The sequence below is a fragment of the Coffea arabica genome, chromosome 4e (assembly GCF_036785885.1).
Source record: "Coffea arabica cultivar ET-39 chromosome 4e, Coffea Arabica ET-39 HiFi, whole genome shotgun sequence".
NCBI lineage: Eukaryota > Viridiplantae > Streptophyta > Magnoliopsida > Gentianales > Rubiaceae > Coffea > Coffea arabica.
In genome coordinates, this window is record NC_092317.1 from 1,924,639 (window position 1) to 2,034,573 (window position 109,935).

At 37.4% G+C, this 109,935-nt stretch overlaps 15 protein-coding genes across 32 annotated transcripts; 8 read left to right on the plus strand and 7 right to left on the minus strand.

The window, feature by feature from the left end:
- Window positions 1–1,613: 1,613 nt before the first annotated feature.
- Window positions 1,614–2,593, minus strand: LOC113742422 (uncharacterized). The gene has a single exon (XM_027270258.2). It carries the CDS (start codon window positions 2,591–2,593, stop codon window positions 1,667–1,669), a length of 927 nt encoding a protein of 308 aa, XP_027126059.2. The 3' UTR covers window positions 1,614–1,666.
- Window positions 2,594–7,136: 4,543 nt separating this feature from the next.
- On the plus strand, window positions 7,137–10,614 carry LOC140005880 (inositol oxygenase 1-like). Its single transcript, XM_072047045.1, has 11 exons — window positions 7,137–7,438; window positions 7,842–7,947; window positions 8,517–8,598; window positions 8,891–9,095; window positions 9,232–9,291; window positions 9,373–9,425; window positions 9,510–9,632; window positions 9,711–9,780; window positions 9,882–9,960; window positions 10,245–10,326; window positions 10,454–10,614. The coding sequence occupies exons 1-11, from the start codon at window positions 7,408–7,410 to the stop codon at window positions 10,478–10,480; spliced, it is 918 nt and encodes a 305-aa protein (XP_071903146.1). The 5' UTR covers window positions 7,137–7,407; the 3' UTR covers window positions 10,481–10,614.
- A 5,387-nt stretch (window positions 10,615–16,001) lies between these two features.
- LOC113741677 (GDSL esterase/lipase APG) lies at window positions 16,002–18,281 on the plus strand. The gene is made up of 5 exons (XM_072047046.1): window positions 16,002–16,288; window positions 16,661–16,791; window positions 16,961–17,194; window positions 17,313–17,568; window positions 17,919–18,281. Exons 1-5 carry the CDS (start codon window positions 16,036–16,038, stop codon window positions 18,113–18,115), a joined length of 1,071 nt encoding a protein of 356 aa, XP_071903147.1. The 5' UTR covers window positions 16,002–16,035; the 3' UTR covers window positions 18,116–18,281.
- A 1,685-nt stretch (window positions 18,282–19,966) lies between these two features.
- LOC140005881 (GDSL esterase/lipase APG-like) lies at window positions 19,967–21,919 on the plus strand. The gene is made up of 5 exons (XM_072047050.1): window positions 19,967–20,355; window positions 20,576–20,706; window positions 20,840–21,073; window positions 21,165–21,423; window positions 21,510–21,919. Exons 1-5 carry the CDS (start codon window positions 20,112–20,114, stop codon window positions 21,704–21,706), a joined length of 1,065 nt encoding a protein of 354 aa, XP_071903151.1. The 5' UTR covers window positions 19,967–20,111; the 3' UTR covers window positions 21,707–21,919.
- Window positions 21,920–22,154: 235 nt separating this feature from the next.
- On the minus strand, window positions 22,155–27,445 carry LOC113742588 (polyadenylate-binding protein 6). Of its 4 annotated transcripts, none has more exons than XM_072047047.1 (8): window positions 27,022–27,445; window positions 25,597–25,906; window positions 24,471–24,727; window positions 24,078–24,374; window positions 23,724–24,001; window positions 23,536–23,592; window positions 22,895–23,257; window positions 22,155–22,625 (listed from the first exon to the last, which is right to left on the minus strand). In XM_072047047.1, the coding sequence occupies exons 1-8, from the start codon at window positions 27,317–27,319 to the stop codon at window positions 22,515–22,517; spliced, it is 1,971 nt and encodes a 656-aa protein (XP_071903148.1). In that variant the 5' UTR covers window positions 27,320–27,445; the 3' UTR covers window positions 22,155–22,514. The 4 variants fall into 4 exon arrangements, with proteins under 4 accessions (XP_071903148.1, XP_071903150.1, XP_027126258.2 ...); XM_072047049.1 differs by having other exon boundaries at window positions 22,982–23,257; window positions 23,536–23,598; XM_027270457.2 differs by having other exon boundaries at window positions 22,155–22,574; window positions 23,536–23,598.
- Window positions 27,446–29,326: 1,881 nt separating this feature from the next.
- On the minus strand, window positions 29,327–32,851 carry LOC113741307 (protein CHUP1, chloroplastic). 2 transcript variants are annotated; one of them, XM_027268808.2, is made up of 5 exons: window positions 32,583–32,851; window positions 32,219–32,442; window positions 32,001–32,122; window positions 30,677–31,432; window positions 29,327–30,589 (listed from the first exon to the last, which is right to left on the minus strand). In XM_027268808.2, exons 2-5 carry the CDS (start codon window positions 32,367–32,369, stop codon window positions 29,663–29,665), a joined length of 1,956 nt encoding a protein of 651 aa, XP_027124609.2. In that variant the 5' UTR covers window positions 32,370–32,442; window positions 32,583–32,851; the 3' UTR covers window positions 29,327–29,662. The 2 variants fall into 2 exon arrangements, with proteins under 2 accessions (XP_027124609.2, XP_027124610.2); XM_027268809.2 differs by having other exon boundaries at window positions 32,219–32,482.
- A 6,151-nt stretch (window positions 32,852–39,002) lies between these two features.
- Window positions 39,003–48,552, minus strand: LOC140005882 (uncharacterized). 3 transcript variants are annotated; one of them, XM_072047051.1, is made up of 15 exons: window positions 47,656–48,551; window positions 46,905–46,960; window positions 46,528–46,586; window positions 46,318–46,389; window positions 45,704–45,787; window positions 45,418–45,525; window positions 45,007–45,069; window positions 44,036–44,116; window positions 43,281–43,346; window positions 42,919–43,074; window positions 41,894–41,971; window positions 40,816–40,854; window positions 40,269–40,351; window positions 39,770–39,842; window positions 39,003–39,404 (listed from the first exon to the last, which is right to left on the minus strand). In XM_072047051.1, exons 1-15 carry the CDS (start codon window positions 48,408–48,410, stop codon window positions 39,222–39,224), a joined length of 1,956 nt encoding a protein of 651 aa, XP_071903152.1. In that variant the 5' UTR covers window positions 48,411–48,551; the 3' UTR covers window positions 39,003–39,221. The 3 variants fall into 3 exon arrangements, 2 of the variants coding, with proteins under 2 accessions (XP_071903152.1, XP_071903153.1); XM_072047052.1 differs by lacking the exon at window positions 45,007–45,069; XR_011813409.1 differs by lacking the exons at window positions 39,003–39,404; window positions 39,770–39,842 and adding an exon at window positions 41,658–41,794 and having other exon boundaries at window positions 47,656–48,552.
- A 5,082-nt stretch (window positions 48,553–53,634) lies between these two features.
- On the plus strand, window positions 53,635–55,834 carry LOC140005883 (acid phosphatase 1-like). The gene is made up of 3 exons (XM_072047053.1): window positions 53,635–54,201; window positions 54,674–54,883; window positions 55,413–55,834. Exons 1-3 carry the CDS (start codon window positions 53,753–53,755, stop codon window positions 55,585–55,587), a joined length of 834 nt encoding a protein of 277 aa, XP_071903154.1. The 5' UTR covers window positions 53,635–53,752; the 3' UTR covers window positions 55,588–55,834.
- Window positions 55,835–57,386: 1,552 nt separating this feature from the next.
- Window positions 57,387–62,256, plus strand: LOC140004540 (uncharacterized). Of its 2 annotated transcripts, none has more exons than XM_072047055.1 (9): window positions 57,387–57,552; window positions 58,786–58,879; window positions 59,625–59,754; window positions 59,893–60,015; window positions 60,159–60,212; window positions 61,093–61,139; window positions 61,363–61,461; window positions 61,655–61,709; window positions 61,838–62,256. In XM_072047055.1, exons 2-9 carry the CDS (start codon window positions 58,811–58,813, stop codon window positions 61,852–61,854), a joined length of 594 nt encoding a protein of 197 aa, XP_071903156.1. In that variant the 5' UTR covers window positions 57,387–57,552; window positions 58,786–58,810; the 3' UTR covers window positions 61,855–62,256. The 2 variants fall into 2 exon arrangements, with proteins under 2 accessions (XP_071903156.1, XP_071903155.1); XM_072047054.1 differs by having other exon boundaries at window positions 57,404–57,552; window positions 58,782–58,879; window positions 61,838–61,967.
- Window positions 62,257–64,215: 1,959 nt separating this feature from the next.
- On the plus strand, window positions 64,216–65,439 carry LOC140003727 (uncharacterized). Its single transcript, XM_072047056.1, has 2 exons — window positions 64,216–64,837; window positions 64,961–65,439. The coding sequence occupies exons 1-2, from the start codon at window positions 64,530–64,532 to the stop codon at window positions 65,262–65,264; spliced, it is 612 nt and encodes a 203-aa protein (XP_071903157.1). The 5' UTR covers window positions 64,216–64,529; the 3' UTR covers window positions 65,265–65,439.
- Window positions 65,440–66,147: 708 nt separating this feature from the next.
- LOC113742423 (uncharacterized) lies at window positions 66,148–69,490 on the minus strand. Its single transcript, XM_027270259.2, has 3 exons — window positions 69,232–69,490; window positions 66,718–68,971; window positions 66,148–66,417 (listed from the first exon to the last, which is right to left on the minus strand). Exons 1-3 carry the CDS (start codon window positions 69,293–69,295, stop codon window positions 66,396–66,398), a joined length of 2,340 nt encoding a protein of 779 aa, XP_027126060.2. The 5' UTR covers window positions 69,296–69,490; the 3' UTR covers window positions 66,148–66,395.
- An 8,148-nt stretch (window positions 69,491–77,638) lies between these two features.
- LOC113741683 (protein IQ-domain 26) lies at window positions 77,639–81,552 on the minus strand. 3 transcript variants are annotated; one of them, XM_027269281.2, is made up of 4 exons: window positions 80,588–81,552; window positions 79,386–79,861; window positions 78,561–78,767; window positions 77,639–78,479 (listed from the first exon to the last, which is right to left on the minus strand). In XM_027269281.2, the coding sequence occupies exons 2-4, from the start codon at window positions 79,791–79,793 to the stop codon at window positions 77,886–77,888; spliced, it is 1,209 nt and encodes a 402-aa protein (XP_027125082.2). In that variant the 5' UTR covers window positions 79,794–79,861; window positions 80,588–81,552; the 3' UTR covers window positions 77,639–77,885. The 3 variants fall into 3 exon arrangements, with proteins under 3 accessions (XP_027125082.2, XP_027125083.2, XP_071903158.1); XM_027269282.2 differs by having other exon boundaries at window positions 81,161–81,551; XM_072047057.1 differs by having other exon boundaries at window positions 81,068–81,551.
- A 4,679-nt stretch (window positions 81,553–86,231) lies between these two features.
- LOC113741300 (nuclear poly(A) polymerase 4) lies at window positions 86,232–94,056 on the plus strand. Of its 5 annotated transcripts, XM_027268798.2 has the most exons (13): window positions 86,233–86,987; window positions 87,084–87,161; window positions 87,988–88,095; window positions 89,840–89,902; window positions 89,981–90,139; window positions 90,886–90,999; window positions 91,093–91,155; window positions 91,239–91,568; window positions 91,663–91,827; window positions 91,982–92,843; window positions 92,934–93,085; window positions 93,349–93,428; window positions 93,536–94,056. In XM_027268798.2, the coding sequence occupies exons 1-13, from the start codon at window positions 86,832–86,834 to the stop codon at window positions 93,561–93,563; spliced, it is 2,358 nt and encodes a 785-aa protein (XP_027124599.2). In that variant the 5' UTR covers window positions 86,233–86,831; the 3' UTR covers window positions 93,564–94,056. The 5 variants fall into 5 exon arrangements, 4 of the variants coding, with proteins under 4 accessions (XP_027124598.2, XP_027124596.2, XP_027124599.2 ...); XM_027268797.2 differs by having other exon boundaries at window positions 86,232–86,987; window positions 93,349–94,056; XR_003460582.2 differs by lacking the exon at window positions 92,934–93,085 and having other exon boundaries at window positions 91,982–92,933.
- Window positions 94,057–94,825: 769 nt separating this feature from the next.
- On the plus strand, window positions 94,826–100,267 carry LOC140003734 (hexokinase-1-like). Of its 4 annotated transcripts, none has more exons than XM_072047060.1 (10): window positions 94,826–95,618; window positions 95,994–96,144; window positions 96,249–96,431; window positions 96,793–96,867; window positions 97,018–97,173; window positions 97,366–97,464; window positions 97,542–97,672; window positions 98,976–99,057; window positions 99,460–99,814; window positions 99,900–100,267. In XM_072047060.1, exons 1-9 carry the CDS (start codon window positions 95,347–95,349, stop codon window positions 99,796–99,798), a joined length of 1,488 nt encoding a protein of 495 aa, XP_071903161.1. In that variant the 5' UTR covers window positions 94,826–95,346; the 3' UTR covers window positions 99,799–99,814; window positions 99,900–100,267. The 4 variants fall into 4 exon arrangements, with proteins under 4 accessions (XP_071903161.1, XP_071903160.1, XP_071903159.1 ...); XM_072047059.1 differs by having other exon boundaries at window positions 99,904–100,267; XM_072047058.1 differs by having other exon boundaries at window positions 99,460–99,804.
- A 477-nt stretch (window positions 100,268–100,744) lies between these two features.
- Window positions 100,745–105,034, minus strand: LOC113742088 (auxin-responsive protein IAA26). Of its 2 annotated transcripts, none has more exons than XM_072047063.1 (7): window positions 104,767–105,034; window positions 104,096–104,647; window positions 103,347–103,974; window positions 102,226–102,500; window positions 101,694–101,841; window positions 101,176–101,240; window positions 100,745–101,069 (listed from the first exon to the last, which is right to left on the minus strand). In XM_072047063.1, the coding sequence occupies exons 3-7, from the start codon at window positions 103,892–103,894 to the stop codon at window positions 101,023–101,025; spliced, it is 1,083 nt and encodes a 360-aa protein (XP_071903164.1). In that variant the 5' UTR covers window positions 103,895–103,974; window positions 104,096–104,647; window positions 104,767–105,034; the 3' UTR covers window positions 100,745–101,022. The 2 variants fall into 2 exon arrangements, with proteins under 2 accessions (XP_071903164.1, XP_071903163.1); XM_072047062.1 differs by having other exon boundaries at window positions 103,347–103,977; window positions 104,767–105,033.
- Window positions 105,035–109,935: the final 4,901 nt, after the last annotated feature.

Genomic DNA, 109,935 nt, shown 5'->3' on the forward strand with positions numbered 1-109,935 from the left:
TAGTATATATAAAAAAATTTTACTTTACACTTCAAACCTGATTTGATCTTTTGATGAATGGAAAATAAGTTTCAAGCGTATATTTTTTTTAAAAAAAAAAAAAAAAAAAATTTTACTGTTCCCTCCCGTCCTTTCTTGGATTGGATTAGAGGAACATCCCAGCGATAACCTTCACAGATCCAAAACAATAAGAATAGGATGAATCGAACTTCACAAAGAGTGTAGTTAAGTAAGGTAAATGTATGTAGACTACCTCAATTTGGAATCCGTGGACAGGCCCAGTTCGACAAACGTCCGTCCCGATAAACGCCAAACTTGATACAATAGATGTCCGCTTGGAATAGAAAATGGGTTAAGGCTCATGCAAGGTAACTGTCGATTCAGGACAGGTTCAGTAGTCCAAAAGCGCTCGAGGCCCGCTAGAGAGAACGCAGATCTGACCGGCCGTTTGGTTCTACGGTCAATATTACAAGGTTTTTTCTTTTTCTTTTTCTTTTTAAATTTCTAACAAAAGAACGATGGGGGAAGATTTGAACGTAGGATCTCTAAGTTGTGGGATTTCAATGTTAGCCACTAGATCAAGGAAATATTACAAGGTGAATATGTAAGGAAGAATAACAAATCTTCTTGAGGTACCTTGGAAGATAAAGATATGAATGTTTTAACACAAGATAAAATAGGAGGATTTTGTGTCAGAAATTTCAAGTACCAATATATATATATGTGTGTGTGTATTTCAGGCATGCAATCCAAAACAATCGAGATTGTTATCATAGTTCGATATGGATGTATTTGAATAGTAGATTATTTGGGATAATCTTTTTTAAAAAATTATGTAGCACTTTTTTGATGCAATAATGTATGTGAGATAAAAAAAAAAAAAAAAGGGAGTTGAAAAATGTGTTGATAACGTAATAATCCACTATCCAAATAGTTAGTTTTTTTTTTCCTGTTATTGAATAATACCTCAATGACAAATCAAATATTTCTGATCAAACGTTTAATAAGGATGATATATATATATTATATCATTTGAAGGGATGCATAACCCTCCTTGTATGATAAAAAAAAAATGGTAAGCATAACTAAATTAGCTGAAGTAATACGTCACATAATGTTGGTAATATAAAGACATAAGAAGTTAACACAAATGACAGACAAAAGAAATGCATTTTCTCCTAACCAAAAAGGTTTAAAAAAGAAAAGAAAAAGAAAAAGGAAGATGTTTTTAGAATACATGACAATCGAATGAAACATTTGTCAACCAATCCTGCAGCCCTCCTCACTGGAGAAAAATGTTAATCAAGCAAGTCAAAACTAAGAGAGTTTTTAAATTGGACCAATGACGGTCAAACTTATGGAGGAGCTATTCTCTGGGATTGGAATTTGATGACGCAAATGACTATTATATGATCAAAGCTGTCATCATAATCCTGATTGCTGATTCCAGTATTTGGCAATGCAAGCCTATTGCTGCAGTAGTTTTTAAAAGTTTTGATCTCAAAATTCAACAACCAAATTACTCTGGGATTAATTAAACTGAACAAATATACCCTGGTAACGACGTCTGATTTTGATCCTATACTGGATAATCTTTCAACTTGCCTGTGCAGGTTGGCGCCACTTCAGCCCGCGAAAGACGTTAAAAGATTGTCTTCAATGAATCTCACTCGATCTTCCATGCATAGAGGAAGAGGCAGAAGGGTGAACTTTTGGAATGGCTTTGGGTGGAATAATAGCGGCTATCAGCGCTGCAATCGCTATCGCCGGTGCAATTGCTGTCTTTGTCGCTTTCTGCCTCTGGTACCCCTGGCTTGAAGATGAACAAACCATGGCTCGTTCCAGGGCTGCAGAATAACCAAGAATGCACATCCCAGAACACTTGGATCGGTTGCTTGTTAACTAAAACAGTTTGGTTACCCCTGAATTTCCACTGCAGATTCCTGATGTGAATCAGAACAATCCCATCGATGCTGATCCACATTTCAGGATCTCTAGGCCCTGATGTCGAACTTTCCACCACAATGTCATGATCTTTTTTCCTGTGATCAAATTTGGCTCTAGTAGAAAAAGACTTCTTGCCGAAAACATGTTCTTTCTTGAAGAACAGGACAGCATCAACCAATGCAGGCCTTGACTTCGTCCGCTTGTAGGCCTTTTTCTTGTAATCCCCTATTAATAACACCACCTCTTCATCCGCAACTAGAGCTACGTAGAAATCTGTACATGGTTCTGGGCTCCCAGAAAATTTAGCCGATCGCAGATCCCAATACGCATCTAGTTGGTTTCCATCAACCTCGAAGGTTTTGTACCCCTTTTTGGCCCAAAAATGCCACGGCTTAAGGTCAATCTTGCACGTTTGATGATAATCAGTCTCTACGCTATCTACGGTTATGCTCAGGGAATGGTTCATCAGATTCTTGCTCCACAAAACTGTGACATTTCTCCAGTAACCACCGATATGAGTCTGATAAACGCAGGTGACCGTGCTCTGAGCATTTTTTGTCGTCACGGGGTCTTCTGTTATCCTCTGAGCGAAAGAAGGCTGGGAAACGGACCATGACTGGGACCTGGAGCTGATCCGGTAAGCCATTTATTCGAACTTCCCGCCTTTCAACACAAAAATTGAATAAACTCCAACATGGAAGGAGAACAAATGGACATGATCGCCAAAAACTACATGAATATGATGATGTTCGTCCACTCATCCAATAATCAAGAACTTCTCGGCCGCGTTGCTAGTTCTTAATTTGTGCATCACAAGAAAAAGGACGGCCACGGACGGCCTGGTCAGGGAGTTAAATCAAATAACTAGTGGCAATTAATTTTTCAGGGATTACTAGAAGAACTATTGAACTAATCGGGATATAGGAGGCAGTATTCTCGTTTCGAGACTCATAATCCTGATGATTATTGAAGAACGGAAATGTCCCACATGACAGAAAATGGGACAGATTCGAAGAAAAGAAAAACGTGAATGCTAAATGGGAATTGATTTCCAGGAGAAACAATTGATGTCAGAATGGTTGGGCAAATTGGAAGTGGAAGTTCGGACAAGAAAGTTTTGTTGGCGGAGGAAAATTCTCCTGTTTGCGGCCATGGGTTAAGAGTTCCCGCAAAGGAAGGGTCCAATATTAGAAAGTATGCTACATCCGGCAATTAATCAGAAGATGTGCACTTGCTCCAGAGTGGACAAATATATGTTTAACTTGCTTTTTTTGTACGACGAAAAATGAAACACAATTAAATGTCAGAAGGTTTTGCACTATTTCTCTCAGGGAAATGATGATCTCTATCATCATTAACTGTTCTATATATTTTTTTATATATATATATCATTTACGTACTTTGTTGGCCTTTATGTTTAGGTTATATTAAGGTTAAAACACTGATCACACTTTGCGTTTCTTTTCATTCCCAGTCTCATCTGTTGTAGGCAGCTTATTAACGGCTAATTTTTGTGATTTGCCTTTGCATTGTAGTTATGCACCACCTAATCCATCCTGTTATCGATTAGCCGATGCTTGAAAAAATTGGGATTCATGCATTTGCATATAAACATACACGTATGTTTACTTTGTAAAAATCGAGCGACTAACTAATGATGGTTGATTTTACGGACTGAGTCCAAATCTCAATAGTTGTGAATTATTTTCGACAAAAAAAAAAAAAAAAAAAAAAAGGAGAAGGATGATATTTGAGAAACAAAAGGGTTAGAGGACAAGATGAATTAGATATTGTAAGGATAGAGATTGTAAACGAGAAATCTGAATTCGATATCTTTCACTTACAATTTTAAAAGAGCGAAAGAGATGAATTTAAAACTTTCAATTTCTGAGGCCTCAATGGCCTTCTCAGCTCGTAAGTTGTGAGCTTGTTCTAACTTAATGTTAGTACTCAAAAAGCAAAAAGGTCGGGCATATGGTAAACTGAATATAAATCCTAAATTAGAAAGCCAAAAAAAAAAACCCCGACTCGTAGTTGGATACGAATCTGGAATCGTCAAAAGGCTTCAAAAATTTTTGTGGTGTGACTGGATATCAAATTTGGGCCTTAAACGGGCCGTATAAATTTAGTTATTGGGCCTAAATTTTCAGCGCAAGGTAGCCTATACATGTAGGAACGCAGTTTACACGGGCCACATTGTTCTTGACTGCAACTCGTGTGTCTAGCTTGAAAGGGATCAATCAGTATGGGAATTTAACACATATAACAATTATTCGCATTGCCTGAACATCTTACTTTTATGGCTCTGCCGCTGCACTTGGGATCCTCTATGTCACTACTATATATCAAATCCAGTATCAATCTCACTTATCACGTGATGGTAGAAAAAATTTAAATATACAGCACATGATAAATTAAATAAAAAGGATACTTGGCATAAATATAGAAATAATACTGAATTGTCACTGAGAAAATGACACTGAGGATTCCATTAGTTAGATGTTAAAGACTACTCAAAAGTATGAAACGTAACAGGGGACTTATGAGGAGGATACAGAGGAGGGTTGACAGAAAATAGCGAAAGTTTTCATCTTCTATGTATTTTTTTCTGAAAACAGAGAAAAGAAAAAAAAAATTGGATTCTTGTTTCCATGATGATGGGGACCATGCAATGTGTCCTTTTGGTTCACCGACGTTACATAAACTGATGTCATCGCAAATTACAAAAGGGCACAGCTGGGAAGGTGATGCCTGGTGGTGGGAGACGTGGCACGCCGGTGGTCGTCGGTGGAAACCTCTTGGGATGCTCGTGTCGCTGACTTGACCTTCGGCAACTGTGACGTTGATATGGTGACTAAACAACTACGGACGGGCGGCCGGCCAGCAAGCAAGCATCTCACGAGTCACGGCTAATTTACAAGCCTCCGCCGTTGGGCGGCTGAACCAGTAACAAAAACTTTTTTTTTTTTTCCAATTTTGGTGAGAATCAACCAAAAAAAAAAAAAAAAAAAGTAGACGAAGCTTATTAAGGGCGTGTTTTGATTGAACACTAGTACTGGTCAGCTGTGCTCAATGTATAAAACTTGATAACGGTGTAAAGAAAAACATTAAAATCCCGTTTGAATTTTTATAAAAAAAATATTTAATAGCGATTTAATGTACAAAAAATAAAAGAGTGATTAAAAATACATTCACGAAAAATATAACAAATTTTCTTTAGAAAGCTATAATCCAAATTACTTGTACTATTTCTTCTTTTTTTTTAAAATTGTAGTTTCTTTTGTTTTTTATTTCTGGTTTGATGCGAAAGGCATAATAATATGCCTCACTGTTGCCTGAGTAGTTTTTGGTTTTCTAATTTGCATGGAATGGTGAGGTTCCACGATTTTGATTGCATTTATTGCATGCAGCGTGGGACCGGATGTCTTCATATCCATATGATTTGAGGCATCTGTTCAAGTAATTGACTTCTCGTATACAAATTTTCCTTTATGATGCATTTTCTTATTATTTTAGTTCTCAATTATTAAAAAAAACAAAAAAAATTTGCAATGGATCTTTCGAAATGTGATTAAAAGCCATCTATGAGAAAAATATCTAAAAGCCATTTATGGTGTTACTAGGAAAATTTATCCATAAGAAAACCCATTAAATATAACAATGGAGTCACAGAGCGAGTTTATGAGTGAACCTAATCCAACAAGGTTTTTAACATTTAGATTCTACACTGGATCGTTGGGGAGGTTACAGGATCGAATTGTGTATAATCATAAGATCCTTCCCCAAGTGTAAAAATATAATATTACATTTTAAATTCTTTTAATCAATGTCCATAGTTAAATTATACATAACTTATCATGTTAAAACACAAAGTCACAATTAATGCATCCTCATGCATTGCATTTTAGACACTTTTCTAAATTAATGCTTTTGAATTAATGAGCGTCCGTTAGCTAAACCATTTTATTTATTATAAGCTCATTAATCTGCCAAAACGTATCAAAATAAACAGAGAAAATGTAATGTTAGCTAGAAAAATAAGTTTCTTCAACTAAAATGCATATTATCTGCTAATAACATGAGAGTCACTCCAAAATACATTTTGCTTTTGGGCTAAAAATTAAAAAGAATGAAGATATCAATCTAAGTGAAGTTTAAAATTTTGAACTCCTAATTATCCAAACATATCTTAGTGTATTGTGCGTTTATCTTATATGTAATGAATACGGTATCACAGTTACACACGTATGACATGTACACCATATTTTAATTTAAAATTTAAATTAAGTTTAATTATCATGCATTCAATGGTGATAAAATATACGTGGTCAATGTATAGAATGCTAATCTATGTATACAGACTTAAATTCATAAAATTTCTAGTGATATAGTTATAATTTCATGAGGACCGGTGTTTTTACACAAAATCGAGATCAAATTTATAAATTTAGATCATAAACAGATTTGGAATACATGATCGGGAGCTCACAACTATGACTAAACCTACTATAGTCTTCTTTGGAATGTAATTTTTCACCAATTTTTTTTTTTTTTTTTATTTTTCAATCACTTTTTTATTTTACATACATCAAGTCACTACAGTATATTTTTCTATAAAATTCCCTAAAAATAACAATGTAAAGGGGTAAATTTTTGTGAATCCAATTACTCAAAAAAAAAAAGTGGAAAGAATTGAAATATCAGCATCACCACCAACCTGCCCCCCGGCCACGGGACCCGTGTGATGTCACAGGACTGTTACGGACAGTCGGTAGTCCAATTAACGGTAGGGTCGGTCGTTCGTCGTAGTCTTTCACTGGACTCTACTGCAGCGGGGCCCCAAGGGATGTGGTTTCCTACTCGAAGCTGAGTCAGGATGGACCCCACCACCTGTAAAAAAATAAAAAGTATCCGAAAAGAACAGCCAGCGAGCGAATCCACTGCTGCCGTTGTTAGGTGGGATTGAAATTCAATCGCCAATTCACAGCAGGCAACAAGGCCCGGCCACCTGCACGGCACAGCCCTATAACAGAGCATCGCGTGAGCAGATAGATGTAGAGAGACAATGAAAGAAACGATCATCGGCTTTCTCTCTCTATAATTCCAGTCTTCGACGCCTACCGCAAATTATATTTAAGTAAAATAAGCACTTGCAAAAGGATAAGAATACTGGATAATGAAAGAATACTACCGAAAACTTTTCTAAAAAAATAATACACTAATATAAAAGTTAAGGACTGAGGAGAATGAGATTTTTCAGGTAAGGGCTCGGAGGACCTGAAATCTCAGGCAAGGACTCTCCGGCCGTTATAAATACTCCCCTTTCCCAAAACCTCCATTCTACACGGCCTCATTTCCTGTTCCCATCCCCCAACTCCCTTTTTTTTTTCTCCCTTCACGCCGCTTTTTATTTTCTCATCTTAGTTTAAGAATTTCTGCATCGGTAGGATTTGATTCAGGATGACTATCCTCGTTGAACAGCCAGAGTTTGGTAAATTTCCTCTTCTTTTTTTTTTTTAAAAAAATTGAAATAATTTCTTTTTTTTTTTTGGCTCTCAGTTTTTAGGATATTTTTATTCGTCAAATCAAAGTTACATAATTCTCAATTTTCATTGTCGTTAGTATTTTAGATATTTTGCACGGTTTCAAATTCTTTTTTTTCCCCCTTTATTATCCATCATCTTCGAGAGTGAATTTGAGGGCTGACCGAAGCTTTCATTGATTTGCCCTTGATTTTTGAGTCCTTGTCTTTTTCTTTTTCTTTTTTTTCACTTTTGTTGGGGGGGGGGGGGGGGTCAGGAAATTGGAAAAATTCACTTTGTACGAATTATTAGAATTTTTTTTTTCATAATTCTCCTTTTTGCCTGATTGTCTGCCTCGTTTCGTGAAAACAGGAATTAATGAGGTAGAGGAAAAGGGGATCCAAAAGAATGAAAGGGAATTGGTATTGGACGGGGGCTTTTCTGTGCCTCAGGCCAATGCTTTTGGCCAAAATTTTAGGTCAATCTCTCTTTGCTTTGATTGATCATTTTTACTGTTTATTAGTTTAACAAAACAGACCAAAACCCATAGAAAACGATGCAATCATCTAATTCGACCTTTAGAAATTCGTAAATGAAGTTGGTACCATGCCTTCAATTTTTCTAACACGAAATCAGACCCAGGGGAAAAGGAAAAAAAAAAAAGAAAGGAGAAATTTGATTTTTACCCATATGCAGCTGAAACTCAACCCAATGCAGGTGAAATTTACTGGTAATGCTCGGAGGAGTTATATGATTAATTATCGCACCGGAGCAATTAAGATCCTAATCTCATATCACAAGAGGATGTTTTTTTGATATATGCCCTGACACATACGTTTTAAGGAAAGTGGACACAAAAGGCAGAAATCCAGCCCAATTGTTGAACTTGCGAGGTTCTCGGGCCTATATCAAAGAAACACGTTCATGGAACCCACAAGCCCATAATTATGCAACTCTATGACAATTGTTAATCTCAATTTACTTTTTTTTTTTTTTTGTCTCTAAACCAACTCCTCACCAAATCAATATTACTCCCTTCTGAAACAGGGATTATGATGCTGAAAGTGCAAGGCAACAAGGGGTTGAGAATTTCTACAGGACCAATCATATTTACCAAACATATGATTTTGTAAGTAATGTGTCAAATATTTTTTGCTTTTTAAGTTCCGGCCTATACCATTTTTTATTTCCTTTTGCTCTCCAAACAACGTTACCATTTTCTAGCCTGGAGAGACTCTTAGTTTTTTGGGGTCTCTGAATTTTTATTTCTGTAAATTTCTAATTTTTAACTGCAATGGCAACAATTAAGCTTTAATATGGATTCATTCTTTTATTCAATTATTTCTTGGGGTGAACACTAAGATATCTAGTTTAGTTAAGACACAACCCATTAGTTAGTTTATTAACTCGATCAACTGCAGGTAAAGAAGATGAGAGAAGGGTATGGGAAGTTGGACAAGGTGGAAATGAGCATATGGGAATGCTGTGAACTTCTCAATGAAGTGGTTGATGAAAGTGATCCTGATTTGGATGAACCTCAAATCGAGCACTTATTGCAGACTGCTGAAGCCGTCAGAAAAGATTATCCTAATGAAGATTGGCTACACTTGACCGCCCTGATCCATGGTACGACCTCATTGACCATTTCTCGAACAACCCACAAACCACAAAAGAAAGGGGAAAAGAAAGAATTGCTGAATCAAGACAGTAGTAGTAGCAGTAATGACTAATGATAATTAACTAGGCTCCAATTGTGTTTCAGATCTTGGGAAGGTTCTTAATCTTCCGAGCTTTGGAGAGCTCCCTCAGTGGGCCGTTGTAGGTGAGTGAAAAATCGACTCTTTATTGAACCTTCTCGAAAACATTCGATTAGGGAAATGCTGACTGATTAAATATTTGGTAGGTGACACATTCCCAGTTGGGTGCGCTTTTGACGAATCAATTGTCCACCACAGGGTACTTTGTCTTAACAGTATTGAAAACAGTAGTATTTCTTCTAATTTTAGTTGTCTTAAATCTGAGTTTATGTGCTTGGTGCAGTACTTCGAGGAAAATCCTGACTACGCTAATCCTGCGTACAACACCAAATGTGGAGTTTATTCTGAAGGTTGTGGACTGGACAACGTGCTGATGTCTTGGGGCCATGATGACTACATGTATCTGGTAAATATTTTTCTCTCTAATTATTCTGCACAATCCTGGTAAATGTTTTTATTTTGGATGTTGTGTGAAATAAATTAGGTGGCCAGAGGGAACAAGACAACACTGCCATCTGCTGGCCTTTTTATCATCAGATTCCATTCCTTTTATGGTACGTCAGGGAGGAAAACTAACCTAGTATTTGTTTTGGTCCTCGAAATGGATCATGGATATATGGATGTAGAATTTAAAGCTTATTTCTTGCAATCCCAGCATTACACAGGTCAGGAGCATACAAGTACTTGATGAACGAGGAAGATGAGCAGAATCTCAAGTGGCTTCAAATATTCAAGTAATAGAAACAGTTATTTAAAGCAGTATTACATATTCTGAAAACATAGAGAAAAAAAAAAGCATTTATTTTAGAGTAAATCTTATATACACTAACATTGCATACATTATCACCGTTAGATCCATGACACATGTGCAAAAAATTTAATTTTTGCATAGTTGTCATTCATCCAACGCTACTTACAGTGTATACACTGTCAATGTAGGAAAAATTAATCCTTTATTTTATAGTAATGCTTGCCTGATTCCCCTAAATTGCAACTCCTGTTTTACAATTTTACACAGTAAATATGATCTCTATAGCAAGAGCAAGGTCAGAATTGACGTGGAAAAGGTCAAGCCTTATTACCTCTCTCTCATCGACAAGGTGAGTTTATTTCACAATCACAGCTCAAAAGTGTTTTTTCCTAACGATGCCCATTTCATTAAATCACACACCATGTGATTTAACTTGTATGCCACTAATTATAACAATGGCGGCGGTTTTCTTGCAGTATTTCCCGGCGAAGCTACGATGGTGAAGAGTCAAAAATTAGATGAGTTGAAAAAAAAAAAGTAGAATCGAGGAGAATAAGACAGACTTGTGTAACAGGATGTCCGGAGTTTAATTAGTGTGTAAAACTTAAAAATTAAGTTTTCATTTCCCTATTTGTTACGTTATGTTTTCAAATGCTTGTTTGAATTCCAACTTTCCGCCTGATTCACGTCAAGAAGTGCATTAGAATGGGTAACAAATGTAAAATTCCAGCATAAGTTACTGTACATGTTGCCCGAGCATAATAATCATCGAGAGTCAGTAGCAAAATTTCCTTTGGTACACAAGATTGTTGACAATTAAGATATTTCACATTTACACAACTCTATATTCAACAAATTATTCAACGTTAGATTTTTGCTGCAACCGCAACACACGGTAGGACGTCTTTAGAAAAAGAAGCAAATTCGTAGCGTTAACGTATCTTAGGCAGGAATAATTGCAGTCTCGGGTCTCAATATTTAGCTTGCGTGCTAATTTGGTTCGCAATATTTTGTCTAAAATAAATTTAGTTCCCAAAATTTTTTATTTTAGGCATATTTAGTACGATTAATAGAAATTCAACAATGTCAAACGGTCAAGATCAAATTCTCGTTAGTCAACAATTTTAAATTTGTACTTTTGGTTCTCAATGTTTTCATTTAAACTCATTATATTCCCCTAATTTTTTTTTTAAAATAGTGATATTAAGGGGTTTTAGGATGAGATGAGATGCAAATTAAAATAAAATTATACTCTAATTATATAGGCAATAGGACTTCTAATTAAACTTTGTTTTATTCTCCTTTTCTTGTATTTATTAATGCAACCACCATCTCATATACTCTTTCTCTTTTGCATAGGTAGTCCCAAATTTGGTATAATCTATCCTCTTTTTTTTTTAATTCTTTTTCCATTGGTATAATCTCTACATGTTATTGTTTTGCACCATTACTAGTACGAGTTCTATCAAATTTTTTTTTATTTATATTTTTATAGCTTTATTAAATATTCCTAGAGGTTTGGTCAAATCTTAGTAGCAAATGTTCAATCGATTGCGGATTGCCACTCAAAATTGCAGCAATGGAATTCAATGAAGACGGTCGATCGAAACTCGGATTACACCGTCAAACAACTAAAATTGTTGTTGCTATGGAAAAAAGAGAAAAGGTTGTGTTGTGTTGGAAGAAAATTGCATGGGCTTGTGACCTCAGAGGCACGTACGTGTACATTAACACATCATCAACGAGACATCAAAATTATTTTGCTTGACCATTTGTCGCAAATCGCCGTCCAACTTCCAACAGTAACATTATTTATCCTGTAATTCACGTTACAGTTTCCACTAATCGTAAGAAAAGAAAACAATTTGGTGAATGATTAACTTAGTCCCATTACTGTGTATAAATTACTGTCCACTGCCTTTGGTGTCCATTAGCAGTCGTTTCCAGCAGTGACAAATGGACACCACGAGCACTAGCAATGACCCGGCCTGGGAGTAAACGCCTGAACTGAAGGAGACTTTGAACTTGGAACCCACTACTGGCTCTGGAAAATTGAGCTGCCCGGGTCAGTCAAAAGGCCCAATTCTACGGAAATTAGCTGACCCTTTACCAGAAGATCTCTCTCTCTCTCTCTCTTTTTTTGAAGACCATTACTAGAACCACCTATATATATATATATATATATATATATATATGCCAATACAAGCTTGTTAATTGCGATCCATAAAATCCTTGATCAGGAGACTAAATACACCAATTTTCACTAGGACAGACTTTTATTTTTTCATCAGTTAGTGATCTAGGGCAAATGACAGCCAACTCCTCCCAAGAGTCTCTGGTGGTTGCATCTGTCATCTTTGCAATCCTAAGGTTGTGTTTGGATTGCATTTTTCGTGATTTTTCATAGAAAAATTACTGTAGCGATTTGATGTATGTGAGGAAAAAAGGTAATAGGGAAATGTGATTACGGAAAACGACGTAATTTTTCGACGGAAACCGGCAATCCAAACAAAGCAAATTCTTTCATCAACCATACCGCCAGCCCTTGCAGCTGGAATTACTGGATTAACTCATCGAGGTAAAGTGAATCCCATAATTTTCTTTTTCTTTTTCTTTTTTTCAAGTTGCAAATTGTATATTAGTATATGTATCGGTTGTCTACAAAAGGCTCTACTTAATAATTATGCATGATTATTACTTTTTCTTTTTCAACATGTTTTGGTTGAAGCAGAGCTCATGCAGAAGCCACATTGTCCTCCATGTTTATGTTGCCAAAGAAAACTACCGCCACCGGAGTGTTGCTATTGCGCCTGTTTTGTTACTGAATCAGGAAATAAAGCTCCATGAAGATTACTCTCACAGCCCTTCAATTTCAACACTTCTTTCTTTTTGACCTTCTGTAATCGGGTTTGATGCCATGAGCTAATTTTGGCACTCAATATTAATGAATCTCCATTATGTTACAAGTGAAGTAGTCGTGAGGTAGTCACGACTAGAGGTGGCAAATCAACCCACTTAATTAAATTTACCCATACCCACCCATGAATAGATGGGTATGGGTATCTTAAATTTTTGTATATGGGTATAAATGGATTACCCAATAATACCCATTTATTAAATGGGTATTATTGGGTAACCCATCAAACCCAATTAACCCATTTAGAATTCTCTTCCACTCAGCCTCAAGTCTCTTCTTTTCCCCCACCTATTTTTTTTTCAAATTTTTCATTTTGTCATGATGTTAACTACTTTTATTTCATTATTATTATTATTATTATTATTATTATTATTTGTTGGTTTTATCTTATTATTTTATTTTCTCTTAGTTTGTTAACTTGCTCATTAATTTATGATAAATTTTAGCCTATTTTCTTATCTTTCTAAAATGAAATTTTAAATTTATATATGAAAAAAATGTTAGGAGTTCAAAATTTTTGGATTAAGTTTTTATATTAATTTTTATAGTACTTAGTTCAAATTTTTATATTCTTATTATTCAATTATTAAATAAAAGGTAATTTTGTGACATAGAGTATAAATGAAAAAAAAATTGGTAATTAAGTTTATTGAACATTATAAATAAATATTTAAAACTAATGATGGGTACAAAGAGTGGTATAAATTGATAACTTAGTTTGCAAAAATGAATTTAAATGAGTTTACAAAAAGTTAAAATAAATGGGTTATAAATGGGTAATTGGGTTACCCAATTCATTTTTTGATTTACCCATTTATACCCATCTAATTAAATGGGTATAAATGAGTTGACTCACTTATATCCATTACCCATTTTACCCAACCCAAACCCGCCCAAGTCACCCATTTTGACACCTCTAGTCACGACCAAGACCAACATAATAAAAATTCTAGCTGCTGTATTGTTTGGAAAATGTCAACCTCGTTTATTGTTACTTTAAACTCAAGAAATTAAGGCCCCGTTTGTATTGCTATTTTTAAGAGTTTTTGTAGTAAAATATACTGTAAAAAGATGCATATGAGGTAAAAAGATGGTTGAGAAATGTGTTCACGAAAAACTTAAAAATTTTTCTGTAATAACATTTCATTGAAATATTCGGTGTACCTTCCGCGCTTTTATCGGTGTATTCTTACATTAAGACAGCTTCGTCTGATTCATCAATCTTCTTAATCGCAGTTTTTGTAGTACTAAATTATTTAGTTATTTTGATACTCTACTATTCTGGCAATCGTGCAAATCTTAATCCAAGATATCAACATTGGCCTTGTTCCAACCAAAAAAAAAAAAGTCCCTAAGAGTACCTTCTAAGTTATTTATTTTTTAAAATTTTTTTTTGACATTTTGCAGGTTGAGAGTGATACTAAAGCTCTTGGCCTTAAAAAAGGAAGGAAAAAACCCTCAAAGAGGCTCCTTATTCTTGTTTAATGTTTGCAATAAAATAGTCTTATTCTTATAGTAATTGTAATATTACATCATGCATCGATTTCTGCATGGAAATATATCAATTACCGATTGTTTAAAAGAAGAAAGATTAAGGTCTGAATCTGACATTTCCGAGAAAGGAATGTCTGGACAGACGATTGAGAGACAGGTAGTTATTATGAATCGCATCCAGCTGGTCTTCGAGACGGAGGAACTAAAGCATTGCCAATCTACAATTCCTCTAAGACTCAAACCACGCCCAAGAACCTACTAAACACTTGTGCAAATCCAAAGGAACCCAAATTGACGTCATTTCACCAAAAAAAAAAATAAAATCTGTAGCACATAATAAATTGATGAAAAGCACAAGACAACACCAGCGTTTTAGATTTTAATGAGTACAGCAGCAGGGAATTATAAGGTTAAAGGACAACCCAATAGGACTAGTTGGGCAGATAGAAGGTTTTAATGTTCGGCAGCTCAATCCTTACCTAATAATCATGTCTATCTACCTGAAAATCTCTTCAGGTGATCAAGAGGATCGACTCCCTTTTTCAGTGGAAGAGATTAGGATAAAAGGTACTTGTATCGTATTATCTGAACGCTGTCTGGTACGCCTAGTTTTGGGTATTTGGACCGCCAGAACCCAGAAGGAGATAGGTGACTTTGCATGGTAGCTGCTGATCTTGTCGACTTTTAGATGCTTAAGAGCATGCAGTGATTTTACCTCTTTTTTTTTTTGTGTGTGAAAAAATTTGAAAGAGTTCGATTTCGATCACCTAGGCATATCTTTGGAATCATAGATAACTTACGCGAGTTCTTACAAATTATCCATGACTTGCACAGGAGTCCTTATAAATCGTCCATTGCGGAATTCGGATTTGTGAGGAACTTGTTTTGTTTTGTGATACATATCAACTGTCACCATGCTGCTCTCTTGTGGCCGCAACCCAAGGAAGAAACCCCGCCACTCCACCCAACTACTTTCTGACTGCCCCTTTGTCAATAATCCCCGATCAAGGAAAATATCATAATTGCTGCTGCTCTCAAATCAACAGAAACAATTTATGGGACGTTCAATTTTGGGTCAGGTTCTGATTCACCTTACTAGATGTGTAAACGAAAGTACTGGCCTTCTATTCTGTGCCTTGAATTATGTTTGTGTTGTTGGTGTGTTGGGGGGGAGGGGGAAGGAGGGGAAGAGGTGGTAGGAAGAAGGAGGAGGAGGAGGAGGAGGCAACCTAGTTTTAATGCCAAGTCTTTATTCTAGCACCAGATTGGTAACATGGGAGAGTTATGGTGATGACAAGTCAACGTCCTTCTTTTTTCTTTTTGCCATTCAAAGGAACTGCATCACCAGTAAATTATAGAAAACGAGAGGCACAAGGGGAAATATCTATGCAGATATGATATGAGCTGAAATGAAAGTTCGTTAGGGGACACCGGTATCATGCATGCCATGAATGCGCTAAATAATGCCGCAACCACTTCGCAGGCACCATTAAAACCCACTCAACTTTCATCTTCCCTTCTTCAATGCAACATTTAATTTGAATTGGCCATCCTTTTCCTCTTCACCTTAAATACTTCTAGCTTTTATTGTTCACCTCCAAAATTAGCTGAAATCTTGGAGTTTAAAGCTGATAGCTTCTCAAGAAAATGGACATCAAGAAGAAAGAAGCCATGGCTTTTCTTTTTGCATCTTTGGCAATATTGGCCTTTGCCATCAGCGCAAATGCCCAACCCCTTGTTCCGGCTTTGATCACATTTGGAGATTCGGCTGTGGATGTCGGAAATAACAACTACCTTCTCACCCTTTTCAAAGCTAATTATCCACCTTATGGAAGGGATTTTATTAACCACCAACCCACCGGAAGGTTCTGCAATGGAAAGCTTGCTACTGATATTACAGGCAAGTATAGTTCAAGAATCCAATTCCAACGTTAATTTGGAAAGTTTTTTATGTATCGAATCAAGAGCTTGTTTGAGTTTGGTTCGACAACTGGTCAAGTCAAACTTAAACAATATTTTATGTTGGACAATATTCATAAGCTCGTTCGAGTTGCTCGTTATACTAAAATGTTCAGTTTAATTAGATTCGTTTGTACCCTTAGTGCTGGTCTATAAGTAAATATGATTACCAAGTGCTTAGGCTGTAGAAACTTTGATGCACGTGTGGTATAAGTATCATTTTTAAGGTCTCCTGCAATATAATTTTCTGTAACAGTACTAGAATTAATATGGTATTCGTACTGATTATTCTCCATCCTGTTTCTCTTGGCAGCCGATACTTTGGGGTTTACAACTTATCCGCCAGCATATCTTAGCCCTCAGGCATCGGGGAAGAACCTTCTCATTGGAGCCAACTTTGCTTCTGCTGCATCTGGATATGATGACAAAACAGCCTACTTAAACGTACGAGCTATCTAATGCACCACCCAGTCATTACTGCATCTGGGTCCAACAACCTGCATAACATGCAGGAAAATTAAATAATTTTAATGATGCATGGCAAAGCCAAGTGGTATGTTTCCAGTCATTTGACACTAAAATTTTTTCTCCATACCTGTATGTTTTGGTACAGCATGCTATACCACTGTCCCAGCAATTGCAGTATTTCAAAGAGTATAGAAGCAAGCTAGAACAAGTAGCAGGCACCAGTCAAGCAGCATCCATCACCGGGGGTGCACTATATATTTTGGGTGCTGGTAGCAGTGACTTCTTACAAAATTATTACTTCAATCCCTTGCTGAACAAAGTCTACACCCCCGATCAGTATTCTTCCTACCTTGTTGGCATATTCTCAAACTTCGTGAAGGTACATACTTGATATTCTTGTTTTCAACATTATTCTGTAAAAAAAAAAAAAAGCTTTGGTCTTGTCATTCAACTTCTGGTTTCAGTCTTAATTAACTCTTCAAAAAAAAAAAAAAAAGAATTTGTATGGGTTAGGAGCCAGGAGAATTGGAGTGACTTCATTGCCGCCACTGGGGTGTCTTCCAGCAGCCAGAACTTTATTTGGATTTCACCAGCCTGGGTGCGTTGCTAATCTCAACACCGATGCCCAACAATTCAATAAGAAGATCAACTCCGCCGCAGCCCAGCTCCAGAAACAGTTTCCAGACCTCAAGCTAGCCGTCTTCGACATTTTCAATCCCCTGTACGACGTGGTCAAATCCCCTTCCAATTATGGTATGTGAACCCATAAAACAACTTTCGGATCCGAGGCCTCTCCGGTTGAATTTCTGTCCAGTTATGCCTGGTTCTGCAATTCTTCCAATAGTCGGTGTAAAAGGGGTACAATTTTGGAGTAAACAAAAATTTCGTGCACTCGTACAACTAATTCATGATTACACCAAAATTGTCCCAATTTACATCACCAAAATTGTCCGAGTTTATGCCAAAAGATATAAGAATCAATCACAATAACTTCACTGGACAGAGTCAACTAGAGATGGTCCATCAACTTTCTTCACTGCAGGGGAAAAAAGAAAAGAATTCCTCAATTAATAGGTTTTGTACTTTTGATTGTTCTTTCGTAGGTTTCAAAGAAGCAACCAGAGGTTGCTGCGGAACAGGGACAGTTGAGACAACGATATTCTTGTGCAATCCGAAGTCACTAGGAACCTGTAGCAACGCAACCCAATATGTGTTTTGGGACAGCGTACATCCATCTCAGGCTGCGAATCAGATTCTTGCCGATGGGTTGATCGCTCAAGGCATCAGCCTCATAGGCTGATGAAATCCAAGTTTTCCACCTACGTTGAATATATATATACATATATATATATTTGCATTTCAAAAAGGCAACAAGCTTGTAACAGTTTTTTTTTTCCCTCCATTTATCTGTGTGTACAACAAAGGATTCTGCTATATTTCAAAATGTATGCATGTTGTTTTGTGCAGCTATAAAAACAGTAGTCATGGCAAAAACTTACAAAGATAAAGAAATTTTCATCATAAGCGGCATGCCATGTCCTCGATTAACTCCTTCTGTGACTGTTTAAGTGGAAGTACGTGAAAGGGGAGGGATGAATTGGATGGTAAGAGGGGGAGAAAGTGTAAGTAAGAAGTCCAAGTTCGAAACCTCACACTTACCAAAAAAAAAAAAAAAGTGGAAGTCCGTGCAGCAGCTTTTCAAGTAATTGAAAAATGGGGAACAACCGTGGAAAGATTTGTAGCAAAGACAAGGTAATGACAAACTAACAAGAGTAGATTGGTTAACAGTATAATTGATTCTCTTACACCGGCGGATGAAGCTTTGATAAATGATGCGAAAGAAATGAAGTTGCAAAAACCAAATACTTTGCTAACAAGTACATCTTCGTTATTCATCACAGGGCTGACATAACTTCTCCATAAGAGTGAAAAAGTTCCTTCGATTCCCTGTTAACAAATGAAACATTAAAGATAAGTTTGAAGTCTTGGGGGCTGAAACACCTTTTCATGCAATTCTCTGACCACCACTACTCCACTAGAGTTTGATAAACATGCATAACCCAAACGAATTCGATCATACCAACTTTACCAAGGCCATGGTCCAAATGTGAAATGACCTCCATCGATAGTGCCTTCTGTATTATTGCAAGGGTGCAATTTCACACCACCAAAATGATCTTGGCTGCATTAGATTAGAGCAGTTGGGTGGTAATGTTTATTGTCCAGTACTGTTACGTTTTGACTCAGTCTGATACTCTTTCTTGGCGGCAGCAGTCCAAGGAAAGAAACCTGCAATGTTGGAGAATTTTCAAAAGGCTAAATTACCTTTTGCCCTCCTCATTTGGTATTTTATTATATAACTCCCCTATAATTTAAAAACCTATATATAAATCTCTCATGACAAACTAAAAAATTGACAAATTCACCCTTCCACTACTTTTTTCCAAATGCAAAAAAGAATAAAGAGAATTAAAAAATAGATAAATAAGAAAATCTCTAATGACTGCAAATATCATTGGAGGTTTTAAACCAAATCCGTAATGGTTGCAAATATAATTATACATTTTTAAACCAAAATTTTAGTGACTCCAAATGTCTAGTGGTATTTTCTATTTCTTTTTTATTTTTTTATTTTTCTTTCTTCCTTTTTGTATTTGCAGATTTAGCAGGCCAAAATGCATTTTGTAAAATCATCCCTGTTCTTCCCAAAAGAAAAAAAAAAGAAAGAAAAATAGAGAAAGAGCAAGTTTATCAATTTAATTTTGACTTTTTAATTTTGCCAATTAATTGTAATGAAAAAATTAATGGTGACACTTTAACCCAAATCATGAAAAATTATGTATAGATTTTTAAATTATAAGAGAATCATGTGATAAAACGTCAAACCACGATAATAAGAGGTAAAAGTACCTTTTCAAAATTAAAGAAGGATTGCAACTTCAAAAATGATAGGTACTGTTGCACTTATGTCCATTCAAGTCAGCGGGTGTGTTTGGATGTCAAGAATTTCAAAAAAAAATTTCAAATTTTATTTTTCTTACATCATACACACAATTTTCATTCATTAGCGAAGACATTAAATCCATATGTAGATATCTCTCTATCTCTCTCTATATATGTATATATGTCAATTCTTAGGCACCATTCAGTGCTGCCCAACCTCTCATCTTCCCTCCTCAATGCAGCAGCATTAAGTGAACTGGGGCACCCTCTCTTTTCTCCTCTTATTTGGTCTCAATTGTCGACCTGCACAATTAGATGAAGCCTTCTAGTTCAAGACAAACCTTTTCAAGAAAATGGGCGTCAAAACAAAAGAAGCATTAGCTTTCATATTTGCATCATTGGCCTCCGCCATGATTGTAGTTGCCCAACCCCTTGTTCCCGCACTGATAATTTTTGGCGACTCGGACGTGGATGTCGGGAATAACAACCACCTATCAACCTTTTTCAAAGCCAATTTTGCACCTTATGGGAGGGATTTTGCTAGTCATCAAGCCACTGGAAGGTTCTGCAACGGAAAGCTAGTTACTGATTTTACAGGCAAGTTACAGTTCAAGAATCCAACTCGTACATCAGGTCCTTGTGTTGAATGGCCTATAAATAGATTACAGCTTTAAATGTTTGTATTTCTAACACGACAGGGTTTATTTTTCAAGAACTTTCGGATTTATTCAGGCATAACATTAGTCAGCAACATTTTTGAACTCAATTTGCGACCTGTAAATAGTGATTATTCTCAATTCTTTAATTTTTTTTCCAGCTGATACTCTGGGCTTTACTTTCTATCCGCCAGCATATCTTAGCCCCCATGCATCAGGGAAGAGCCTTCTCATTGGAGCCAACTTTGGTTCTGCTGGATCTGGCTACGATGAAAAAACTGCCTCCATAAATGTAAGATTTAACCCGTTTAATATGCAGGCTATGCAGCAGAGAAACATCTTTTGGACCAATAAAGGGCAAAGCCAATCTTGTTTCAGTCAATTTACATTTTTTTTTTCCTTTTTCCATCTGTATTTTGGTCCAGCAAGCTATATCATTGCGGCGGCAATTCCAATATTTCAAGGAGTATAAAAGCAAGCTAGAAAAATCAGCAGGCACCAAAAAAGCAGCATCGATCATCGGGGATGCTCTGTATATTTTGGGCACTGGTAGCGGTGACTTTTTACAAAATTATTACTTCCATCCTGCACTTAACAAAGTCTACACCCCTGCTCAGTACTCTTCCCACCTGGTCGGCATACTCTCCTACTTCGTCAAGGTAATTGCTCTACTTGCAATTTTTACTTTTTGCCCAAAGAAAACAAAATAATGGGATGTTAAATCCAAAGTTGTTCTGGTTGAAAAAACAGGAATTGTATGGGTTAGGAGCCAGGAGAATTGGAGTGACTTCACTACCGCCACTGGGTTGCCTCCCAGCAGCCAGAACTTTATTTGGGTCCACCCGCCAGAGTGGATGCGTTGCTCATCTCAACACTGATGCCCAAGGATTCAATCAAAAGCTCAACTCCACCGCAATCCAGCTTCAGAAGCGGCTTCCAGGCATCAAATTAGCTGTCTTCGACATTTTCAAGCCCCTCTACGACGCTGTCAAATCTCCTTCAGATTATGGTATTCAACCTTCAAAGTTTCTGCAGAGAAGACCTGAATTAGGCGCCATTTTCATGATTCAATTTTCACATTATTCCTTTTTACAGGTTTTAAAGAAGCAACCAGAAGTTGTTGCAGAACAGGGACAGTTGGGAAAACTGTATTCTTGTGCCGTTCAAGATCATCACGAAGCTGTAGCAACGCAACCCAATATGTATTTTGGGATGGGGTACATCCTTCTGAGGCAGCTAATCAGCTTCTTGCCGATTCAGTACTCTTACAAGGCATCAGCCTGATAGGATGAGTTCCAACTTTTCTTTCACTAGGTGCATTTGCGAACTCTACCAAAGAAAAAGGACGGGGAAAAAAAAACAGAAAGAAAAAAGGGTGCATCTGTAAGAGCTAGGCCTATCATAAAATTTTTTTTCCCACTTTTTCTGTATTCCGATTGCCAATGGATTCTGCTGTACTTCAATAACGTCTCTATATTCCAAGTACGTGCCTTAATTTTGATAAAGCCTTCCTGATATGGTTGTTATCCGGAGATACAAGACACTTGTACCGGAACATTTTGCTTTCCTGGATCGGTGGTTCAGTTCTTTCTGGATTTCTCTTGACCTTTTTAGGTCCCCCTTCCCCTTAGTATAAAGTAGTGGGTGTAGAATAGAATCTATCGTGTTCGGCAAAAAAAATAAAAGACATATTTGGTTGGTCCTTGGTTTGTGAAAAACGAAATCAAGGCACACTGGTCAAGAATTATTGGTCTCAACATCTCAAGACCTTAGTAAAATATAGAAATGTGCATTAGAATTTACAAAATAAGAACGGCCACTGAAAGTCAAAAATCAGAAGATCAGCTCCAAAATTATCCGTCAATGAGTTGGTTGTAGTAAGGGAAAGTTTATGTAAAGCAAAACAAGAATCATTTTGAGAGTATGATAATACGTAACAATGAGTTTCAATGAAGACTCCAAGCTCGCACAACCAGTGCTGCAGTCCTTAGGATATACACAATTCTTCACTAGAAAGAGTAGAGTTATCTGATGCTAGAAATGTTTTAACACCAACATCGGTCAGTTTAGCTCTGAGCAGCTGGCAGAATACTGGTGTTGCTATGTGAGACGCTCCCAGAATTTGCCTTCATCATTTGGATTTTGGGACTCTGGTAGCTCCTGCACATTCGTATTCACAAATACTTCGGGTTTCTCAGCAGTATGTCCAGGCTGATGAGAAAAAGAAGAAGCATCACTGAAATAGCAACTACCAAATAGCAAAATGATACATCCTCATTCTGAAACTTACATTGCCAATCATTTACGCAAGTTTTTCAGTGGGGATAGCAAAAGAATAGATAAGCAGAAAGGGGAAGAAAGCTGGCTTTCGAGTTTCATATTTGCCAAGACAACCTAAGCGATTTATCCAAATTGTCGTGGATAGAAGATCTGCATTAAATGAATTTCTGAGGGAAATTTTCTTTTTCAAATCCAGATACCTGACTATTCTTGTCCAAAGGTTGTAGCATTGTCCTACAGTTTTTCTTGTATACCCATTGTGATGATGTTCTAGCAGCAGAACTTACAGATCCAGATCCAAATCCTCTGGCAGAAGTTCCATTGTCAGCACAGGTACTCTTCTTTCCCAGTTTACATGAGGGTTTCTTCTGCTTCAAAGCACCAAATTCGGGGTCATGTTTAGAATCAATAATAGGAGAATTTACAGATCCTGGCCCTGTCGTAGAAGTCTCAAGAGGACCATAGACAGTTTTATTTCCCAGTTTACTTGATGGTTTTTGCTGCTTCACAGAACCAATATTCAGGGGTTGCGTTGAACCATAAGCAGTACTAAACTTTTTAGGCTGCAAAGCAAATACAAGGTGAACTGAGTATAAAGGCCATTCTGAAATCTTTAAATAACCAAGAAAATTTTTGCACTACTGAAGGAACCAAAAAAGTTGTTCTGATGTATGAGAAAATAAAAGTTTGCAAAACAAGAAAAACCTAAGTCAAATTACCGGATTTACTTTATTTAGTTAAGCAATAGTGCACTGACTGTATCCATCAACGTCCTTTGAGTCAGAGTAAAATCGTTCTTTTGTACAAGCAAAGAAGATAAAGCTAAGGATAAGAAACTTACATGATACTGGTGAGCCATGCCTTTGATGGGCTCCTGCTGCGACTGTTGAAGTGGAACCTGCAACTGCTTTTCAAGAATTAGAAATGGGGAGCAAATTTGGAAAGGTAGCAAAGAGAGGCTAACAACAATGCAGAAAATTAACAGTGGAATTTTCTTAAGGAGAGAACTAAACGGTCAAATTTACTTACATGGGTACAGAACTTTCCCTGAAGTCTTTGGTCGTCAAAGGGGAAAAATCTGCTGAGAGATCTGCAGAAGGCTTGGTACAGCCTTGGCTGGAAAGGGCGGAAGTGTGGGATGGGAATTGGAGGGACATTGTAATATAAAGGATAATATTGAGGGACATGGATGTTCCAGTGAGGAGTTTGGAATGACTGTTTAGTGTCGATGCTCTGCAACTGCGTAGGATGTTCTTTTCTACGGTGAGCCAAGGCCACATACAAAACCATACCTCGGACAGTAGTTCCTATCAAAAGCCAAAGCAGACATCAGAAATCTTAGCTATACATGGAGAAAGGCAATAGAAACGGGAGAATCTTTACCATTTAGTGATTCCAAAGCCCTCTTTGCTTCTTCTGGACAAGAAAAACATACAAAACCAAATCCTCTGCTGGCACCATCTTCATTATACATCACCTTGGCTGAAGTAACTTTGCCATAATCACTGAAAAGTTCTTCCAGTTCCAGGTCATCAAATGATAAACTGAGATTCTTCACAAAGAGGTTTGAAGCCTTGGACTTTGCATAATTATTGTCGAGCATAAACTCATGTGCTTGCTTCAAGATCTGTTCCCTCTCTGCTTTCTTTTGAGCCCTTCCCACGTACAGATTCTTGGAACCTGAGCATTATAAGCATTTCACAGTCAAAAAATCTCTCAACTTTGCAACAGTAAGAACAACAACTAAGGCACTAGGAGAAGATGTTGGAAATTTACCAAGAAGAGCACCATTGAGGCATTCGACTGCCTTCTTAGCCTCTTCATGCAAACTGAATTTCACAAATCCAAAACCTCTTGACTTCCCCTCATCATCCTTCATAATCACAATGTTGCAGACTGTCCCATGTTCTGAAAACTTTTCTTTGAGGAAATCCACGGTAACATTCTCATCAAGATTTTTGAAATATAAATTTGTGAATGTTTTCTCAGAAGCATCATTTCTCTCACTCTTCCTAATAAATTTGCATACACATCTGAAGCAAGAACAAAGAATTAAATCCTTAATGTGATAATGATAATTCCAATGCAATCATAAGCTGAAAGAATGTATCTGCGGGGGAGCTTTTGTGAAAGCCATTCAAGTACTGAATGATGTAGAGACAAACTTTGAAGAGAACATATATCTAGAAAAACAAAACTGGGGCTAAAAGAAACTCTATGGATCTAATTCTACTGAATTAAGTAATTATTAGGTATAACATGTGTAGCATTTGCTCAAATTCTAGTTTTAATTAAGGAATGTGTTGATGGCAGGATCTAAAATTCTCCTTGATTTGTTGAAGAGCATATGTCAAGCAGATAAAGGACAAAGCAGCAGAGGACATGTCTTCATATCATAAAGTATTTATTCATCGGTTCATTTGAAACTCTCCCAAACATTTCATGCATCTACATAAACACCATGGCTGTGTTTATTAATTCTCAGTCACTGCAGCATTCCATTAGGTTCGAAGTCAAAATTAGTTGACATTAGAAGTTAATAACCACAGCAGAATCATATCTAATTTGTCAAATATCCGAGGTAATACAGAGTTATAAAACTAAGATATTCATGACAAAGATATCCTCTGGTCATAGTATCCGCTTCATATGCAACATGCTCTGTGCATTTGCATCTAGTCAGACACACACCTGACAGTTGAGTGAACCATAGTTCTCCCTCAAGCTGAGCCCACCACAGAGAAAGAGAGAAGGGGGGTGGGGAACAAGGGGGAAAGGGGAAAAATAGTGATTCAGCAGCTTGAAGGAAAACATTCAATAAAGGGGAAAAGGGTGCCACATGGTAAAATGAGTAGCTGCAGTGAAATGAACAAGAGTGAAGCAAAACAAAAAAACCACTTACAATTTCTTCCCTTCAAACATGGTGTCATTGAGAGCATTAAGAGCAGTTGTGGCTGCATCCTCAGAGTCAAACTGAACAAACCCAAAGCCTTTACTCTTCCCATTTTCCTCGGCAACTTTGCAAGAAAGTATTGTCCCATATTTGCCAAACAACCCTTCCAAGTGAGCATTGTTAACTGAAGGATCAAGATTCTTCACATACAGATTAGCTACCCCATTCTTTCTTGCAAGAGGATCCCTCTGACACCACATGATCCTCATACTTTTTCCCCTCAATTTTCTATGGTTAAGGCTGGCCAGAGCTCTAGATGCTGATTAAACAGAAAATGAGCTGTCATAATAGGCAATGCTCTGAAAATGATCAAGTAAAGAGCTACAGATGACACAAATTAAATGGAACTCAAGAAACCACATGTACTCTGTCCCTCAGCAAACATACAGAGAAACCTCAAAGATACAAAATCCCCAAAGTAGGGACTAGGGAGGAATTGCCATGCTAAGAAACTGAAAAGGCTTGAAGATTAACAGATGCTCAGTCATCAAGAAATCAAATCACGGAAGAACATCGAAGTTATAATCTCCCAGTTGCAATATTCCCATAAGTCTCTTTTCTTTTCCACAGTACAAGTGGAAAGCAATAAATATGTGTTTCAAGGAAGCAGAACAAAGTCACAAAAACCACCCTACAAGCTATATACGAAAAATAAGAACAGCATCACAACATAAAGTACTGGAAATTGAAGCCAACAGAATCACGTCCATAACCATTTAGGAAACCAGTTCAAAACTGTTCCCCATCCACAAATAGTAGTATCCCATAAATAATCCTCGAAAGCCACTGTGAAGTAACCAGAATAAACCTAAATGCATATTACAAATCCCAACCCACCTCCCCCACCCAAAAAAATATAATAATAAGAATAATGACGTCATTAATAAAGAAGACAATTGCAGGGGAAAACATCATTACTAAATAAAACTCCAAGTTCTTCAAGAAATCATCCCCCAAATTTTTTAAAAGAAAAAAAAACTAGACAGAGCGAATAAATGAGTTACTCAAAGCCCTGCACGACTAAAAAAATTAGGGACATTCACAATTCTTCCCCCATATTTACAAGAATCAAACCGGGAAACCCATTTTCCGACACCAAAGGGGGAGGGGGAAAAATGGAGAAACGGAGATATAGCAGAGCAAACATCATACAACTTTATCGGAACTCAAATTCATCCATTAAGTTTCCATTTGATTACCTTAAAAGAAAAAAGAAAAAACAATAATAGTTTCCATTTGATCAAGAAATTGGTCAGCATGAAGACGTAACAAATAAGAAACGAAAAAAAAAATACTGAACCAAGAGAAGCAAAGCAAAGAAAAAAGGAATGAAAAAATGATGGAAAGTTTATCAAGCTGAAATGAGGAAATTACCATCCGAAGTGTTGAGGAAATTGACGTAGGCGTAGCAAAGAGACTTGCGAGACACTCTGTCTCTGCAAACTCGAACTGAGTCCAATGCGCCCATCGTCCGAAAAACTTGTATCAAATCCGCCTCGATCACGTCCGGATGGAGATCTCCGACGTAGAGAGATGCTGTTTGCAGCGTAGTAGACGGCCCTGGTGGTGGTGCATGGTCCATGGACACGGCTGCTGCTGTCGCCATTGTTGTTGTTGATTGTGAAGAAAAAGCCCTCCCTCCCAGATTGTTCAGAGAGAGAGAAAGAAGCATTTACTACCGCTTGTAGTACTTAAAACGGAAGTTGAGATTTAAAGAGAGAGAATCCAATGCTGAAAATGTTTGAACTGAGAGAACAAGAGGACAGAGAGAGTCGAGGCGCAGGGGTCTGGGACTGGGTTAAGGCGGTGACTAGAGCGGAGTGGAAACCAACCTGGCTTTTAAGTTCGGTTAATTAATTTCTTGTAACCCGTTCGAAAATATACCGGTTCGGTTTGATTCTCCCGGGGACCATGCAATTCCATTCCACTTTTACTATCATTTCCCTTTGGGATCAAATGTTCATTTTGCAATTATCTTGTTTATTTTTTTTATAATAAAAATAAAAAATTTAGATGAATTCGACTTTGATCGCCACTATAAATCAGAGAATGCTTTTAAAATCATAGATCGTTTTACTAAGATTCTTACAAATTGTTCATAAAACACAGCTCTTATGTCCATAACGAAATACAATTTTTTTTTGAAAAAGTAATCTGTTCTTACTAGTTGAATCAATTAAATAAGTTTTAACAATGGACGCGCTATGACAGTTTCAATTTTAATAATACGAGCTAGCTAATAATGCATGAAAAGTACAAATTTAAAATTGAAAAGGGTATGATTTTGATCAATCTCCATTTTTATCAAGTCAAGTTGGATGTAGAAGCAAATTTTTTTGTACGTAACGGACTGTGTTGAGTGGAGACTGGAGAGAGAAAAAAGCGAGGGAGAGGGAGAGGGAGAGAAAGTCAGTTGTAACTGTCAAGATTCTGGTCCGTACGGGCATTTTTGTGTACGGAAGATACGCGGGTGATGTGTACTCAACTGGCCTACTCGCCCACGCAGATTTACACCTGGAAGGTCGTTCCGCGTCAAAACAGATCTAAACGGCGGCGTCTTGCCCTGGTCGTTCGGCCGAATGCAGCAGTCTCTCCAGTTGTTGAGCAGGTCTGACTGATCACGTGACCCATGAGCAAGACGGATGCAGAGATCCCGCTTTCGACATTACACTTAATATTTTTTTTTCAAAAAAAATTTACACCGAATGACATGCTACAATTTATACGGCAAACAAAAGCTAAAAAGGTGATCATATCGTACTTTTTAGTCCTTTTTTTGTTTTTATACTATGACTGATCCTGCATAAATGCTTTTATACCAACAAGAACTTGTGCCTCTAGTTTGAATTAACTTTCTTTGTAATATGTATTTATATTTGATTTTCATGTGCTCCCTTAGTATAGCACTCATGAAAGTAATTTGGAGTTGCTACTATTCGTGTTCGGCTAACCTTACTGTTGTTACTTCTGTTCGAGTCGAGTCCATTGCAGGCAGTACCATGCCCAAGGTCAACAACCTTTGCGAGTCATGTCGAGATTGAGCTCAATTTTTCAATGATAATTTTTGCAACTTTCATATTTATTAGTGTAATTTCACACATATTATTTTTAATTAAAAAACTTAATTACACGAATAAATTTGTTGAGCACTCGAGCATCTTTCTCTAAGACTCGTACTCAACTCAAATTCACAAACGAACTGCTCGAGCTCGACTCGAGTTCAATTTCGATCCATTGACTGAGTTGCTAGTGAGCAATTTGAATTTCTAGTAGCCCTACTATGAGGTATATGTAAGATGATAGCAGTAGTTTTTACTAATGGTTCAAAAGAATAAAAAGGACAGTTTATGAATGTTTTGACGAATTTCTGAGGGATTAATAATGCCACACTTCAATTCTGGATAAAAAACGAAATATGTAATTAGGATCCTCAGAAGAGTCCTACGTGAAATGCAAGTTTCTTCTAGTCTGGCCTAATTCACAACCACACTTTCATGTCCTAGTTCCTGCGTCCGTGGAAAGAGGCACAAGTTGCTAGTATTATTTTGCATCGCCTCCAAACTTCAATCAGGATGAGACTAACCAGATAGCAACCACCTAACTCCAGAATGCTTGCATTTCTCCCTAACAAATACCGGAAATAACATAGATAGATCCATGGAACGATTAAAAAAAAAAATACTAGGAAAGGCAAATTCTTGACTATATTTCTTTAGCTGCACAAAAGTTTTCATTCTAGTTCCATATGTACACAGGGAACTTGTTACAGTGACTAGAAATCCTACATCAAATATACAGGGCTGCGGCAACTCATGGACCATATTGGATAGCCCACTTCATTACCCATGTAATACAAGGCCGAAGGCAAGAAAAGTAGGAGAATTAAGGTGGCAAAATGGGATGCAGAACAAGGCTATGCTCCAAAAATTACTTTCATCTACAAGCTTCTGTTTACATTTCAATAGAGACTAAATCATGCTGGCCTCCTCCAAAACCTGTTTCGGTTGAGAGCCTTTCAAAGCGTACATGATACCGATCTCCTCCTGACGGTTGGTTTCCGCCTGGAGCCCTTCAAAGCGTCAGCATATTTTAACAATTCAGATTTCTTAGCATCTGTAGAACTTTGTTGATGTTGATATTGATTTTCTTTGCTTAAATTAGTAACGTCTTCTGAAATAGGATTCATCACTCTATAAACACAGGATGATCCATCACTGCTATTTCTCTGGATACATTCTAAGTTGCTGCTTTCTTCTCCTTTACCACTCTTTGATCCTTGAAGATACGGAAATCTTTGGAGATCCAGAGAAAGTCTAGATGAGCTCTGCGATGAAGTTCTTGATCTGGCATTGAGGCCATCATCACCAGAAGCTGTCCCTGGTGAAACCCCAGCATTGCACACTGGAGAAATACTAGAACTCTTACCCACCATATACTCCATGGATGGAGCTGACTCTAGTGATGAACTCCGTCTAAGATGGCTACTCCCCTTTCCCCTTAGCAGTTGCATAAGCTTACCAAATATTTTTGTTTTGCTTGAAGTGTTTGTCTTGTTGGTTGATGAACATTCAACAGAAAGATCATCATTTTCACCAGATTCTGTAAGATAGGAAGCTTGGGAGGATGACCACCGGTCAGAATCAAAATCTGCTATACTTATCCCTTTCTCACCCGTGCCTTCTTTCCTTGCATATTCAAGTATTAGCTGCTTGGCTTTCTCCTCGGACTTGGGACTTAAGGATTTGCTTAGATCCCTAGCAACAGTTTTATCAGGGTCAGGCTGGTAGTTTCTCAGCTCATAGCGTAAGCAAGCATTTATCCATCTGAGATAGACTAGTTCTTCAATATCAGAGCAACGAGCTGCTTGGAGTTGCTCAATTTCCCTAGCCTTATCTTCATTTTCTTGTCTTAAGCGGTTACTTTCAGTCTTCAATGCTTCCACCTGTTGCATGAGAAAGTAGATACACATAAATGAAAATGCACTAAGAAGTAACAGGGAAGGTAGAAGAGCTGGAAGAAGACAAATAACCTTTTCGCCATCCAAAACAGAAACAGCGAGGGTCTGCACATATTCCAACTTTTGAGCTAACGCAGAATTTTCTTGCCGCAGAATGTGATTAGACTTCCTTAGTTCCTCTGCCTCCTCCTCGTAATCCTTCAGTTGTTGAAGTTTCAACTGGAGGTCTGGGTCCGTACAAAGAGCCTTCTTTTCCTGGTCCTGTAGCTTTACAACTCTTTCTTGCAACGCTAGGATGTGTTCTCTGTTGTGCTGAGCTTCAGATCTTAGTTTCTTCTTGAGTAGCTTTATCTTTGTTTTTGCAGCTTCGAGTTCCGACACAACTCTTGCATAATCAGCCACTTGTTCCTCAAGCCTCCTCTTATCTGCCTGCAAGGACTCGATTTTAAGATTGAAAAGCTTGGCCTCCATATTGTTTATCTTGAGTCGGTTATGGAGCTCCATGACATCAGTCTCTTGCTCCTTAAGGCCGTAATACTCCAGCAGTTGAATCTCAAGTGATCTCTCCCTCTCTTTGAGAGTTTTAACCATGTTCCTCAGGCTGTTAAGTTCTTGCTCATGGTCCAGCTTTTGAACACAACTATTTGTTAGCATTTCTACATCCTTGTGGGGAGAAAAGGTAGCCTTCATGGCAGCCAAATCAAATTCCTTGACGAGATCATTGAATTCTGGCAAGAGGTACACGTCTTTATCCCCATTAGATCTCTTGCCAGGAGAACAGTTACTGGATAAATTACCACTAGAGGTTTTTGACAACAACGATGGCTCCTGCAGCATAAAGTGCAAACAAAAGTTGCTTTTAATAGTTAAAGCCTAAATACACTCTTCTAAATCACCAGCTCCATAACACTGAAGGAAATGCTGTCTCTCCCGGACATAAAACCACAAAGGGAAAGATTGAGGACTTGTATCTCTATCTGGCAATCATATGACATAAACTTATGCGTACTTAAAATGACACATTCTGTTTGTAATAAACTGACAATCAAAATTACCCTATCAAGATCATATCTCTCAAATCCTTGAAATTAGAGATACACCGGTTATCAAATATAGCAGAATCTTAAATATAACATTTACAGAGGATAATATCACAGCTTCCGTGATAAAACACATTAAATTCCATCTCATGCAACAACTCTTAATCACAACAATCTATTCAACCTCATTCAAATCGTTATTGGGGCAAAAAAAAAAAAAAGCAGACCACAACTATAGTACTATCTTCATGAGGTTGACAAATAACTGTTTCTAAATCCAGTCAATTACCATAAAGGAGAATTAGGAACAAAGAAAAAGGACCCAGAAATTTAAAACAAAAGTCCAGTCATCTTACATCTCTCTCAGAAGAAGCTAAGGCAAAATTACAAGAACTGGTTGCTCTAAGCAAGACATGATCATCCTCGTCATTCTTCAGCTCAATCCTTTCCTCAACAGAGTCAGCCTGATTCGGATGTTCTGGATTCAACCACACATCCATGATATTGATTCAAGAACACAAAGCAAGAGAGAAATTAACAAAACAGAAGTGCAATAAGGAAAAGAGGGCTAAACCTGGATGAGAAGGCTGTGAAGGTGGGGATCCAGAGGGCTTAACCTTTTTGGTTCTCAAAATAGAAAAGAGAATGCTGCCAACAGAGAAAGCCAGAGCCACCCCAAGTTTGAAGAGTACAGGCCTTATATCCCTCTTCTCCCTCGTCATCATATATAACACAAAAACCAGCTTTGATCCTCAATAATTTACCGGTTCATGCGTCCCCTTCTTCTTCATCATCCATCTAAACCACCCAAACAAATTGAAGATGATTTCACACGACCCTTTTCATAAAACATATCATCAATACGGAAACATACAATCAGAAACTAATGAATAAACGCTTCCAGGAAACAGACAGGGAAGATGGTCAGGGGAACTTACTGATGAAGAAGAAGGAAAGAACTCTTGATTGATGAAGTCTTGGGAGGCCACCATCCAAAAAGGAATCAAAGCAACAGGGGAAAAAAAGAGAGAATCAACTTAGAAAATTGGACTTGCAGAGTAGTAATTCTAAGTTTATTTTTGATGGGGATTGTCGAGTTGGCCCGTTGGGTGGAGTTTCCTACACTTTCCTATGTTGGAGGGTTCCTCGTTGAACTATGTGGCTTTGATTTTTGTCTCTTCTCTTCCATATGTGACCTGTTTCTGGCTCGGCGTGTCGGGGCGTGGCGTGGCGTGTAACATGCAGCCTACTTTTTTTTGTAATTGGATATTGGATATTGATTTTGACCCATTGACTAAGAAACCGGCCACGCCTGGAGTGGAGTTTTTGTCTTACGTCGAATTCAGTACTATTTCCCTTTGCAAAAAAGTTAGTACTAAATTATTAATTATTGTTATAACTAACTGTATTGCATGCAGGAGTAAGATTGAAAAAGCTTGGGCGGGTTTAATTATTTTATGTATATTTACCTTGCATGTAAATATGGAAGGAGAGAGGGTATCAAACTATCAAGAGGGAGGGAGGGAGAGGGATGATGATATTGGATTTTTTATTCCAAACTATTTTGCTTTTATTCTATCATAAACGCAGAAGAAATGCTTCCTTTCTTCATTTTTTGAGAAATAAAAAAAAGAAAAGTATTGGATTAGCTTGGTATTAAGGGGAGCAATAATGATTAGCGTTGGTATTGGATTAGCTTTGTAAAGTCCTACAGACTGACTAGTGGCTGGCTATTAGCCTCTCCTTAAACGCTCTGTCAGGAATTCAAGCAGAGTTCCTGCGCTAGAGCTGCGATGCAGCTGTGGAAACAAAGAACAAGAGGGGAAAAGGGTAAGGAAAGATTGAGAGAGAGAAGAACGAGAGAATGAAAACGTGAGGAGGAGGAATCAATTCTGTTATTTCTCTTCATACCTCTGCAAATTGTAGAAAGCACATTATATAGGAAGAACTACACGTTCACTAACCCACTTAACAGACTGACATGCTGACGTCATTCTGATTCAGCTACTTAACTACCAATAACAGAAACTGTTATGATTTATTGCTATTTACAATTTAGCCCCCCAATCCTGACAATCCCTTCCCCTTATAACTAGCCTTGTCCTCAAGGCTGGAATTGAGGAAACTGGTGATTGATAACAGATGCATCTTCCCAAGAAGCTTCACAGGAGTCCATGTGAGACCACTTAATCAAATATTGGATCACAGGTTGATCCTTCCGGAGGATAACCCTCCTCTGCAACACTGCCTCAGGTTCCAGTATGCAGTGATCCTGCATATCAAATTCTGGTATAGTGGGGGTGGTGCGCTGATCCGGACCAATCCTCTTCTTGAGCAAGGATATGTGAAACACAGGATGTATCCTAGCCCCCTCAGGTAGCTTGAGCCTGTATGAAACCTGTCCCACCTTTTCCAAAACCTCAAAAGGGCCATAATATTTAGCTGCTAGCTTAAGACTCCTTCTGATGGCTAAGGACTGTTGCCTATACGGCTGCAGCTTCAGGAAAACATAATCTCCAACTGCCAGGGTCCTCTCTGTTCTGTGCTGATTGGCAAAATAAGTCATTCTTTGCTGCGCCTTGTCCAATTTCTCCTTAATGGACTGAGAGATTCGAATTCTCTCCTGCACTAGGTCCTTGGCACCTGGGATAACTGTATCCTGATAGGGTCCCAATGGTAGGTGTGATGGTTTATATCCATAGAGAACTTCAAATGGCGTGGTCTGTAGTCCAGAATGGAATGTAGTATTGTACCACTGCTCTGCTAAAGGCAGCCACTTGTACCAGTGAGTAGGGTGCTCACTGGACATACACCTTAGGAAATTTTCCAAACATTGATTGAGTCTTTCTGATTGGCCGTCTGTTTGTGGATGGTAGGAAGAGCTCAGGTGTAGTGCCACTCCCATCAATTTGAATAATTCTTGCCAGAATTTGCTAGTGAAAATTTTGTCTCTATCACTGACAATAGACACTGGCAGTCCATGGAGCTTGTATATATTGTCCAAGAAGAGTTGTGCAACCTGTGTGGCTGTAAAAGGGTGTTTGAGTGCTAGGAAATGTGCATATTTTGTGAAACGATCGATGACCACCAGAATGGTATCCCTTCCCTGTGACATAGGCAACTTCTCGATGAAGTCCATAGTGAGGTGGGACCATGCCTTATCAGGGATAATCAAGGCCTGCAACAAGCCTGGGTAAGGCACATTTTCATGCTTACACCTCTGACACACGTCACAAGCACTGACAAACTTGATTACATCTTGCTTCATTCCTTCCCAATGGAACAAGGCTCTCAGCTTCTGATAAGTCCCTCTCTGGCCTGAATGTCCTCCCAGAGCAGTATCATGGACTGCCTTGAGTAGGGAGTTCCTGATACCATTTGCCGACCCCACTACCAGTTTCCCTTTGTACTTAATGATGCCATCTAAAATCTGATAGTCACTCCCCGTGTGTGAATCCAACAAGCATTGAGCTATAACAGATTGCCAATGCTCATCCCCTTCATAGCTTCTGCATAAATCCTCTATCCACTTGGGTTTGACTGCAGAAATTGCTAGGAAGGAGTTCTCCTGCTGGTCTTCCTGGCCACAGAATGTTTTCCTAGATAGAGCATCAGCAGCAGTGTTGTCACTGCCCTTCTTATACTGTATCTCATAGTCCAGGCCCAACAGCTTAGTCAGCCACTTGTGCTGCAGGGGTGTAGTTAACTTCTGTTCTAACAAGTACTTCAGTGACTGGTGATCAGTCTTAATGATGAAATGGTGTCCAACTAGATAATGCCTCCATTTGGTCACGGCTAACACCAAGGCCATTAACTCCTTCTCGTAAACAGACAGACCCAAATTCCTTGCTGATAGAGCCCTACTGAGGTATGCTATAGGATGACAGTCCTGCTGCAGCACTGCACCTATGCCTCCATTACTGGCATCTGTCTCAATCACAAATGGCCTCTCAAAATCTGGTAGCCTGAGAACTGGTGAAGTACACATGATTTGCTTAAGTTTCTTAAAGGCAGCAGCTGCTTGTTCATTCCAGCAGAAGCTATCCTTCTTGAGTAGATCTGTCAATGGTCTGCATATGATACCATAGTGTTTGATGAATCGCCTATAGTAGCCCGTGAGGCCTAGAAAACCTCTTAATGCCTTAACTGAGTTGGGAGTAGGCCAATCCAATACATCTTTGATCTTTCCTTCTTCCATACTCACCCCTTCTGATGATATCATATGTCCAAGATATTCAATCCTCTGCTGAGCAAATGAGCATTTAGACAGCTTAGCATACAGCTGATTCTCTCTCAGTACCTTCAATACTACCTCCAGATGTTGCACACGCTGATCCAGATCTTTGCTGTAGACCAATATGTCATCGAAAAAGATTAACACAAACTTGCGCAGATGGGGCTGGAAAACCTTATTCATTAATGCCTGGAAGGTGGCTGGAGCATTTGTCAGCCCAAAAGGCATGACCAGAAATTCATAATGCCCCTCATGAGTCTGGAAAGCAGTTTTGTGTACATCCTGGATTTTAACTCTAACCTGATGATACCCAGCCCTCAGGTCTATTTTGGAATGGTATTTGGATCCACATAACTCAGCTATCAGCTCCTCAATATTAGGGATGGGATACTTGTCCTTAACAGTCAATTTATTCAGGTGCCTATAATCGACACAAAAACGCCAGGTGCCATCTTTCTTTTTGACCAGCAACACAGGTGAAGCATAAGGACTATTACTATGCTTAATGATTCCACTGTCTAACATTTCCACAACTTGCCTTTCTATCTCAGTTTTTTGGGAGTGAGGGTACCTGTAAGGTTTGATTTTGAAGGCTTGAGCATCTGACTTGAGAGGTATGGCATGGTCCAGGCTTCTCTCTGGTGGTAAGCCCGTAGGTGCTGCAAACACATCCTTGTACTTGTCCAACAACTCCTTGACTTCCCTAGGTGTATCAACATCTGGATTTCTCCCTTGAATTCCCTGAGATATACTGTAGCAGCTATGTTTGTAATTAATGAAGTCCCTCAGGTCCTTGTTTCTCAACAGGTTGAGCTCTGCTTCTGCCACACATCCTTGCAGGATGATTTCTTCCGCTTCACCATGAATAGCTATATTCAGCTTGTGAAAGTCAAATGTGATGGGGCTATAATGAGCCATCCAATCTACTCCTAAAATTAGATCCCATCCTCCTAGCTCCATGACTCTCATGTCAAAACAGAACTTGTGATTATTAGTGGACCAAAGCACCTTAGGACTCTTAGTGCATCCGGATACCATGGAGCCATCCCCAATGACTACTGTGAATGGAGTGGTGACCACATATGGCAATTCCAGAGCTTTAACCAGATGGTGGCTAATGTAGGTGTCTGAACTACCTGTGTCCACCAGAATGTGTATGGGAACTCCCTTGATTTCTCCCCTGAGTGTGATTGTTTTCCTCTTTAATGCCTCTGAGAGTGCATGGAGTGATACCTCCATCAATTCTCCAGGGTTGCCTGTCTTTTCATCTTGCTCCCCTACAGCATCCACGAATTCTCCTTCATCTTCCTCATCGACTACCATCATGTTCAGTTGTCTATTCTTGCACTGGTGTCCTACTCCAAAACGTTCACCACACTTGAAACATAGTCCATTATTCCTTCTAAATTGTATTTCCTGTGGCGATATTTTCCTGATTGGTGTAGCTGAACTAGTCTCACCTTTGATAACATTAGTCGGTGGAATTTTATAGGCATTTGGAACAGCTGTAGTACCTTTGTATAAGCCGAACTTAGGATCAACAGGTGACTTTGCTAACTGTTTAGCAGATCTCTGCTGCAGTCTCCAGGCTTCTTCCTGTAATCTGGCTAACTCCATAGCATCTGATACCCTGTCTGGTTTCAACATTTTCACCATAGTCTTAATTTCATCTCGTAATCCACTAATGAAGCTTGAAACGAAATAGGATTCGGATAGGTGAGGATTTTTTACTAGCATCAATGATTTTAATTCCTCAAACCTCTCCTGGTAGTCCTCCACTGTTCCTACTTGCTGCAGTTTGTTGAAATCTTCTACTATATCTCGAGCTCCTTTTTCTGCAAACCTCTCACTGAGCAATTCAGTGAATTGTTGCCAAGATAATTCTGGAAATTCCATCTTGATGCCTTGATACCATACATCCGCCTTACTATCCAAAAACATCTCAACTACTTCCATTTGCTGGTCTGGAGGGATTTGGTAGGTAAGGAAATATTTCTGGCATTTTCGAAGCCAAATGCGTGGATTCTCTCCAGTAAAAAGTGGTAACTCTATCTTTGGGGGATTTGGTAAGAATACCTTGGGAGTTTTGGCTCTGGAACATTGATTAACACCCAATTCAGACTGGAGCTTCGTGTGGGCTGGGGGTGTTGGTAGAATTGGAGTTTTTTCTGGATGTGCTGTCTCATCTCTTTCCAATTGCTTCTCTCTGGCCATAATTTGAATCAGTGCGTTGAGCTTCTGGTCCATGCCAGAGATTAATGCTCTCATCTCCTGGTTAGAATTTTCCATCTCTCCCCGCAATTGCTGCTGAACATCTTGTTGATTCTGCTGGAGAGAGAGAATGACTTGTAGAGCTTCCTGCAGTCGTACTTCCTGCTTCTTCAATTGATCTTCCATATTGTTGAATCGTGTGCCTTCCGCCATTGATAACAATTGCGAACAATCCGAGGATCGATGCTCTAGATACCAATTGTCAGGAATTCAAGCAGAGTTCCTGCGCTAGAGCTGCGATGCAGCTGTGGAAACAAAGAACAAGAGGGGAAAAGGGTAAGGAAAGATTGAGAGAGAGAAGAACGAGAGAATGAAAACGTGAGGAGGAGGAATCAATTCTGTTATTTCTCTTCATACCTCTGCAAATTGTAGAAAGCACATTATATAGGAAGAACTACACGTTCACTAACCCACTTAACAGACTGACATGCTGACGTCATTCTGATTCAGCTACTTAACTACCAATAACAGAAACTGTTATGATTTATTGCTATTTACAATTTAGCCCCCCAATCCTGACACGCTCCCGAGGTCTGGTCCCTTTCTTCTCCAATCTTCCAGGAAGCTCCGCTCCGCTCCGGGTCCGGGTTGACCCAGCCGGTAGACTGTTTCGCGTGGAAGCGGAACCTCTATCGAATTATTCAGAAGGTATTAGCTTTACGGAACCCTTTTACTTTTACATCAATCATCTTTTTCTTGAAGAAGGAAACATTTCCACACAAGACACCAAATTAAATAGTTTTTTCTTTAAAGATCAGAAGCCCAAGGACGGACGCAGTAGTTAGGTCAAACTACAAAGCTGAGAACAACAAACAAACGCGTGGACGGATGAAGAAGCAGAACTTCCACATCATTCTGAAATAAAAGCAAATCTTTTCTCATGAACCAACCAAACCACCACCTACTTTCAAGTTTCAACTCCACCATCAGTCATCAATACGCTTTTACTATATACAATAAACATCAGAAGCATCAGATTAATGCAGCAGCACAGTTCCCAATGGAAAGCGGGTTCTTGCTCTGTGCCAACAACATAAACCCGATTTACAAATTATGCGTACAGAATTTTCCTCTATCTCTGTCTCAACCTTTTCGAAAATACCGTGTTAATCATCTCCTTTAGATCCCTACAAGCCAATATCTGCATTCCCTCGAGATCCAAGGTCGACAAAAATTTCTCAGCCAATTCCGGGACAACACACTTCTTGTAACCCAGCTTTGCCAGTGTAGATGCCCTTTTCTCCATTCCTGGTACCTGCAGTTACCAAGAGCACACGTCTGATGTTTCAACTGAACAGATGGGCAAGACACCATCAATAAGGACTCAATAGACAGACAGCACAAATAGAATACTTTTGCTTTCAACTGAAGCATAGGTTACAACTAGTAAAAAAAAGTGTCACCTTAAGAAGCAGACCAAAATGTGCATTATTCAATAGTTAAACTTATCAGAAATAGGCACAATTGCTTGTACGATTTGACCACTCAAATACTGGTTTTACTAACTCATCAGTTTTAAAATCATCACCCAAACAGCAACAAAAGGCTATTTTTCATACACTACAGGAAAAGAAAGATCATAACATAGAAATTAGAGTCACATCAGTGGCATATACATACCATACGAAGTTCCCCACCAAGGCCAATTTCTCCAATGAATGCTACACCACGGGGAATGGGAAACTCCAAGAAACTGGAAGGGCATAAGAAGCTTAGTTGAGCAAACCTTTACATCACATTATACAAGATGGGAGAAGCAGTACCACATGGCAACAGGGAACACAGAAATCATTCCAGAACCAAGTATGTGTTAAGTCAATCACTCAACATTGTAGAAGCAGCAAAGAACCATTTCTCTCCCCCCCCCCCCCCCCACACCCCCAACAAAACCAAAAAAAAATTCCATGATTCCAAGGCCATCTAATTGAGACTCAACCTAACAAGATTTGCTCAACCTAGACCCACATAGCGTCACAACTTCAGTAACAGAATAGACTATGATGACTTGTGCAACAAAATGATGGGACATAAACTGTGCACCACCATTCCTTTAACAGCAAATAGGATCAAACATAGCTAGAGAAATACGTATTAGAGATCAACCAAATTAAAGGCATACCTGCTGCAAATTGCAGCCGCTACTGAAAGATCTCCAGCAGTCTCAGACAAGCTAACACCACTAACAACATTAAGAAAAATGCCCTACAACAAAGTAAACAAGTTCAGGATCTCTTGCAAAAAGTCAGCAGACTAACATACACAATTTTGAAAAATTGATAAACAACCAAATGTACAAACTATGAGCTATCGATTAAGGTCATTGACAAACATCTTAGGCCATTTATCAGGACATTGTCCAATTCCAAAAAGATGAATGACCACAATACAGATTAAATCTTTCAATCATGAGAATTTCTACATGCTTCACAGAAAAGAACTTATTCTTAAGAAGATATGATCATATTATGAATGCCCAGTTGTTTTTGTTTAAGCTAATATTCATCTAACAATGAAGAAAAATGTTTTGAGGGCACATTTTATTTCATTGTCCACATAATCATCCACACTTAATTGTCACAATGTTCTTTTCTATCAGAAATAAGAAACTGCAACAGCCTTCAAGATATTCATTTGTTGAAATTAATAAACAAAAGGGTGACAATTACATTCTCTTGTAGCTTCAGTCCAGCTTGCTTCATAAGAACCTACAATACAATAGGTAAGGGTCAGCTCATTTCCTTGCTTCAGCACATGAAGATAAAATTGATATAAAGAGTATTCCTGGTAGATTTTAATTCAAATGGACCAAATTAAATAGAATAACCATCAGAAAGACATGACATAGGCATATTTATTCAAGTACACAACCTAGTCACAGGCAAATTAGGAAAGTAAAACGTTACTCCCTCTGTCCCAGTCTAAGGGACATTTTTGGGAATTCCAACTTATTATGCACAGTTCAATCAATTTCAATGTGAAACATCTTTTTCCAACTGTGCCCCCTTTGACCAATACCAAAGCTTAATTGCTGTCTACCTTGTTGTAAAAAGATTCCGTGGGTCCATACAAATTGAAAGCCATTTTCAGGCTGTTGGCAAACATGCACCTATTTATGGCCACCAAAACTTCTGGTGCCCCCCATGCACCTATTATTTGGATGCCTATTTATTGCTTTTGTGAGTTCCATCATACTTGATTTTTATTTTATCAATATCTCTTTTGAGGGTACATATGGAATGTTAAAGAAAAAATTGCAGTGTAACTCAAATTTTGGGACATGGAAAAAGGTGAACTATGACAATAATAGTGGAGCGGAGGGAGTATTATTTGAAGCTTATGCATACTCCTCGCAATCTAAACACTGATGTATAAAACCATCTTTCTCGATCCTCACAAAAGGAATACAAGTGTTTTGATGGCAAAATGATGATGGTAGTCAAATTTCATGGATATGAAGCTACTGCTGAATGAACTGTAAAACTAAGAAAGCTCAAAATTCTTCAAGCACCTGTCACCAATAAAGTATGAGAACCATCAAGGACCAAAAAAGTTCAGTGATGAGAAAGTTGCACCATGCAGGAAAAGACATTGCCTCGGGACGTTTTCAACCACGAGAATATTCTAATAACAGTTTCAGTTATATATCTGCAAGAATAACTCTATAAACCCCATGTTCAAACGTGAACTCCAAACATCAGATCCTCCTCAAAAATGCAAGCTCAAGGCAACAAAAGAATAACTCACTGAAATGATCATGTCGGCTCTGCTCGCTTGAACACCATTCACTTGTCTTGCAATTGGAGAGCCAGCTATGCATAATGCCTGCAAAATGAAATAATCATGAGAGAACGGTGACAGAAGTTCTAAATGACCATAAAGTTTCTTGCCCCTCTCAAAGGAGGGCTCTACAATGTGCATTTTCTTAAACTCAGAAATGATGAAGGCAAATGTGTATCTAAGGTATGACACAGAGGCTTATAAGGGATGTGAACCAATCTCTTGAGTATGTATTCCATAAACAAGGTAACATTTTATATAACATCTTCAACATTGAATTGCATTTTGGTGACAGATGACAAACTTCTAACAATATCTAATCTAATATGAAGCCCTACAACTTTTCTTGTGCTTCAATTAAGATAAAGGGGTTGAAAGTGGGAGTGGTTTTTTCAGGGAAAATCACCGAGGAGATTGAGAGGGGTACTTATTTTGGAGACTAAGTGTTGGAGAGAAAATAGGCTCATGTTCATTCAAGTGGATTAAGCATACATTCCACATTTATACAAGGATAACCAAGGAATGTGAATGGCTGATGGGAATTGATTCAGCGACAAGGGTGCTTAAGCTTTATTATGTAACATAGAACTATATTCCTCTCTGTTAATTGGTGAGATGACAATTACTTCAAACTAATTTTAGCAAGAGAACTAGTAAAAGTACAACTCAGAACAAATTATCGGCTATAATAGACCACCTAATAGTCATGGCCATTTTGGCAAACAAAGGCTCATAAATAATTCCCATTTATGTCTATTTTAGCAGTTTCAGTTATCAGGCAACTGAAGTGAAGTGACAACCCAACAAGTCCCGTTGCAGTTAGCAGGGTGAATACTTATCCTTACAATCACAAACCATATATATAGATTGAGACCAATAAGATGATAGAACTATAATGCTCGTTTGGGGGAAAAAGAGTTTAAGATTCAGGGGTATATGATGCCTAAGTAAAAAATCAACATTAACTAGACTAAAAGAAGATTACAGAGTACCTGAATTTCAATGAGAAAAGCGCGTGAACCATCCATAATTACAGCAACAGCCAACCCTGCTAGAATCTCCGAATCTGAGTACTCCTCACTTAGAAACATCTCACTGGGGTTTGAAACAGCCTGTAATCCTGAGTGTGACATTTCGAAAACTCCAAGCTGACAGCAGAAATAAATAGTGTTTAAGCCAAAATAAATGACAAACATTTTCCAGGTAAAAGTTACAAGATTCTACAAGAACAATTTTAATATTGATTATTAGTATATAAAAGAAAAGGAGATAATTGGCAAGGTAGTTGAGAAAAATTCATATAGTGATGATTATTCATTAGTAAATGTAGATCAATAATGAAACCATTAGTCACCTCGTCTGTGGTTCCAAAACGATTCTTCACAGATCGAAGCAATCGATGAGATGAAAATTTCTCCCCCTGAAATTGTTATTCATTGTTAAGCAGAAGTCACATGGAAAAAGAACTGCTAATTACTTCCAAGCAAAAGGCAGGAGATGCACAAAATAATAGTCAGGAAATGGGAAAAAAGAAAAAGACAAGGGGCTAGTAAAAAATGAAGAAAGATCACTGGAGCAAGAGCAACTAAAACCTTTATAAAACCAGACAGAAACTTGCTGTTTTTTGCCAAAAAGTATTTACGGACACAGATCCATTTTCAAACAAAAGAAATATGCAAGCAAATGCACATGACGACATAGATCTCCCAACTGTGCACGAGTTCCTTAATCTATGCATACTTTCACAAAGAACAAAATACTTGCAATTAACAGCAGCAGAATTCATTACCTAATTTAGACGAAAAATCATTTTTCAATCATCAAGACCATCAAGAGAATTTCCAACATTGAATAAAGACATGGGTCAGCTCCTCTTTCAGTCATACTTTAATTTGGCTACAAATATAGAATTAAATCACACATTCTAGGAATAAAAACAACTTTCGACCATCAGATAAAATGAAATCTTTTATCTGGAAAAAAAATATTTATTAGTCACTTCCAATGAGCAAAAGATGTTGACTAGGAAACCAGCACATATAAGCAAGCCTGACAATAACTATAAGCAAGACTCAATAACCGAGAAAGAGAATGCTAAAGAGTACCTACTTCCATATACAGTACAACATCAACAATATGCTCCAAGACACGAGGTCCAGCTATGTCACCAGATTTAGTCACATGTCCAGCCTGAAAGATTAAGAAGACAATGACAGGCTATTATCCATATCAAAGTGAAAATTTCTCAAAAAAGAACTACTACTTATGGTATACAGATTTTGTTTTAGATATATAAAAGCAAAACAATGCTCATGCAGGTAAGGTAAAATTTTTACAAGGGACCATCACAACCTATCAAACCAAAGCCACCGATTCTTAATATGGTCAACAAAAGAATCATTCCGGTATGTTCACAGGCTCTGTTTCAGACAAGGAATATCCAATGTTAATCCTAAAGATTAAGCACAGTATCGTAGAACATACATTGTTTTGCTTGCTCATGTATTGAGAAGTTCTCATTGATAGCAAAAAAACATCTTGGACAAACTTCTAGATGCCAGTCGAAGTGCTGGAATACAAAACATTCCAAAGATGCATTACAAGTTTTGGACTAATATCACCAAAATGATTATTCAAAACAAACACCATTTAGCAATATTAATCATTTAAAAATTAATTTTGAAAAAACAAAAAGAATGAAAAGATTTTTGCCTCAATTTAATTTATGAATTACATGGTGACCAAGATAACTTTTACAATTAGAGCCACACCAAAAAAAGACTGAATGGCAAATTGATGGGCATTTTCTAATTTCAACTGCACTACATCAACAAGTTAATATTTACAAAACAAATCCCAAATGAAAGAGTAAGAGATGGTAGAGAAATTGCACTGCAGAAGGCAATACAACACAAAAGAAGTGCAACCACATCCCTAAAGTTGCAAGATCAAAAATAAAATGAAAAAGACAAAAAGAGACACTAATCTAGATTTTTTTAATTTGAATAACAAAGAATAACATTGTGGATACCATCAGCTATGGTGCTCTCTTAGTAGTATTTTTCCTAACACGTACTCACCAAAAGAACAGGGACATTTGTTGTCTTAGCAAAACGTAGCAAAGCGGAAGTGCACTCTCTTACCTGCCATAAGTAACATTTTATCAGCAAACATAACAGATGAATCAGCTAAGGCTTTGCTACCCCACTCCTCCAGGGTGCCATTAAAGAAAATTAATAACTGAAACATGAAAAATAAGGAACTCAGGGATAACAAGAAAGAACAAATGTTCCATATATTTCCATTATAAAGTAGAACCAACATCCAAATCAAAAGTCAATCTATAATGACAACTTTTACTTTGAATATAGAAAAGAAAGTTTGGATTTCAGATACCTTTATAGTTAATTCCATCCAAAATATTTGAACTGCGTATGAACAGTTCATTACTACTTGACATGACTAACTAAAGCATCCAGACAGTACTGAACCTGACTGATGCTTCCTGCACTTCCAGTCACTCCTTGTAGATAAACTGTCTGAATAGAATCAATAACTAAAGCGCGAGGGGAGAGAGGTCGAGCCTTGTCCAAAATGTCCTGAAAGAAGGGGAAGAAGAAGGGCTTAATATGACAGGTGGTAATAAAATTCAACATTTAGAAAGGCCAAATCAATGATTAACAACAGGTAAATCACAATATTTTTTCTTGAATGAAACCTACATAAAGACAGGTGCAAAATGACTGGCAGCAAATAAGATATCCAAGAAGAATGCACCTTGATATCTGTACTTGAGTATAAGAAAAGTTCTGTTGCCCCAATTTTCATACGATCAGCTCTGTTGCCAATTTGCTCAATGCTCTACCGTGAATAGAAATTTAAAATCAGCAGTGAGTTTATGAAAAAAGTAGAAAAAGAAAAGGTAGAAGAAGAAGGATTAGCTAAATCACCATGCTGATATGTGCATTTTGATGAAATATAACAAAATGAATACCAAAATGTACAAGAAAAGAACTAGACTTGTGGCCTATCAGAAAATTGAGATAATAAACAATGTGTTTCTCCGCACTCCAAAGTAAACACAAATTATTTGACAGGAAAGAGATTAAAATCCTTTTGCCAGAGAACTTGTTAGTTTCAAATATATACAGTTCATTTAGAATGCCTGAATGTTTATCAAAAAATCCCAAAAGAAAGAAATCTTTCTTACTGATTTGAAAATGAAAAGAAGAAAAGACAAGAATAACTAGTATCTCTGTTTATTTCATTAACCAAAAGATCGATAATAGAACTCCCAAATTTCTAACTGGAATACAAGCAGTCATGCCAGCATGACATTGCTCTGCAGTATGCAATCAAATACAAACCTACCAGATGGAAAAAACACTAACCTCTTCACCAGACACATAAACAACTGGAGCTGTTCCACCCATTGCATGCCCTTCTGCAATTATCGCAGCAGTCTTCAATTGACAAAATAAACTTCAATGTCAGCAAAGATTACAAGCAAGCAGAAAACAGCAGTGAACAAATTCCAGAGGATCAATTAAAAACATGAATTCATCATCTATGCATAACCAACTCTTAAAGAAATTCCGTACCTGTAACAAAAGTGTGCTCTTCCCAACACCAGGATCACCCCCAACTAAAACTAAAGAACCTGAAACGGGAAAATGTCAGTGCAAAAGTTTGAAAGCTTCAATTAAAAAATGTGTCTTGACTTGTAGAGGTAATGGAATATCAACAGTTCAACAATCAACAAGTATTTGGAAAGTAAAATCCTGTCTGACTGAGGGCAAGAAACCTAAACTAATGGAACTAGTTCAAATTGCACCAATGACGATGCTAACACATCCATTTGACACCAAAATTATAGAAGTACCTGTTAACAAGGAAAATTGGGACAAGAAAGACTCTTTATGGATTCAAAAGAGACAAGCAATCAACCAAATAAGAAAGAAGTACAAAGGCAGCAAACCTGGCACAAGACCTCCACCAAGAACCCTTCCAACTTCAGCTCCAAACAATCCAGACCTAAATATTTGTCATGATGAGTAACAGTTGTTGAGAGGGAAAAAAATTAACAAAAAGGAGAAGCCGAAACAATATTGTAGATCACATTTTCCAGCCACATATTTATGAGGATTCATCTCTCTCAGACAATTTAATGCAGCTAATACCATAATTGACTTCATGTGGTCCATGATAGAGTAACCAGATCATATGGACTTTTCGATCACCATTATGTAATGCAGAAGCTAAGGTTATAGGTTGTGTAAGCATTTTTAATCTGCAATTTTCAGAGATACAAATTCCAGCAGCAAGAGTGTAGAATATACAAGCAACATAAAATTTAATCATTCATTTATGACCTGTAATTTGTCATCTAGCACTGATGGTGCTACCAAAACATAGTTCTCTAGCACAATTCAAGCTCACTTTGCAAGAAATTACTATTTCCAGCACCCTTCAAAATGTTAGTATTGCAACTCACGTGATCAAGGATTCCTAGATATTCTTTGATTGCTAATCAGAGCTTATCCACCATATGATTAAATTTCAAAGGAACCATAATTCCATGCAAAGCTCACTGCCGCAATCCTAATCATTCTTCAGTCAAGTTTTATTCTACGTGCACAACAAAAAAAGGCAGCCACAAGAATCAACCAAATCACTACAAGAGTAGATCATACAATTACAATACAAAATAAATAATCACCCCGACTTACAAAGGAATTCGCCAATCCAATGGGCTGACCCCCCTATTCACATCGACCAACCTAATAGGCACTGTATCAGCAGAATTTTGTGGTAGCCACGCCCGCGCCACATTCTCCGAGAATTCAAATCCGCTAACTTTCCCTGTACCGTTACTCTCTACTCCTGGAGAAAACTGCTTCATGGTACCTGCCTTCTCGCACGACTGACAGTAACCCCACCACTGCCCAGATGAATACCCACACTCGGAGCACACCCAAACAGTTTTACTCTTCCCTTTCTTCTTACCACCAGTCCCTATAATCTCCCCATAAACCCTAGTTCCCCCAGCATCCTGGAAGTGGCAACTCGATAAATTACCACCATTCTTCCCATAACTTTCACTTTCGCTACCCGACTCGGAATTTTTCTCAAGGGCAGCACTACTAAATACTCTCGTTGTCCTTGTCCTCACACGGCCGGACACGGGGTCGTAAAACGCCTCCACATTAGGATCATTATACGGAGTATTTGAGGTTGAAGGGAAGTCATTAGACGAGAAATTTGAACCGGCAGTCCAGGCAGTCGAAGCATCGATGCTGGAGATGGGTTCATCGGAGGATTTGAGGCCGAGCGACGAGTGGAATTGGCGGGAAAGTGCAGGGTTTTGGAGAGGTTTGAAAGAAACAAAAGAGGAATGTGAAGAGGATTTGCGGGATGATAGATTGCAGACGTGATTTCTGCTGGAGAAGACTTTTCTGAGTGCTCGCATGTCTCCAACTTGCATGTATTCTGGAAATGAAAGATTAGGGGAAGGGGTTTAAGAGGTGAAGGGTTTTGGTGGATGGGAGAAGAGAAGACAAGCCCCGGGAATTTCGAATAAGCAATTGTTCCTGAATTTTGACGGACTGACCACTAACGTCAAAAATGGATTTTCCAATTTATCAAATGGCTCTTAAAACAAAAATGTCATATCTCCAAACTCCACATGTCATCTCTCAATTGCTCAAGATAATTTGCAATGACACTGCTAAGTGCAAATAAGTATAAGTGCATGACAATTAATATTAATTTAAATTTTTTAAAAGAATATCAATTTGAATTTTAAGCTTTAATCCTTACATATAAGACAGGGATTTATGCCTATATTAGTGTATACAGTGTAATTAATCCACTTTGCAGTGCTAATCACACCCCCATAACATCTAGTTAAAAAATAAGCTCTTCTCCATTTGAATAGCACATGATTGTTTTACCAAGTCACCCTGCCAAACATTGTGGTTCGGTTTGGATTGACCTATTTTAAAAATATAATATTATAATAATATATAAATAAAAAATAACTTTAAAAACATATGATTCATACATTATATCAAAAATAATTCACAAATATACACAAAAATTAATAAATAAATTTTACAACATTTTTCACCTATCACCACCACCACCACCCCCTCCCTCTTCCTCCTCCTACTCCTTCCTCCGTCCCTCTCCTTTCCCCCATCCTTAGATCGAGGCCTCTAGTTGCAACAAAAAGGTCACAGTTTTCGAGTCGTGATTTGGAGATCAGAGGCCTCGATCTTGTCGAGACCAGATCGAGAGGGAAGGAGAGGGAGGAGGAAGAGAAAGGGGGTGGTGGGTAGGGACGGTGGCGGTGGTGATTGTGGGTGCTAGTATTAATTTTTAAAAGGTCCCATAAAAATATTTTATTTTTAAAAGTTACCCAAAAATATATTTCAAAAATCTCGTCAAAAACATCACAAAAAAATATCTATAGTAAAAGTTTTTCATATATACTATTATAATAAAATATTTCAAAAACACTCCAAAAAAACAGCTAATCCTAACGCCAAATGATTTCTGCCAGATTGAGAGAAAACGGAATACTGGCACTGAATGAGGCCACCAGCTCAAAGGAATACGCCTTTTAGGTGAAAAACCTAAAAGGCGTGAAAGGACACATCTTTCAACGGACGGCCTGAATGGGCGTGCAGAAAACCCGAATAAAATGCGCCTGGACGTCGCTGTTTCAGGTAAAGTGGGCTGTTGATATGATTCTTTTAAAGCCCAGCCCACAAAATTATCACAAAAAAAAAACAAAAAAATCGAATAACCTTGGTGAAGTTTGGATGATGTCAAGTCTCAAAACAGCAGCCCATGCGATAAGTACCGCAGATGAAGCAGCTAAGGATCGTGCTAACTTCATTCAATCACGAAGAGCAGCAGCAGATTACATTTTTTTTTTCTTTTTACTTATGTCATTTTGGTTGCCAAGGCAAACTCTTTTTTTTTCTGTTTAATATTTGGCAAGTATGGGTTTCCCGAGCTCCAACAATGTGGGTTTGGCCCATTCTGGCAGTTGTGGATGGTGGTGATATTTCTCGGGTAATGAATTAGCCTCAATAGGCCGTTGTGGCACCAGTTGGGTCTAGTCAAGTGTAGGCCTTAGTTTTTTGTGCTAATGAAGGTGGATGAGCTGGAGGATCGCGATTCACGGTGTTTATGGAGCTTTCAGAGCAAAGATACGAATCATGGGGGAAAGAGATGGTTTCAAATTTCAATAATGCAAAATTGTAGTAAATGGCAAAATTGACACCACGATGCATGCAGACGGTACAAACTCGGTATTATAAGAACTAGCTGAATAAATAATTTTTTCCGTCTTATCCCACTATTATTGTGTATACACTTTGTTAATATATATAAAAAATTAATTTAATAAAGTTATAGATAAAGTATAAATAAGTTACATTTTAGCAACTGAATTATCAAAAGTATAAATTTTGGATCCTTCCGTCTAATTTCACTATTAACTCTATCAGATCTAACTATTAATGATATGTCTCATAAATCGTGCAGATCTTTCGATTAATGATATGTCTCATAAATCGTGCAGATCTAATATGTCATAAATCGTGCAGATCTTTAGATTAATGATATGTCTCGTAAATCGTGCAGATCTAATATGTCTCATAAATCGTGCAGATCTTTAGATTAATGATATGTCTCGTAAATCGTGCAGATCTAATATGTCTCATAAATCGTGCAGATCTTTAGATCTGATAGAGTTAATAGTGAAATCAGACGAAATGATCCTAAATTTGCAAATTTGATATTTTAATGGATAAAAATATATTATTAATAATTGAGTGATCAAATCTTAATTATTCAAAAAATTCAGTGACTATCTGAATAATTTGCTGTTGTCCAGGCGTCGTGGTTGTCGACCGGTTGCTCCATTAGCGCATTATAACCAATGTTCAAGACGTCGACAAATTACGGTGGACAGAAATCAATAATGAATCTCCATTTTCCTCATCTGTGGTCATGGGAGCCAATAGTTCTTTCCTTTCTTTGTTTATGGTAAATTTGCTGTTACTTTTACTGCGACCACATCATGAAATGCACCTGTGACTTGTCCGGCATATTATAATTGCTCGATAGGCACGGAGTTGTTGTCTTGTTCCGTCCATTATTTGTTTGGTAAGTATTGGCTGGCTACTAACCAACCACTAGAGGAATTAAAAATTGTATGGATTATAGGTGGAGCGTGCACCATATGAATCTAAAAGAACTTTTAGGAGATACAGAGAACTCGAAAATTTAGGAGAAACTTCATAAAAGAACAAAACAAAATGAAATCTCAAAAATTTAGGGGGGACTTTATAAAAGAACAAAATAAAATGAAATCTATGGGAGGGGAGACATGCTCCTAAATTTTATGAAATTAAGAATTTAAACTCGTTGATTAATACATCTAACGATTGCAACATGTATAGAATGGAGTTGCGATGATTTATTTTGTTAAAAGACAATTTAAAATTTTCTTGTATTTATCAGATCTATTCAAAAAAGTTTCGAATCTATTGTATCTGTTAAATTGCATACTTGATATGTTATTTCTTGTACATGTTTAGCCTATCATTAAGACAGCAATGTTAATCAAATCGTGTTGAACGATTTTTAGCAATTTGTTAATGAAATTTAATTTTTATCAAAATAGTCCAAAAGAAAGAAAACGCCAAATGTGGAAAACAATCCACTTGACAAATTAAAAAGGTGGCCCCTGTCGGGGTTTCTATCCCACATCGGCTTTGGGGGGGTTGGGATTTGGGTAGTTAAGTCCCTGGGAGCAATCCAAGAGTTGCCGGCTTTTGGGTTGACTTCTGGGATTAGGTTTAATTAGTCAAATTTTCGTTTCTCGAAAGAAGAAAAAAACAATGGCAGTATTCTGCCTGCGTCAGTTCGAAAGAAACTCTGCTTGGGTCGTCATTCTCTGGGCTTGTGGGGGGTCTTTACCGCTTAGTAGCAGCGGGTTTAGTGGGCTTGGCCCCTGTCGGGGTTTCTATCCCACATCGGCTTTGGGGGGGTTGGGATTTGGGTAGTTAAGTCCGTGGGAGCAATCCAAGAGTTGCCGTCTTTTGGGTTGACTTCTGGGATTAGGTTTAATTAGTCAAATTTTCGTTTCTCGAAAGAAGACAAATTAAAAAGGAGTGTTCTTCGTTTTGTCGGCAGAACTATTCCATGGATTTTTATTTATTTTTTTTGATAGCGTGTTCCATGGATTAACGATCATTTTTAACAGTACGTAACCAATTATACTTCGCACATTGTTAGAAAATTAAAAGAAGCTTATTTAATTGCATTATTGAGTTTCAAGTCAAAGATTTATTTGCTTGTTTAGCCATTTAGGTGTTGAAAATAGGTGTCCATGCGTTTGTTGCAGCAAGAGTGTTTAGTTTAGCGGGTTAAAGGTTTCAGTTAATTTCCTTGCCCATTTGCTATGTTAAAAGTTAACTATTAGGGTTGGTTCAATGATTAGAGGAAAGATCTTAGAGTTCTTTTCATTATCAAGTTGGAATTTTGGATCTAACAATTAGGAGAGGAAAGAGTATATGAAGGGTTGGAAGGGTTAAATTAAAAAAAAATTAAAAAGTTCCTTTTACCTTAAAAAATATATTCTCTATATACTGACGGTGTATATATTATATATTAGGTTTAGATGCATAAATTTGAATTGAACTCCAAATTTAGTTTTTAGTAATATGTTTTTAAGCTTCTGAGAAGAACTTTTTGGTCAATATTTTGTTTAGAAATTTATTTCACTTTCTCAAAAAATCTTTAACATATTCCAAATTAGTTGTCTAACCACGTGCAAACTAGCAAAAGCACGCACAAGTTTGACGTCAAACATTCGAAACTAACCCTAGCCTTATGCTACCATTAAGTACTTCTAAACCACTCAATGGTCATTCAATTCCCAAATGAAGAAATTAATCGTTGCAGCCAGTAGGAATCTGCACGCACTAGCGTTTAATCAAGGGCAAAATACACTTTACCCCCGCAATTTAACGCTTTATCATATAATTTTTATATGGTTTTAAAAGCTATACATAATGTACTCGTGATTTGGATTAAAGTGTCAAAATGAAAAATTTACATTTCATAAAGTAATCAACTAAAATATCAAAAGTACTCATATATAAAATTGAAAATTATTTATTAACCACGGGGTGGTTACGTATATATTTTGAAAACTAAAAGAAGGTTATATGGTAAAATATAAAACTATACAGGATTAGAAAATTATGCATATTGTGTTTATATATCTTGGTCACTTTAACTATTTTAGTTTTTAAGCAAGGATAAATTTTGATTTTTTTATAGGTTCTGTTACAAATGATCATTTTTGTCATGTTGACACTTTAATTTAAACTATAAGAGAATTATATACAACTTTTGAAACTATTGGGAGAATTATGTGAAAAATTGCTAAATTATGGGGTTAAAGTGTATTTTGCCCTTTAATCAACAAAGAAACGACTAAAAGAACAGAACAAGAGGGAGAGAGAGATGCGGACCCCCGTTGCTTTATTTCGTATTTCACAACGTGTGACAACGTTTTTAATTATATATTCACAATCTGGACCACTGAAATTACCAATATATCCGTCATATCAGTATTCTGAGACTAGTAAAATGGTCACCACCCGAGGCTCATCCACTCCTGCTCCGGCTTGCACTGGGCTCTAGACTTGCCTCTGCATAACCAACCTGATATTGTATAAATATCCCATCATTTCTGAGCTTCCCCTCCAGGACCAGGCACCCTAGAAACAAAAGAAGAAGATGAAAAATATTTCGGCAGTGCTTTTTCTCCTTGTTGCTCTAGCAGCAACTTCTCATGCAACATGTTTCCGGAACCCCCTTCGTCTCCTAACTGATGACCAATCCTCCCATGCAGAATGCATAACCAGTCCAATCCATCTTCTCAGGCCAAAATCTGGAGCTGGTGGCCATAACGTCCCACAAATCAACTGCCTAAGCTGGCGCCTGGCCGTGGAAACCTACAACCTGCGTAATTGGAAGTTGGTTCCTGAATCCTGCGAAAACTATGTAGGTCATTACATGCTGGGCAAGCAATATCGTGAGGATTGCGATGCTGTGGCTGATATTGCTATTGCATATGCTAAAAACCTCACTCTTGCTGGTGATGGCAAGGAAATTTGGGTCTTCGACATAGACGAGACTTCTCTCTCCAATGCTCCATACTATGCACGTTCCGATGTTCAATTTGGGTAAGAAAACATAGGATCTTATGACCATCAATCCGCAATCCTACGGACGTGTTTTTGCACTGTCATTAACTGCATAAAACTTTATATGAATATACTATGAAGGTTACTTTCTCTCATGAAATGCTACCCTCATCGTATCTCTTGTCAAGGTGTTTCATATATTTCTGACAGCGACTTAAAGACGGCCGATCCATTTCCATTATCACCCCAATTCTGCAAGTCAACATTACAGAAGTATAATAAGGATTCTTCCGCGTTCTTGACAAATAAGGTCTATGTCATGCACTAGACCCTTTTTTGGTTTTTTTTAAAAAAAGTGTATGACTCAAAATCCACCGCTAGGGGCATTAATAGTGGAGGTGCCAAGATCCTGTAGCTTATAGTGGAAATGGGCATTACTAAGTTTAAAGCATTGAGGATTTGACGTTCTGAAGATGAGTATGGATGTTTTATTTTTTGGATCTCTTTTCAGGGCAATACCATACAACGATACAAAGTTTAATGCTTGGGTGGCTGAGGGAGTAGCACCTGCAGTGCCTGGAGTTCTTCGTCTGTACAAGACACTGTTGTCTTTGGGGATCAAGCCCGTCTTCATATCAGGAACAAAAGAAGTATACAGAGAAGTGAGGATTTCCAATCTCAAGAATGTCGGTTATCGCAACTGGGAAAAGCTTATACTAAAGTAAAGACGTGCCCCCCTCTCTTATTGAACCTGATAATTAATTGCATGCATTTGAATTAAGTAAGAATTATTTTTCATTAGGATTTTATATTGTTTTCACAGATACAGATACAATTTATTTAATGGTTTAATTTTCTGTACACTGACAGTGTATACGTTTTTACCATTAGATGCATGACATATAATTCGAATTCGAATTTGAAACTCAAATTTTGCATATATATCGTATATCCAATTGTGATAATATATACATCGTCAGTGTATATAAGATTTATTCTTATTTAATTAACGAGGCAACCTTGCTGGTTCTCTGCGTTTCACCGAGATTTCAAATGCTCAGTGCTTCAACCTCCTTTTTTTTTCCTTCTTTTTTTTTGGAGGAGGAGGAGGGAGGGGGGGGGGGGGGGCGGGGGATTTGTACAAGGAAAGGAGCCTTTTTCAAGTTGCAAAAGTGATATACTATGCATCATATTATATACGAGTACTACCAGTTAAGAAAGAAAATTAATTAATTTAATTAATTTTGTAGGGGAGAGAATGACACGGGTTCAGCAGTGGTGTACAAATCCAACAAGAGAACGGAGCTAGTGGAAGCAGGGTACAGAATTGTTGGGAACATTGGAGATCAGTGGAGCGATTTGCTGGGGACAAATGTTGGCGACAGGACCTTCAAAGTACCGGATCCGATGTATTTCATCGGTTGAGAAAAACGGAAAATTTTTTTTTCTGATTTTTTCACGAATTAATAAGTTGTGTTGTGCACGGTGCACCAACCAGCTCATTGCGCGATTTTGGAGTTGTGTCACTTCAGCTCAAAGTCTGTCTAATGGAGTAATGAGGTCTATGTCAGCAGCAACCAGCATCCTCTCCCCTTAATTATCTCTGTGCTGTGCAATCTCCTTGACAACTTTCTTAGACTATTCCTAAATAAAAAAGTCCTTTCTTTTACTAGTTCTCTTCTCGCTCTACTTTATCTTTGTCTCTTCTATATCGGAGTGGGATTTTAACTTGAGCAAATGCCATGCTTCAAAAAAAAAAAGAAAAAAGCTTGAGCAAATGCCATAGATGTCACTAAAGTATTTAGAATTTTCAAAGATCGCTAAACTTTTTATTTAGCCAAAATCATCATTGAATTAAAAGAAAACATACATCATTCAACTGAAATCGGCATTTAACATGAGATGAATGAGGGAGACGCTGCTCTCTGTCTCCCTAAATCGGCATTTTTTACACTTCACCATTCCTACTCCTACTTTTACACTGATCTATCTAAGGAACGATCCAACTAGATCAGGAGATATCGATGAGAATTTAATTACTATTGGAGTAGACAAGTACACTATACATCCATTTGAATTTTGAAGAAGCCACGTATTAGCTAGCGGCAAGTGATGGGAGGTACTGCATGATTTTTATTTTGTATAGTGTTTCCTTCATGAGGTAGACAATTAATCTTGTTATTTTTCCGGAAACTTATTACTAGGTGGTATACATTCGTTTGACGATATGTATAACATCGTCAAACTTCCAAAAGGTGAATTATTGTTTATAAATCTCTTAGAAGATTTGGCAATCTAACATAGAAATAATTGAAGATTGGGGCAGTATGGAAATAATAAAAGAAAGCAAAATGATGAGTCATTTGGACTTTTCATGTCTACTGTAATCAACCCTATAAAGAACACCACCAATTATTTGCGCATGCACCCTGCACTGCATATATCTGCAAGAAGATTTGTTTACCAACCATTTGAAATTGATAGTTGAAATTGATAGTGGCTGCTGTATTATGGAGTCTACTTTAGTAGTAATCAATATTAGTCAAAACTAACATAAGAGTATCAAACTAGCCTAAAAGAAAAAAACATAATAGTATCCAAAATTTGCCTTGTAGAAAGGGGATTCCAGTTTTCTGAAATGGGATCATAATAATCCTTATAGAAACAATTCACCAAAGAAACATTGAAATGGTAGAAATGATCAATAACAAAAATACAAAATACTTGTACGTATTTTTTTTTTTACTAACTTTCTTTCTACCTTTCAAATAAATATTCCAGTAGGAATTTCGAGTTCATTGCCACGCTTGATGGAACAGCCAAAAATAGCTTTGCCAATAATACTAGTGGATGGATTGTCTTCTTTATTAAAACAGGAAATAAAAATAGTTCCTGCCTCCAACCTCTCATGGCCTTTTTTTTTTTTTTTTTTTTTTCAAAAGTAAAAAAAGGGGCATGCTATACGGGACAATCTTACGGGCCTGATTCTTTTGGGCCCAAAACCGCAAACAGATTTGGATGATTTCGTTGGAGTCGGCTACTGGACAGCCAGCCCTAGGATCGGATCAGGCTTTGAAAAACTGAGAGTCTCACATGCGAATTCAGCCCATGTAGTGTATGGCGCCTTCTTTCACACACACACACACGCACACACACAAGGGTGAAAAGCCACATCTAGTTTTAGTCCGCTGAATATATTCAGACAACAGCTTTCACTCTTCTTCATTCATTGGACGTCCTCAATCCTAAGTCCTTGATCATCCTAGACATCAAGGTTACGTCTGAACTTTGCTTCTTTGTTTATTTCCAAGAATCATGATGGTTCATTTAGCTTAAGAAGACTACAGAGGAGGCCTGTTTCTTTGCTGTTGATATTGGCTTTTTTCTCTGGTATGCCTCTTTTCTTTATTTTGTGTTTTTATCCCTGTTTCATGGTGAAATTCATCTTTTCTTTAGGTTTAGAGTGTTTCCTTTGTGTGTTATATATTTTTCCCCACTAATCTGTTATGTTAAAACTTACTGCTTGAAAATCACTAAAATTTCATTTGGCTTTTTTTTTTTTTATCATGGTTTCTTTTTTATGTATGTTCTGATATTATCATTTATTTGTAAATAGAGTTAGTATTTGGTTTTGGAAGCGTTGCATGACGATGTGTAGTTAAGTTTTGAAGTAAATCAGGGATCATATATCAGCATGTACGTGGATTAAAACTGATGATACTACAATAATAAGTGAGCTCGAGCAGTAGGTAGGAAATAATAATGTCTTTTGAAATGGTTAGGGTAAAAATAGGGGTTTATGTTCATATGGTTCTGCCCACTAAATCAGCAGCATGCGTGTGAAAGGAACCTGAAAGAAGAATGTCGACCTATATGATAAAAAAGAATGGGAAAATATGCTCAGTTCGGCCCAACATTGTTGTTAATTTTCCAGGAGAAATGTTATTCTCATATAGTTTAGTTAAGATTTTAGGTGGGCCTAGGCTGTGCAAGGCACAGCCAGGCTCCTGTAGTAGAAAAACTTAATAATCAAGGAGCTCCATATGTTTATTCAAGGCTACAATTAAGCAGTAACGGGTAAGTTGTCATCAAAATTTTCTCTTTTACTGGAGTATATATGGAGGTTTATAGATAAAGTAGATTATGTCTTGCTTCTTCATCTATTTTAATTGATAAACAAAGATTGCAGAGAAAAAAAGGTCGAACCCCTGATTTTACGCATTCTTCTTTGTACTTATTTCTGCAGTAAATAGTGGGTTAGGTACATGCTGAGTATTGAATATGTGACTCGAATACACTTTTGACTTTTAGTTGGAAAGGGTTTCAGTCTTTGGGTGGAACTTTGAAAGAAAATGGGACTCCATTGGTGGTTTAGATGAACTTTGTCTTCTGCAGTTGTATATATTGGAGTACTGCTTTTATCAGTCATTGTTTTTTATTTTTCTAATTAAGCTGTGGTAAACTAGATTTTGCTATTGGTAGTTATGATTAACCATGTTGGTCCACCTGTTGCATTTTAGAAAAGTTAAAACAACACTGGTCAGTACCTTGCATGTTTCCCTATTTGTACTCAGTTTGTTGGAGACAGTGATGAATCTTTTTGGCCTAACTTTGGTTAGGAAGCTAGCAAAGAAGAACATTTTGTTACATGGCATTCAGAGGGCGAGGACGTGGTGGATTTCGTGCTGCTAAGCAAGAAAATTTTGATCTCTTTCTGGTAACTAAAACTAAATTTATTGCCTCTTGTTATGGTGACTTTTCCTTTCCTGTAAGTTGCTTTGTCACCTTCCTAATAGTCAAAGCTTGCACTAGTTATTTTTTTCTTTTGCAATTTCTTGGTTGTGAATAATTTCTTTTTAATGGTACGAATCTGAACTGATTGAAAATAGATTTAGCCTGTTTAGTCTTGTGGTAGGGCAGAGAATTGTAAGCATTTGAAAGATAAGAAAAAGGCATTTCAGAAACGGTGATCAACCAATCTCTACATATACTTGCATTTATCTCACAAAGTAATTGAACCAAAATCTAAATTACCTGAAGATTTTTCATATTTGGTTGTATTGAGAAAAAACTGGATTTTCAGGTCTTCAAGGGAAGTTTTGGATTTTGTCAAATGCTGTAAACTTCCAAACATGTCTTAAATCTTTTCAACTACTATGAACTTAGGGGTCTCATGTCGCCTTTTTCTTTGAATAAAAACTTAGAGCTAAACTCCGTAAATGCAAATCATCAAAATCATCCATAGAATGATATTTCATAGCCATTGTATGGTAGTAATGTAAAATTTCAGTTTAATCAATGGCGGTTAGGCAAAGGTTGTTTTGACCCTATTGAACTGCTATTGTATGGGTTCCCTATGAGAGTATCTTGTTACTGTTTATACTTAGTTTCTGTAATAACTCTAATGTATTTGTCAGTTGGGTTGTATGTTGTGCTTAAGTTATTTCATTGCACAATTGTAGGAAATTGAGGAACTAGGAACTGCAGAAAGTGTGAAAGTTGATCCATCCTTCGCCGTGTGGTTTAGTAAATTTCAGAGATACTGGAACTCTTCTCCTTATTATGTTGAAGATGAAAGTGGAGGTGCAAAGAGTAAGTACTCATATGCTTGAACACTGCCTTACTTTTGTTTTTGGAGTAGCAGAATGCGAGAAGAAATAAGTCTGATGCTAGAACTGTGTCAACTGATTGATATAAGTGTCTTGTTTCTTCCTGAACTTGTGCTGGTAGAAAGTCAAAGAATCGAAATAGAAAAGCATGCAGACAGGAAGTCTAAAAAAGCAAGTTCAAAGCAGCCACTCTCCCACTTCATAAGAATGGAGCCTGATTATGTTCCTGCTGAACTAGCTAAAGGTTTGTGATTCTTGTCAATTCTGGAGATCTAAAAATGGTTGTAAACTCATCATTCACGGTAAGTATCATTTCTTATTGTTCGACCTTCTCCTTTTCCTTTGTCTTTTACCTTATTATTTTTTGGTGTGCTGATGGATGAGAAGATGAGAAGAAGGAGAAGCATGGTATCAAAAGAGTGAGATGGAACCCTGAAGCAGGTGATATGAGAATACACTTTGTTGCTTCTTTCATCATGCTTAAATGTATTTTTTTAATCTTTAAGCTTTTTAACTTTTAAATGAAGTTGATCTGTCAGTGTTTCATTTTGTTTATGTCAATCAAATGTTAATTTTTTTTTTTTAAATTTAGCTGTGGTTGGCTCTGAGATGGTTTTGGTTTATATTTTTCATATGATTAAGGATTGTCATTTGAAATCCCTTGATGGCCTTTTGTTTTCGTATTTTTACCTGGTGAATTTGATAATTGAGAAATAGTTGATAGTTGACTGCTTCTTTGTTCTGAATTTCTCCTTGGTGGTTCTGGCTTTTCATCTATAAATATTTTATGCCATAAAAATTGAGAAATAGTTCTGTGAGCTACCACTTTTTTGGTTGGCTTCATGAGCAATGGAATGTTCTCCTTCTTCAGTTTCATTACCATCCTTTTGGCAACAGTTTTCAGTCTCTCTCATGGCAGTATTGAATAGTCACAGGATTGCAAATTAGATTTGGACCCAGTGTGCTTTTGGAGTTATTTTCAATCAGTAGGCTTGGCAACTTAATGATTTTCATTTACTTGGTTTTGAAGCTTAATCATTTATGTACTAAAAAAGAAGCTTATATTATGTTTACTTTTACTGGTTTGGTCTGGGAACCAGTAATTGATTCCTAGGATAATTTTTTCTGTTTAAACTTGGGGACAAAACCAGAATTTGGGAAATATTGAAACCTTGTTTCCCATGAAGCAGATTGTGCTAGATTGTTAAACACCACAGTGACGCTTCAAGGACTTTAAATTTGCTGTAAAGCTGCTCATTTGTTTGGCTTTTGTAGAGTCTTAACTTTTTGTTCCATACTGACAGTGATTTTCATGTGGCAGACATGCAGAAGTTGGATGTCTTTGAAAAGCTTGAGCAGAAGCATCAGGTAAGAATGCTACTGTTTGTATTGAGCACTGCTTTCTCTCCTTTGGTAGAGCTGTTTCAAACACCGAATAGCAGAAACAAAAGAAAGCAATTTCTTTATTCAGTAGCACAATAGAAGTGAGAAGCATTCTTGAGCAGATGAACACATTTTTCTACTCATTTTCTTCACTTGTCCTAGTTGGTTGTCCCGATTATTCTGTTTCTATTCACCTTGAACGCAATAGGTACAAGAATTAAATGGGAAGGAGGATGAAGAGGAGGAAGGAGATGAAAACCTTGAAGAGGATGAAGAGGAGTATAGTGATGATGGTGATTATAATCAGGTATTTGTAACAATTGAGACTGTATTTCTGTCTCGGGTTCAATAAGGGCCCTGCCGGAAGATGTGGGGAGGGATCAACTGTTGGCAATGCAAATCGTTCTAGACCTCATGCTTTGACTTCACCTATCCATTGCAAATATCATATAAAGCTTATATTCGGTGTAGATGCGCTAAAACTGAAAAAATTGTTGCAGAACATTGATTTTGATGATGATGAAGACGACTTTAACATGGGTGACGATAATGATGGTACGGACTTTGTCTTTGGCATGATCTTACTTTTTTCACTTCCACTATTGTATACCAACAATAGAGGTTTATGGTTGCGGTTTAATTACGAAAGCTAATGCTACTGAATCCATTGCGTTGCGTCGCAGATGAACCAGAACTTTAGATGATGTATTCGTAAACGTGCTATCTGGACTCCTTTAGTTGGCACCAACAAAGAAACATCCTTTTACCATTTTGCATGGAGCCAGAATCAGAGGCTCTTGGAGATTCACAAAATGGATTTTACTCTGTCAAGATTCGACGTTTCCATTTTGTGGTGGTGACAGTTTATACCATGGAAGAGATAATGGTTTTCTTGTGGTTGCAAGTTCTGGGAACGGGGAGTGACAGCTGGAGCTTTGCCTCATTTTTTTTACCTTTTTTTTGGTGATATAGCATAAAATTGCATCTTGAAATCGAAAGTTGTAATAATCGGTAACGAAAGAGAACTTTAAACCTCTACATGGGTGTAAGTCAAGGGATTTGATCCCTTGGCTTGCATTCTAATATCCAGACTTTTCTGCAACACCCGTCTAGATAGGTGGTGATTCACTGGATTTCCCACCTCTTTAGGTGTTTCCTTTCCCTTAGTGTGGAGTAAGAGTAGTTATAGTATAAAATCTATCGTATCGACGAAGAAAATAATAGAAAATTGTAATGTGAAGGCATGAACTATTTATCTCTTAAATATTCATAATTCTGATCCTACCCCTTACCGACGGTAACCAATTTTACTACGTAGAAAATAGGCGGCCTGTATTATTATTATTATTATTATTATTATTTTTGGGGTGTTGTTTCCTTCTTTATCCTGCAGTGAAAGTCAATTATTCAGATGGTCAAATGAAAATTCAAAATGTCATCACTGCGTAGCTCGCGATTTTTCTGTCCAAACATTATGATTATTATTTGATAAGATGAAAAAGACCACAAATAACATACTACTAAATATGTTTCAGCCGCCATGAATTTGTAACTTCCAAGGTCTAAACTCTAAACGCCGACTGTCCCCAAAGTAGGAAACTTGGATGATGGAATATTCTTTGATTTATGTTCATGTTAGTGGGTAAAAGGATGAGTTTTAAAGCCGCAAGAAAAGAAACTGGACGTTTCATCATATGAAGTTGAACAACAGGCATGCATGCTTGCACTTTCCACAAGCCCCATCCAAGATTTGATTACCTTGTACCTGTTTTTTTTTTGATAATCCACATGTTAGATACATAAATTATTGATAATCCACCTGTTTGATTTGCCAAGCCTTATCAAGGTGGATATACATTACCACAAGCTGTGTGCTGTCTTTTCTTTAAAATGATAAACTGAGAGAAATCTGTTGACGCCATCAAAGGAAGAAAAAGTTGAATCGACTAATACTAATAGTTAAGGTAGGCACAAGAATTTAACAGAAACAGAGGAAGAGGTTGGTTTTTTCTCTTGGTTGGTATGCCGGAAAATATTCCAAAGTCTTCCGGTCAAAGGTCCTTTGTATTCGACTTTGGAATATTAATTTTGCACCATAGTATTTCATGATCATAATAATAATACTTTTCGTCCCTGCAGGCTTCTCGAAAAATTACTTGTACTGTGCAAGACCACTACTGCTACAGTGCTACTACGTACTACCTATGATAATTTATTCATAGAAGAAGATTAGTAGTAGTGTTCTTTTTGGGGATTGGTGTTGGTGCTGGTGTTGGGGGGGCTAGCTAGGGAAATGGAGTGGATGGGGTTTCGTACGTAGAACTAGAAGCAGAGCTTATCCGCTTTCGACGACAAGACACAATTCTACAAGTCAAGGATTCATATCATTTTGAAACCGTCGTATATACGAGAAGATAATGTCGAATCTGCAGATAAGGCAACGATAGCGAAATTCTTCTGGTAATCCATCATGTTTACTATTGATTATATTAACATAGAAAGCGGTCCAATAACTTCACCGCAAATTTCATCAACTTCCATTCCACCCTACTTATTCCTCTTTTTATTTTTTTAAAAAGCGTAAGTAGAAAGTTTTGTACCCGACATATAATAGTTAGATACATTATTATTATCTTTTTAAGTAGTTGGACCTAAAATCTAGTGGCAACATTTATATAGTAGTTGTATATTAATTATTTGTTATTTTGTATGTTCACTAAATGCACATAGGATATGCTAACTTTTGAGTGCATGCTTCCCAACAAATTATAGAGTGTGTTTGGTTAGTAAATTATTTGAGATAATTTTGTGAAAAAAAATATTGTAGCATATTTTTTATATAATATATATGAGATAAAAAGATAATTGAAAATGTGTCGATGATATAAATAAATTAGTAGTATGTTCAAATAAGATGAAAATAACGTGTAATCCAGACACGCTCGAGTCTATCCATCAAGAAACACTTGGAAACCAAAAAAAAAAAAAAAAAAAGAGGAATATTCCCAACCAAGTTGTAGGACTCTGGGATACATGACTTGTAGTTTATCTAACAACCAAACCAAAAATAAGCTTCACATGTCAACTCTCGTTCTTTTGGATGTGTCTTTATCCTATCCTCATATCACCAAAATTCTATCTTCCAAGCTGTCATGATGAATTCTGTATGGACTACTAAACTAATCCATAAAAGTTATGTGTGTGTGTGTGTATATATATATATATATATATATGTAGTGTGAGCATGATGATTCCATAGGTTGGTCCCAAAATATACTTTTCCAAATTGATTGAAAGTTGAAGGATTTGTAGGAGTTTCTTTTCTTCGCCTTGTTTCTCTTTGTGGTTGTATATTCGTTCTTGTTCATTTCAAGTATGGGAGAAGGGAAAAATCAAAAGCTTCAAGATCTATGGTCTCAATATAATAATGGTCATTTGAAGAATGAAGATCCCTGGATAATCGATGAAGATCATGAGAATTGCTGGATTAATGTTGACGCTGCATCATCATCATCATCATCATTAGCATCCTCCGTCATTGAAGCTTCGACTATTTCAGATGGATCGTGTTCCTCGAACGATACAAGGGATGATGCATCGTCATCAGCTACACATTCCTCATCCTCAAATTCTAGTGGAGCTTTATATGACTTGTCCGAGCTCATGGAACAATTGCCTATCAAGTAAGCTGTTATGATAAAATTAAAAAACTATTCGTCTTCTTATCTTATCTTCTTCTTTTTTTTTTTGGATAGATTTGCAGTTTCTTGAATTGAGCTAAAGTATTTTTTCTCTTTTCATAACAGGAGGGGACTATCTAACTTTTACCGAGGGAAATCTGAGTCTTTTACGTGTTTGGCAAGGGTTACAAGCATAGAAGATTTGGCAAAGAAAGAGGCTCCTTGTAGAAGGAAACACAAGGGAAGCAAGAATTTTGAAGGTGGCTTGGATGCCTACAGAACATTCACTCTTCCTAAGCCCATTATTTCCAAGAAAACACCGAGGGGCTCACTTTCATCATCTTTTCCGAGTAGAAGGGGAGGTTTCATTAATGGCAGCAGCAGGCTTCCACAGAAACCTTTGAAAAAGAGCTTGGGTGATGGGATGTGAACAATTTTTTTTTTTTCCAATAGAAAAGTGTAAAGCTTTGAGTTTTTGGTAGGAAAAATTAGAATAAAACTACTACTAAAATTACAAGGATATTAAGAGAGAAATGTTGTGTACTACGAATTTTCATTAATTAGCTATTCACAGAGTACATCCTAACCTGTTTTTGTTTCGTTAAGTCAGTTCCCTTTTTACTTTAGATCGTTTTAACTCCCAATTATTTTCCAACAAAGATGCTTTTCTGCCTGGTGCTTGCATATTTTTCATATAGTAAAAGCTTTTGAAACTGTTTCAAAGATATTCGCAAACCATAAAACACAACATGGAGGTCTTTTTTTCTTTATTATTTTCTGTAAACCGAAAATTATTTGTTCATGTTCATGTGGGAGAAGTATGTGAAATGTCAGTCATAATTATTTTATGCATACTAAATACTACCGATCTCCCATTTCTCACTGCTTTTCCAATCTAGTTATTGATTAAAAAGAAAAAAAAAAATTTTTGCAGTAGTACTAGGTTTTTTTTGGCCTAAAAACCAAAATTCATTAACACCACCACGTACATATAAAATGGCTGTTTCCTAAGGTTTGTAGTATTGATGTCTTGACATCCAGAAAAGAGAAGCTAAAGGCTTGTCTTAGATCATGCCATTTGTGCTGCGGGTTCCAAACTCGCAGGAAAAGGAACTATAAGAGAGGTTGCACGTTTTTGTATGCATTTCAAGAAATCAATTTTCTGCAGTAATCAGGAATAAATTGGATTGCAACAGAAGTCTGTGTAATGTATCAAGCATATGGGGAACAGATGTTATCATCTCGTCTTAGGAACATATTAGCCATGAATTATGGGAAACATAAAAAGATAGGGAAAGGATCTTAGAGCCAAGTGAATTGTCACTGAAGCATATATTAATATTGTTTTACAAGTTACAGCCTGCTTTGCAATGACTAGTTCCTAAGACAGCTAGCTTCCCGTGTAATTTGTTTAAAGAGAAGGCTAGCTGCTGAAACAACAAAGAGCTGTTTCATTAAGGGAAAAGAAAAAAGAAAGCATCTATCTGTAACTAAATTCAAGGGCATGTGGCTGAAAGGTTCCGAATTCGGCTTGATCTCCTCACTGGAGTTGTTATTGCCTTCACATTTCCCTCTCTGCCTCCCTGTTTCAGCCAAAAATAGAGATTGAATACTTGCTCTTGTATCAAATTTTGCATCATCTGAAGTGTCTAAGAGATGCTTCAAAAACAGCTATGACAACTTCTCCCAGTATATATATAAGCCTCATGGAGGCGATTTCCTTTTCGTAGTTGTTTTTAAGAATTTTTGTATTCGCAAATGAGGCAGTTATCTAAGCTCTCATGGGATCAAGATACATAGGAAACCAAAGTGACTGACTCATCCAGAAAAGAAAATTGCAAAAAGAAACGAAACTTAGTATAAATAAATATGTTCAGATTTACCTCTTTCTTCTTGAGCATGATCTTTCAGCTGTAAAGCTTCCATATGAAGGAGAACCTGTACTTGAAACATTGAGTGTCTGAGCTCGAGCAACTGGCTGAGCTCGTGACTGCCCATGAGAAATGGAATAAATGGTCTCTCCAGTTTCAATCGTTCTGCCTTTCCGATCCAAACTCCGCCTAACAGTGCTGAATTCTCCAATCACAAACTCTCCAAGCAACTCGATATCTGGTGCATGGATGTATGTTTCCTTATGACCTTTTTCAAATGGAAAAGACACCGATGAAGGTTTCAAAATAGACTCAGCTCTCTCTTCCGCATGCTCAACTTGACCACAAACTTGTGCTTGAATCAGTTTCTCTTTTCTGTCAGACGCTTTAAGCTGAGGATCATGTAGAGGAGCTGGTATTGCCCTTAAGCGATATCTGTACACTAGACATGCCAAAAAAATGGAAAATATAGAGAAGATTATCATAGCTATGGCAATCGGTTCAAGGTCCAGGAAGTTAAGATCCTTTATTGACTTGCCACCTATTTCAAACCTGCGGGTATGAGCTTGTGTGTCATCATCAATTTCTATCTTCGCAGGCAGAAAAATTTCATCTCCTACACTGCTAGTAGTAGCTTCAGATAACTGCAGTTCAGTCTCATTTGTTTCCTCTTCGACATAAATTCTGTCTAGTTCTTCAGCCTTGTCATAATTTTCACCATCCCTAACAGTTGTAGCATCTTCAATTCTCTCTGGTCTATTCCTTGTCATTTCCTCTCCTGCTTTAGCCCCCTCAATTTGATCAGCCTTGTCATCATTTTCCAATTGATCAGCCCTGTAAATTAGATTAGCAGGCTTCCTCTCCAAACTTGCACACTGCTGCAGCCCTTCAGAATCCTTCTCTACTTCATTCAGTTCTTGGTCAGTTGCTGCATCAGTTTGAGCATTTTCAAACACTGGAAACTGATCAGACGCCTCATTTGTTTCTTTCACCTTATCATTTATAATTTCAGCACTTTTCCAGTCTGGGCAAATCAATTCCTCATCTCTTTCATCATCCTCGCTGATATCTTCAAATTCACCAGTTGGCGGCTCAGGGATTTCGATTATCTCATCAGTGCTTTCATCCCATTCCTCCTCATCATCTAAATCTATCTGATATCTTCCAAGTTCATGATCATCATCCAGAGTAAATCCTAAAGTTCGCTCTGATCCATTTTGCCATGGACTACCATGCACATTTGTGTGGCACCCTTCATCATCCTCGCTGATATCTTCAAATTCACCAGTTGGCGGCTCAGGGATTTCAATTATCTCATCAGTGCTTTCATCCCATTCCTCCTCATCATCTAAATCTATCTGATATCTTCCAAGTTCATGATCATCATCCAGAGTAAATCCTAAAGTTCGCTCTGATCCATTTTGCCATGGACTACCATGCACATTTGTGTAGACAGCTTCAAATAGATGTTTCTGTATTCTGTGGTACCCTTCCATAAGACCTCCAGTAGCTTGTACAACTGGTGAAGGTCTAGGATTGTTCATAGACGATATGTAAGAAGTTGATAGCCCTATGACAACCAACAAAACTAGAAATTTCGCCAATCCTTTCAAACACCAGCAATTTGGCACCTCATCTTCCTCGTTTTCTTCATCCTCGTCACCATCAGCATCTTGACCATCATGATGGTTATCCTCTGCCTTAATCATCATTATCTGTGAAGAACCTTCTTGAGGAGAAGAATCCAAGAGCTCTTCTTGATCACATTCTGAAAATTTTTGTTCATCAACAATTTTCTGGTTCCGGGAACTAAAAATTCCACTTCTTTGGAGTATCTCACGCCTCCTATTTGGTTTGTAACGCAGAAACTTAGGCCTTGGGGAGAGATAGTTAGTCAAAGGGTCATAAGGCCTCACAGAAGAATCAGCAAAACAATTATTCACCTCACCATCATAGAAAACAGAGGCATTAACACAAGCCGAATTAGCCCAGCTTGATGTTTGATCACAGTGAGGAGAGGCACCCAAACCTGTGTCGTGGAGGCCATTTTTTGCTTCAAGGATCAGAGATTTTGGGTAATGGTCATTATCACAAGAAGTTGTGGATTCATTTTTCTCAGCCAGAATTTTTGTTCTTGGAACAGTAACCTTAGATGTTGCAGAAATCGTAGGTGACATAAAGTGTTTGGTCAGAGGTTTCTTGGGGTTCTGAGACTCGAAATTAGATCCCAAATTGTCATGGTTTACATCATTCTCTTTAGTTTCCCCTGCATTTAGTCAAAGAAAGCACTCGCAGTGACCCAAAATACAAGAAAACTGACGATTGAAGAAATTTTAACATCAAAGATCCTACTTTTTGCAGGCAGAGTGGACCAAAACAAGTTTGATTAACACAATAACTCCAAGAATTTCTCAGTTATACCCAAAATATACGAACAATCAAACAGATTAAAGGAAAAAAAACAGCTCATATTACAAAATGCAAGTTCCGTAAATTAGTACGAGAAAAAAGGGGAAAAGGGCTTACCTGATATCGAGAGTTTTGGTGATGCAGGAGGTTGTGATGAAAAACCCTTTCCAAAGCTGTCCATCAATGGCTTCAAGCTTGTTTTCCCTGAAATTCTATGCTCGTCTTGGAGAAATTTTCTCTCTCTTTTGGTGATCTTCTTCTTTGTAATATTGAGCGGTTCTCTGATTTTTGGAACTGTTAGCACCAGGTGCTTTCTTGGAGGCAGTTGCACAGGCGGTATTAACTATCAAGGAGGGTAAGAAAGGTGGTTTGTCTGGTTTTGGCAGTTGGGGATTTGAATTTTCAGTCTCTCTCTCTTTTTGACCGTTGGGAGCTGGAAGTTTGTAACGGCTATAAGGAAGGGTCATCCTTCGGATCTTGGGGAAATCTGGGCGGGCTCTAAATCCCATGATTGTATTGGCCTTGATCCATATCTATTAGGGACGAGTATTCATTCGTTCCCTCTGAGATGATGGGGACCCAAGGCCCATACGCTCTCAAGCATGTCCAATTTCAAGATTCAGCATTAGTGGGAACATTAGTTAAATAAGTTTTACGGACAATTACAATTTTCCATGGACCAAAAAAATGAATAAAAAGGATGTCCCTTATAATAGACTAATAGTTAGTACTATTTTGGATTGAGAATATGAAATTCACCATCAAACAGCAATTCTTTAATGAACAAAATATTTTAAACTTGAAAAAAAAAAAAAAATTCCTAAGAGCCCATTTTGATTATAATTTATTTTTTATTATACGTAATGTATATTGAGTCGTTGTTATGGTCCCTATGGACCGGTTTTGTCTAGGATGAGTCCATGTCAAAGCGGCACATGGACAAAGTGGGTGGCATTCGGCTTTGTTTGTAAATTGTAATTGTACCTTTTCGTAGGGGTGTCGGCGTCTCATTTGCTAAGACCCATAACCTAAAAGAAGTTGCACATGAGAGGCAATATTAGGGGTGGCAATTCGGGTCCAAATCAGGTTGGCGGGTCGGGTTCGGGTCAACAGATTTTTTGACGGGTTGACCCGAACCCGAAAATTTCGGGTTGGCGGGTCGACCTGAAATGACCCGAAACTTAATTTTAATTTATTAATTTATTACTGTAATTTCTAATAAAATCAATTTCTCACAAAACTAATTACATAATCAAGTAATGAAAATTTAAATAAATAATTTCAAACCAAATCTAAAATAAATTAAACACCGTAAAAGTGTTTTATCCCAAACAAAATATAAAATAAATTAAAACAGTATAAAAGTAAAAAATAATATAATATATTATTTGTCCAAATATAATAATTTCAACTTCACACAAATTAAATAAATTCATTTATGATTAAGTAATTAATGCCTTTGAAAAAAAGAATAACTTAGTTTAGTTAGATTAAATTATTTTTATGTTTATTAAATTATTTTTAATTCGTAAACGGGTCATATCGGGTCACCACGGGTTGACCCGAAATCGACCTGTTTTCTTTTCGGGTTCATCGGGTCCAACCCGATTCTGATCCGAATTCCCGAAACCTCAACCCAAACCCATTAATTTCGTGTTAGATTCGTGTCGTGTTTTCAGGTCGTGTCAAAAATTGCCACCCCTAGGCCATATCATATGCTTTTTGGCAAGTCAGGGCATTTTCTTATGCCATTAAGCTCGCTGTCGCTTTTCTGTTTATCAAAAACTCAAAGTTCTTTCAGAAAGTGTCCCAATGGAACTTTTGCTAGTGAGTAGTTAATATAGGTTTGTTTGGAAAGCTGATTATTTTTCCAAATATATTCACTTACATCATCATTATAATTTATAATAAACTTTTTTATCTTTTCAATTATCTTTTTATCTCACATACATCATATTACAAAAAGTGTTACAGTAAAAATATCTCAAATAACTTACAATCCAAACAAACTTGTGAAAGTTACACATTCCGCAACGTGTTAGCTTTTATTATTATAGTCTAAGGTTTAATATGGATAGAGGGGAAAGTGAGACGAATATTCGTATAGGGAGAGAGACGATGATCATCCATCACCAGTTAGTTCACTTGAAAAGTTTTCACAAATTCAAAAGTTGAAAGTTTTACGAAGCTCTCACTTGATATTGAGCCTGTTTGGAACCTGAATTTTTTGGGAGTTTGTCTAAAACTTTACTGTAGTGCATTGTAGAAGTTTTTGAAAAAATTTTGTAGAAGTTTTTATAAGGTGAAATTTTTTTTTGTAAGGTGCAAAATTTTGTAGGGTGAAAAACTTTTTTTTCCTTTTCTTTTTTTTTCTTTTTCTTTTCTTTCTTTCTTTTTTCTTTTCTTTCCTCTCTTCTCCTTCTTCTTCTTCTTCTTTTTTCTTCTTCTTCTTTCTTTCTTTCTTTCCTCCCCATTACCTCCCAGCAGCAGTCGCGCCCGCCACCCCTCTCCTCTCTTTCCCCTTCTCCTCCCGCCACCGTGACCTCCTCCCCCCCCCCGGCCACCTCCTGTGCCCCTTCCCCCTCCCCCCCCGCGACCCCCTATGCCCCTTTCCCCTCTGCCACCGCGACCTGCTCCCCCTGCAAGCCCCCTGCCCTTTCCTCTGCCAACATGACCCCCGTCACCTCCTGCCTTTTCCCCAGCTTCTCCCCGCCACCCTCTGCCTTTTCCCCAGCTTCTCCCGCCACTCTCCCTCCCCCCGCCCATTCCCTGCCTTTTCCCCAGCTTCTCCCGCCACCTCTCCTGCGCAACCCCCTCCCCTGCCACCCCCCTGCCCTTTCCCCAGCGCGACCCCCTCCTCCCGCCACCCCGCGGATGGCGCTAAAATAGTCCCCAGGTTTCCGGCAAAAAGCATCGAGGAATTTACGGAACTTGGAACGCTTCATCGAGAAGGATTTGCTCTTCTGCATCCAATTGAATAATGAAACCATCACATTGAATTTTATGTCAAAATCCTCCATTCTGGACTTTTTTGCTTTTTCTGGGCTATGATTTTTCTTGTTCGGTTCATGGGGTTATATGTTCATTTTTTGTGTTTGAAAATGAAGGATTTAAAAACCGTCTGAAAGGGGGAGGGGGAAGGGGGCAGGAGAGGCAGAGGGGAAGAGGGGAGGGAAAGAAAAAAAAAACTTTGTGTATGGCCGGAACTGGCCGCCGGAATAGTAACCGGTGCCGGAAGTGGCGGAGGATGTGGTGGCTGACGGCGGAGGATGTGGTGGGTTGGGTGGGGGAGGAAAAAGAAAAAAAGTTTGAAGGGAAAGTTTTTTTGTGTATTTTTTGAAGTGTGTAGGTAAAAAGTTTTGAGAAGTTTTTTAGGGTTCCTGTAGCAAAAGTTGTTAAAAAACTAGTAGGTAAAAAACTCACTTCCAAACAGGCCCATTATTATTGGTATCGGATACAGATACTTTCACAAAAAGTTTGTATTGGTCAGATGGTTGATTATGGTATACTTTAATTTTGGGGTGAATAATTGGTTTATAAATGCAAAGTCTTTTTTATGTTTCAAAGTAACTTTTTTTTAAGTGGATAAGAAACAGTGTTTGGATAGAAGATTATTTGAAATAATTACTGTATCACTCTTTTTGTAATGTAATATATGTGAAATAAAAAAATGATTGAAAATATACAAAAGTATGTTAGAAATTGTGTTTATGATGCAAGTACATAATTTGAAACCAAATAATGGCTGTTCAGGATGTTTGGATATACTATTGTTTGCCAAAATATATATATATATATATTGCATTATAAACACGTTTCTCAATTATCTATTTATTATTCACGCTTTATTTCACGTATATTGCATCACGAAAAGTAATGCAATGATATTCAAATTTAAAAAACACGCAAATAATCTCCTACCCAATTATTTGCACAATAGTGAATGGCTTCAAAAGGTCAAAGTGACGATTTTAATTCAGCAAACTTACCGTTTGGATTGACCCACAAAGATGGTACTGCTACCGAGTACAATGAAGCAAACATTGGACTTAGACATAAATGCAAGCATTTTCTTTGACTCGAGGATAGGATGGTGAGCAAGAAGACGTCTTCAACATGTTGGGACTAGTAAATTAGCAAGTACCGTTAACTAAGAACAGCAAAGCCATTACTTTGAAAAAAAAAAAAATTTGACTAATTTTTTTTAGTGTATCTGTTAAGCAATTAATAAATCCCACTCACTCTCCCGCTTTTCAAAATTCAAAGTTTCAAACCCCATTAGCAGCCCTCTACTCTATAAGTATTTTCATGGGCCTAATCAAATTGGAGCTCCTCGATTTGCATTAACAAATTAACCTCGTTTCTTGCGTTAATTAATCCCTAACAAACCTCCCTAGATCATTAGATGGTGTACTTATAATAGTAATTTTAAGTATTTTAGTGGTATTAGTACATCAGAGAAGGGGTATGATGACGCCGGCCATAGCCGTTGGACCAACCACAAAACACCTCCCATCCCATGTTCTCTCGTGAACAGAGAGATATCCACAGGAAAGTGTAAGACGAGTTCATATTTTCACACACTGTGTATGAATCAGTAGAGACATGCCAGTTAATTAGGGTTAATGCTTCTCTAATCTTGCAAAAATTTTTTAAATACTACTAACTCTCTCTCTCTCTCTCTACGTTCAAATTTTGGCCCTTTATTTTAATGTTTTCCTTTTCTTGAGGAAAGGATTAGCAATGTAAATAGAAAATGTCAACTAATCAATTGTTCCTCTGTCCCATTTGCCCCTTGGTTTTATAATCAAATGCGGATTAGCGAGGCTATATTATTATTTACAATGACGCTAAGGTGGCACACGCTATAGCAGCAATACATAATACTTATGAAGATATTTAAAATATAGGGATAAAGAAATAGGGCAATGATAGATTTCTTTACCTCTCAAAGTCACTGCATTTGTCATTTTCATATTTTCCTATTTATAATTAGTTGGTTTAATGTGTTTATTTTTACACTTTCACGTAAGAAATGACTAAAATACATCCCATCAAATCTCTGAAATATATTTTTAATCACCATTTTATCTCACATATATCATATAAAAAAAAACACCGCAGTATTTTTTCAAAAATTTATCCTAAATAATTTACCATCTAAACAGATTTAGAATTTAATACGCTGTATCCTGATAACCGATAGCAGTAAATAGTTGGTAGTGTTCATTGGAGATTCTATAATACATTGTATTAATATATTCTATGTTCAAATTTTTGCTTATATCATCCCATTAGCCATTCCTTAAATGAGCCAAGGAACATGCATGGCTAGAAACTCTTTTATGAAATTTTAAATACTAAAATATGAACGAATGAATTTACTGAAAGAGTCAAAAGAGATAAAAGAGAAAAGAGGCATTTCTTTTTTACCTACAAATATGTTATTATCTTATTCTAACCAGTAGTAATCAAACTTAAACTCAGATATATGACGGTTAATAATTATAATTCAAAAGTCAATTCTTAGAGAATTATTAATCTAACAATATTGTGAAAAAAGAAAGAAGAATAAAATTTCCAATCTTATGATCTTGGCTTTCCAAGTTGTGTTCCTCTTATGGGCAATGTGAAAGTTGACATTCACGAGGTTCGTGCAATGTGCATATATATATATATATATATATATATATATAAAGAACTCTTTTGCATGTTATTTTCGCGTAGGAGTAAGTACCCTTTTTTTTCTTGTTATAAAAGACATAAATTCATTATTATAAATCTGCACTAGCGAGAGAAAATGCATCAATATGTCACGGGTACATGAGATCAGAAAATCATAAGAGACAACAGTGAAAAAGCAAGAATCATAAGATAACATTATTGTAAGCTTAGTTTTGTTTAATACAAACAATTAATTCTCACACACTTATTTTTCAATTTAATTTTCCAACACCAACTAAGCCATCCGAGATGATCATCAAGTGTTGTGTTGTGGTAAACATCTTGTGCTTGAATTCCTGTCAAGCCTTCAAAGATGCTTTGCGTCAATAACGAGCCAAAAGAAAGAATCTGCATGAAAAATTGTGCCGTTATCCTTAACATTTCAAAACCTGTGTGAAAAGTACTACTACAACAATGCAGCAAAGGAAGGATGTTTCTCCTTTGACCTTTCCACCAGAGACGGTGGCACTTGTGTTGGGATAAGATACTAGGAGCAAGGGCAATTACGGGAATCAAATAATTGTCGAAGAGCAGGGCAGAGTAGAATCTTATCGTCACACTGCACGAAATATCTAATATGACGTCAGCGGAACGGAAGCTGATACAGTTAAAAAATTCTGAAATTACCGAACCAACCCTGAACCTGTGTCTTTTCTGGCTTCTTACAGGCGAATGAGTGATGCAAAGCAGCTTTCGATTTTCAAGAGATCCCCCAACACATCAATCAAATCAAATACTAATCATTACTGATAAGAAATTTAAGATTCATTAGCATATTGCAGTGACACCACCTTAATCACGTGCCTCCCACCTGAATAAAAATCAACCAATTTATTTTTTTTTATCCCTGTTCGTGTTTTTGGTTATGGAGCTGAGTCCCCATTTGAGATTAGAAAACCGCAAGTGTTTCTGATTTTGGATTTATTTAGATTTAGAATAAACAAAAGTTGAGAGAAAAATACGGTTGAAAATATAACTGGACGTGTACTGTGTATCCAAAAGCTAAAAGCATATCAAAAAAAAAGAAAAGAAAAGAAATCAATGGAAACATGTTCTATAACTTCAATTAAGTGATATTGTAAAAAGGCTGTTGTCCATTATCAAATACTTTAGATTTGGTGGGGTGGGAGGTTAAGGGTTTAAACCTTGCCTCCCAACAATTGTTATAATATGTGATTTCTTTAAAAAATTCATTCAGGTACGTAGTGTACCCGTCTGGTCCAATAGTAATTAAATCTCTATTGATCCCTGTAAGTCCAGTTGGATTTCTTTCTTAGATTAAGAAAAAAAATTAAGTGGTATTTTAGGTTGTTGTGGGATAGACGTAGACAAAACTACAATATCAACACTCGTGCCCCTTTAATAATTTGTTAAGACAACAAGGAATCAAATTTATGGGACTAATGCTTTATAATTCTTGCACTTTGCAAACTTCTTCATGGGACTAGTGTTCATATCTTTTGCTTAGCCGATTGAGCGAGCATACCCTCTCTAATAGCTAGTTTGGGAGGATGGAAATGAAAAGAAAAGAAAGGTTTTGAAGGGATAAGAAAGTTTTTCCATTGTTTGGGAGTTAAAATGAGAAGGAAAATAAAAGAATAGGAAAGATTCCACGGCCCTCCACCTTTTGGAAAACTTTCCGCCCAATGTTGGGCGGAAAGGTAAGGAACGGATAGAAGTTTAAGTAAATTTTTCAATATGACCAAATTACCCTTAAAATCTTGATACAAAACATTTTAATACCTGATGAATCCCTCTCACATTTGTTTATAGAAATAGCATATTTGTAAAATAATTTGTTTAAGTATCTTTTTCTTTCCTTTGCATTCAACTCCCAAACAAAAGAAAACTACTCACTTTCTTTTATCTTTTAAAACTCTCAAACAACTTAGATAGAAACTTTGATCCTTTCTTTTCTTTTCTAACTTATCATTTCTCTTCTTTTCTTTTCTATTCTAAACTCCCAAACTAGTTATAAGAGTCAAAGTTTGTGTTGAAGACTAGTTGGAAGTTGGGACTTTGGGGTTTAAAGCCGGGACCCGAAAGGCATCCAGAATTTGAAAAATTTTGAAACAGCAACAGCTTGAGTCCATGCAATTATTATCATTACTCATTTTGCCAAGGAAGAATATTCTCCGACGTATAAATGGAATAATTTCACATTTGTCCTCTCCGGCTGAAAGCTCATTCTGAGCGTCTGTCTTTTGGCTTTAGCAAGAACAAGCATTAATGGGAGGGAAGAAGAGCCCCTCCTCAGCCTTGTGCACCCCCACTTTTCTGGCTTAGACTAACCACTTGCCTGCATGTAAATTTCATAATTCATACCAGAAAGTAAGGAAGGAAAAAGCATTGGGAAGAGGACGCCCACATTCCCCTAACACAAGACGGTCCTCCTCCACATTTATCCCACTTTCTTTCTTTTAAAATCAAGACGTTATCCGATTCCTCTCTCTTTTGGTACTAATTGTTACTTTCGAGCAAGGTGGAAGGCTCATCGATGATCGATCTCACTTTTCTAATAGCAGAAGAATATTTCTACTACGGACTTGCCTTATAAAGACGTGTGTACATGTCTATATTTAATTGTTTGGAAGTCGGAATTATATGCTTTTCTTGACCCGTGAAGAGGGGGTGTTGAACCAAAACCGGTTTTGGGATCTCTGGGATGAATTCATATGGCATGTATTGAAACAAAAAAGAAAAAAGACTATCAAGAAAGCTTGGAAACTAGTGCAAGAACATGACGAATTTGTAAGCACGAGGGGAATATTTACACCAACACTATGACAAGGGACGGAGATAGCTAACTTAATTGATTTCTCATTCATGAAGCATCATCCATCGTTGAGTTGAGTTGAGTCAAACTCTATCGATTAATTTACACCAGCGCTCTCTGTTCTAAGCTAGTAGTATTGCTAAGGAAAATCAAAGCATAGAGAAGTTAATGTTGGTTAGTTCCTCTTCTCTATTCAAAAACTCGTTACCCGTTGCAACACATGAAACTCTGACATCCCAAGATTCATCAGCTTGAATAAGATGGAAAGGAATCAGAAATTCAAATCTTCTTCAACTTGGGCACAGGTTCTCTGCATTCTAATGCCAGTGAAGCTAGTTCTTGATGCCATAATTTCATTCAGCGAAAGCCGCTTTTTTGGCCCTGGCTCTGGTCTTTGCTTTGGAGCACTGTAAGACCTCAACTTTGCTCTGAATGATTGTGTATTTGCCATATAGTTTGGATGGTTGGAGTATGGCCTAAAAAAGCTATCACCACAGACGCTCTTGGATGGCGTTACAGGGACATTGGAACGACCGGAGTTCATAAACCTGGGGGTGCTCTGAGCAGTGGCGAACCGGCATTCATCGCCTAAGAAGCTCCAATCGTAGTCTTGAAAGTGGTGGCAATCAGGGATCGATAAGCGAGCTGGAACTGGACAAGGAAGAGGCGATGACATAGCCTGGTAATGCTGATCATCACCAGAATCAGACATGCAAGTAGTAGTGATTCTGCGAGACCTTGATCTTGGCTTGATCGTATCGATTTCGACTATTTTTGGGCTGTCATCAAATCCAGAGAGCGAAGCATCATATGAAGCTGACAGTCTCTTGCTGTGAAATTCACTTCTGCACTCGTCAAATCTTTCCTGAGAAGGCATCAAAAAATGTTGAGCAAAACCAAGTTAACCTGAATCCATCAAATATAGAGTTCAGTTTAGTCATCATACAATGGATCTCCTAGCTCTCATTTCCGGTGGGTATCTGTAATCACTATTGGTAGAGCGACGAGCCCTCTGGGAGCGGACAGCTGCCTGAGCTCTAATTAGAGCTTGCATACTATGTAGAGTTGCTGCGGCTCTCTTTCGAACAAGGTAACCTCTGACCAGAGCCTGTAGTTTTACCAGTCCTTTCAGAGCTCTCAGAGCTTTTCGCGCCTGTCATAGTACCAAAATCAGTTCACCTTTCAAGAATATGCAGACTCATAAACTACAAGCTTAGAGGACTGATCTTTGGAATCCAGAAACGAACAGAAATAAGTCACAATAAAGATATATGCAAAACTGAAACCCTGCGGAACAAAACAGACACACTGATAATTCAAAACAACAATAATGAGGAGCACCATTTTTTTTACCCAGTTCATGCCATGCGGAAGCAACATTTTCAATTTCAAAATCCTACAAATAAGGGAGAGGCAACATCCCAAGTAACCGAAAAATAAAAAAGCACAAGATTATGATAACTAGATTAAAAAAAAAAAGGAAAGAGAAAATAAGAAAAGCATTTTTAAAAAATCACTGTTCAATCAGAACGTTGGGAGGTGGGACTACTTTGCTTTGCTGACATTCCGAGGCAAACAGTAATTTACACAAAAAAAGATAGCAGCCAAGTATGAAGGGTCGAAAATAGAGCCTGCGATATAAGTCCAGCATCAAACAATCAAGATTCAAGAGTCAACTTTAAAGGCGAAATCCAACTTTCCAAGTAACCTCTGAAGACATTCTCAAACAATCAAGATTCAAGAATCAGCGTTAAGGTGATACCCAACTTACCAAGTAACCTCTGAAGACATTCTGAATCTTGATAGCAGCCCACTTCTCCCTACTTCCTCCATTGAACATAGCTCCTCTGCCCTGGCTGGTAAGTCTCACAACAGCAACGGCAGCCTGAGCTGCGGCTACTGCAGCATCAGCAGCTGCTGCAGTGGCAGCAGCAACAGCAATGGCATGCTTGCTCTGCTCCTTCTCCGTCTGAGAAATGTAAGATCTAAGCCAAGCTGAATCACTAACCGGAATGCTCACCGGCCTCTGACCACCCCCAATCCCAGAATCCTTGCCGGATTTTGCAAAACTCCATCTTTTCTTCTCCTTCTTTTCACTACAATTTGAAGAATTCTCTACATTTTCCTTGTCCTTCTTCATTCTCAACAATCCCCTCAACCATCTTGTAGCTTTTCCCATCTTCCTCTTCTTTTCCTTTTCACTCCAATATGCTCAAAGAAAAGATGCAGTCTTGAGACAATGTAATCCTACAGACATGAAAAGAGAACCTGTCAAGATTGCAATCTTTAGAGCGTACTTGGGTGGCAAATGTTTTATGCAGGGTACTCTCTGTTAAGGGACACTTGAAATCTTTTACGTGTTGCAAACAAGCTGCGGAAGTGATGAGAATAGAACCAGGGGAGTGAACAGGAAAAGGTATTATAGAAGGCATCCGTGCTATAAGAATGGAGAGAGAAAGATTAGTATATTATTTTATTATTTTTGTTATTATCATTATTCTTTTATTTTTTAATTTATAGATTTGGTTATTTGGCCGAATGGCTCTGACACTACCTCGTGAAGAACTGTGTGTTACAAGACAAAAAGGCATCACTGAAAGAAACAGATTCAAAAAACAAAATAATTAAATCTGGGAGAGACTACTGAAACATCCCAACCAAACAAACAAGAAATTACGGACAAAATCAGTAGTGTGAAAAGTTTTGAATTACGCTAAAAGAGAGTAATAATTTCTATGAGAGAGATTGAGACTCGAGAGTGCTTCAAAGCCCCCACAATTGCTACCTCCTAAAATTCGAAAAAGGCATGAAACTTCCACCTTCAACCAATGAGAACTCAAAACAACTGCTTACAGAAAGCACAATCATTTCGCACTTTTCTTAGCCTTCACTCCACCAAAAACAAAAATATGTTTCTCTACCAAAAAGCTAGTCAAAGAAACAGAGAGAAATTACAGACAAAATCTTACTTACTGTATAAGTAGCAATTGCAATCACGAAAACAAGAGACAGAAGGGGAAAAAGCCAAGCTTGAATCTTGCTACTGAAACTGCACCTTCTTCTAAAATTCAAAAAAGCAATCAACTCTTCTACTTCCTCCAATGAGAAACTACTGGAAGAAACCACTCACTCAATCACTTTATCAAACAGTAAACAAACTTTCTGTAATACACTTTACAAAATCTGTCTCCCATCCCATCCCTCCAACTTTCTGGAGCAGCGTGTACCAAAAAGATGAACTATTTTTTAACAAAAAAAAAAAAAAAAAACTTTTACTATCTGGTTCTTCCCATACCCTGCTATAATAACATGCATGAAGTCTTGACCGACTCTATGAGTCTATCCTATCTTTCTTAGCCTTTTCTCATGAGCTTTTCAAGCCAAATAATAATAATGAGACGGGATTCTGATAAAAAAAGTACGTGATGCGAGAGTAATGATTTTTCAGTGTACCGTAGTAACTGTACTATCCTTCCTCTGAATCAACCATTAAAGCTACTACTTTCATTGATAGGTTTCTCTTGTGTAAGATAAGATAAGATGTACCAGAACAAAAGGGCTGATGAAGGAAAGATTTCTTTTGATATTTATTGGGTCCCCGTATCTCAATGGATTTTCGTTGACTTGGAGTTGGTTTGCTTAGAAATCTCTGCCATTTTTAGTGCAGAAAATCTCTCTGGAAACAAGATGATGGCTTTGGCTGAAACTGAAAACAGCAGAATAGTAGTGGGTAGTGAGTGAGCAGATCTCAGGCTGCGTTGAATTCGTATGGACGAGGACAATTTCCAGGACGATATGGTGTAATTAAGAGGACTACAAGAGTTTAGGTAAAGTTCCCGAGGAGGGATTTCGGTTTCGTAAGAGTTGTGGGGAGGGGGTAGTTGAGCAATTAATTAATTTAGCAGCATCCCACCATTACGTGAGCGAAAAATGGTAAGCTGAAAAGGCGCAGCACTCCACCGCTGCTGTGGATGGTCTTATACAAAATCCGACCACAAATGAATGAATGCTCTTTTCTTTTTCTTTTTTTTTTTTTGAAATTCAAATTAGTTGTAATTATTTGGTTCTATTTTTTGAATTCTACGCGTGGATTCCGGGGGAAACAATTATAAGTTGGTGTCGCAGGTTACCAGATGTATATAACTCAGTAACGCATAGCAGATTTTAAGTCAATTCTAACAAACTCCGCCGATCAACACCCAAAACATATACTATAATTAGCATCCTGGGTCTTTCTTCTTTTTTCCTTTCTTTCCTTTCTTTTTTAAAGTAAATAGAAGATTTTAAATCCAAAATTTTTTACTTATTTCCCCTCCCACCTTAACACCAACCCAAATATCGTGCTTGGTGATCGTATCGCATAATTCGCGAATTGCATGCACCCGCGAGAGAAGGGAAAAAAGTGAGAACGTGAAAGTCGATTTTTTTTTAATCTCATATACAAATTTGTAAAATATCATAATATGACGCTTAAAAATATTGTTTAAATTTTTCACTTACTACCATGGAAATAATTATCTTTTATCTCAAATATGTCACATCAAAAAACAGAGTTACAATATTTTTTTAAAAGAATATCCAAACACACTTACAAATAAAAGTTGCTATTTCCTGGATATAATTCAATCCAAGAGAAATCCTAACTCAGCTACAAAAAATGAACATGGACCACAATTGACACACAGAGGCCCAACTCGGGTGGGGTTCGTTCTTTACTCGCAACTAGTATGCCAACTTCGGCCCACACTATTCTTTGCGAAAAGAGGAAAGGATTTGAGCATGAATACAACTACTAAATATAATATAAAAGGGGTCACTGTCAATTACTACTAGGATTAGCAAAAATTGGATTAACATATCTTTGGTAAGAATGAACATATCTTCTCCCTGGATTAAACCAAAAATTGGATTAACAAATAAAGAAAAAGATATGGATGTCTATATATCTTTTTCTTTATTTGTTAATCTAATTTTTGGTTTAATCTAGAAACAAGATTTTTTAACACCAAATTCATTCTTACTGACATTCTTAAATTTTCCAAAATTTGATACAAAAGAAGTTCACATTAAATGCTGAATAAAGCTAGCACAGAAACGAAGAAACTGATTAAAAATTGATAACAGGATTGCATATAGAAATCTATGTATAGTTCAACAATTAGCATAAAATCAACATAAAGGGTGCCAACAGTTGTTAGTAAAGCATTGATTCTCGTAGACACCAAGATTTTATCAATTCAATTTATTTTTATTGTTATCTTTATTTTTTTAAAGTTCTTTAAATGAAGTCATTTTTACTTAATTGGTTTTCTTTTGTAGGAAAGTGAAGAAAGGAAAAGAAAGAAAATGGAAGTGAAAAAAAATTAGATTTTTGGAAAAAAAATCAGAGATGAATTTTGGATAAATGAAATTTTTTGGGAAGATATTTGGGCCTAACGGGTACCCAAGTATTTCCCAACATTTTCCATCAAATAATGGGTACAATTGTGATGCATCCCATTTTAAACCCAATATCAAATTACAATATCCATCACGCCCAAAGTCCTTTTGGACATGAGTAGTCCATTAGGATTTGGGACAAATTGCCACCTCTAGGATTAGGCCAACGGCCGCTAGTTATTCCATGGGATTTTTTTTTTAATCGATTCTTGCTATTCCTCACCTATACTGATTTTTCCCATATAATTGACAGTGTCCCATTTTGTTGGTAAAAGTAAAACCAAAGAAGTGTGCTATCTATGACGGCTATAACATAAATAATATGACTCTTTTACATTTTTGCTAGCTAATATAATAATTTACATAAATACCACTCGTAAGATTGGGGCATTTCGATAATAACAAAAGCATTTTTCAATTTACCCCAAGGAGAATGCGTAACCACATGATAATTAATTAGAGAAAGGCTATATGTTGGGAGTCTGTCACTCTTGATGGGCTAGAAACATGATGTGTAGGCTCACAGTTTTGGCCCAGCTCAATAGACCGAAACCCAACTCTTAACTTGGAGCCCGTAAATCTGCCTATTAATAAATTTAGTTAAGAATAAATGTTTACTTTTTATTCTTTCATTTTCTCCTATAACAAAATAATTAGTCTAGTTATTTTGATCTCCTTCACCATTTAATATTGCGTCACCCGCCCTCATGTACCATCTATATGTATTCGTGTATGTATGTATGATTTTACTTCTACGTAGAGTCTGATTGAAAGTTTTGGGCCAGGAATAATGGCAAAAGATTAAAGGAAAGTTCTTGCTGCATTTTGGATCATGACGAAAAAAAAAAAGGGAAGAAATTGCGAAATGTGGGTAGTCCGAAATCCGTGGAGCAACAGATTAAGATGCATTCGAAGAACCTTCTAGGTTGACCATCTTGATACTGTACGATGAATGAAATGAAATCGGACACGACGACTCCGACCTTCACAACTTTTGTGAGAGTCAATGAATATCCTCTTCAGCACACCGACGAATGCAGCTAGAAATTTCAAAGCACCGCCGACAAATGTTCTGTACACGGAGAATTTTTCACATGCAATGCAGCTAAATTCCAACGAGTTATTGACAACTCATGCGCCTGTACAAAGTTTGGCCAACGTACATTTTCCTTGCAGCTATGGAGTCTTATTTTCCAAGCCAATTTTGTTTGTCGGCAGCAAAGCATCATGAATCAGGCTTGAGTACGTTCCAAATTGGTACTGAATCTTGAAAAATAATAGCCATTTGAATTGTTATTTTTTGGAGTTTTTATAAAAGATTTTTATAATAATTTGATATATGTGAATTAAAATAAAAAATGATTAAGAAATATATTCATGAAAAATATAAAATAATTTTGGAAAAAAACAGCCGTTCAAACAAGGAAGAGGAAATCATCTAAGGTGCCCCTCAAATCACCCATCACACAAATTTGACTAAGTACTATTTCCCCTTTTTTCTTGTGGATTTTATCGTGAAGATATTTTTAAATATATCGCTATAGTAAAATTTAAAAAAAAAACACTCCAAAAAAAATACCTAATTCATATCAAAACCATGATTTGATTGTTACAAGTACTCATAAAACATTTCATTTTATCCCAAAAACTTGAAATTCATACTTAACTGCCCTTTATGGCTTTATCCAAAACAAACACAACGCTCCGTTGGGTCACAAACTTTTGCTATAATCAGAACACGTGTCAAAATGCAAAGATATATTTGTTCACCACGGATATTTTTTGTTAAAATATGGTTCTAATTATTTTGTAAATTAAGAGTAATAATCGATGGGCACGGGTGTGCTGATTGGTTAGTTTAGTGGCTAATTTATGACAAAAAATTATTGAATTGATGCGGATAATAGTTTAATGGGTGATCAACTATAGTATTGGACTATTGGTATAGTTATGTATACCTCACACAATCTAGTAGACAGTCATATAATAATTTTGTTATACGTTTCAAATCGTATTTGTGTATATAAATTTAATGTACGGCTATACATGTAAGTTACATCTTTTAAGAGAAAAATACAGCAACCCTACTTATCCCAACCCACTATTTTCCCAACTTTTTGCTTGCATGCATGCTCTTTCTCTTCGTGGTAGATTACTACGCACTTCTCCACCTTCACAACTTTTCCACCACCTGTCAATCAACGTTATAAAAAGAAAAGGTTGGATTGGGCGATGAAGTAAAAAAAATCATAAATAAGAGATTTTAAATTTAAAATCCTCTCACATAACAAAAAAAAAAAAAAGTACAAAACGAAATTCCAATTTTTAATTCCTAGTTCCTCCAAGCACAGACACGTTAAAGAAAGGAATTTTAAAAAAAATTCGCCCGCACAAACAAAGGGATAATTTCATAAACCTTCCCTGAGGTTTGTCATAATATCACCGAACTTCCCTTACTTTTTTAAAATTTCACTTATCTCCATTGTCAGTTTGACAATACTAAATATTCATATCAAAAGTCAAATTGACAACATCACCCTTGCTCTTAATAACTATTTAACAAAAAAGCCAAAATAAAATAAAATTTTAAAAGCAAAAAATTTAAATAAAACAATTTTGCTAGCTAATAATGGTCCAAATTTCTTTACATTGGCGTCATGGTAGAATAGAAATTAAATATAGTCAAGATCAATCACTTAGGAGGATTTTAGAGAGTTAACACCTTAAAAAATTTCCTGCACAATTACAATTAAGGAAATCAAGATATTTTTTGGAAAAATATGTTTTAATTCATGGTGTAGTTTAAGTTGTATTGAAAATTAAAATAATCTCTTCATATGTGTGAATTTTTCAATGTGTAAATTTTGTTTTTTGTCAAATACAACTAAAATAAATAGTTTACCTCAAGAAATTTACACCTTATAAAAATTCAACCTTATTTTATTTTTTATTATTGTTATAAATTTCATAAGTAGGATAATATAAGGGTAGTATTGAAACAAAAAATTTATCGTTCTTGTATATCCTTCAAAGGGGTTAAAATGTTACAAAAAATATCAATTTAAGGGAGGTAAGTGAGATTTTAAAAATTTTAAGGGAGCTAAGTGATATTATAAATGTTACAAAAAATTATCCCCACAAACAAAATACTAGCATCATCCATCCCAAATATCCCCGAAGAAAGTACTGTTGCTTCTAGACGGTCCCAATCCAATTTCGCAACTAAATATCTATTTCCTTTTCCCAATCTCTCTCTCTTTCCAACTCCTGCTCGGTTTAGGATGTGAACGTGCGGCATTCCGTGTCAAAGTCCCCTCCTTTTATCACCCCCCAACCCCAGAGGCCAAAGTTTCGTTGGACTGCTGAGGATTTTTTTTTCCCTTAAATTTTTTTTGTCCTAAAATTCGCAATCCTGGGGGATTCGAGTTTGCTTATGAATTTTCCTCTTATCAGATCCATAAATTGGGTCAACTCAATTCTTCTGTTTTTCGTTTTGCCCAATTTTGACCGGGAACTTTTTACCAGCCCTTAGCCTTATTTTGTCTCCTGATCTAGGGTTTTGATTCAGCAATTCTCTGTCCAGTTTGAACGATATTTTGAATTCGGGGCCAATTTTGTGATTTTGATTGGGACAGCTTTTGATCTCAATTTTGCTTTTTGATTAAATTGAGCACCAATCCTCGCTGATTCTTTTTTTTTTTTTTCAATTTAAGTTTAGATTAGGTTTTTCTCGGATTTAGGCTTAGGGTTAGGGTTAGGTTAGGACTTTTTGTTGGAGATGGTGGGTTCAGATGGTTCGAATGGGTCCATGTCACCTTCGCCGCCGCAGCGGCAAACGCGGGAATCGGCCCCAAAGCAGTATGGCGTCACAAAACCCTTGTCTCAGTCTGGACCCTCAGAGGCGGATAAATTGAGAACTAAGGAGTTGGAAAAGGTTTGATTCATAACGACAGCCTTGAACTTTTTCTTTTTGTGTTTGATATTTGCACGGTGGCTGAGATTTTGGTTCGGGTTTCTTCAATTTGTTTAGTTTTTGGACGATTCTGGGCTATACGAGAGTGCTGTAGAGGCTGTGAAGAGGGAAGAGGTTCTAACTCGACTCAAACAGGTATTCTCCTTGCAATGGCTCTCAGTAAAGTTGAGATAGGAATCTAAGTTATTTACAAGGTGGCTGTCGCAGTGAAATCATAACTGCATTGCAGCTATTAATTGACACTAAACAAGAGGGGGACAACTAAATGAGAGGAGGATTACAGAACATTAGACTCCTTTGCCGACTGTATATCCATAGACTCTATCCCTTTTGTTCTTAAGATGTGATTTTTATTGAGATCTTTATACTGAATGTGAAGTACAACGAGAACCATCTCAAACTGATAAGTGAATTTTGAGAGAATCCTCTGTTGCTAGTGCAGCATTGGGAAGTGAATTTGTTTAATGTCCTAGTTAGCTGATTATGAAGTGATCACCAGCTTATTATAACGTCATTGGGTACTTAATATCAGAGTCATCTATATTAATTTCAGTAAATTGCGGATCATTTTGAGAACTTTAGCATCATGTAGATGGGTTGTTAAATGTTATAAAATTTAAGTATCTGTTAAATTAATTTAAGAGTTGGCTGGTGATTTGGTACATTGGCATCTATCCTAAGCTATAAAGTTGGGTTGAATTCTGGTGACATGCTTTTCCTGTTATGATGTTATTAATAGCAATTGATTATATCTTCTATCTGAATAGTTTCAGTGATATTGTCTTTTCCTCTACGTCCTAATTATCTGTGATAATTTTCATGCCCGTTTAGCAAAATTGTGAGCTCTCTGGGTGGTATTCTTTGGTCCAATGACATAGCTTTCTCATTTTGATGTCTTTGTTAATTAGCCTGTAATCAATAATACCCTCTTTTACATTATTTTTTCTTTTTTTTTAAACAGATTGTCAAGGATTGGGTGAAAGAGATTACTCGCTTGCGAGGTTATACTGATCAGATGGTTGAGGATGCTAATGCATTGATATTAACTTTTGGTTCTTACCGACTCGGGGTAAACAAACTTTATTTAAATTGGTCCCCTTCCTTCTGGATGATTTCACTATCTTCTTATTGGAAACCGGTGGGTGGTGGGTGGGAAGGGGTGGGAACTTTCAAGGAAAACAAGTTGCCAAGTTTTTGTTAATGTGTCATAGCAATATGTCTTGGTTATATGCCACAATTTTCTGTAAGGATTAAATGTCTTCGGAAAAGTTTGGTGTGCTTGAAAATAGTTATTTCCAGGTCTTAATCTTATTAGATGTTAATAGGGGGTGTTGTGCTTCCTAATCCACGTTATGCGTATGAAAAGAAGCAGCCATTATAAGTGCACTAAAAGATATTAAATATGGCATATATGCTACCTATTTCAGAAAAATCAGACGGATATATTGGTATTTGATAAAATACTGGCCTACCATATTTGCCTACCATCAAGATGAAGTACTTGCCCTTTAATTGAAACAAAGTCGTTTGAAGGAAAGTAGACAAATCTCTCTTTTTGAATGGTTATCACTATCTTCTTTTCTCGTGAAGATCTGGTTTAGTAATTTTTACTCTGGTTGAATGGTCTTTGAGATGGTTAGGGAGTTGGTCTTACATGCTCCCCCTCCCTTATGCTTGAAATCTAGATCTATCTAGATCTAAGTGGGGAAAAGCAAGAAGCAGCTGTCTAATTCGAACTTAATTCTTTTCTTCTGTTATATTAGCTGTAGTGTTATTGTGTTGCCATCTGCTTCAGCTGGCTGGATGCTTCTAGTGTTGCTTCTGCCTCCATGAATCCTTTGACAATTAAATTCTTTCCTTCAGTTCTATTGGAAAACATGGACATGAAGTTCTGTTAGATATACTTGATTGTGCGTACACTTTGTTACTTTTCTGAGATTCACTATCTTCTTATTGGAAATTGGGGGAAAAAAACTTGCATGGAAAACAAGTTGTCAAGTTTTTGTTAATGTGTAGTTATATGTCTTGGTTATATGCCACAATTTTCTGTAAGCGTTTTATGCCTTCAGAAAAGTTTAACGTGGTTGACAACAGTTATTTCCAGGTCTTAATCTTATTAGATGTTAATAGGGAGAGTTGTGCTTCCTAATCCATGTTATGTGTATGAAAAGAAGCAGCCTTATAAGTGCACTAAAAGATATTAAATATGACATATTTTAGCTATTTTAGAAAAGTTAGATGGATATTTTGGTATTTGACAAAGTACTTGCTACGATACTTGTGCTAATCTTTGCCTCTTGCAATTTTGCCCTCTAAGGGAAACAAAGTCATTGTAGAGGAAAGTAATCAAATCTCACTTTTTAAATGGTTATCACTATCTTCTTTTCTCGTGAAGATCTGGTTTAGTAATTTTTACTCTGGTTGAATGATCTTTGAGATGGTTAGGGAGTCGATCTTACATATATATTATCACTAATTAGTACTTAATCCTTTTCTGCTGTTATGTTAGCTGTAGTGTTATCGTGCTGCCATCTGAATCAGCTGGCTGGATGCTTCTAATGTTGCTTCTGCCTCCAGAAATCCTTTGACCATTAAACTCTTTCCGTCAGTTCTATTGGAAAACAGGGACATGCAATTATGTTAGATGTACTTGGTTGTGCATACACTTTGTTACTTTTCTGAGATTCAATGGCATTGATCGAAACTAGATTGAGTATTCTGATTTTTTTTTAATCTAAAAAGTGCAATTTGCATATTCTTGTTGATCAGTTTGTAACTTTATGAGCAGGAGTCATCTAATGCTATTATTTTAGGTACACGGTCCTGGAGCTGACATAGATACATTATGTGTTGGGCCATCATATGTGATGAGGGAGGTAATGTGGGCACTCAGATTCCTTTACAAGTAAGGCTAATAATCTTGCCTCCTAAAATTTAGCTTTATGTGGATGAAGGACTTCTTCTATGTGTTGCATGATATCTTGGCTGAGATGGAAGAAGTTGGTGAATTGCAACCAGTACCAGATGCGCATGTCCCCGTCATGAAGTTCAAGTTTGATGGAATTTCAATTGATCTTCTTTATGCTAGTATTGATCTTTTGGTTGTCCCAGATGTAAGTTTCTGTTAGCTCATTCTACTTGTCATCCTGGTGTCTTCTTGGTTGAAGTTGCTGAAGTCTTGCATCGCACACTGTATTATTTAGCATCTTCCGCTTTACGTTGTTATTTTTTTCTGTTTCTAATGGGACAATTTCCATTTAAAGTGGGACTGGACTGCCTATTGATTAATTTTTGTCTTTTCCCTTCTGACACTTTCTTCTGTCTGCTCTGGCCCTATCTTTGCCCCTCATCTTACTATTTAGCCTAGCCATTTCTGCCAGAAGTTATGGGTGATCCATATACCTTGTTTTCACTTTTTTTTTTTTGGGTTATTCAACAAAGATGATTGCAAATTGATTCTGATGGGGGTACCTGCTGTTCTCAATGCAGCAAAGCTAATGTTGTGATTTTCATTAATCAATTTCTTAACATTATCATTTTAAAAAGGTAAGAAACTATTGAGTCAATTCCTTTAGCTCTTGCTGATGTCAGTTAATAGTCCTCAATCTGAAGGTTGCCTGTTTCTGTTGGATCTTAGTGTATTCACTATACATAGCCCAAAATTCAATTAAGTTCTGTATGAATAGTCTGGTATTCATGAATAACTCCTGTTATGCTTTGATTGAATCTTCTAATACTTTTAGTTGCATTCATTTTTTTTGAGTCATGTAGTTAATTTTTGGAGCATCATTATCAATAGTCAGCTTGTTAGGGGATGAGATTGCTTTCCATATATTGACTTCATGGCTAATTTTATCAGGATTTGGACATCTCTGACGTCTCAGTTTTGCATAATGTTGACGAGGCAACTGGACGGAGTCTGAATGGATGCAGGGTAGCGGATCATATACTTAAGCTAGTTCCTAATGTTAAGGTAACTGTTTAGCTTTATGCATATTGCTGTGTTTATATTCTTAAGAGAAACTACGTTTTCTTTTTTTTGAAATGTCTGAGTGGTGTTTACTAGAATTTCCGGACGGCTCTTCGATGCTTAAAATTTTGGGCAAAAAGGCGTGGTGTTTATTCAAATGTAAGTCTGGTTTTAATTGCAGATTAATTTTTTTCATCTTTGTCTGGATTTGTTATTGACTTGTGTTGTTTTCTCTACCTAAGGTGACTGGGTTTCTTGGTGGTGTAAATTGGGCTCTTCTTGTGGCTCGTGTATGTCAGCTTTATCCAAATGCAGTACCAAGCATGCTGGTTTCCCGTTTTTTCCGAGTTTACACTCAATGGCGCTGGCCAAATCCAGTTATGCTTTGTGAAATAGAGGACAACGAACTTGGATTCTCTGTTTGGGATCCTCGAAAAAATCATTGGGATCGTGGTCATCATATGCCAATAATAACTCCTGCTTACCCATGCATGAACTCAAGCTACAATGTGTCAGCTAGTACTCTGAGAGTTATGATGGAGCAGTTCCAATTCGGTAACAAGACATGCGAGGTATATCAAAACTGCCACTATTTTGGTGTCTGTTGAGCATGCTGTTTGACAGCTTTTTGCTAAGTTCCTCCACCCTTCTCCCTCCAATTTTCAGGAGATCGAGCTGAATAAAGCCCAGTGGAGTGCTCTCTTTGAGCCGTATTTGTTTTTTGAAAGCTATAAAAACTACTTGCAGGTTGATATTATTGCAGCTGATGTTGATGACCTGCGGGCCTGGAAGGGTTGGGTTGAATCTCGACTAAGGCAGTTGACTCTGATGGTAATATCTGTTGGTTCTAAAAATGTTATCTGTGAACGAGGCTTCAGTAACTTTTAATTGTAGGCGCTATTCACCTGAAACTTGACAATTTAACTGAAGACTTTTGAAGCAAAATTAAATGTTCTTTTATGCTTTTTACTCAACTTTTTTGCAGATAGAACGAGACACATATGGGAAATTACAATGTCATCCATATCCCCATGACTATGTTGATTCTTCAAAGCAGCGTGCGCATTGTGCGTTTTTTATGGGTTTGCAGAGGAAGCCAGGAGAGGTGATTCAGGAAGGTCAGCAATTTGATATACGTGGAACAGTTGATGAGTTTAGGCATCAGATCACTATGTATAATTTCTGGAAACCGGGCATGGAAATATATGTGTATCATGTGCGTAGAAAACAGATTCCTTCTTATGTATTTCCTGAGGGTTACAAACGAAGTCGACCTTCAAGGCTTACAAATCAGCAGCTGGGTGATAAATCATCTGAAGAAAATGGAGAGATTTACAGGTCTGGATCTACTGAAAGATGTCTAAGAAGGAAAAGGGAACTTGAAGGGTCGGAGAACAATCAATCGAGTCCCGAGAAAAGGCAGTCAATTAGTCCTTGGGAGAGGGATTCAATATCTCCTGAAAACGGAGATATTTACAGGTCAGGATCTACTGAAAGATGTCTAAACAGGAAAAGGGAACTTGAAGGATCAGAGAACAATCAAGTGAGTCCCGAGAAAAGGCAGTCAATTAGACCTCAGCGGCGGGATTCGATGTCTCCTGATCTCCTTGGTGTAAAAAATGGCATTGCACTGAATGAGTGCTCGTCGACAGTGCTTGTGAGGGGGATGGAAGGTGCTGAAGCCAATGGACTCTGCCTGAGTGGAAGCACCTCAGAATTGCTTTCAGACAATTTGACAAATGGAGGCACTGGCATACAAAGGAATGAGAGGCAACAGGTTGAGCAGCAGAAAGAGGTCTCTGAAGAGTTGAATAAGCTGAATGGTGATATGCTTTTAGTGGAGAATGGTAAAGCTGGATATATCTTAGACACCAGTGTATTAGCCCATGTAAACAGTGAACTCACCAGCAAGGATGTTGGATCTGTGTCTCTTGCAGGTAACTATGACAACAACCATGGAAGTCGTGATGGGTTTAAACTCCAGGAATCTTCATGGGTTGATTCTCACAAATCAGATACCAAGTTGCTTGTGAACAATAATGGGGAAAATAGTGCACAGTTATATGGAGATGAATTGCAGGAGTTAGAGGTTTTGGATTTAAGTTTTCTTTGCTTATGCGCTTGAGATATTTTATTTTTTTTTACCATACTTTCTATTCACTCTTATCCATATCCCCGACTTTGAGAGCAGGACCCTTTTTTTTTTTTTTTTTTTCTGGTGAGGCCTTTTTTTTTCCCCCATTTTTGGTTGGTGGATAATTTTTGTGCTTCAGCTTGTATTTTGTGCATTTGTTTACCTGCATGGGCTTCATTTCCTGTGTTTATTGATTTGTGTCTTTCCTCTCTATGAAGCCAAATGCTGCCCATCATGAAGTGGTGCTGAAGTCCAGGGATGCAGTCAGCTCGGAGTCTGTTCAGAAAACAGTGATGAGGCATGTTCATCAGTTTTTGTTACTTGATTCCATTATGTTTATATGTTTTCTGGGCCATTTTTGTCTTTATGCTGCTGTTTGTCGGTTGTTTTATGGCCATTTTGTAGCCGGTTGAGTCTTACATCAACAGCTTGAAAGATGGTATGGTAGACCTGCTAATAGCCAAGATGGTAAACAAGATTTGATCATGGATGAAGAGGGAAAGCCAGCACGTCGGGTAAGTCTAATGTACATTGCTGGCTTTCATTTTCTTCTTTTTTTCCAGGCGTGCGTTTTCTTCTCGTCCTGTGGAAGGAAAATGGAGGCAGGAATACGAAGAGCTGGGTTGAATTTCAGTTTCAGTGGCTTGTGTACAGTTTCATCTTTAGTCTCCTCTAAACACCCTTACAAAGATTTCACTGCCGGTTGAGCAGGCGTAGCTATAATATAGGTTCTCTTCCACCTGGGTATTTAGGGAAATGATACAATATGTTGGATCAAAGTACCGGGTTGTCTGTCTAGTGGACTTTGTTTAAGGTTAGGAAGTTGTAGCCCTCATCCCTGTGTAATCTTTAGCTAGAACTGATACTGTACATGAATGATTGACAGCAGTGATTGATATTATTGGGTGAATTAGAGATTTCTCCCATCTCTGCTTGCTTGCGCGCGCTCTTCATTTACTTTTTATATGTTATCGCAAGTACTAATAAATAGTGACGACTTACAATTCATGCATGTACAGCCGTAGGAATTCCTAACACGTTTAATTCTCTCGCGTCGTTTCTGATGCTAAGCAGCTTTTGTCGATCCTTTTTTTATTTTGGCAACTCGGGAGAGAGGCTGGCCGATGGAGAGTAACTCTTCATATTGGAATTTGATATACCGTTGTTAGTTATATTGACTGAAGTGGTTTTGTCGACTAAAACTTTACCTGCACTTTGGCTTTGGAAAGTTCGTTTCTTCGGCTCGATTCGTTCGTGGAGTTGCCGAGTCAAATCATTTTTAAGCAACTTTGTTTGGATTGTGAATTATTAGAGATATTTTTACTGTAGCACTTTTTGTGATGTGATGTATGTGAGATAAAAAGGTAATTGAAAAGGTAAAAAGGTGTATTGAAAATTGTAATGATGACGTAAGCAAATAAATTTGGGGAAATAAAGCTCAATCCAAACAAACCGTTGGATTTGGTTGTAATAATTCTCGAGTCAACCTTGATCAGGACGCCGGAACTATCATCGATTCAATTAACTGAATTTGATTGACCGTGCATGTGCATATATCGCCAGCTAGAATTGAACCCAATATAGCCGACAGATGCATTTTATCAACTGGAATTGACTCAAATAAAATACTATTTATCGCAGTGAACTCTACCAGATGACAAAAAAAAAAGGCGAGGTTGGTTGAAAGTTGGAGGCTTCTTTTGTAGGGAACGTACTGTAGGGATTTTAGTACAAATCGGAAGAAACGTAAAGCCGAAACTTGACACCTCATCAAGTTTCTTTCCTCGTTACACCGGACTCTCAGCTACACTTCAACCAAGAATCGGATTTTACCTTCTAATCTTTTTTATCGATAACCATATCCTACCCAAACTATTAGAAGAAGATTCTTTTTAAAAGAAAAAGGAAGAAGAAGAAGAAGAAGATTGAAACAGGATCAATTCCCCCATCCCAATCCCACTTTTCCTCAAAAACTTTCAGTAGCGTACATATAATAAATGTGTGTAGAATAACGAAGTCAAAAAATCCACTTTCTAAAACCGGTCCATCTCAAAAATTTCCTCTTTTTCCGTTCTTGATTTTATCCTCCTCCTCCTTTTTCTTTCTTCTGCGCATTTAACATTCACAATATCAGATCCCGTTTCTGTTAATATCTGAATTCGACAATTGGGGCGAATAGAAAAGCGTTAGGGACCAAAGGCAATAATTAATTGTAAATGGGAAAAGTTGCTGTGGGAGTGGCGGTGATAGGCGCGGCGGCAGTTTGCGCAGCCGCGGCGTTGATAGTGAGGCATCGGATGCGATGCTCCAGCCGGTGGGCCAGGGCTATGGCCATCGTCCGGGAGCTGGAGGAGAAGTGTGGCTCGCCCGAGGCCAAGCTTAAGCAAGTTGCCGATGCCATGACGGTGGAGATGCATGCCGGCCTTGCCTCCGAGGGTGGCAGTAAGCTGAAGATGCTCATCAGCCACGTCGACAATCTCCCTACTGGGTCTGTAAATTTTTTTCAACCCATTTTGCTTGTTTAAATATGTAAAAATGTGATCTTTTTTTTTTTTTTTTTTAATTTTCAAGTTTTACATCGCTTTTAATTAGAGTTGTTCTTGTTTCCATCCCTTTTACTCTATCAAGAATATTGATGCATGAAGGAAGAAGGATGAAATAGTATCTATCCCCTGGACATGTTTTTGACGAGATGCATTATTTGACCAAATTTGATGACATGCATTTTTTGTTACCAAATTCTTGGTTGGGAGAAAATGAAAGCTTTTTGTCATGCATCGTTCTTTTCTGTGTTGAAATTAGATAAGATTTTTGAATGTTTAGGAACGTTTTTATTAGTTTTTAAGTTTTTGTCATTCTTCAGTGATGAGGAAGGAGTTTATTATGCACTGGATCTTGGAGGCACAAATTTTAGAGTTTTGCGGGTTGAATTAGGCGGGAAAACTGGTGGCATTGTCAGTCAAGAATTTGCTGAGGCATCAATACCTCCTGAATTGATGGTTGGGACTTCAGAGGTGAGCCCTTTGTGCGAGTTCTGCTGTTGGTTGATTGTTTATCTTGCTTTATGATGGTTTGCGCAGATATGTTGTCTGAACTGTTGACATTGATTTGTTTTCAGGCTCTTTTTGACTACATTGCAGCAGAGCTTGCAAAATTTATTACTGAAGAAGAAGAAAAGTATCATCCCCCTCCTGGTAGACAGAGAGAATTGGGATTTACTTTCTCTTTTCCTGTAATGCAGAATTCTATAAATTCTGGTACCCTTATGAGGTGGACAAAGGGATTCTCAATTGATGACATGGTAATTTTTTCCCCGTTGTATTTGTGTGGACCATTCTTCTAGAAAACAAGTTGGTATCATCCTAAGATGCTATAGGAAGTCAATCTTTAATAATGCCCCAATTGCTGGACAAACAAGGCGATCTGCATTTAGGAAATTATTGTAGCGGGCTACATAATCACTAATTTGTACATCAAAGATCAAGTTTTGTTGAATGAAATCCGGAATTATAACCGATCTACTGTTTTCTGCTAACATACCATGTTTCTTTTATTGTATGCCTTAGTATTATTTTCCTGGACTTTCATGCCAGTCTTAGTATTTCATTCCTTATGGAAGATCTTGATTCTGATCCTGAGTTCTTGCATTTTCTGGAAGATAGGTTGGCAATGATGTTGTCGCTGAATTGTCAAAGGCTATGCACAGACAAGGTGTTGATGTTCATGTGTCCGCTCTAGTAAGTCATATGATGACACATAAGCTCATTTATCATTTTTAATCGGAGCAGAGCACGATGAGTTCAACTTAAGGGTTATGTTGCAGGCTGCAGTAGTAGTGAAGTCTACCCTATGATTTCTAAGCTCGTGGTGTATAATCATGATTGCAGGTTAATGACACAATTGGAACGCTAGCTGGAGGTAGATTTTCTAACAAGGATGTGGCTATTGCTGTAATCATGGGTACTGGGACCAATGCAGCATACGTGGAACGTGCTCAGGCAATCCCAAAGTGGCATGGTCCCCTGCCTAACTCTGGAGAGATGGTCAGAAAAGCTCTCAATAGTTAATATGTTCATTAGTTAGTCTTCCTCGTCTTGCAAAATATATCACACTCAACACTGTAATCTGAATTTGGATCTCTACTAAGCGAATATCGATTAAAATTAAGCTAGTTTTTGGTCCAACCCTACAACTTCTGAAAAGGATTAATAAAGTGCTATTCTATTCAACTGTAGGTCATAAATATGGAGTGGGGGAACTTTAAGTCTTCACATCTTCCCTTAACAGAGTATGACCATGCATTAGATGCAGAAAGTTTAAATGCTGGTGAACAGGTAGGCATCTACCTAAGTGCTATTGCCCATAAACGCATGGTAAAACCATCTGAGAAACATACTATTCATTCTTACAGGTGTTTGAAAAGCTAATTTCTGGCATGTACTTGGGAGAAATCTTGCGCAGAGTTTTACTTAGAATGGCTGAAGAAGCTGCTTTCTTTGGTGATGAGGTTCCACCTAAACTGAAGACTCCATTTGTATTAAGGTATTCCTTGAAGTTTTTTGTGGCATTCTGTATTTTAAGGTATCATGTCTAGGTTTGGTTATACATTTTTTTGTGGATTCAATTAATAGCCTTCTTGTTAATTCTATGCATTGGAGTTCTACCCTTCATGATAAATCTTAATTCATATGTTGAATAAATAAGATAATTAGGCTAATTTGATATTTAATGGAAAATTATCATATTTTGTCGATTGAAAATCGACTCACTACCAGTTTTGAATACCTTGTCTGATTGGGAATAGAAATCAATGAAATGGTAAGCCCTTTTCAGCTGGCTATGTTGCGTATTCCTGATATCCCTAGGAGCAGATTATGTCACTTGAGACAGCTTTTAGTACTTGCATAAAGCTATAATCCTTGTGAATGCAATACTGTCGGTGTTTGATGCACTTGGATCAGGTTTTTCAACTTCAGATGGTCCTATTCTGTCCTCATCTTGTCTGTAAAACTTAACCAGTTCCTGTATATGTACATCTCTTTCTTTTCAGTTTGACTTTTGTTTAATAAATTCTTCTTGCTCTTTAGACTCTTCTCCTTCTGTGTTGTCTCTTTTTTGCCTTTTTCTCTAACGTTTTACTTGCCTTCCCATCCACATGTAATTATCCAACGCATACATTTTTAGCTCAGAGACTTGACTACTGTTAGCCTCTAAAATTGCTGCCAAGATTATTTGATGGAGGTTTTTTTTCCCTTTTTCAGTTGATAAGCCATATATTCTGCTAATCATTATATTCTTTTCTTGTGAGTGATGAATTATATTGTCTAATAAGTAGTAATGCAGGAATTTAGAGAAATAGATAGAACAACTCAAACATTACAACTGGAATCTTGGAATGTAGGAATTGATGCAAGTGGTTCAAACAACATAATATGGGATAAGACTATTTGAGTGTGTCCTATCTCGGTGCAGTGTACAATTATTTTCCCACTGTTCACTTTCCTACCTATTCTCAGTGTAAAAAAACATGTTAAAGCAACATGACTAATTTTTTGCATTGTTTTCGAATTTTATATTTAAGGGTACTAGAACAAACTTATAGCTAAAGATTAACTAACTATTATGGTTCATTTGTTACTAATGTAAAATTATGGCGTTAATAACAATTATGCACGAGTTTTTTTTCTCTAATTTATTGCTTCTACTTCTGTTGATCTTTTCAAGTCTTACATTTTAGCCCTGTAATTTCTGGATTGTTCCATGTCTCTTTTAGACTATCTGTCATGTTTATTGCATCCCATTGATCTTCCTGAACGATGCTCATTAGTGAGCTTATGATATGCAGGACACCTGATATGTCAGCAATGCATCATGACACATCTGCTGATTTGAGGGTGGTGAGCAACAAATTGAAGGACATATTTGAGGTATATCTATTTAAATGAAAATTTGGCTGTTGTAAAATTCTGAGTTTGTATTTTGAATAGCATGTTTTCCTCTCAATCAGGTGCATATGTGTAAAATTTTTGCTGGATTGCTTAAGAAAAGAAATTTCAAATAGACCAGGCATCTTTAAGACTAATGATCCTACAGCTTGATGACTCGTATAGAACAAACTACGATTCTGACAATTATAGGCTTTTTAGAAAGCTATTTCCTCTGAAGTGAAGTAGGGCCCTTGCTCCAGAATTGGGGAATAGCAGTGACATCCTTGTATAGAGGAAATGGCAGTATGTTTTGTACAGTTAAATTTAATGGACGGCGAATTGTATGTTCCTCCACAACTCCCCTGATGTAAATCTCATTTTTATCTTCTTCTTGTGCCTCAGGTGTCCAATACCACCCTGAAAACAAGGAGAGCTGTGGTTGAACTCTGCAACATAATTGCTACACGTGGTGCCCGGCTTGCAGCTGCTGGGATCTTCGGTGTCCTTAAGAAAATGGGAAAGGACACTTCAACAGGAGCGGAGAAGACTGTAATAGCTATGGATGGTGGATTATACGAGCATTATACTGAATACAGGAAGTGTTTAGAGAACACTCTGATCGAATTGCTTGGAGGGGATAGTTCAAGCAGCATTGCTTTTGAGCACTCAAACGATGGTTCGGGCATTGGTGCTGCCCTTCTTGCTGCCTCACACTCCCAGTATCGAAACGAGAGCTCATAATTAATGGTATAGGCAAGTTAGTCCTCCTTAACCTTGTTTAGCCTCAATTACCCCATATACATTATTCTGGGCTATTTTTCATCCTTTTTGCTCGATACTAGGAAGATGTTACTTGGAATTCTGCATCTTTGCCCATAATTACCGGGAAACAAATTCTGAGAATTTGTGCGGTATAATGAGGACCTGCAACTTCCTCTTTCTTCCACGCTGCCCAGCCAAATTGGCCCCCTGCAAACCTTCTGCGAGCTAGTGCAACGGTAATAAAGACTCAGAATCTGTCCTCCTCAAGCCTATTTTAGTTGCTATAATGCTGAGATTTGTGGTTATTTGCTAGTCAATCTTCTTATTGTTGATTTTTGGCTATCGGGAACTACGCTGTAATTGACATACGGTTACTTCTCAAACTGCTTTGTTCTGTAACCAATAAGATGCTAAATAATAATGGTGGAGTCACAAATTTTCAGATGCATTATCAATGAAGCACCCCTATTTTTTAAATTATAAGTGGGCGTCTCAAACTCGAGACTTCTCACTTACAATCACTCCTCCATACCAGCCAATCCTCCGTCCCTCCTCTCATGAAACTGTTATTACCTTGTTCATGAAACAATCCTAATACGACTAATTAAGCTTAAATATCAAAGTAGTAGGTCGTTGATAATTGAATTTCACGATAGATATTAATATTACTAGTTTCACTAGTTTATGTATTGTTCCCAAATTGGTTACTGCTTTCAGTCGCACAAGTACACTCTGCATGAAGAGAGTGCAGTCTTGTTTTTGACCAAGGCACGGGTGAGATATCAACTATGCATTACGGAATATACACACTTTGATTAGACCAAGAGATTGCCACTTTTTTCTGGGTCAGAGATATGATCCAGAATAAAAATTACACGTTCCATTTCCATGACCAGAAAATAAGATAGAAAGATACACGCAAAGATACAAAAGTCAATCCCAGCAGGAAAAAAAACACAATTGATTAAGCTTCAGAAGGGCCTTCCTTCATTTCTACAGAATCCAAGAAGGCAATAGCAAAACAAAAATTTACAGGAAAGGAAGCTCATTTGTCCTTCCTAACACAACCACGACCCGGAATTGTAATAATTACAAAAATCAACTTCTTCTTCTTCTTCCTTTTTTTCTTCAATTAATGACGTAAACGTTAATAGTAGTAGCTGTTCCACCATCCTTATCAAGTCTGCAAAATGATTTGATCCTTCATTTCAATGAAACATCAAGCGAGAGCTTTCCTTGCTTGCTCCCACCTGCAAAGACAAAAGGAAAATATCCGCATTTAATCACCTAGCACTAGTAGCAGAGGCTTGAACAGAACAGCAACCTAAGAGAACAGCCCCATAAATTAAAGCTTACGGCAGAGTGTTGCGATCTCAGAGCTTTTCAAGACTCGCAGCCTCTTCACAGTAGACACAAACATACTGCACAATTAAGAAAGAAAGAGGAGTTTAGCTAACACTCTCGAGTAATTCTACCAAAGTATTCTAAGAACAAGCTAAAAGCTTCAAGATGGCACTTAATTATTTCTAGTATATCAAGTACTAAGAACAAGCTAAAAAGTATACCACCTGCACTTGTGTTTTTTTTTTTTTTTTAACTTATCAGTGTTGGTTGAGAATAATAACATGTTCTCAACAGGAAAACATCGATTTCTTGGATCTCAGGAGGGGTTATAGTAAAACATGAAAGAATAACGCCATTACCACATGGGGTTACAAGCGGTCAAAGAAGCAAGCATATAATATGCGAAAAGTATGCAACTGATTAATTCTTTCCTTCTTTCTTTAAATTACTAGTGACAAACATGCAAGAATATAATAGTGCAATTGATAATAACAACATCAGATCCAGAGTCAAAAGAAAAAAATGCTTACTGCCACGGAACATCCCCAACAAGCATCCTGTCTCCTTCATTATCTTCATATACGAGGGTATATTCTCCACTTCCATCCAATAAACCACTTATCACTTTCCCTCCCTCTCCCTTGTTCCGAATTCCACCAGCAGAGGAATCCCCTTGAGCTAAGCAGAGAAACAAATGACAAAACGAATTCAGACAATTTTCTACATAAATATTTACATGCAACAAACTCGCACGATGCAGATAGTTATTTATTAAGGATGAGAAGCCACTATAGCAGCCAATTAGCCCTGCCCCCTTCTCAAAGAAGCTTTATACTCAAATTATTGCAAAATAAACTTCTAAAAAGCTGAGTAAAATACACCCTATATTAGCAACAAGTCGCCATTTTTCACTCTAATGATCAACTTTAGCGCATCTTTTATGTACTAACAGTGTATACGATATTAAAGATTCCTTTAGCATACTCCTGGAATAGTTCAATCATGTTCCACCCTCATTCAAACAGAAACAATCCAAAAGCAGAAATTGGTAAGCAATGAAACCTGCAAGAAGGCCTCTGAAAAGTTCATCAACAGCAGAGGAGAGCTTCTCATAACTGTCATATGCTTTGAGGTCCACTTTTCTTCCGATAGGAACTCCATCCATATTGATCTTCACGAACAAACCCTTCTGGCAAATTTCAACAGCTTTTTCATTTGCAGTCTTTCCAGAGATCCCATTTTGTGATCCAGAAGTTGACTTCAAATGGCTGCCGCTAGCAATATTTTTCCTGAATGAACGAATTGGAGGCCAGCCCACAACTGCAGCAGGAGCAGTTCTGTTTTCCAATCACAAATTTTAGTGGGACCATCTACGAGGAGATGATAACACATGCAATTACGTAGAATACAATAATCGGTGAATGTCAAAGATGATTAAAACGTAAAAAAGAAGAAGAAAGCAAGTTGAAATTCATGTATCAAATCCATCCAGCTATTTTTTCCAGTATCTGTGTGTTATACTCTACAGGACAAATTCATTCTTCAAGGAAACAGGGGCTATCAGAACTTACCAAGCCACACGTCTGCAAATTTGCTGCATTCCACCACATATACAAGCATTATTGCCATTTCCGAGAAACTCTATTAATTAACCACGATTTTAATAGTGAAATGTTTATGTACAAGTGGTGAAATGGACAGTTGCAGAAAAGTAATTTAAATTTTTATTAGTAAGATTAATGAGATAAACTTCAGGACTAACACGTAAAAGGAGAGGATAAGGCTCAAGACACAACCTGCCAAAGAAACGCCAGCCATGACTTTTCGTTTACAGCAATGAGCAGGTGAATTATAAAATACAAAACTAATATGAAAGAAGTATAAGAGCCAGAAAAAACCAGTCGAGGACGTACTTAAAAGAAAAACTAACAAAGTTTGTACTTTCACCAAAACAGATGGAAACTCCCAAACAATAAAGACTGGACCCTGCATAAATCCATTTCACAGGACAGACATCAAAAAAGTGAAAACAATATGCCGCAATTCATGGACCACAAACATGTAGTAACAATGTGTAAAGCATAACACAGACTCGAGAAGATCATGTGAAATAGTGAATATCCTCTGTCCAAAAGAAAAACAAAACATACAACAAGGGAACAATAACCAAAGGCTGAGGGTACCTTTTCTGAGCATTAGTAGAGCTGTTGGGCACAGCTGTAGTTGTGGCAGCAGCAGCAGAAGGCGGTGAAAATGCCTTCTTTTCTGCGGAATTCTGCAAGTCTACTGCTTTGGTGCTGCAACAGTGCTGTGAAGAATCCTTTGACATAACTTCTGCAGGCAGAGGACGCTGTGTAGAAGTTGACTGAAGCTGAAGAAATGGAGTAGCCTTTGTTTGCTGTTGCAGTAGTTGTTGGCCTTTTCCTTGGTAATTAGCTGATGAAGATGACCATGGACATGGTTTTAATAAAACATGGGCTTGATTTCCATTCGCAGTGGTATCCGTAAAACCTCTCTTTGTACCAGCACTAGTACTGTTAGAGAAGCAACCACGAGAGAGATTAGAAGACTCAGGTCCTCCGGGAGGACCAAGCCTTAGCTCAAGTTTCTGCTCCTCTGAACAAGCTCCATGGCCTGTATCTTGCTCCATTTTCACAACCCACTGTCTTTCTTGTGGGATCAAATCAAGTAATTTAGGACATCCCTCATCCTTTCCAGGATATCCCTCCATTTCTTCTTTATCGAATATGTATATATATACAGCCTTTTCTCACACCAGAAGAGAATAGTAACGAAGACAAAATATATATACTGCTGCAGAAACAAGAAAATGAAGATAACGTCCTGGTTAGGGGAACTGCTAACACAGAACAATCTGGACGTGGGGGGAAACAACACAAGGGACTAAACAGAGTAAAGAGTCAAACTTTACCTTGAATGCCTAACCGAAGCTCAAAAACATGGAAGCCCACATCATAAATACACCTCAAAAAAGAAGCCCTTTTCCTCTAAGGCGGCCAAGCTAAAGGAGCAAAGAAAAACACCGGAAGGAACAATACAGCTTCCAGACAACTATACTAGTAGTAAAGCTCCAAGCTTGGACTCATGCGGAGGACATATCATCCCTCAAGAACCAACCCCACGAAAGCAAAAGAAAAGGAGAGGTAATAATAGCTGTGGGAATTGCAAATCTACTAGTACTGGCCTTATTTAATAGATATAGGATGTGGGATGAGGAGTCCTAGCCAGTTGGGATGGGGTCTGTTGTTTTTTTGCCTTTTCTAAAGCACGCTGAGTATGTGTTTCTGCTCGTCTTCTATTTTTTTTTCTCTCAGTTATCACTCTCAAATTTTCCTATCTGGTGTTGCAACCTGGCTTGTGTAAACGGAAGGAAGCAGAAAAGGGGTAAATAAAGAGCAGTAGTAGCAGGAGTATAATGGAGTAGCTAGAAGCCAGTCGACAGATTCCCTTCACTCGACAGAGCCTAGCAGAGTTTCAAAAGTTTCTCAGTCATCAAAAGTTGCCGGCTTTTGAAGGTTTCTCGCAGGTCAACTTTAGTAACGAAAAAGTCTGAGTTTCTCAGTCATCGGAAAAAGACAGAGCCTAGCAGAGCAAACTATCCCAAAAGAAGGAAAGAAGCGAAGAACGTAAATTAGATGGCAACGCACGCAACCTCACAAATCCCAAATGCCAAATATATGATGGTTGGTTGGTTGAGGAAGCAAAGCGTGCTGACCTTTCTCTTCTCTCTCTAAAATAAAAGGAGAGATGCTTTGAGTTGAGCAGCTGCTGCTGCTGCAGCTGTAGGGGGGCTATATACTTTATATGCTGCTACTTCCAGCAGACTACGACGGGTTCCACACATCCAGCCCCCACAGGCTACTGCTAATATAGTGTAGTTTTTGCTGTGGGAATGGACCGCTGGAGTGGATCATGGATGGACTTAAATTAGCACGGTACCCCAAATTTTCGCTCTAATTTGTGTGAGTTGTTTTTCAAGAGACAAATAAGTCAAGAAAATGAAAAGGACATCTCTGTTTAGATAAAGTAACTATTGTGCCCAGTTTAATTTATTCGTTATTCAATAGCAGACCATTCATATTTGTAAGTTTGTATCAGTCGGATAAAATTGGACAAAGCAGAGACTTCACTTCATTGACAGATAGAAGAAGGCTCATTAGCATATTAACCAAGAACTTTCGCTGTCCTCAAGGATAACATCACATGCTAAAGGGGCTGTTAAAATCAAAGAGAGTTGGTAGTTTTAGTATTGCTCAGCACAGAGTTTTGGCAATTGGCCGATTACTTCCCGAGTGTTATTCTAATTAGGTGTGTGTGTGTGTGTGTGTTTATTCCTTGGAAGAAACAGAAGAGTTTTGGCAATTGGCATCTACAAAGCGTGAAAGTTTTTAGAAGTTTTTTTTGTTTTCTTTCCTTTCTTTTTTTGACCTTCCATCCCTCTTTACAAGTTACAACCCTCCAGTTGCCGAGAGAGAAGATAAAAGAGAAGACTTGAGGCTAACTAAACTCAATTGCTGCAACTAAAGAAAGAACTTAGTATATGATTGCATTAATTTAAAGGGGAGAGAGAGAGAGAGAGAGGATTTGCATGATCCGTTCTTGCAGGTTGGGGGGGACAGGGGATGTGCAATAAAAACATGCAGATCCCATGATCTTGTCTGCTTCCTTCTCTACTCTCAATCTTCAATCTTGCTGTCCACAGTGAGTCCACGACAGATCTATCTACCCTGCCCACACCTGAGTTGGAGAAATAAGAAAAAGATTCCCTGTAAACACTTCCTCCTCCGCATGATTCAGCTACAGTTGCTGAATCTTCACGTAACATGATGAAAATGAAGGGTGGTTCGAAGACAAATCGAAAATCAGAACTAGATACGCATGAGATGAGAGTACAGACATGCGGGAATTTCACAAAAATGTTGCACTCTAGTTTTGGGATTATCTTTTGTACTTTTAAGGTATATCATCTTTGTGATAAGTCGTTTTTATTTAGGAAATGGAAATTCATGTCTCTGAAAACAGCTAGCGTTCTTGTTGGGATAACCATATACTAAATGGAGTGGTTAAATTGACTAATCCGATTGTTCTAAACAGGTGCTACAAAACAAAAGTGCTCGTTCCTACACTGCACCATGTTGTTATTCTCCTTCCTAATGACTATATGATTATGTATTATTATGTTCTGTAATGAGACTCGAATGATAAGCAACGAACATTAACTTTGACTTTCCAAAACTGAACACCATCATCAATGGAGACCAACAAATGTCTGTCTACAATCTCTTTTATCGCCATTGAGGAATTGAAAGCTGAAACCGTTTTTCCCTCGACAAGATTGTCATTCTTTGACTAAGATCGGGAGTGTTGCTGCAAAAGGTGCACCTAACAAGCAAGCTATTTTTGGTCCATTTGGTGGTTTCTGTATTGTTTCCCGGAAGTCAAGCATCTTAGGACTAAATATCCCGCAATCAGAGTCAAAAGAATGCATTAGGGCCCCAATTATTATCCTTAATTATGTGCTAATAACACACGCACACACACAGTAGTACGTTGGAAATTTCTCTTCTCCCGCATTAAAAGAGGTGTTTCAAGGTCAAAGAAGGTTGTTTTCCTGAATGAATCAACCGAGGACGACAACATTCACTAGACTGCCTCACGTGTGCTTGCCAACCTTTTCACGTATTGGTGAAAATGATACCTGTATTTGGTCCTCGATCAATCTTGGAATTCTTTGTAATTTGTAGGAGAGTAGGTGACATTTCCTTCTTGCATTGCCCACAGATTCCATGCATGGGTTTGTTTTGTCCAATTTAGTAGGTAACATTTCATTTTTAAGGGGGGGTATACTTCTTTAGAAAGTTCATAAAGACTGTTCATAGAGACCATCATAGTCTCATATATGAAGTGCATTATTGAATCATGATATGTGTCATTTACAGTCTAGTCAAAAGTGCTTTAAGTTACATTCTTAGGTGATGTTTGGATTGCTAGTTTACGTTGAATTTTTTTTAGATATAATTCTTGATACTCCCTCCCTTTTTTTATAACTGACGTTTAAGAAATTTGCTCTTAAGTACTTTTATTTGTCGTTGTATTATCCCATGCAGCATTAATTATTTTTTCACAATTTTACCCTTTTATCTCTCTTTTCCAATACATGATTCTTAATTACTACTCCTAGTAATTATTGCTTCTCTCTTTGCTTTTGGCCTAGTAAAACAGCACCATTTAGTACTCTAGTGAGAGAAAACATGGGTGAATTGGACAATTGATGTGGGTACAAAAGAAAAGTAGTGTATAGATTTAAACAATGAAAAACTTTTCTTAATTGGTGTGCAAAACCTTAAACGTCAGGAATAAAAAAAGGGAGGGAGTATGTTTTATAGTTATTTTTTTAACTCACGTACATCAAATTACTATGACACTTTTTTTAATAAAAATTCTAATAAAATTAGCAATTAAAACTAGGCCTAATTACTAGAGTCATTTCTATGTAATGGCAGGCCTTAATTAGAGTTAGCGCCATTATTCTCATATTTTCATTTATAAAGAATAATTAATTTTTCTTACACTGACAGTGCATACACTATCAGCAGCGTTGGATGAATAAAATCATGCAAAATTAGAATTTAGAATTTAATTTTTATATATATATCATGAATCAATCGATGATAGTGTATATAAGGTTTACTCTTATAATAAACAGAAAAGGAGAAAATGGAAAAGAAGGGAGCGAACCAAAATACTAGTAGGAAAACCATGGGGCCTGCCAAATCAGGAATTGCGGAAATCAAAAGAGTATCAAGATTTTTCCAATTTGGCTTTTTTTTTGTATGGATTTAATTGGACGATCACACGAACAAAGGGCGATGGAACTCAACAGCTAAACACGTGAAATGGGGTGCAGTTTGGAAGTTTGTGATTGGGTTACTGCGGTACGCTATTCCCATTCCCCATTTCAACAGCCCGCTTTACAAACACTAACGCGTGTCTAAATAGGGTCACTTTTGGGTCTGGGACCACTTTAGCCAACCTCGCGCGTGATGATAAGTAGCCAACCTCACACACCTAATTAGATTAGAAACACTCAAGAAGTTAGCGGCTAAACGATCCAGTTAAAAGTAATTTAAAGAAGATTCACAAAAAATTCACGTCCGGCCAATTAATAACTAAGCGAGATTTTTATGGACCTTAAACCCAGGTTAAAAAACTCACATCTAGTCGATATGGGAGGGATGCCCCTTCCCTCCCCCCTCCCCCTAGCACACCCTCACCAACGAAATGATTTTTGTTTGTCAAGAGATAGAAACTCACACATCCAATTAGATTAGAAACACTCAAGAGGTTAGCGGCTAAATACCCAGCGTTGCTTCACTTATGGAGTACCAATTATGACTAGTGCCCCAGTTGCTCTTTTTTTTTTGCCCCATTTCTCCGGCCTCCAACCAACCCAACATGCTCTACCTGCGAAGCCACCCTGCCCAAGTGGGCGGAATTATGACAAACAGCCCCTCTGATTCATACGCAAACCACCACTCGCGCATTGACGCGTCAGGTTCAATAATTACCGCTTCTTCTGTTTGCTTCGTTGTTTTAGCGTTTTAATCGATGGTGTGTACTGGACGTGTGGTCGTTTCGGTAGGAAATAAATTGGCGTCTCAAATCAAGTTACACATTTAGAGAGTTTAGTGAATAGAAGAAAATATGACCCTGCATTTCTAGTATGAGTAAGTTCACATAATTCACAGCTTGTGAAACTCTAAATTAGTGTAAAGATTTCAAGCTCTTAAAGTCAATTTGTCAAAAGCAAGCTGTGAGAACACTCGAGATATTAATGCATATTACTTCTGTAGATAAATACTCCCTCCGTCCCACCTTGATAGTCATGTTTTCCTTTTTCGTCTGTCCCAAATTGTAGTCCACTTTTCAATTGAAGAATGTAGTTGTATTTTAATTTTCCTAAAATGCTCTTATTCAATGTAAGTAGTTGTTACTATAAACCTACCCCATTTAATGAGAGTTGATTCTTTTTTTACCATCAATTTAAGTTCCCATAAAGTTGTACTCTATTTAATGTGAGGGTATTTTAGGAAAATAGCAATCTAAATTTACTTTTCCAACAAAGTTAACTACTTTTTCTTAAACTGTGTGAAAAAAGAGCCAGGACTATCAAAGTGGGACGGAGGGAGTAACATAAGTCCAGTATTTGCTCCTCAAGAGTGCACTTGAGCACATCATGGATTAACTGCAAAGGCCGGAGATTTGATTCTCGGACGTGCATTTTGCAACAACTGAAAAAAAGTAAGACCAAATCGATCTGGATAGTTCAGTTAAATGAATCGAACTACGCATCTCTAAATTGATTTAAGTGCTTGATCAAGTCAACTTGAGTGATATGCGTCTGACAGGTCACTTTTACGATCGTCGAGATCTCAAGAGATAGAATATTATCACCACTCGACCTGTTAAAATGAGATGGGATGAACTGTGTTTGTCCGAACCAACGTAAAAGAGGTTGAATGAACTAATGTCTTGATGAGCTGTTGAATACAAAAGGAATTTAAGGTTTCTATGGTGGCCAATTGCCTGGACGTGTTGGTTGCATAAACTCTAGCAAGAGCCGTGTGAAAATTTTGAGATGCTCCCAGAGTATACGAGGGGATGTCTTTGGCGAGGAAAGGGCTACATGGTGGTGCTGCAATAGGTAGTCGGGCGTAGAGAATTTGGGGGAACAACTCGTGATAAAGAGGT

Coding starts and splice junctions, on each gene's coding strand:
- LOC113742422 (XM_027270258.2), bottom strand. CDS start 2,593: ATGGCTTACCGGATCAGCTCCAGGTCCCAGTCATGGTCCGTTTCCCAG.
- LOC140005880 (XM_072047045.1), top strand. CDS start 7,408: ATGACTATCCTCGTTGAACAGCCAGAGTTTG. Junction 8,599..8,890: donor TTTACCAAACATATGATTTT/GTAAGTAATGTG, acceptor GATCAACTGCAG/GTAAAGAAGATGAGAGAAGG. Junction 9,633..9,710: donor ATGATGACTACATGTATCTG/GTAAATATTTTT, acceptor GAAATAAATTAG/GTGGCCAGAGGGAACAAGAC.
- LOC113741677 (XM_072047046.1), top strand. CDS start 16,036: ATGGACATCAAGAAGAAAGAAGCCATGGCTTTTCTTTTTGCATCTTTG. Junction 17,195..17,312: donor TATTCTCAAACTTCGTGAAG/GTACATACTTGA, acceptor AAAAAAAAAAAG/AATTTGTATGGGTTAGGAGC. Junction 17,569..17,918: donor CAAATCCCCTTCCAATTATG/GTATGTGAACCC, acceptor GTTCTTTCGTAG/GTTTCAAAGAAGCAACCAGA.
- LOC140005881 (XM_072047050.1), top strand. CDS start 20,112: ATGGGCGTCAAAACAAAAGAAGCATTAGCTTTCATATTTGCATCATTG. Junction 20,356..20,575: donor GCTAGTTACTGATTTTACAG/GCAAGTTACAGT, acceptor TTTTTTTTCCAG/CTGATACTCTGGGCTTTACT. Junction 21,424..21,509: donor CAAATCTCCTTCAGATTATG/GTATTCAACCTT, acceptor TCCTTTTTACAG/GTTTTAAAGAAGCAACCAGA.
- LOC113742588 (XM_027270456.2), bottom strand. CDS start 27,319: ATGCTTCTTTCTCTCTCTCTGAACAATCTGGGAGGGAGGGCTTTTTCT. Junction 24,002..24,077: donor GGCTTTGGAATCACTAAATG/GTAAAGATTCTC, acceptor GGCTTTTGATAG/GAACTACTGTCCGAGGTATG. Junction 22,626..22,894: donor CTTTGGACAAGAATAGTCAG/GTATCTGGATTT, acceptor TTTTCTCATCAG/CCTGGACATACTGCTGAGAA.
- LOC113741307 (XM_027268808.2), bottom strand. CDS start 32,369: ATGATGACGAGGGAGAAGAGGGATATAAGGCCTGTACTCTTCAAACTT. Junction 32,123..32,218: donor TTCACAGCCTTCTCATCCAG/GTTTAGCCCTCT, acceptor GGTTGAATCCAG/AACATCCGAATCAGGCTGAC. Junction 30,590..30,676: donor CTGTTTTGGATGGCGAAAAG/GTTATTTGTCTT, acceptor CTCATGCAACAG/GTGGAAGCATTGAAGACTGA.
- LOC140005882 (XM_072047051.1), bottom strand. CDS start 48,410: ATGCAAGTTGGAGACATGCGAGCACTCAGAAAAGTCTTCTCCAGCAGA. Junction 44,117..45,006: donor CAAATGTCCCTGTTCTTTTG/GTGAGTACGTGT, acceptor TTAATCTTTCAG/GCTGGACATGTGACTAAATC. Junction 39,405..39,769: donor TTGGTGGGGAACTTCGTATG/GTATGTATATGC, acceptor TGGTAACTGCAG/GTACCAGGAATGGAGAAAAG.
- LOC140005883 (XM_072047053.1), top strand. CDS start 53,753: ATGAAAAATATTTCGGCAGTGCTTTTTCTCCTTGTTGCTCTAGCAGCA. Junction 54,202..54,673: donor CGTTCCGATGTTCAATTTGG/GTAAGAAAACAT, acceptor ATCTCTTTTCAG/GGCAATACCATACAACGATA. Junction 54,884..55,412: donor TGGGAAAAGCTTATACTAAA/GTAAAGACGTGC, acceptor TTAATTTTGTAG/GGGAGAGAATGACACGGGTT.
- LOC140004540 (XM_072047055.1), top strand. CDS start 58,811: ATGGCATTCAGAGGGCGAGGACGTGGTGGATTTCGTGCTGCTAAGCAA. Junction 58,880..59,624: donor AAAATTTTGATCTCTTTCTG/GTAACTAAAACT, acceptor GCACAATTGTAG/GAAATTGAGGAACTAGGAAC. Junction 61,140..61,362: donor AGCTTGAGCAGAAGCATCAG/GTAAGAATGCTA, acceptor TGAACGCAATAG/GTACAAGAATTAAATGGGAA.
- LOC140003727 (XM_072047056.1), top strand. CDS start 64,530: ATGGGAGAAGGGAAAAATCAAAAGCTTCAAGATCTATGGTCTCAATAT. Junction 64,838..64,960: donor ATGGAACAATTGCCTATCAA/GTAAGCTGTTAT, acceptor TTTTCATAACAG/GAGGGGACTATCTAACTTTT.
- LOC113742423 (XM_027270259.2), bottom strand. CDS start 69,295: ATGGACAGCTTTGGAAAGGGTTTTTCATCACAACCTCCTGCATCACCA. Junction 68,972..69,231: donor ACCAAAACTCTCGATATCAG/GTAAGCCCTTTT, acceptor GACTAAATGCAG/GGGAAACTAAAGAGAATGAT. Junction 66,418..66,717: donor TCATGCTCAAGAAGAAAGAG/GTAAATCTGAAC, acceptor TGGCTGAAACAG/GGAGGCAGAGAGGGAAATGT.
- LOC113741683 (XM_027269281.2), bottom strand. CDS start 79,793: ATGGGAAAAGCTACAAGATGGTTGAGGGGATTGTTGAGAATGAAGAAG. Junction 78,768..79,385: donor ATGTCTTCAGAGGTTACTTG/GTAAGTTGGGTA, acceptor GTACTATGACAG/GCGCGAAAAGCTCTGAGAGC. Junction 78,480..78,560: donor TGAGAGCTAGGAGATCCATT/GTATGATGACTA, acceptor ATGCCTTCTCAG/GAAAGATTTGACGAGTGCAG.
- LOC113741300 (XM_027268795.2), top strand. CDS start 86,832: ATGGTGGGTTCAGATGGTTCGAATGGGTCCATGTCACCTTCGCCGCCG. Junction 86,988..87,083: donor GAACTAAGGAGTTGGAAAAG/GTTTGATTCATA, acceptor CAATTTGTTTAG/TTTTTGGACGATTCTGGGCT. Junction 90,140..90,885: donor ATCTTTTGGTTGTCCCAGAT/GTAAGTTTCTGT, acceptor TAATTTTATCAG/GATTTGGACATCTCTGACGT.
- LOC140003734 (XM_072047060.1), top strand. CDS start 95,347: ATGGGAAAAGTTGCTGTGGGAGTGGCGGTGATAGGCGCGGCGGCAGTT. Junction 96,432..96,792: donor GATTCTCAATTGATGACATG/GTAATTTTTTCC, acceptor TCTGGAAGATAG/GTTGGCAATGATGTTGTCGC. Junction 96,868..97,017: donor ATGTTCATGTGTCCGCTCTA/GTAAGTCATATG, acceptor TCATGATTGCAG/GTTAATGACACAATTGGAAC.
- LOC113742088 (XM_072047063.1), bottom strand. CDS start 103,894: ATGGAGGGATATCCTGGAAAGGATGAGGGATGTCCTAAATTACTTGAT. Junction 101,842..102,225: donor TTTCAGAGGCCTTCTTGCAG/GTTTCATTGCTT, acceptor TTCTCTGCTTAG/CTCAAGGGGATTCCTCTGCT. Junction 101,241..101,693: donor GTTGGGGATGTTCCGTGGCA/GTAAGCATTTTT, acceptor TTAATTGTGCAG/TATGTTTGTGTCTACTGTGA.